Source organism: Mytilus edulis, chromosome 8 (genome assembly GCF_963676685.1).
Source record: "Mytilus edulis chromosome 8, xbMytEdul2.2, whole genome shotgun sequence".
Taxonomy (NCBI): Eukaryota; Metazoa; Mollusca; class Bivalvia; order Mytilida; family Mytilidae; genus Mytilus; species Mytilus edulis.
The window spans coordinates 9197519-9341697 of NC_092351.1; the positions used below are offsets into that span (position 1 = coordinate 9197519).

The 144179-nt window shown below is 32.4% G+C and overlaps 8 protein-coding genes across 12 annotated transcripts; 5 read left to right on the forward strand and 3 right to left on the reverse strand.

The window, feature by feature from the left end:
* The first annotated feature begins 9833 nt into the window (after nucleotides 1–9833).
* Nucleotides 9834–16826, forward strand: LOC139484738 (uncharacterized). The gene is made up of 4 exons (XM_071268646.1): nucleotides 9834–10486; nucleotides 11737–11775; nucleotides 12687–12756; nucleotides 13547–16826. Exons 1-4 carry the CDS (start codon nucleotides 9857–9859, stop codon nucleotides 14338–14340), a joined length of 1533 nt encoding a protein of 510 aa, XP_071124747.1. The 5' UTR covers nucleotides 9834–9856; the 3' UTR covers nucleotides 14341–16826.
* A 4537-nt stretch (nucleotides 16827–21363) lies between these two features.
* Nucleotides 21364–27898, forward strand: LOC139484736 (uncharacterized). 2 transcript variants are annotated; one of them, XM_071268645.1, is made up of 5 exons: nucleotides 21364–21528; nucleotides 22248–22380; nucleotides 24314–24352; nucleotides 25243–25312; nucleotides 26213–27898. In XM_071268645.1, exons 2-5 carry the CDS (start codon nucleotides 22357–22359, stop codon nucleotides 27010–27012), a joined length of 933 nt encoding a protein of 310 aa, XP_071124746.1. In that variant the 5' UTR covers nucleotides 21364–21528; nucleotides 22248–22356; the 3' UTR covers nucleotides 27013–27898. The 2 variants fall into 2 exon arrangements, with proteins under 2 accessions (XP_071124746.1, XP_071124745.1); XM_071268644.1 differs by lacking the exon at nucleotides 22248–22380 and adding an exon at nucleotides 22447–23077 and having other exon boundaries at nucleotides 21375–21528.
* A 7361-nt stretch (nucleotides 27899–35259) lies between these two features.
* Nucleotides 35260–47014, forward strand: LOC139486888 (uncharacterized). The gene is made up of 5 exons (XM_071271945.1): nucleotides 35260–35346; nucleotides 38560–39190; nucleotides 40145–40204; nucleotides 43456–43510; nucleotides 44452–47014. The coding sequence occupies exons 2-5, from the start codon at nucleotides 39152–39154 to the stop codon at nucleotides 45267–45269; spliced, it is 972 nt and encodes a 323-aa protein (XP_071128046.1). The 5' UTR covers nucleotides 35260–35346; nucleotides 38560–39151; the 3' UTR covers nucleotides 45270–47014.
* Nucleotides 47015–48558: 1544 nt separating this feature from the next.
* On the reverse strand, nucleotides 48559–66098 carry LOC139486889 (uncharacterized). The gene is made up of 9 exons (XM_071271946.1): nucleotides 65856–66098; nucleotides 64743–64941; nucleotides 58367–58470; nucleotides 57261–57386; nucleotides 55748–55927; nucleotides 54412–54515; nucleotides 51422–51545; nucleotides 49978–50990; nucleotides 48559–49081 (listed from the first exon to the last, which is right to left on the reverse strand). The coding sequence occupies exons 1-8, from the start codon at nucleotides 65908–65910 to the stop codon at nucleotides 50896–50898; spliced, it is 987 nt and encodes a 328-aa protein (XP_071128047.1). The 5' UTR covers nucleotides 65911–66098; the 3' UTR covers nucleotides 48559–49081; nucleotides 49978–50895.
* LOC139486626 (uncharacterized) lies at nucleotides 52445–53569 on the reverse strand. The gene is made up of 2 exons (XM_071271553.1): nucleotides 53321–53569; nucleotides 52445–52953 (listed from the first exon to the last, which is right to left on the reverse strand). The coding sequence occupies exons 1-2, from the start codon at nucleotides 53567–53569 to the stop codon at nucleotides 52792–52794; spliced, it is 411 nt and encodes a 136-aa protein (XP_071127654.1). The 3' UTR covers nucleotides 52445–52791.
* A 2476-nt stretch (nucleotides 66099–68574) lies between the features above and the next one.
* Nucleotides 68575–90737, forward strand: LOC139484739 (uncharacterized). 4 transcript variants are annotated; one of them, XM_071268647.1, is made up of 11 exons: nucleotides 68575–68907; nucleotides 74344–74521; nucleotides 76263–76366; nucleotides 76734–76871; nucleotides 77907–78083; nucleotides 78844–78956; nucleotides 81297–81414; nucleotides 83557–83772; nucleotides 84300–84386; nucleotides 87368–87568; nucleotides 90552–90737. In XM_071268647.1, the coding sequence occupies exons 1-10, from the start codon at nucleotides 68853–68855 to the stop codon at nucleotides 87562–87564; spliced, it is 1383 nt and encodes a 460-aa protein (XP_071124748.1). In that variant the 5' UTR covers nucleotides 68575–68852; the 3' UTR covers nucleotides 87565–87568; nucleotides 90552–90737. The 4 variants fall into 4 exon arrangements, with proteins under 4 accessions (XP_071124748.1, XP_071124749.1, XP_071124750.1 ...); XM_071268648.1 differs by lacking the exon at nucleotides 84300–84386 and having other exon boundaries at nucleotides 68576–68907; nucleotides 87356–87568; XM_071268649.1 differs by lacking the exon at nucleotides 84300–84386 and having other exon boundaries at nucleotides 68577–68907.
* Nucleotides 90738–96024: 5287 nt separating this feature from the next.
* LOC139484748 (uncharacterized) lies at nucleotides 96025–120235 on the reverse strand. The gene is made up of 7 exons (XM_071268670.1): nucleotides 120083–120235; nucleotides 117279–117456; nucleotides 116628–116731; nucleotides 115588–115728; nucleotides 109707–109883; nucleotides 108796–108896; nucleotides 96025–96327 (listed from the first exon to the last, which is right to left on the reverse strand). Exons 1-7 carry the CDS (start codon nucleotides 120135–120137, stop codon nucleotides 96073–96075), a joined length of 1011 nt encoding a protein of 336 aa, XP_071124771.1. The 5' UTR covers nucleotides 120138–120235; the 3' UTR covers nucleotides 96025–96072.
* Nucleotides 120236–132004: 11769 nt separating this feature from the next.
* Nucleotides 132005–136973, forward strand: LOC139484733 (uncharacterized). Its single transcript, XM_071268641.1, has one exon. It carries the CDS (start codon nucleotides 132046–132048, stop codon nucleotides 134725–134727), a length of 2682 nt encoding a protein of 893 aa, XP_071124742.1. The 5' UTR covers nucleotides 132005–132045; the 3' UTR covers nucleotides 134728–136973.
* Nucleotides 136974–144179: the final 7206 nt, after the last annotated feature.

The following is a 144179-nucleotide window of genomic DNA, read 5'->3' on the forward strand; positions in this document are numbered from 1 at the left end:
AAATCCATATTTACAAAAGATTTTTTTTTAAATTGTGTTTTTGTTGATTTTCACGTCCTACATTGTAATTTATTTTGTATTCTGATACCAAACAAAATCCTCCCTGTCTAATGCACCAGAAAATTGTAAGTGAGCAGAAAATGAAAAGTAAACAATCAGAATTTAGTGACCAATTTGAGGACAAAAGGAACGATGTCATACGAGAGGTGATAATTTTTATCAAGTATTTATCATAATATTATATTTCATTTATTTCTGTTTAGGACGGTCCCTGATAATGTTCTGTTGACAACAACCTCTTAAAACAGTTTTTATAATTAAATATTATTTTCACTCCATTTTTTTTGCATTCTTTTAGATTCCATGTCAAAGCTGAGACTGCAGGATAATAATAGAGCTAGAGATTTTGGATGTAACAACAAAATGACAAGTGACAGGACATACAGGGTTTGAATTGCAGATGATTTAACCATCAGATTGTTTCATTAGAAAGAAAAAATTGAGAATAAAGAAAATATACTGTAAAATGTGTTTTTTTTTTTGTCAAATTGTTAGTCAAACTTTTTTTACTAATGGGTATTAACTTTAATGACAGTATTTACCTTAAACAATTGTCTCTGATAGGAAAAGATTACACAAACTAGAATTATGATAAAAAGTATGCAACATTCAAAAATTCAGTGCTTGCTTTAATTGACCGAACATTATTTTTTGTTCAGTCATTAATGAAAGTGAAATAATGAAATAATGATTTGAGAGTTTGAGTCCAATCGGCGAACATTAGAGAGCTAGTGACCCTCAGGCCTTTAAGTATCATGCGTCTTAACTATGGTGTACCGTCAGTGGATATAAAGGGCCTTTATGAAGACTATACTCATATGAGATATGATTATTTATGAAGCTCGTGTTTTTCCTGCCTATAAGAGTATAAAACATCTGTACCAACTTGTCAATATTTAAGTCTATTCTATAAATCCCTCTGAACGAGATCTGAAAACACTAAAGTCAAACACATGCCTACTTATACTGACTTTATAAGTCTTATTCAAATATCCTGTACGATTGGTACTTCACAAGCAATACAAACAATCCATATTTCACTGTGTGATAGGTTTATATGGAAAGACATAAATCATTGAAAGATATTACAGACCATATATGATCCAGGTAGTTTGCAGATTAAAGACAGTAAATAAAGAACATGCTCGGTGTAGGCAGTTATATGCACTTCCAAATGCAAACACTTCCCATTTTAAGCTTAGAACCGAAATTTAAAAAAAATGTTTATGTATTACTACAACACCTTCTGCTATTCTGTCACATAGTTTGTGTTTATGTATGTATTGATTGTATGTTGAAAATGTTGATGTAATTGAAATGCGTACCTATAGTTGTGGTCATTTTTATAAATTTCCTGTTTAAATTTTTTTTTTCTCGAAAAACTAAGGATTTTGTTATCCCAGGCACATATTATCTTATCCGTATTTTGCACAACTTTGTGGAATTTTGGATCTTCAATGCTCTTGAACTTTGTGCTTGTTTGACTTTATAACTTTTTGATATGAGCGTCACTGATGAGTCTTAGGTAGACGATTTTAGTTAACTTTGAAATGAATAAAGACACTGATGAGTCTTGTGTAGACGAAACGCGCAACTGGCGTACTAAATTATAATACTGGTACCTTTGATAACAATATACACCACTGCCGGGGTCGATGCCACTGCTGGTGCATGGACGTTTCGTCCCCGATGGTATCACCAGCCCAGTAGTTAGCACTTCGGTGTTGACATGAATATCAGTTATGTGGTCATTTTGTTATATAAATTTCCTGTTTACAAAACTTTGTATTTTTCGAAAACTAAGAATTTTCTTATCCCAGGCATAGATAAGCATAGCCGTATTTGGCACAACTTTTTGGTACTTTGGATCCTCAATGTTCTTGAACTTTGTGCTTGTTTGGCTTTATAACTTTTTGATATGAGCGTCACTGATGAGTCTTAGGTAGACGAAAAGCGCGTCTGGTGTACTAAATTATAATCCTGGTACCTTTGAAAACTAATAATACAGACTTTGGTAATTTAAGCCATTTAAATAGACATTTTTATAATGTTTTTTTTATATTGTGATGTTTCACTATTGTTGCAGGTTAGGATGTAGATTTGTGACTTTTAAAACGTTTAAACCCGCTGCATTTTTTTCACTTGTCCAATTTTTGTCAGGAACCGACTTAGGACTAAGATACAATGTATGTCGTAAGATCATCCTAAAGCTGTCTTCGGACTAAGACATGTCTAAGATGGTCTAACGACATTTATTAGTCCTAAGTGTGTTTCACAAAGTGGTCCTAACTAAGAACATCTCTTAAAATTGGTCATAAAGTTAGGACTAAAGTTAGTTTTCTTTCATTCTCAGATATTCGTAGTCATTCAGAATATATTTATTGTAATCAACAATATATTTTTACCTATTTTGCAGCTTACAAAAAGGGGCTCTATATGAACTCTATCACACAATTTTTTGACAGACGGGACAACATTTATTCACTGGAATAAGAGATTAAAGCTTAAAGGAACATTAACATAAAATAACATATACAATATATCCTACGTTTAACTTTCAATCAAAGTACAAAACAAATATTATAATTATTTATGCTTCAGGGGAGATAATTCTAATCCATTTTTACTTTTATTCCACCCTGAATCACTCAAAAGAAAACTTCTTTATGATATTAATACTCGATTACCACTGAAGTGGACAAATATTTCCAAATATTGACATATAATGTGGTTTTTAAGTACTGAAAGTCGGTTTTATTGAAGACTTATCTTTGTTAATACTTAAAATATCATTGACAAATTATTCGCTTTATTTTATTATGTGTCTACATTAAAATTTGAACTGTTTAAATTCCACATATTTGATTTAGATGTAAATGTCGTAGTTATTCCATCTAATTCTTGGAAAAGTATATCTAATTATCTTTGATTAATCAAATTTACATACACACAATGTAACTGAAAGACCATCAACATCTTCTTTATTCATATGGTCTCTGTATGCTGGATATCCTTGAAATGTTCATGACGACTACAGCTTTCACTCATCAAAACCTCAGATGTGTTGAATGAACGGGAAAAAAAAATTAAAATAGGGTGTAATTTTGAGGTTTGGGCACAACTAGAAATAACATTTTTTTTAAAACTTTTAACCATGCTAGGCGCTGTTGGATCTTTTTTCAAATTAACATGACTCTGGTAAACATCAAATGAGCTCAAGAATCGGGAAAAAAAATCTGAAATGGGGGACGCCGTGTTTAAAATCTATATTCATAGTAACCATGCATTTACATAATCAATATAAACACTGGGAAAATTAGAAATGAATTAAAACAAAAATTGATTACATATTTGTAAACTGAGATTACTATAAATTGTTATAGTAATCTCAGGTGTAAACTATAAATTGAACTAATAATCTCAGGTGTAAAACATAAATTTTAAAAGCAATAAATCAAATCATTATGATTTTACATTGACATCATAATGTTTCAAAGTGCTAAACGAATGATCTATATGCAATGCTTTAAATAATATATATGCTAAGGGAGGTAAGCATGCTTCTTTTATATTTCTATGTGATCGAATGACTCCTCATTTAATTCTATAAAAAGAAAAGGGTATTTCCAATTAATGGCGTAAGACAACTGAAACTGGTGACTGTATATATATCTAAAACAACCAAAAAGTTGACCACCAAAACTTGGACTAATAGTACTGCAACCAGAGGTCATTTTTTAAAACTTTAATGGTCCGGAAGAACACACATCTAAATTATATATCGATGGAAAGAGGAACACGTGTACAATAAGAAAAGTTGGGTCGTAAAAATCTAGAGTGGTCACAATTTTGTGAAATTGAGGTCAAAGGTCAGACCTAAAAATATCAATATTTCAACCACAAGGACAAAAAGGAGAAATATTCTGATATTTATTCAATAGAATGCTACAAAAACAATTCGATCATAAGCATATGCTATAAACGATGTTAAAACGACAAATTTGACTACTTATATGAAGAGCTGCCATTACAAAATGGCGTTGATTTGGAACCTTCTGATTTTTATCCTTTTAAGACATAGCAAAAGAAGAAGTGGCCTTGTCCTTTTCACATCCATAAACTTTCATATTGTATATAGTGTTTCACTATAGTATATTACCGAATTATTTTCTAAACTATAAAACACCAGTTTAACAAATTATTTCAATATTTTTTCTATCTTTGAAAAAAACAAAATTCAAGCGCTGAAACAGTGTTTTTAATTTTGCATCTTTAAGGTTGTGTATTTTGTAAAAATTAGTATCTAGTTATAGATAAATACATATTGTGTATTTGCAAAGTCTAAACAGAGCAGTTATAAAACAAAATATACTATAGTCACCCGAGGCGAATGCGAGGTTTAATAAAAAATTGAGCGTAAAACAAAGTCAGTTTGGTGCATGAACATTTTTTTAGTGGGATAATTCTGGTAAAAAAAGTTAACACATTAACTTTTTAAGGGAAGGAAGAAAAAATATACAATGCAATGCCAATTTTCTAATGTTGTAATTCAAAATCAGTCATGATCCTTATATAACTTTTAAAAGCGACACACAATAGCTCAAGTATTCATTAAAAAGGGACATGAATCAATCTCTTAGTCATCATATGCGGATTCAGTACGCGTATACGCATTACAAGACACTTCCCTTTTTAATAAGACCAAATTCGGCGTAGGACAGAGTTTGTTCAAAGCAAACACAGTTTTTGAGTACAAATGCTATCTGGAGCGTAAATACCGTCATGATTCTGTCAAACTCTTCAGATATAGTCTTACCTTTGCATAGGAGACACAAAAGCAATGTGAGTACAAAGTTTCAATCAATGTTCGTGACCCATATTCCCATATCATGCATATGCATGATATATCTGCACTGCCAATCCCAAATGTAATTGGGCGAATGTTGCTACAAAAACGATTGATTTTGTAATAGCCATACATTTACGAATTTTTGTTATCTTTAGGGACAATATACGGTTCAGAAGCACATTTGTGTTATTTTTCATCAATTAACTAACAAATGAACTTTTGAGCATAGGCTCCGTGTTGAAAACCGGAATGTGACCTATAATGGTTTACTTTTATAAATTGTGACTTGGATGGTGTGTTGTATCATTGGCACTCATACCACATCTTCCTATATCTATTAAGAAACTATGTGGGCATCATTTTCATAGAAATACCAAAACGAGGACATAACTCATAAGAGCACTGGTGGCAGGGTGAAGTAGTTGTTCTTCTTTTAATGCATCCTTGATATTTTCAGACACACCTTGGTGTAATTCTGAAAGTCTTAACATAGACTTTGGTTTTCCTGCAGCAGATATGGCATCCCCTATATTGAGTTCAGAGCTAAACTCTATATTTCATATCCCTTGGCCCCACTGTGTCTGAATTGTAAGGTATCACAATACCTAGTTAGTTCTCGAGTTTGGCAGTTTGGTAAACATCAGAATCAATCTTGGTCAAAGTGATCGGTATATGTATTGGGTCGTGCTACATGAAAAAGGCTTTTTCTTATGGAAGAACAAATCACATCACTAACAATCGTTATTAATGAACTGACAGCAAGTTCAAATTCTAATTTTTCAGTAACTGTTTTACTTAATTGCACAGGTGTTGTCTTCAATAAGTACTTGGTTATGCATGGATAAATGATTACTCACATTAATAAGCACAACTTAAAAGACTGTCAACACGTTTAGAGGACTCAGTTTTGTGTAGTTTTCTGTTGTTTTTTTTAAAGGTTTTTCTTTTACACAAAAACCCTGTTTTCATATCCAAACTACAAGGAAGAAACTGAGCGCGAGATCGTATAAAAATGTCAGGTTGTGAAGATGCATGTCGATCAGTTTGATCACATATATGGATTCTGTTGTTTCTAATTTAAAGTTCCCCAAGGGTGACTGGGGAAACGAAATATGGTCACTTGGTCTTCTCCCGACCGGCAGTAAAACGAAGTGCGGGATGTATCAAGTTCGCAGTGACGTCCAGTCAGAATGGGGACGTTAAATCCGATGCCTCATGTAAAGGGAGTGCCACGTTCTTTGCACGTTAAAAACCCTTGCAACAACTCTTTGAGGGGTCCGTTGGTGGCCTGTTGCAATGGCAAATTCTGTCCAAATCCAATATACCATCATTTTCCAGTGGCAGTCTAAATTTACCCGACCATCATCCCGAATGATCTCTATAATGACAAAACCTACCTATTGTTTTTATTGTTAACTTGTTCTAGTCCTGAAGATGCATGAAATATTTGCCACTGGACGTTAAGCAACCAACAATCAATCAATTAATCTAATTTAAAGACGCACCAATTTTGCCTTCTGGTGCAAGTCTCATAACATCACTGATGATTCGCCCAAGGAAAGCAGAATATCAAGAGAAGTTGGTTTTAGTATAACCTTGTCACACACCAAATATCTGTGAAACTTCGATAGTACTTTCCCCCCGACCACTTGTATGCATATTAATTGCTCTGAGGTTAAACATTGACATACAATGTATTTTCACACAATATCAACTATAGTCATTATCCGGAAAAAACTCTTGTCCGAAGGATTTGGTTAATTTTTATGAAAAGTCAAAATTTTATTAACAAAAATATAACTTATTTACAGAAAATACACGAAAGAACTACTATATATATTCAAATCACTCAAAAATAAATTAACTTCTCCTACAAAATCTACATACTCACATCGAAACTATCAAATTGATTGTGAAGGTAAAAATAAATGGTGGAGCTGATTGACGGATAGGAAATTTCCGTAATTAAAAAAGGTACAAATGATGTTTTTATTTTTGACTTTTTGACAAAACTGTTTGGAATTTGCCCCACAAAATTTGCATGCAGTATTGCAATAATATGTTTTGTCCTCTCAAATGTCAAATACTGTTTTTGAATAATATGTTTTCTCGTTTTCAAAGAAAAAGGCGTTAAATTTCTATCTAAAAAACAGCCAACTTTAAGTTTTAAAGTTTTACTTGGAGATGGTATTATATTTATGTCTTCGTCATTCCGATGATCCTTGATACTATGTGCATAGAACATATTTACGAAAATAGCGCGAAATTTAACCAAAAAAATATTTTGGCATTTTAAGGTAACTACCCAAAACCGTAAATTGAGGGGTATCCCCATTTAAGGGATAAAATACAAAAATGTGACCATAGAAACTTTTTACGACCCGACGGAAATTAAAATATAGATATTAATCTATCATTTAAAACAATTTGCAGCCGTGTGTTATTCCGGACCATTAAACTCGTTAACTAAGCGTCTTTTTCGATGTCAGTTGCAGTACTATAAGTACAAAGGTTTGTGTAATCAACGTGTTCTTATATTTTTGTAGCTATTTGGTTTACATATTTCTTTCTGTTGAAAGTGAAAGTTGAGAAACTACTTGGAAAATCAAAATGAAACTATCAAACTTGGAAATACCATCAGTACACTTTAATTTGTTATAGTTCTATCATGTCTATATCTCAACTGCATTTAAACACTCTATACATTTGAGAAAAAAATATGGCAGTGGCTATTTGACCGGCACCGGCTAAATAGCAAATTTGCTATTTGACCGGCACCGGCAAAATAGCAAATTTGCTATTTAGCCGGCACTGAATAAAACTTCATTGGTGTGATTAGTAGAGAATAAAAATGCTTAATAAATAATTTAAAATCATTATATCACAAGGACTCACAATATCAAGCATTGAAAATACAGTACAATAAAAAAAAAATATTGAAGATGTTCATAAATAAATTGTTTAAACTTTATAATATTAATTTAAAGCATGAAAACACATTTGTATATACATTACTAAATATATTTTTTTCTAAAAATATCTTGCCATGCTATACAAATAGTGTTATGTAAAACTACGTACATCTTAAAAAAATACAATATTAAAAGTTGTTTGCTACGAATTTCAAAAGGACACATGATATAACATTTGCAATTGTTCCAAACCAATTATTTGCCTTTGGAAGTTGTTTTAATCTAGCACAAGATAAATGTTGCCACTCCAAACAGGAACTACACATTACACTGGCTTCCTTTGAATATGCATCATGTGTGCATATGTTGCATATGTAGGTAGGGTTCTTTTTCTTCTCTTTATAAACGCTCTTAATAGCTTCTCATGCATATTTTTGACAATAATTAAATCAATGTTTACACTAGTCCATTTGCGACATTTGCCAATTACCGATTTGATTCTATTATTACACACTTTTTAAGACTTTTGTTTGTTTGTTTCTCTGTCCTATATTTTCTCCTATTTATCTGTTTATTTATTGTAACCCTGTCGTGTAATGTTGTCATATTCATGTTATAATTAACACTGCAATTAAAGCGGGAGGTTTGGCATGCCGCAAAACCAGGTTCAACCCACCATTTTTTTCATAAAATGCCCTGATTTCTTTGGAACTTTTCTTATGAAATGGCACACAATTGCTTTTTCGGGTACTCTTTTTTGAAAATCGATGACAGTTTGGGTCAAACCTTTTGGCCTTCCACGTTCCTTCATATTTGGTGGAAGTAATATATGCGAAACACACCATCCACAAAGTTCAACTGGAATCCAATAGGTGTTCTTCTTGTTGAGCAGTTTCTCGTTCTTCTTCTTGCGAAACTAGTTTTCGTGAATTTTCGAAAATGAACATTATCAGTATCATTTTCATTATTGTCTGTTACAATACATTTATATCATCATCATGTAAAAGAATATGTGTCTCCCTGTATTTTTTTGCTTTGAGAAATTTTTCTCACCCTATTTGGTGTACATATGATAGAACACACTGATGACTGGTATCATCAAATAATCTATGTCATGTTCTGACTGTGACAACGATCTGACACTGCTTCAACAAACAAATTTTCGTGATCAACTTCTCTTCGTTTGTGCCTACACGGGAGAAGCACACTTTGATGAAAGATACAACTTTTTGAATTATATTTTAGAAAAAATATATTTAGTAATGTATATACAAATGTGTTTTCATGCTTTTAATTAATATTATAAAGTTATAAATTATTTATTTATGAACATCTTCAATATTTTTTTTTATTGTACTATATTTTTAATGCTTGATATTGTGATAAAATGATTTTAAATTGTTATTAAGTTTTTTATTCTCTACTAATCACATCAATGAACAGTTTTATTCAGTGCCGGCTAAATAGCAAATTTGCTATTTAGCCGGTGTCGGTCAAATAGCCACTGCCAAAAAATATACCTGTTTGCAAATTAACCCAATATTTATTTTGACAACCACATCTACCTTTTAAATACATTTATAATTGAAATAGTTCACCAATTCATTGCAATATCAATATTTTACTTTCCAGTCTCTGAGTGGTTAAGTGGCCTTGTCAATTAAGCTCATATGTATAGCTTACTTGGCCATAAAGCCAGTGTCAATGCATTTGAGTATGGACACATGGTTTACCCCTTCCCCCTTTCTCCATTATTGGCAAAGAAGAACTAATTCTCAACAACATAGTGGTGTTTGATTGAAATACTAAATATATATACCATTTAATCTTTTCAGTAGAATTTAATAATGCAGCTTTATTAGGTGAAAAATAACTTTAAAGGATCTTCTCATAAACAATAAAGTGAAAGGAGGAGGACATGAGCTAAAACTAACTTTATGAATTATGGTTAAAACCAAATACATAACAGTAAGTTGATCAAGTTTTTTTTAACAATGAAAATTGGGTAGCATTTTAATATCTTATATTTTATAGAATGGATAAAGAAGATAAAAGAAGATACTTTGTTGTTGGATCTGTTTACTTAGAGGTTGTTACTCCATTGTTTCAACAAAAGTTAGACGAAAACTATAGAAGTCTCAATTTCAGATGTTTGAAGGATTTTCTTGATAATACAGCAGTCTTACACACCTTATTTCATCTACGCCACAGAAATGCATGGTGTTGTACAGATAAGGCAAACTGCAGAAGCCATGGAGCCCTACCTCTAAATCATCACCAATGGAAACAACTATATGCTGAAAATCCAGGGCCTGGTATACACAACTGTTTTTGTAAGTACACAGCCAAGTCAGTCGAGCCCGAAGATCTTGATGTTAGTTTGTGTGGCCTTATATTGTTTAATTGCTGTAATTTGGGACCACTGGACCAAGAAGCAGTCTCTATTCTCCGACGGAATAAGAATAACTACCTAAGTCATAACACAACTTGTGGTATTACCAAGGATGAGTATGGCCCATTGCTGGATGAGCTTAAGACTAATATCCTTCAACTTGACCACACAAAAGAAGATGAACTTACAAGGATACAGAATAGAGCACTGGATGATGCACTGTGTAACAAATACATGACAACACTTCTGAATATTCATGAGATATTGGAAAAGGTCAGAAATATTTTTATTTCTAGACAAAAATTATAACAATATTCAGATATTCTGCAGTACTATGTACAAAATGTACGTATACCACAACAAACCTATTTAAAAAAAGTCACTCTTCCATTAAACTATAATAGGTTATTGGCAATGATATATTGATGTAACAGCATGTGCTCACTTATCACTTTTTTCTATCCATCTAAGATACTTTTTACAGACATTAGAAATTAGAAAAATTAGAAACAATAACTCAAATGAGGGGCCATCAGATGATTTCAACCATTTGACTTATTTGTTGTACCAGGAACATATATATTGACAACTATACTGTTCCCATGTTGTACTTATCTTTCTGATATTTTTTTATATTTAAAGTTTCTTTCTACCTTTCTACCTTTTATAATTTTCAAGATAATAGGTAAAAATTAAAAAGTTGGTAAAATTCGTCATTTAAAAGCATACCTCCTATTAGAGTCGTCTAACAGTTTAACCAGGTGCTCCGCAGGGCGCAGCTTTATACGATCCCAGTGGTTGAACCCTGAACAGTTGGGGCAAATTTGGTCACAATATTCAGTCTTGATGCTGTCTTAATTTGGATTGTGATCAAATTTTTGACATAATATAGGTTTTTGTCACAAAATTAATGTGGTCAAAGATCTAACAAATCAATTGCATAATACTGTACAATTGAAGATTCTTCTTGAAACTGTTTAAACTTCGAAATTTGAAAAATTTTGAAAAAAAAACTTAGTGACCAATTGGTCAGACATGCATGGTCAGGACTAGTACAAATTTACAATACATACAATAGGTAGGTCCTGCAAAATGGGATTGAACTTGATAAATTGAGGGAAATTTATTATACCGCTGGGAAACAGAGGACACAAATTTAGCCTTGCATCAGATCATCTAAGGACCCCACTAAAAATATTTTTCAAGGTTTTTAATGTTCCCAGCATATGGTATCAGATTTTAATGTCAATATTCAAATTTTAAAGGACATGTCTGCAAATTTATGTATACGACTCCCACACAGCCAAAGGAACATCTCACTTTAGAAAGAGGTTTTCTGCATGTGTGAAGTACACAGAAAGATGACTCTATCATTATCAATAAATTAAAACATATCTTGATATTATTACTATAGTCAGCTTCAAACATTCTCTTGATACTTATGTTTTGGCATGGCACAATATTATTTAGTTTAAAAGAATGTACTGTTTTATATTTACTTTCACAGGTTTTCTCTTTTTCAGATAGATACAAATACGACTAAAACACTGCATTGTGTACAGGTATGTAATTGTTACTAATCATATTTATTCACTTTTACAACCTAATAAAAAAAACAAACGTAACAGATATGTATACATATTTATCATATGTTTAGTAGTAAATACAGTAGTTTTGCATATTTGATAAATAGCCTGCTGTTTAATCCACACTGTGCAACTTTGATGCGCACCCTGTATCGCATACCCTTTATCACACCCTACCCTTTATCGCATACCCTTTATCACACCCCTACTTTTTTTTGGTGTGCATAAAGTCAGTTTTTATTTTTGTAAGCTTAAATTTTTTCCCCCAAAAATAGGTCATATAGAACCAACCGGTCATTTGGGAGTGATGTAATTTGTTGAATGACGTCATTGTTTGGTATGTGACGTCACGAACGTCAAGTTTTCATATTTTTTGTCACACTATTAAAATGCAACTATAAAAAATACAAAACACACAAAAAAATACAATAATAAACAAAGTATTTTTAAAACAACAGCACGCAAATTGTATGGTAACCAAGGTGCTTCTGATAAGTAATTGGGCAGTTCTGTTAAGGCTTTTGAAGCAAGACAAAAGTAGAACTGAAGGTAACCCAGTGCTATGGATCAGAAAACAGTTCATATAATATAATTCTCTCCTGTTGAAATATATGATAAAGCGTATAAAACTTGGCAAAATCCGTATCACATGCCGTATCACCCTCGACCAATATCATCCCTCAGGCCTAAAGGCCCTTGGGCTGATATTGGTGTCTCGGGATGATAGGACATATGATAAGGATTTTGCCATGTATTATTCTCTATATATGCAATATATATATATATACTGGAAAGTATGTCTAACCAAGGAGGTTATATGAGATTTTTTTTTTCATACCTAAATATTCAACGACAGACTATTTAACTTTTTGATTATATTTCTATAGCAAATATGGCAACATCTAACAACACAGAGTTTGACCAAGAAGGGTTTGGAGGAGAAAACTGGCAAACAAGGTATGCATGTCTATACAAAAATAATACTGTTTAACATGCTAATTAAGGAAAAGAGGACTGATTATTTTCATCCAATTATTTTGTTTTCACTCATAGGGTCTTAGTCCAAAATTTAACTTGAAAGTTGAATATAAATGAACCTAAATATAAATTATTAAAGATTGACTCCAATTAGACAAACGCCCATACTATCTAAGTATTATTGAGTACTATGTAGTTTTGCTGGAAACACTTTTAATTCGACTATGCAAATTTAACATATATATTTTTTAAATTCCATCCTTTTTGCATTAAATTATTTGTTTCTGAAAGAATACACTTTTAATTCTAAAATGGTTTTATGTAAAAATAATATGGTTGTATTTCTTTTTCTGAAATAAATCAAGATATGTAGGTTTCAACTATTTTTAGAAAATTTTGATTTATGTTATAAAAAAGAACACACATGACGTTCCGATACTATGAATTTTAAGTAAAATAAAAAGGAAAATGATTTGAAAATGGACCTGGTGTAAGATGAAAATAAAGTAATATATGTTTTCTATTGTAATTTTTGAATCAAGGATAAAAAATAAAGGTATAATTGTCTTTGAACAGTTCAAAAATAAACAAAACATGTTATCTTCAATATAGTATATCATAATTAAACAAAATCATTGGTTTTCCTCTGAATAAATAAACCACTGAATTGTGTACTCAAGATTTGAATAATACATATTAACTCATTATATATAATTATTAAACTTCCTACTGATTCAACTCAATACTTTAAACTGTACAATTTTTTCAGGAAATCACAAACATCCAATAAAACCCTACAAACTAGGACAGTCTATCTTCATTGTACATCATCAGACAGACCTGTCATCAGTAATTGGTGGTGACTGGAGTAGTAAAGTAACAGATATAGTGATGATTGATGATGGTAGACTGGTGATATGTTTACCTGACCAGAACAGACTACTGATCAGTAATACAGATGGATCACAGGTAGACAGTATACCTGTACAGGATACACCATGCAGTGTTACAGCAGTCAACAACTCTACAGTAGCTGTTCCACTGTTGTATAGTGAGTGTATAGAGATGTATGACATAAACAATAAACTCAAACTTAAATCAATAGCACTACCTGACATGTTGTGGTGGGGGATTGGTATTACAACTATAAACAACAAGCTAGTTGTATGTGGTGAGAACAAACTACTGGTCATAGATCATCAGAAAGGAGAGGTGGTACAGACAATACAGGCCGACTGTGATCCTGCAAGGTTACATGGTTCTGGTGACAGAATATTCTACTGTGATATCTACAACAACAATAAGCTATACTGGTACAGTTATACTGATGACACACATCACACCCGGACATTACCATCAGGTCCCATCAGTATGACTACACTACAAGATGGCAGTCTGTATGTATGGTGTAATGATGGATCAATACAACATGTGTCATCTGATGGTCAACAGTATAAAACTGTACACACCAATTTATCATATGGTGTGATACAATATAATTTCACACAAAGAAAACTGATGATCATACACAATAGTCTTGTTAAAGTATTCAATGAATTGTAACGTAATGTACTTAGTGGATTCATTTATTTTCTTGGATTTAGGGACATTTTTATTTTGGTGGATATTTGTTTTTTTGCCGAAGTCTCCATGCAAGTAAAATAATAAATTTATACTACGTTGAACATTTAAATTCATGGCTCACTTTTACTCAAGAAATCACGAAAATTGGTATCCCACCTAAAAATTCCACAGTATTAAATGTTTGATACTTTGTTGCAATCATATTTTACTTTGAATATATAATCAATTATAAAAAATGGTATCTCACTTCAAGAGAAAACATAGAAGCATTTAGGTAATACCATTTTTATATGACATATTATTTTTAGTGAAATATTTTATAACAATTATATCAGAAGTATATAACCACAAAAAGGTACATTATATAATTTATTTTCGTGATGAAATAATTTTAAAACAATATTCAATTCATATTCAACTCCATCAAATAATTCTCAATCAATGGATATTTGGACAATGTTTATGTTTTAAAACTGCTTTATTTATCAGTCATAAGATTGATTTTTAAACTTTTTTTTATTGCCACGCCAAAGTGGAGAGGGCATTAAGTTTAACTCTTGTCTGTACGTTTGTCTGTCCGTACGTCCCATAGTTCTGTTGGTTTCCGTTCTCTAATTTTACTTCCCCTTAACTGAATGTTATGAAAATTAGACACAACTCTTATCACCACTAAACACAGATCAAGTTTGATTTTAGAACATTGCATTGCATTGTTTTGTTTGAAATGTGTATTCTTGTTTCATGTCCTTGTTTTGTTAAACATAGGCTGCTTAACAAAGCAATAACTGTTTTTCCAATCTTCCAGTACAGAAAAAGAGGGTCACTGAGATAAATATCATGTTTTATTCTTTTATTTTTTGTGCCTGACATTGCAACACTTCACAGACACTGTTGCTGCATTATGTAAAGACTCCATAGAAAGAGGTCTTATTGATTTATATTATAGGTAACTGTTTGTCACAATCTGATAGTTTGAGAAACAACACACTTCAGGCCTCCAAGAAACACATGTCTTACCTGCTGTCTCAAAAGGAAAATTCTATGTTTGTGAATGTGAAACCCAAAAACTTATCAGATCAAAAGATTAAATAGCTAGCAGACAACCAATGAACTTTTCAAAAAAAATAATTTAAAAAAATGGCTACCCCGTACTGTACATATTAATTAGTTTTAACTGTTGGGATCTACTACAGATTCTTGAGCTATATTTTGACTTTTTGGGTATAACACAGTATAGTTGTATTAAGGTGACACCATTTTGAAATAATATATTTGTGTTTGGTACATTTAAGAAATCTTTGAATTATAGAGCTTATGAATATAATCAACTCATTTTATGTACATAGTATTTTGTTATAAAAAAGAACTAGCCAAGGAATTTGTTTTTGTCCTGGCAGATAAAGCTGCTAATAATATTATTATTGTTTGACGTAAATTTTACATTGAGGTTCTGAAAAAGGAAATCACCAATTCACCAACATTCCAACTTACTCCATTTTCAGAAAACGAAATCTGTAACAAACATAAACTTTTAGGCACCGCTTTACAAGCAGAGCCAAATACAATGAAAGTCCCAACTATGTATTGGCTTCCGAAGCTACACAAAACCCCTTACAAATATAGATTTATTTCGTCTTCTAGCCATTGTTCAACTACTAAATTGTCTATTCTTCTTACCAGCACGACTTCAGTATGTATATTAATGAAATTTATCCTGTTGAACTTACTTTAAATAAAGCTAATACTAACAATGACCACTGCCCTTTTCTCGATCTTGATATCTATATCACTAATGGAAAGCTGAATACTAAAATTTATGATAAAAGGGATGATTTTTCATTTCCTATCGTTAATTATCCGTTTTTAGATGGTGACGTTCCCTTGTCACCATCTTACGGTGTTTATATATCCCAACTTGTACGATTCGCTCGTGTATGTAACAATGTTTTAGATTTTAACGAGAGAAATTTATGTATTACTGAAAAATTATTACACCAGGGTTTTCGATATCACAAACTAGTCAAAACATTTACTAAATTTTATCATCGGTATAAAGACATCATTCGTAAATATAGCTCAACATGCAGACTTCTAATACGTTCAGGTATTTCACATCCAATTTTTTATGGTAATATTCTTTATAAAGCACAAAGGTGTCAGTATTCACCTCAGAAACTTACAAAACCTTTGAATAGACTTATTAAGAAGGGATATAATTACGATACTGTTGTCAAGTCATTAAAGATTGCATATTTTGGCGTTAATATTGAGTCACTGATAAGGTCTTTGCATCGGAACTAAACACATTTATTCTAAAAACAGTTGTTGGCATGACACGGGTTATGTTCTTCTCATATATGTTATGATGGTATGATACTAAACCCCTAACGGGAAGGATTGTGCCTGATGTTCATATGATGAAATCATAATCTTTCAGTCAGTTTAGTTGAAGTCTGGAGCTGGCATGTCAGTTAACTGCTAGTAGTCTGTTGTTATTTATGTATTATTGTCATTTTGTTTATTTTCTTTGGTTACATCTTCTGACATCAGACTCGGATTTCTCTTGAACTGAATTTTAATGTGCGTATTGTTATGCGTTTACTTTACTACATTGGTTAGAGGTATAGGGGGAGGGTTGAGATCTCACAAACATGTTTAACCCCGCCGCATTTTTGCGCCTGTCCCAAGTCAGGAGCCTCTGGCCTTTGTTAGTCTTGTATTATTTTAATTTTAGTTTCTTGTGTACAATTTGGAAATTAGTATGGCGTTCATTATCACTGGACTAGTATATATTTGTTTAGGGGCCAGCTGAAGGACGCCTCCGGGTGCGGGAATTTCTCGCTACATTGAAGACCTGTTGGTGACCCTCTGCTGTTGTGTTTTATTTGGTTGGGTTGTTGTCTCTTTGACACATTCCCCATTTCCATTCTCAATTTTATTGTTTATTAATATTTGGTGCGGTTTAAATAAATTCAGTTCTGAAATATCTTTGTTTATTTCAATAAGTACATATCTGTGATATATAACAAAATCATCAAAGATACATGACAAACGCATGTGAGTGATTGTTGCTTGCTTAACGTCCAGTGGCAAGTATTTCATAAAGAAATGTGGTATGATTGCCAACGAGATAACTCTCTACCAGAGCCCAAATGATATATAAAGTAACAACTATAGGTCACTGTACAGTTTATTGTGAGCAAAACCCATACAATATTGTAAAAAATACCAATATAATGGACAGCAACATTGCTTATAACATCAAAGTTGATGAACCATGAACTAGGGGATAGGGCTCGAATTCGTCGAAAACTTTCAGTTAGATGAAAGTAATGCAATTTTATGAAGAAAAATCATTGTAGCTTATACATTCAAAGTCGCCGAACCATAACTGTGGGGACATATCCTTGAAATAGTCGTCAAATACATACAATGATCTACCACAAGTAGTTCCTTTCAAGTAAAAGGAAGCAGAAATTCTAAATAGAATAATCATTAGAAGCCAATTTTGCAATCCTTGTCGTTGCTGGAAAGCATTGGACGCAGACGGAACAAAATGTGTGTATCTTAGACAAAAATATCAATCAGTTTTCATCCAACATCAAATAGATTTAGTAAAAGACGCCATTAACAGTCAAAGAAAAACATGATTTTGTTCATGCATATTCAGGATGATAGTAATAATAAATATGTCTGTCATCCAATATTTCAAGTAGTGAAATTGAAGTCATACCTTCATACATTTTATGGACTCCAGTACGAGTCGGTTGACATTTATGGAATATCCGATTCACACATGATAGTTGATACGTACTGTAGTAGCACTTTCTAGGGCTTATTAAAACACAATACGTTTGTTAAAGGTGGTTCCTTTTATTTCTGGACTAACTTCAGGATAATAACAAATATATATATATATATATACATATCCTACAAAATAAATACAATAGTAAGATTCTAATCGTTCATCAAATAGATAATCTGGTACATAGGTTTCTATCCATGTATTATGATAAACAAATGTTTTACTATTAGAAATATAAATAAACATGTTCTGCATGTATTTACAACAATATGCTTATATTGTTGAGCGTAACTGAAAAAGTCTAGTACATATGCACTTAACGATCACGACTCGTATTAGATATCAAAATAACTAAATAAATACAACAGCAGTATACCGCTGTTCAAACTCATAAATCCATGGACAAAAAACAAAATCGGGATAAAAAACTTAAACTGAAGGAAACGCACCAAACATAAGAGGAGAACAACGACACAACACTACAATGTAACACACACAGAAACGGACCAAGCATCAGACAAAATCCCACGAGAATAACAAATATAACATCAAAACCAAATACATGAATTTGGGACAGACAAGTACCGTGACACGTCTTATCTCAATGTGAATATACACTCAAAAATAAGAGAAAACAAACGACGCAACGTTAAAATGTAACACACAGAAACGAACTATAATATAACAATGGCCATATTCCTGACTTGGTACAGGACATTTTTAAAGGAAAAAATAGTGGGTTGAACCTGGTTTTGTGGCATGCCAAACCTCGCACTTTAATGGCAATGTTAAATATAACATTGAAATGACAACGTAATATTACAGGACTACAATACAAATAAATAGGAGAACGTGTTAGACAAAGAAACACATGATTAATGGATAACAAAAAGCATCAGGTTTAAAATTCAATACGCCAAAAAAAAAAAACGCGACTCGTCCACACAAGACTCACCAGTGACGCCCAGATATAAAAGATCGAAAGTGAAAAAAGTACAAAGTTGTACAGCACTAAAGCGGTTAACACGAACATTAACATAAGCAAATGAACTAAAAGCAATAGCTGCATGCTGTATAAATGCCGTAAGTAAACAAAAATACGAACATTACAAAAATAACACTTAGCTTACCTCGCATGAGGTGCAAAGGCCTCCTGATTTATCTATATGGAAATTAATTCACATCATCCCAGGATTACTTAGAAATATACCCGTATAACAAATAAACAAATTATAATCCATGTTTTACTGTAATCAACCACCTGTTTACGATTTGTACTTTTAGCTAAAATAATCAATCAATATATATATCTGTATTACCAAAGTCTATATAAACTGTAGGTATACAATTATATCAACATCAATAAATATATTTATTAATAGTATCGGAAGCACATGTCTGTGTTTGTTTATGTTCAACACGTGTTGATGAGCACATGGTTGCATACCTGGTTTGTTATTGTATGATTTGATTGGCTATTGTATGTCGCAATGCAGGTATCCTACCCGTTTGTACGAGGTTAGGATCGTGATTCTCGTGCAGAATCTCATTATAAATAATAGATATTTTTATAACTAATTATTCGACGTTCTGCCTTTCAGAGTAGCATACCTCCGTTTCGTTATACATATCCCCACCCCACGCCATCCATTTGATAGATTTGAGTTAGACAGTTTAATGATGTGACAAGATAAATTGTAATAATAATGTATTTATTGTGTTTTGTAGATTGTTGTTGATTTTGATGTTTAGTGAGATGGAGTCCCGATACGGACTTTTGTTGTATTGAGGAAACTTGTGTGATTTTCTTGGATGAGTTATTAGATGCAGATGGACGTTTGAATGAATATTGAAATATTAATATAGGAAATGGGTTTGATGTTTGAAGAAAAAATAAAGTATTAAAGTGTGCCACCACTGGATATTCGCAGTCATTCAGAATAATTTCATTGTAATCAAAAATATATTTTTACCTATTTTGCTGTTTACAAAAAGGGCTTCATATATGAACTCTATCACACAGTTATTTGACAGACGGGACAACAATTATTTACTGGAATAAAAGATAAGCTTAAAAAGGAACATTAACATAAAATAACTGTACAATGTATCCTACGTTTAACTTTTCAAAAACTGTACAAAACAAATATTACAAGTTATTTATGCTTCAGGGGAGATAATTCTAATCCATTTTTACTTTTATTCCACCCTGAATGATATCACTCAAAAGAAAGATTACCACTGAAGTGGACAAATATTTCCAAATATTGACATATAATGTGATTTTTAAGTACAGAAAATCGGTTTTATTGAAGACTTATCTTTGTTAATACTAAAAATATTATTGACAAATTATTCGCTTTATTTTATTATATGTCTACATTAAAATTTGAACTGTTTAAATTCCACATATTTGATTTAGATGTAAAGCTGTCGTAGTTATTCCATCTAATTCTAAAGGAAAAGTATATCTAATTATGGGTCAATTATCTTTGATTAATCAAATTTACATACACACAATGTAATTGAAGGTCATCAAGATCTTATTTAATCGTATAGCATATAAAAAAAGTATTTTCAGGTTGGGAACTTGGTCTTATCAACTGCTTCTTGACACCATATTAGCACTTTCGTTATTTGCTGGATATTATCCTTGAAATGTTCATGACGACTAAGATTTTCACTCATCAAAACCTCAGATGTGTTTGATGAACGGGAAAAAAATAAAGTAGGGTGTAATTTTTTAGGTTGGAGACAACAACAAGCAATAACCTTTTTTACTGTTTTAATCATTCTAGCGCTGTTGGATCTTTTTCAAATTAACAGGACTCTGGTAAATATCAAAATGAGCTCAAGAATCATAAAAAAATCTGAAATGAGGGACGTTGTGTTTAATATCTATATTCATAATAACCATGCATTTACATAATCAATATAAACACTGGGAAAATTAGAAATGAATTCAAACAAAAATTGATTACATATTTGTAAACTGAGATTACTATAAATTGTTATTGTAATCTCAGACAGGTGTAAAATATAAATTCTAATAATCTCATATGTAAATCTTAAATTTTAAAAGCAATAAATCAAATCATTATGATTTTACATGCATAACCAATATTGATAATGTTTTAAAGTACTAAACGAATGATCTATATGCAATGCTTTAAATAATATGTATGCTAAGGGAGGTAAGCATGCTTCTTTTATATTTCTCTGTGATCAAAGACTTCTCATTTAATTCTATAAAAAGAAAAGGGTATTTCCAATTAATGGCGGAAGACAACTGAAACTGGTGACTGTATATATATCTAAAACAACCAAAAAGTTGACCACCAAAACATGGACTAAGTACAAAGGTTTGTGTAATCAACTTGTTTTTATATTTGTGTAGCTATTTCGTTTACACATTTCTTTCTGCTTAAAGTGAAAGTTGAGAAACTACTTGGAAAATCAAAGATTGTCAAAATGAAACTATCAAACTTGGAAGTACCATCAGTACACTTTAATTTGTTATTGTTCTATCATGTCTGTTCTATCATGTCTGTATCTCAACTGCATTTAAACACTCTATATATTTGAGAAAAAAAATATACCTGTTTGCAAATTAACCCAATATTTATTTTGACAACCACATCTACCTTTTAAATACATTTATAATTGAAATAGTTCACCAATTCATTGTAATATATCAATATTTTACTTTTCAGTCACTGAGTGGCTAAGTGGCCTTGTCAATTAAGCTCATATGTATAGCTTACTTGGCCATAAGCCAGTGTAAATTATATACTGCCATAACTTGAATACAGTTTCTGTCAAACTATCAAACATGCACTTAAACATTAAAATGATTCGGTTGCAATTCTAAGGAGGTTTCTAATTCAGTGTAACGTGGCAGATTAAAGGGGAGGGATGTTCTGTCGGTTGAAACCCCCCTTTTCCAGACGATCAATGCATTTGAGTATGGACACATGGTTTACCCCTTCCCCCTTTCTCCATTATTGACAAAGAAGACCTAATTCTCAACAACATAGTGGTGTTTGATTGAAATACTAAATATACCATTTAATCTTTTCAGTAGAATTTAATAATGCAGCTTTAACAGGTGAAAAATAACTTTAAAGGATCTTCTCACAAATAATAGAGTGAAATGAGGAGGACATGAGCTAAAACTAACTTTATGAATTATGGTTAAAACCAAATACATAACAGTAAGTTGATCAAGTTTTTTTTAACAATGAAAATTGGGTAGCATTTTAATATCTTATATTTTACAGAATGGATAAAGAAGATAAAAGAAGATACTTTGTTGTTGGATCCGTTTACCTGGAGGTTGTTACTCCATTGTTTCAACAAAAGTTAGACGAAAACTATAGAAGTCTCAATTTCAGATGTTTGAAGGATTTTCTTGATAATACAGCAGTCTTACACACCTTATTTCATCTACGCCACAGATATGCATGGTGTTGTACAGATAAAGCCAACTGCACCAACCAAGGATCTCTTCCTCTAAATCATCACCAATGGAAACAACTATATGCTGAAAATCCAGGGCCTGGTATACACAACTGTTTTTGTAAGTACACAGCCAAGTCAGTCGAGCCCGAAGATCTTGATGTTAGTTTGTGTGGCCTTATATTGTTTAACTGCTGCAATTTGGGACCACTGGAACTAGAAGCAGTCCACATCCTCAGACGGAATAAGAATGACTATCTGAGTCATAACACAACATGTGGTATAACCAAGGATGAGTATGGCCCATTGATGGATGAGCTTAAGACCAAAATCCTTCAACTTGACCAGACTAAGGAAGATGAACTGATAAGGATACAAAAAAGACCACTGGATGATGCTCTGTGTAACAAATACATGACAACACTTCTTAACATCCATGAGATATTGGAAAAGGTCAGAAATATTTTTATTTCTAGACAAAAATTATAACAATATTCAGATATTCCGCAGTACTATGTATGTATACCACAACAAACCTATTTTAAAAAAGTCACTCTTCCATTAAACTATAATAGGTTATTGGCAATGATATATTGATGTAACAGCATGTGGTCACTTATCACTTTTTTTCTATCCATCTAAGATACTTTTTACAGACATTAGAAATTATAAAAATTAGAGACAATAACTCAAATGAGGGGCCATCAGATGATTTCAACCATTTGACTTATTTGTTGTCCCAGGAACATATATATTGACAACTATACTGTTCCCATGTTGTACTTATCTTTCTGATAAATTTTTATTTTTAAAGTTTCTTTCTACCTTTTATAATTTTCAAGATAATAGGCAAAAGTTAAAAAGTTGGTAAAATTCGTCATTTAAAGGCATACCTCCTATTAGAGTCGTCTAACAGTTTAACACGGTGCTCCCCAGAGCGCAGCTTTATACGACCCCAGTGGTTCAACCCTGAACAGTTGGGGAAAATTTGGTCACACTATTCAGTCTTGATACTGTCTTAATTTGGATTGGGATCAAATTGTTTACATAATATAGGTCTTTGTCACAAAATTAATGTGGTCGAAGATCTAACAAATCAATTGCATAATACTGTACAATTGAAGATTCTTCTTGAAACTGTTCAAAATTCGAAATTTGAAAATTTTGAAAAAAACAACTTAGTGACCAATTGGACAGACATGCATGGTCAGGAGAAGTACAAATTTACAATACATACAATAGGTAGGTCATGCAAAATGGGATTGAACTGGATAAATTGAGGGAAATTTATTATACTGCTGGGAAACAGAGAACACAAATTTAGCCTTGCATCAGATCATCTAAGGACCCCTCTAAAAATATATTTTTCAAGGTTTTTAATGTTCCCAGCATATGGTATCAGATTTTAATGTCAATATTCCAATTTTAAAGGACATGTCTGCAAATTTATGTTTACGACTCCCACACAGCCAAAGGAATATATCACTGTAGAAAGGGGTTTTCTGCATGTGTGAAGTACACAGAAAGATGACCGTATCATTATCAATAAATTAAAACATATCTTGATATTATTACTATAGTCAGCTTCCAACATTCTCTTGATACTTATGTTCTGGCATGGCACAATATTATTTAGTTTAAAAGAATGTACTGTTTTATACTTACTTTCACAGGTTTTCTCTTTTTCAGATAGATACAAATACGACTAAAACACTGCATTGTGTACAGGTATGTAATTGTTACTAATCATATTTATTCACTTTTACAACCTAATAAAAAAAAAATAACATATACGTATTTATCATATGTTTAGAAGTAAATACAGTAGTTTTGCATATTTGATAAATAGCCTGCTGTTTAATCCATACCGCGCAACTTTGATGCGCATCCTTTATCGCATACCCTTTATCACACCCCTACCCTTTATTGCATTCCCTTTATCACACCCCTACCCTTTATTGCATACCCTTTATCACACCCCTACCCTTTATCACATCCCTACTTTTTTTTTTAAAGTCAGTTTTTATTTTTGTAAGCTTAAAAAAATGTTTCCTCAAAATAGGTCCAATAGAACTGGTCATTCGGGAGTTACATAATTTGTTGAATGATGCCATTGTTTGGTATGTGACGTCACACTAAATGCAACTATAAAAAATACAAAACACACAAAAAAATACAATAATAAACAAAGTATTTTTTAAACAACAGCACGCAAATTGCAAGGTAACCCAGGTGCTTCGGATAAGTAATTGAGTAGTTCTTTTAAGGCTTTTGAAGCAAGACAAAAGTAGAACTGAAGGTAACCCAGGGCTATGGATCAGAAAACAGTTCATATAATATAATACTCTCCTGTGGAAATATATGATAAAGCGTATAAAACATGGCAAAATCCGTATCATATGCCGTATCACCCTCGACCAATATCATCCCTCGGGCCTAAAGGCCCTTGGGCTGATATTGGTGTCTCGGGATGATACGACATATGTTACGGATTTTGCCATGTATTATTCTTTATATATGCAATATATATATATACGGTGAAAGTATATGAGATTATTTTTTTTTCATACCTAAAAATTAACGACAGACTATATAACTTTTTGATTATATTTCTATAGCAAATATTGCAACATCTAACAACACAGAGTTTGACCAAGCAGGGTTTGGAGGAGAAAACTGGCAAACAAGGTATGCATGTCTATACACAAATAATACTGTTTAACATGCTAAAGGAAAGAGGACTGGTTATTTTCATCCAATTATTTTGTTTTCACTCATAGGGTCTTAGTCCAAAGTTTAACTTGAAAGTTGAATATAAATGAACCTAAATATAAATCATTAAAGATTGACTCCAATTAGACCAATGCCCATAAAATCTAAGTTTTATTGAGTACTATGTAGATTTGCTGGAAACACTTTTAATTCGACTATGCAAATTTAACATATATATTTTTTAAATTCCATCCTTTTTGCATTAAACTATTTGTATCTGAAAGAATACACTTTTCATTTTAAAATGGTTTTATATAAAAAATAATATGGTTATATTCCTTTTTGTGGAAGAACTCAAAATATGCCTAAATTGAGGTTTCAACTATTTTTAGAAAATTTTGATTTATTTTTTATTAAAAAAAAAAAGAACACACATGACGTTCCTATATTGTGAATTTTAAGTAAAAAAAAAGGAAAATGTTTTGAAAATGGACCTCGTGTAAAATGAAAATAAAGTAATATAAGTTTCCTATTGTAATTTTTGAATCAAGGATACAAAATAAAGGGAAATTGACCATACCAATTGTCTTTGAACAGTTAAAAATGTGTATAGATATAAAGACAAGGAAAGATGATAATGAGAGAACTATGCATAAAAAGCATGTTATCTTCAATATAGTATATCATAATTAGACAAAATCATTGGTTTTCCTCTGAATAAATAAACCACTGAATTGTTTACTCAAGATTTGAATAATACATGTTAACTCATTATATATAATGAACAAGTGTTTGTACTTTATCAATAAAACTAAACCTGTTATTAAACCTCCTACTGATTCAGATCAATACTTTAAACTCTACAATTTTTTCCAGGAAATCACAAACATCCAATAAAACCCTACAAACTAGGGCAGTCTATCTTCATTGTACATCATCAGATTAACTTGACATCAGTAGTTAGTCTCGTAGTTGGTGATAACTGTGGTGAAGTGGTAACAGATATAGTGATGATGGATGATGGTAGACTAGTGATGTGTTTACCTTACCAGCACTTACTATTGATCTGTAATACAGATGGATCACAGGTAGACAGTATGGATGTACAGAATAAACCATGGTGTATTACAGCAGTCAACAACTCTACAGTAGCTATTACACGGTGTGATAGTATATGTATAGAGATGTATGACATAAACAATAAACTCAAACTTAAATCAATACCAGTACCTGGAATGTGGTCGTGGAATGGTATTACAACTATAAACAACAAGTTAGTTGTAGGTGATGGCAACATACTAGTGATCATAGATCAGATGGTACAGACAATACAGACTGACTGTCAACCTGACTGGTTACATGGTTCTGGTGATAAGATATTCTACTTTGATAACTACATCAATAACATTAACAACAAGCTGTACTGGTACAGTTATACTGATGACAAACATCACACCCTAAAATTACCATCACCACCTAAGAGGATGACTACACTACGAGATGGCAGTTTCTATGTGGTGTGTAAGGATGGATCAATACAACATGTATCATCTGATGGTAAACAGTATAAGACTCTACAGACCAATTTATCGTGTGATGTGATACAATATAATTTCACACAAAGAAAACTAATAATCACACACAATGGTCTTGTTAAAGTATTCAATGAATTGTAACGTAATGTACTTAGTGGATTCATTAATTTTCTTGGATTTAGTAACATTTTCATTTTGGTGGATATTTGTTTTTGCCGAAGTCTCCATACAAATCATATATTAAATTTGTACTATGTTGAACATTTAAATTTGTGGTTCATTTTTACTCAAGAAATCCACGAAAATTGGTATCCCACCTAAAAAATGAATCCACAGTATTAAATGTTTGATACTTTGTTGCAATCATTTTTTACTTTGAATATTGTACCCCACTTCAAGAGATAACATAGAAGCAGTTAGGTAGTACCATTTTTATATGACATTATTTTTAGTGAAACATTTTAAAACAATTATATCAGTATATAACCACAAAATGGTACATTATATAATTTATTTTCGTGATGAAATCATTTTAAATCAATATTCAATACATATTCAACTCCATCAAATAATTCTCTATCAATGGATGTTTGAACAAGTTTATGTTTTAAAACTGCTTTATTTATCAGTCATAAGATTGATTTTTAAACTTTTTTTTATTGCCACGCCAAAGTGGAGAGGGCATTAAGTTTAACCCTTGTCTGTCTGTACGTTTGTCTGTTCGTACGTCCCATAGTTCTGTTGGTTTCCGTTCTCTAATTTTACTTCGCCTTAACCGAATGTTATGAAAATTAGACACAACATTTATCACCACTTAACACAGATCAAGTTTGATTTTAGAACATTGCATTGTTTTGTATTAAATGTGTATTCTTGTTTCATGTCCTTTTTTGTTTTAAACATACGCTGCTTAACAAAGCAATAACTGTTTTTCCAATCTTCCAGTACAGAAAAAGAGGGTCACTGAGATAAATATCATGTTTTATTTTTTATTTTTGTGCCTGACATTGCAACACTTTACAGACACTGTTGCTGCATTATTTAAAGACTTCAAGGAATCCTCGTTAAAATCGACCCACAGAAAGAGGTCTTTTTTGATTTGTGTTATAGGTAACTGCTTGTCACAATAACATTAACGGTACCAATTTTTCGGCACCAGATGCGCATTTCGACAATACATGTCTCTTCAGTGATGCTCGTGACCAAAATATTTAAAATCCAAAGCTTATATAAAAGATGAAGAGCTATAATCCAAAAGTTCCAAAAAGTATAGCCAAATCCGTGAAAGGAATCAGAGCTTTGCATGAGGGAGATACATTCCTTAATTTATAATAACTTTTGATATTTTGTAACAGCAAATTTAATAACCTACAAAATCCGTATTTTCATGCCAGTGCCGGAGTACTGGCTACTGGGCTGATGATACCCTCGGGGACTAACAGTCCACCAGCAGAGGCATCGACCCAGTGGTAGTAATAATCTGATAGTTTGAGAAACAACACACTACATGCATCCAAGCAACATATGTTTTACCTGCTGTTTCAAAAGAAAAATTCTATGTTTGTGAATGTAAAACCCAAAAACTTATCAGATCAAAAGATTAAATAGCTAGCAGACAACCAATGAACTTTTCAAAAAAAAAAAAAAAAAAAAACGGCTACCCTGTACTGTACATATTAATTAGTTTTAACTGTTGGGATCTACTACATATTCTTGAACTCTATTTTGACTTTTTGGGTATAACACAGTATAGTTGTATTAAGGTGACACCATTTTGAAATATTATATTTGTGTTTGGTACATTTAAGAAATCTTTGGATTATAGAGCTTACTCATTTTATGTGCATAGTATTTTGTTATAAAAAAGTGAAATTGTTTAGTAATATTTGGTGTGGTTTAAATAAATTCAGTTCTGTAATATCTTTGTTTATTTCAATAAGTACATATCTGTGATATATAACAAAATCATCAAAGATACATGACAAACGCACGTGGGTGATTGTTGCTTGCATAACGTCCAGCAGCAAGTATTTCATAAAGAAATGTGGTATGATTGCCAACGAGATAACTCTCTACCAGAGCCCAAATGATATATAAAGTAATAACTATAGGTCACTGTACAGTTTATTGTGAGCAAAACCCATACAATATTGTAAAAAACCGATATAATGGACAGCAACATTGCTAATAACATCGAAGTTGCTGAACCATGAACTAGAGGATAGGGGCTCGAATTCGTCGAAAACTTTCAGTAAGATGAAAGTAATGCAATTTTATGAGAAAAAACATCATTGTGTCTTATAGATTCATATTTGCCGAACCGTAACCGTGGGGACAGATCCTTGAAATAATCGTCAAATTCATACAATGATCAAGTTCCTATTAAGTAAAAGGAAGCAACAATCTTAAAAAATAATCATTAGAAGCCAATTTTGTAATCCTTGTCGTTGCTGGAAAGCATTAAACGCAGACGGAACAAAATTTGTGTATCTTGGACAAAAAAATCAATCAGTATACATCCAACATCCAATAGATTTAGTGTAAAGACGCTATTAGCAGTCAGAGAAAAACATGATCTTGTTCATGCATATTCAGGATGATAGAAATAATAAATATGTCTGTCATCCAATATTTTAAGTAGTGAAATTGAAGTCATACATTTATACATTTTATTGACTCCAGCACGAGTCGGTTGACATTTATGGAATATCCGATTCACAGATGATAGTTGATACGTACCAATTGTTGAAACAGGAATCCCGATCCCCTTTCCCAAAATATGACCTACTATTAAAATAAGACGTATAACGATTTTAGTATTAATATGAGCAGCAGGGAGGGTGCCACATGTGGAGCAGGATATGTTTACCCTTCCGGAGTACCTCAGAACCTAATGTTTGTCTGTTTTTTTGTGTTTTTTTTTTAGCCATGTCATTTGATAAGTTTATTTTTTTACTTGTAAGTTTGAATGTCCTTTTGGCCTCTATTGTTTTGTTTCACTTGCATTAATGCAAAGATACTACTGTCAAAGTTGAAGGTTTTCCAATATCATCTTCATGATAGTATTAGACACTGATAACCTTTTTACATTTTTGTAATTGAACGAGGTTATTTAGGGTATAGAGAAATGTGTATATACATTGACCAATCAGAGAGAAAAAAGTCATAACTAGATCACAACACCAAGTCAAAGAATACAAGACAATAAATTTATATGCATTGCAGTAAAATCATTGCAGACATACTAATTTACCAGAACACTGAACCATAAATTGGCTTACTAGGTAACCTTACTTTAACTGTATCATGAATAAAAGGATAAACAGAGAAGCCTCCATAAAACAGTAATTAAACAAAAATACAAAAAATACATGAAGAGATCAACATTACTATTTTAGCATATGAAAAATATCTTATTAAATATAGCAAGCTGAAAAATGCTACAAGTCATCAAAACATGTGAATAGATAAAAATAATTTGTCAGAGTTAAGGATGTACATCTCTGAGGAGTCAAAAATTTCTAGAACTAAACTTTTTTTTCTTAACCTGATTTTTGTGTTTATGTTACTTTGAAAGATAATTGGTGAAGAAAAAATAACATGGTTGTGTACTTTTTGTTTTGCTACGGCCCTTTGAAATTATCCAAAAAAATCAGAGTTCCACAATTAAACTTTTTTTCATACTTTCCATAAAGATGAAGTGGACCAATCTAAATATTTTTAACTTTAAAAAAAAAAAAAAAACTATAGGTAGGTGTTAATATAAGAAAGTTTTATCATATTTTGATGCTTTTTTGTGTCAAATTTACCATGCTGTCAATTTTGTAAATTTGTGATTTTTTTCTCAGTTTTTAGAAAATGCATATTATTTCAATTTTTTTGTAATAAATGATTGCAAAAATACATATCTAAGAAATTTGAATAGACAAAAATGATATGGTATATACATAATTCTTGAAATATCTTTTTTTGTACCCCTCTCCCATTTTCTCAAAATTTTGGCTAAAAAGAATGACATGATTGGTCATAAAGTTTATACCTTGACATTTTCTCAAAATTTTGGCTAAAAAGAATGACATGATTGGTCATAAAGTTTAAAAACTTGATTGCTCAAAAACTATTCATTGTAAATACACAATTTTTCCACAGAGTTATGTTTGATTATAATATTTTTGAAGTTCATTGATATTCCCATTTGTATCACATGTTGTGGAAGCGCCACCTGTTCAAGAACAAGATTTCAACGAGACTGAAACGTCAGAAGAATACATTCTTAAACAAGGTTTTCAAAGATAGCGCTATAGTATTGTTAACAGATATAACAGACTATCAAAGATCTCCAAACATAACCAAATTTAATACGAAACAAGGTTTCAGTGACTAAACTAACAACTACTGACAATGTTCCTGACTTGATGCAGACAGGTGAACATTTGTCAGGGTTAAATAAGGTTTACAGTGACATAACAGACAACCACTGACACACTTCCTGACTTGATGCAGACAGATGCACATTTGTCAGGGTTAAACAAGGTTTTCAGTGACATAACAGACAACTACTGACAACTTCCTGACTTGATGCAGACAGGTGAACATTTGTCAGGGTTAAACAAGGTTTTCAGTGACTTAACAAACAACTACTGACAATGTTCCTGACTTGATGCAGACAGGCGAACATTTGTCATGGTTAATCAAGGTTTTCAGTGACATAACAGACATCTACTGACAAGGTTTCTGACTTGATGCAGACAGGTGAACATTAGTCAGGGTTAAACAAGGTTTTCAGTGACTTAACAAACAACTACTGTCAAAGTTCCTGACTTGAGGCAGACAGATGAAAATTTGTAAGAGTTAAACAATGTTTTATGTGACATAACAAACAACTATTGTCAATGTTCCTGACTTGATGCAGACAGGTTAACATTTGTCAAGGTGACACAAGGTTTTCAGTGACATAACAGACAACTACTGACAAGGTTCCTGACTTGATGGAGACAGGTGAACATTTGTCAAGGTGACACAAGGTTTTCAGTGACATAACAGACAACTACTGACAAGGTTCCTGACTTGATGCAGTCAGATGAACATCTGTCAAGGTGACACAAGGTTTTCAGTGACATAACAGACAACTACTGACAAGGTTCCTGACTTGATGCAGTCAGATGAACATTTGTCAAGGTGACACAAGGTTTTCAGTGACATAACAGACAACTACTGACAAGGTTCCTGACTTGATGCAGTCAGATGAACATTTGTCAAGGTGACACAAGGTTTTCAGTGACATGACAGACAACTTCTGACAATGTTCCTGACTTGATGCAGACAGGTGGACATTTGTCAGGGTTAGGTAAGGTTTTCAGTGACATAACAGACAACTACTGACAATGTTCCTGACTTGATGCAGACAGGTGAACATTTGTCAGGGTTAAAAAGGTTTTCATTGACAGAACAGACAACTACTGACAATGTTCCTGACTTGATGCAGACAGGTGGACATTTGTCAGGGTTAAATTAGGTTTACAGTGACATAACAGACAACTATTGATAAGGTTCCTGACTTGATTCAGACAGATGAACATTTGTCAAGGTTAAACAAGGTTTTCAGTCACATAACTGACAATTAAAGCCAAGGTTTCTGACTTGATGCAGACAAATGCACATTTGATAAGGTTAAACAAGGTTTTCAGTGACACAACAGACAACTCATGCCAAGGTTTCTGATTTTATGCAGACAGATGTACATTTGTGAAGGTTAAATAAGGTTTTCAGTGATATAAAAGACTACTGACAAAATTCCATACTTGATGCAGATAAATGAACATTGTTAGGGTTTAATAAGGTTTTTAGTGACATAACAGACAACTAATGCCAAGGTTTCTGACTTGAGAGATGAACATTTGTCAAGGTTAAACAAGGTTTGCAGTGACATAACAGACAACTACTGACGAGGTGCCTTACTTGATGCATACAGGTGAACATTTTTCAGGATTAAATAAGTTTTTTAGTGACATAACAGACAACTACTAACAATGTTCCTGACTTGATGCAGACAGATGAACATTTGTCAAGGTTAAATAAGGTTTTCAGTGACATAACAGACATCTATTGACAAGGTTCCTGACTTGAGAGATGAACATTTGTCAAGGTTAAACAAGGTTTGCAGTGACATAACAGACAACTACTGACGAGGTGCCTTACTTGATGCATACAGGTGAACATTTTTCAGGATTAAATAAGTTTTTTAGTGACATAACAGACAACTACTAACAATGTTCCTGACTTGATGCAGATAGATGAACATTTGTCAGGGTTAAACAAGGTTTTCAGTGACATAAAAGACACATACTAACAAGGTTCCTGACTTGATGCAGACAGGTGGTCACTTCTCAAAGTTAAATAAGGTTTTCAGTGACATAACAGACAACTACTGACAATGTTCCTGACTTGATGCAGACAGGTGGACATTTGTCAGGGTTAAATAAGGTTTTCAGTCACTTAACAGACAACCACTGACACACTTCCTGACTTGATGGAGACAGATGAAAATTTGTCAGGGTTAAACAAGGTTTTCAGTGACATAACAGACAACTGTTGACAAGGTTCCTGACTTGATGCAGACAGGTGAACATTTGTTAAGGTTAAACAAGGTATTCGTACTTGATGCAGATAGATGAACATTGTTAGGGTTAAATAAGGTTTTGAGTGACATAACAGACAGCTAATGCAAAGGTTCCTACTTAATGCAGACAGGTGAACATTTGTCAGGTTTTAATAAGGTTTTCAGTGACATACCAGACAACTACAAACAAGGTTCCTGACTTGATGCAGACAGGTGAACATCTATCAGCGTTAAACAAGGTTTTTAGTGACGTTATATACAACTACCGACAATGTGTCTGATTTGATGCAGACAAGTGAACATTTGTCCGGGTTAAACAAGGTGTTCAGTGAATTAACAGACAACTACTGATAATGTTCCTGACTTGATGCTAACAGATGAACATTTGTCAGGGTTAAAAAGGTTTTCAGTGACATAACATACAACTATTGACAAGGTTCCTGACTTGATGCAGACAGATGAACATTTGTTAAGGTTAAACAAGGTTTTCGGTGACATCACAGACAACTTTTGACAAGGCTCCTGACTTGATGCAGACAGATGAACATTTGTCAGGGTTAAATAAGGTTTTCAGTAACATAACAGACAGTTAATGTCAAGGTTCCATACTTGATGCAGACAGGTGAACATGTGTCAGGGTTAAATAAGGTTTTCAGTGACATAACAGACAGCTATTGACAAGGTTCCTTACTTGATGCAGACAGGTGAACATTTGTTAAGGTTAAACAAGGTATTCAGAAATATGACTAGAGTAGTAGGTAATACAGAACATGTGTCAAAATGTTTGAGTCAGCAAGAAACAATTATTGGTCTACATATAGAAAAAATAATCATTTGATTAAAATCACATAAAATCAGGAGGCAAACTAATTCTTTTCATTTTGTATGACTGTTCAGTAAAATAATATAACTGTGTAGATGCAGTTAGAGACATAATTTATGTGACATAATGTAACAACGATTTATCTCCAACTGTATAAAAATACATACAAACTTAATTAATTCAAAACAAAAAAACAAATAAATAAATAAAAGACGCCAACTGAATATGTATCTATAGCAATTAGAACATGCTATTATCAGTTTGTTTTTAAATTATCAGTTTGACTGTCCCTATGTTGTCTTTTTTCCCTCTTTTAGGTAGACTCTTAAGATTGAGTATTTTTCATGATAAAAATTAAAATTAAACACAAAGGTCACACCAACTGTATAAACGTTAATATTATTTGAGACGATCACACGTGATTAAACGCATGGATTTAGAAAATCTGTGTTTATTATTCAAATCTATTGTTATGCATTAACGGTCAGTATATAAACACCGAGAAAATTTGGAATCAGAAATGTACAATAGTGGCAAATAATAATATAATATGTATTACATTAGTGTTTTTGAAATAAGTATCATTTAATCTACATAATTTGTATTTTCATCCAAATGAGCATTCAAGTAAAAATAAGCCTTATAAGAACAGAAAGCGTACACGTGTGATTGTTATTTTTTTCTAATTATGCTTCATCTCGCATTCGTCTTGTATAATTATATAGGTACAAACGCTTTCAATTAAATTTAGTGCAAACATGAATGATTTGGATAGTATCTATATATTGTAATACTTTTAATATTCATAACTGGATTCTAACTTTTAACCCAGATGTGTACAATACTTTAAGTATAAATGATTACACATTTTTTTTTATCAATTTCGTAAGGGATGTTAGTATGTTTTTATCTTTCATGTATGATTTATGTTCTATAAAAAGAAAATGGTATTCCCAATAAATGGTTTAGGACAACAAAGTACTTATTAGTTTATATTTTAAATATTGGCCAACAAATACAGACTAATACAAAGGTTCGTATACTCAACATGTATGTATCATTTGGGTAGGTTTTTAGTTCATAATTTCTTGTTCAAATTGAAATGCAGCTACTTAAAAATTTAAAACAAAAATTAAGAAAGAAAATTTCATCGATAAATTATAAAACTGTTGTTCTATATATTTTCTGAATTTCATAACCCTTTCTCTCTCTTATTTAATAATTAATACATTACAGATCTTACACTTTTCATTTAACTTTAAATTTTATTGAGGACACACCCTTTTTTATTTACACTTATGACTGATGATATAAATACATGCAGTTCACCGCGTCTATTAATCTAAACCTTTTAGTATGTGTGATACAGTGGCCATAAAACAGTACAATATGGGTGTTACCCGTGAAAGAAGGCGAATCTGTGTAAATTATTTATAAATACGTAATAATTTTGCAAGATTTAAAGGGGCACTAGTAGTGCTACGATATATATAAAAAAATAAAGTATGATTGTTTTTAGATCAATCATTAATCAAATTGGAATAATGAAATAATAATTTGCTTTTAGCAATCAATTTCCTTTAATTTTGTTGAAATAAGCGATTAAACATAATTTTTGACTGATTCACTTGCAAGTGAAAACGTCATCATCATTCTAACCGGTATTCATGTGAACTTCAAGTTAACCTCTAGCTAGAGATTGACAACGCATGCATTGTACGTGTACTGGTTATTTAAAGAAAAAGAATGTCAACAATGAAAGTGAAACTACGGTAAATCATTTGATTACTAATTCGATGCACATAAAATCATTCTTATATGGTTAAAAACAATGAGAAACATCTATTTTTAATCTATAAAATAAAATCATTGACCTATAAAAATGCAATTCCACGTGTTGGTTTAATCTATTCGTATCTTTATTTTTGTTTACATCGCTTATATGGTCATCTGAGGTCAAATCGATAGTTAATTAGATGGCGTCTGGACTAAAATACACACGAAACGAACCTATATATTATCTACCCCATGCTCTATAAACTATTAGACTTTTGATAGTTTGGATAAATGTTTTACATTGTTATAAACCAAATATGAGAATTTGAGTCAAATCGGTTACAATGAATTTGACAGGCAGTGCCCCTTTAAACTGTAGTCAAACGTATTATTAATTTTTACATTATACGATTTATGACATAAAAAATCAATATCATTAAACAGTCCGTTACTTTTGAGACACCTTATATTATCAGCTTTTAAAAATACAAACAATAAAAGAGGGGAGAAAGATTCCAGAGGGACATTCACACTCATATGCTGTAAAAAGACAGACTATGCCATGGCTAAAACGAAAACAAAAACCATAGGGCAAAGAATATTACACAAATCACATCATTAAAAACTAAAGACTGAGCAAAACATATCCCTACAAGCACTGTGCTGCGACAGGGGTAAACAGATCCTGCTCAACATATAGCATGTGTGTTCGGCATTTTATAACAAAACCGGTAATTAGTCTTATTTGGGAGGTCACATTCTGGAAAATGGTACGAGATTGTAGTTGCGACATTAGCAAAATATCCGTTTCATCTGTGAAACTGCGATTCCCTAACGATAAACAAACTATACGAATAGATGATTTCAAATTCACCACTTGGAACTATAGGTTTAATAGCAACCTTCATAAACTCCCTGGTATAAACATCAACTTGAAGATGTATACTCCATATACAGGCGCTGCTGGAATTTTGCTACATATAATAATAATAATATAAATGGAAAGTTCACAATTGAGAAGCTGTAATAATCTCTTTTGTCGTATTGTTTAGTTCAATCTACTCTCATTGTCAATTTCGATATTTAAGTCAAGTTATGAGGCAGACTTAACTTTTCTGTTGTATCCTCTATCTCAAATTCGATAGAAAATGTTTGCTTAACCTAGTCACTAAATTTTAAATTATTTAGTGAGAGAACATCATCTTCATAGCAGAAAGTAAATTTAAAGGATACTGCTTAATTTTTTATGTTCTTCCCTGGAAGTTGCTGTATGAATACGCCTCTTACGATTAAAAGAACAAGTCGACAGGAACAGCAAATAAACCATTACCAATAAACAAAACAAAAATCAAATAAGTCATATATTTATATTTAACAAGTAACGAAAATACAGACTTGTTTCTGACGTTGGTACTAATGTTTTAGATAGCGTAACTTCATTTTTAAAATATTCGGCTCGATACTGATCTTGTTCTTGTTTCGTATTAGATACAAACCTCTGATTTATTGGTAGGTGAGTTTCCCTGCATAACTTTGGTTTGCTTTGAAATTGCATATAAAAAACCCACATAACTCATTTGAAAACAATACGAAATTAATTTCATTTTTTACTGCCAATATTCTTTTGATAATTCAATACAACAAATTTGCTAAAATTATTTGATGCTCTTAGACTGGTAAGTGCTTGCCCTGTCGTGACACTATTGATCTGATATATATCATTCAAAATTTGAGACATATTTATCAGTTTAATGATGCTCCTTTAATACGTTATTTTAACGCGTTTCAATAAAACAAGATTACCAGCAAATCTAAATATCTGATTATTATAAAAAAAAAAAAAAAAGCAAAAATACTGTGAAAATAAAATGTCTAAAAGTTCGTCCTTTTTCATAGGTAACGCTTACTTCAAAATAAGATAACATCAGTAGAAAAAAATCAATATCAAGATCAATATACTCAAAATCGTTAATTATTTTTTTTAACCATTGCGCTTGTGCATTACCCCGTTTGTATTCCGATGGCGTAAAGGACTGAAACATCCTTCTAACTTGCTCATCGGTATTTTAAGATCTTTGAATTTACTATATTTCATATAAATACAATAAACATGTAAAATACTTGTTTCAATAACAGCATTCTGAAAAGAGTCAAAATGTCAGTGTAAAAAGGGCACAAACTAAGCAGAGTAAAAATATCCTACTAAACTACTCATCTACATATTTTACAATTCACTAAGTGTCATGTATTTATACTGCTAAGATCTAAAAAGAATCAATATGTCAAAAGGTCATTATTCTAGAAGACTTAACAGAATAAAAACTTTTACTACATCCACATCAGCTTATTCGGATCGTACAATGCACGAAATTGCACATATATACAATAGCTTAGTAATACAGATTTAAACACCGTTTTGTTCAACAACACTCAAATCTTTGAAATCAACCTTATTATCTGATACTTACAGAATGGACAAAGAAGACAAAAGAAGATACTTTATTATTGGATCTGTCTACTTAGAGGTGGTCACTCCACTATTTCAACAGAAGTTAGAAGGAAGCTATAAAGGCCTAAAATTCAGATGTCTAAAAGATTTTCTGGATAATAAGGCAGTACTACACACCTTATTTCACTTACGCCAAAGATATACAAGATGTTGTACAGATAAAGCAAACTGCACCAACCCAGGAGCTCTCCCCCTAAATCATCACCAATGGAAAAAACTGTATGTAGAAAATCCAGGGCCTGGTATACACAACTGTTTTTGTAAATACACAGCTAAGTCAGTAAAGCCAGAGGATCTTGATGTGAGTTTGTGTGGTCTTTTACTGTATAACTGCTGCAGCTTAAGACACCTTGATGAAGAAGCAGTCAATATTCTTCGACGGAATAAAAATGACTATTTGAGTCATAACACAACATGTGGTATAATCAAGGATGAGTATAGCCCATTGATGGATGAGCTTAAGTCCAATATCCTCCAACTTGACCAGACCAAAGAAGATGAACTGATAAGGATACAGAATAGACCACTGGATGATTAACTGTGTAACAAATACATGACAACCCTTCTTAACATCCATGAGGTACTGGAAAAGGTACGATTTATTCTTATACAAATTATAGTAACCATTATCAGGTATTCTAAATTGCTATGTTTGATAAGGTAACTGTATTATACTTTTTAAATACTCATGACTTCCATATGACAATATTCCATCTTATCTTAGAAAGTATGTTCACACAATTTGCTATGAATAAAAGGTAACACCACAAAAATATCGATCGCCGAGGAAAATTTAAAACGGAAAGTTTTAATCAAATGGCAAAATCAACAACCCAACACATCAAATGAATGGAAAACAACTGTCATACTTCTGACTTGATTCAGGCATTTTCTAATGTAGTAAATGGTGGATAAATCATAAAAAAGAAGATGTGATATAACTGCTAATGAGACAAATTTCCACAAGAGACCAAATGACACAGAAATCAACAACTAAGGTCACCGTCCGATTTTCAACAATGAGCTAAACTCATACCTTGTTTTACAGCTAGCGAATTTGTCACTCTTTGGGTGTATTTTTTTCGAAAAGAGCTTTCATCTATAGCACTAAGTGGCCTTTTTGATTCCTGCTTCCTCACAGACATATTTGTTTTATAATAAAGAAGAGTACATACTTTGCCTATCGGGCATCTGTGAAAATTATAGTCAACATAATATGGGAATAAACACATTGTTTTTAAAAGAACAAAAAATGCATCTTTCACACACGTCTGAAATGTAGTTTGAATCTGAACAAGTAAATACGTTATTATATCCCCTTTAAACCACTGGTTTAATTGTATGACACACTATATAGATATAAGAAGATAAGGTATGAGTGCCAATGAGACAACTCTCAATCCAGGTCACAATATATGTCTTTTAATGCATTCGGTTTTTTTGGCATTCTAATTATTTGTCACATAATGGTTTTGTTGTTAGTATAAGTTTACTGAAAACTTTTGTTGTGATACTTTTCAAACATTAGATTTTTTTTTCATTACAGATAGATACAAATACCACACAAATACTGAGTATTGTACACACCAATAATATTAAACTACAGGTATGTAAACAATTAAGTTTAATTACTTTAATAATCAACATGGTCAGAACAAAATGAATTTGAAATGACCTTTATAACCAATATATGTAATATGTGTTCAGCAATGCTTGGGTCGCCTTAAATAAAGGCAACAGTAGTATACCGCTGTTGGAAACTCATAAATCGATAGAAAAAAACCCATCCGTGTTACAAACTAAAACACATTAAATATAAGAGGAGAACAACGACACAACATTAAAATGTAACACACAGAGAAACTTGTCGTTTGAGAGCGCATGATATCCATGTTGAAATCCTCACTATGATTTCGAGATGATACATATTTCTTTTGTTGTTGTAATTTTGTGTCAGGAATTGATGGAACTAACGTAAAGCCATATATCTTTTTGTTTGTAATAGACAATACTCCAGTTCAGGTAAAGCTTGTTCGCGACCTAGAATTCTGAGTGGGTCAAGCGTTTAACTAAAATTCACGCGAGAATATACGAGATTTAGATGAACTGGGGGCAAAGTCATATATGGTACACATCAATATTCGATGTTTATTAGGACGCCTACCGCTTTCCCGTTTATCTGTGAAGTCGTTGAGTGTCATCTGTTTTTGTTTGTTTATGTTTATGTTTAATAAAGTAAAATGAAAAAAAAATGTGTAAAATTTCGAGACCCAGTGGGAGAAAATTGGGAAAGAAATTTGAAGGAAACTAGAAATTTATGGCTTGCAAATAACCAAAACCAAATGTTTGATAAAGAAGGAACGAGGACCTTCAAGTCCCTGGAAGCTTTTCAGAACTGAGGAAGTTTATGTGCCAAATATCATCTTTGTTGATTGATAATAATTTCCAGAAAATGCTGAGGTCCTGATCCCGATATCCCGGGCTTAAAGAGCATGAAATCCCGAGGTCCCGAATTGAGAAAAAAAAAATTGCGACATCCCGAAATTCGAAAAAAGAATTCCCGGATCCCAAAAAGGTAAATCCCGAAATTACGAGCTTAAAAACACCCCATCCCGCGTCCCGAAAAAGGTCCTGCCCCCCTTCCCCATACAATGATGACCCTACATAATTTATTCTCTTTAGCTTGTGTTGAGCGGATATAGATGAACAAATTAAACCATATGATTGTCATGTAAATGGAGCTTTTTGAAAAGTTGTTGCTAGTCATAACACATAGTCAATATCATGAATGATATTGGGCGATGTATTCAATAAAAAATAACCATGGCTTTATAAATGTTATGTTTTTAATATTGTATAAAGAGTCTGGTCGTTAAACCTTGGAACACTATATACGTTCCATGTTCAAACCATAATAAAATTAGTTGAAGTTCCAATGATAAAATCAAACAGCTACAGGTCGTCGTATAGAATTGAACTCTTCGCAAAAAAGCCACACCCACTAATAAGATATATATACAATGTCTTTACTCTGACTGTTGCATTCAGTTGAACAAACAAGTGAAAAGTCCATCGCAATGCAGAACAAAACAATTTCAACATTCATATATCATGATCTTGATCTTGACCTGCATGGTTATGTATTTAACTTAGACGATAAACAAAACGGTTATTGATGACTGCATGAAAAACTTTAACCTCAGACAAAACATGAAATTAACTGATCAGGAAAAACGAAGTCCGTGTAGTAGTAAAATACGGGAAAATATTTGCAAAATTTGTCCCTGGATACAGTGTTTTAAGACATAAAGAAGCTTCTGTCCCAATTTCCAGAAATTCCATTATGTTTGACAACGATTTTGATGTAAAGCAAAACTTTAACCACAGACTGAACCTATAAATGCTGAAGAAGTCTGCGTTAATGCTGACGACGGAATCTATGATCGCCAAATATCGCTTTCGCGAAACTTGACAAAAAGAAGGATGTATGTCAAAAGATCCAAGTAGGCAGTTATTTCACTCATAAATCTTAAAGACCTCCTTGCTTTCGACAATAAAATTGAGAATGGAAATGGGGAATGTGTCAAAGAGACAACAACCCGACCAAATAAAAAAACACAACAGCAGAAGGTCACCAACAGGTCTTCAATGTAGCGAGAAATTCCCACACCCGGAGGCGTCCTTCAGCTGGCCCCTAAACAAATATATACTAGTTCAGTGATAATGAACGCCATACTAATTTCCAAATTGTACACAAGAAACTAAAATTAAAATAATACAAGACTAACAAAGGCCAGAGGCTCCTGACTTGGGACAGGCGCAAAAATGCGGCGGGGTTAAACATGTTTGTGAGATCTCAACCCTCCCCCTATACATCTAACCAATGTAGAAAAGTAAACGCAAACACTACGCACATTAAAATTCAGATCAAGAGAAGTCCGAGTCTGATGTCAGAAGATGTAACCAAAGAAAATAAACAAAATGACAATAATACATAAATAACAACAGGACGACAATCATTGTTTTTTTTCCCTTAAAAGGGGGGGGGGTGGTTTTTTTTTAAAATTAATTGAAATATTACAATATTTGTTTCACAGTTGGTTTCAGTACTTTTCTACCTATTGACGTGAATTTTCTGACACAAAAATAAATGTACGACAGAACTGTTCATTAAAAGTATGTGAATAAATTCCAAACTATATAAATGAGTGAAATTTACATTCTGACGATACAACAAAAAATATAAAGTATCTTTTATTCTATTTAAGATCTTATACAATCTCATCGAAATTAATAAGATATTCTGTATACTAAATTATGTATGCTTCACGATATGTCAAAATTAAATGCTGAACGACCCAGATCCCCATCCTTTCAAAATTGTCAATATCTGATGCATTTGAATTAAGGACAATATAACTTTATGAAAATTTTATACATGCATGCAATCAGGGCTAACATTTTGATCATATATAATTTTAACGGTACCTAACTATCAGAACATGATTATAATTATGAAGGGTATGTCAAAATTGTGTCTAACTGTCGCCTAGTGAGATTAATAGTTTAAGGTAAAACTTTATGATACCATATGGCCTAGGTGTTGATTGACTTTTATTTTTATGACCTAAGATCAGTGTCTAAGATATGGTAATGAACTAGCACCCGTACCAAAATATGTTAATCATTGTATGTTTTATCTTGTAGTCATACTTTCACTGTATTCTGCTCTAGGACGGACACTGTGATTAGTCAATAAAATCATTCGTTGTATTTGAATCTAAAGTTGCATGTAATTTTTCATTTTGGTTAATTCTCTACACGAGAGATGATGAGTAACATATTTATACTTTTCAGGAATTTTTTCAACATTTAGCAACACAGAGTTTCAAAGATAAAACTGTAAAACTAGGTAGGTTTTTTTATATAAAGAATCTCAATTCAGAATGTTTTCGCCAACAAAGTTACGCCCACAACTTGTTTAAGTCCCTTAAATTGTTGTATTTCAAAATAACTTCAGTTCGTCGTTATCAATTCAGCAACATATTTCAATAACTATTTTTGGTTAAACTGCTACGTACTATATTCATATGTGCTCCAAAATTTAAGGAGTTGAATGCAATGCTTAACAAACAAAAGAGGAATTCGACGAGGAAAACATAATACTCGACTAAGAAAGCTAAATATACATATTGTATCTGTCTTATTGACATCACTTTAAATATCAAATGCCAAAAACTACATTTCGACTATGTAATGTGCCAAAAACATGTCATACCTCAATCATAAATGTCAAGTTCCTCGGCGTCCGAGTAATTTCTGGGTCCAACTATATGTTTTTACTAACGCAAGCGTGTGTATGGATTCACCAAAAAAAAAGGCCCCTAAAACTCATACATGGGTTTCAAATATCGCTTTAATACATTAGTGCGACTTAATTAATCCGGAATGTTCAATTACCTCAGGTAAACTCATCATACATACCAGGACTAAATTTAGTATATACGCCAGACGCGCGTTTCGTCTACAAAAGACTCATCAGTGACGCTCGAATCCAAAAAAGTTAAAAATGCCAAATAAAGTAGGAAGTTGTAGAGCATTGAGAACCAAAATTCCTAAAAGGTTTACCAAATACAGCTAAGGTAATCTATGCCTGAAGACAGGCATATAATTTTAGCATGTTCCGTCTGTATTCATACCAGAGTGTAAACACTAATATATTGGAAAATATCATTGATTTCTTCAAAATATCAATCAAATAAAACTATACACTGCAGTATGTTGAACACGTATTTACGAAACCTTTTGGCCTCCTTCTCTTTCAAATAAATTCTTTCAACATTACTTTTACAGGAAATAATTACTCTCATCCAATAAAACCATATATACTAGGACAGTCTATCTTCACACTACACCAGCAGACCGACCTGAAATCAGTAGTAATTGGTGGAGACTGGAGAGGGGGTATCGCAGGTATAGTGATGATGGATGATGGTAGACTGGTAATGGGTTTACCTTACCAAAACAGGCTTCTCATCTGCAAAACAGATGAATCACAGGTAGATATTATAAATGTACTCGGTAGCCCATGGTGTGTTACAGCAGTTAGCAACTCCACAGTAGCTGTTACATTGTGGAAAAGGGACTGTATAGAGATGTTTGACATAAACAATAAACTCAAAGTTAATTCAATATCAGTACCGGGAATGAGGTGTTTTGGGATTACATCTATAAACAACAAGTTAGTTGTAGGAGGTGAGTGCAGAATTTTGATCATAGATCATCAGACAGGAGAAGTGGTACATACAATACAGACTAACTTTAGTCCTAACAGGTTACATGGTTCTGGTGAAAGAATATACTACTGTGATATCGACTCCTATAACAACAACAACTTGTACTGGTACAGCTATACGAATGGCGCACATCACATCATATCATTGCCATCAACACCCAGGAGGATGACTACACTACAAGATGGCAGTCTGTATTTATTGTGTAGGGATGGATCAATACAACATTTGTCATCTGATGGTAAACAGTATAAACAAGTAGATACAATTGCAATATCTCCGTCAGATGTTAATATACATTATAATCTAACACAAAGAAAACTGGTGATCAGACAAACTGCTGGACTTGTTAAAGTTTTCAACGAGAAATTTAATTAATATGCTGATTATCTCATTTCATATACTTTATACATCCTGTCAAAATTATAATCAGTCTGGTGATTATACCCGTACTCATATTATAAAAAAATCTTTGAAATAGATATTTTAACAAATATTCATTATTCAACTCCGCATCAAACAATCTTCTATTTAATGAAAAATTAAAAAAAAAAAACACATGTAAAATGAAAGTATGTTATGGAAAATAAACTGCAGTCTTTAGATAACTTGACAACGTTTTAAAGACTGCTGTTTTTGATTTCATCCCGTTGAACTTTAGAGTTTGTATGATTTGCCTTGTATGTGCGTGCTCTTAAGTTCACATATGTATCATATTGTCTTTTTTCAAATTTCAGAGAAATAGAACAATAGCTTAGAGAAAAAGTTCTGTTTATATTATGAAATCTAAGTTGTTATTATTACTAATAGTGTTATTATTTTGTTACCACTTATTAACATATTTACAATTGTAAAAGTAGCAGATTTTTTACAGTGACATAATAAGAAGATGAAACATGTGAAATAATGGGAATATATAAGAATTGATCATATTCATTTGTTCATTTACACAAATTTGCATTTTTTACTGATTGATAAATGTTGTAATACCAATGTTAGAAGACGTGAGTGTACTATTGTCTTCATGTTTAATTGCTGCTATGTATTGTCCTTGATAATTTTTTCCTTATATTTTTCTCTTAAAGTATTGATGTGTTTTTTATTGGTTTTGGTCAAATTTTGTTTCAAGGTTTTTGAAGATGAAATAGAGGATCGGCGAGTGTAATGTTTAATTTTTTCAATGAATTGCGTGGGTCTAACATTTTTTGTTGATGTCAGACATTTTTTAGTGTTTAATTTATGATTTAAAATGGCTGATTTTTGTTTTGTTAAACAATTCTTTAACTTAAAAACTTTGTAAAATAAAACAGTATTATCTTGTTGACGAAACACACGATTTATTTGACATGCCATTTACTCCATTTTCTGACATCTAATATAACAATGACCATTGCCATAAACCCATTTCCTCACTTCCAATCAGACAATGAACATTGAACCTCAGCTTAATACACCGTTTCCTGACCTCAAATCTGACATTCAAAATCAATCTGTGTGTTTTTTCATTTACAGTATTGTCTTTGTTCTCATAACCTTTGAATTAGTCAAATAAACGCATATCATTGTTGATGAAATGATCATTTTTATTTCAATAAGTATGCTGTACAACACACTTTCACTTACGCATCTGAAATATATTTTGGTACCATTTATATCAAGAAATACGCATTGAAATCTAATTTACACGAAAAATTGAAAACAAACCTAAATGTTGATTGGGAAAAATGTTATCAATAATATATTAGTCCATTGGCCTAAGGAACATTGTGAAACATTTATATTATGATATCTGCTTAGTGTTGGTCATTCTAATGCACCAACCTTGTGCTTATTTGGAAAACCAAATATTTGACATATATTTTCATATATGGACATCATGTTGTGTATTCATTTATGTTTGATTTGATTTATTTTATCATATCTCTCCATTTCAGCATGTTGTATATGCCTTTATATGTGGGAATTGTTTGGATTTTTTAAAATTTTAAATTTAATCATGAAATGTTGTGTGAAATGACCATGCGTTTACATTAGTATTTTTATTCATGTATGGTATTTTATAAGCAGATTTTTTAAAAATATTTAGTTATACTAAGCGTAGTTTTAATAAACGTAAAACTCTATTTTGTTCTTTGTTAAATAGAATAGGTAAATTATCTTGGAATATATCAGTCATTAGAGGTTACTGAAACCTAGTGTGAACAGACGCATATGAGGATGACAGTGAATTTTAATAATTTATTGAATCACTTTCATAAATAAAGAAGAAACTGAAAAACTCTATCATGTTGCTATTAAAAAAAAATAGGTATCTGGAATGTGACATTTCACGGAAGTACATGTACTCCTCATAATGGACAAACCTTGATAATAACAGACTTGTTTTTGTACTGTTATGAATCACAGTTTATGACTAAACTTAGTACAGATCTGTCTGAATTGCATTTAGTTGATGATTTTAACAAAAAATACCATTATCTTGATGATATTTTCTCGTTAAATAATCAAGGCTTTTCAAAGTATACTATCGATGCGATATAGCCTTGTTGTGCTAATGCGGCGTAAAGCAACCAACAATCAAATAAATCAAATCATAATGCAGAAATTTACTCAAAAGAAATTTTAAATAAATCAAAATTAAACGGTAGTAATTTTCTTTCTTAGATTCAGATATTTCAGTTTCACACAAGAAAATGCACACTAAATGTTACCCCAAAAGGGACTAAAAATCGTTCCCTTTTTGGATGTTGATGTACCTTTGGCACCATCTTAGGCTGTTTTTATTTCACAACTCGTTCGCTTTGCTCGTGTCTGCTGTGGCGTTTCTAATGTGAATGAACGTCATCTAAGTATTACTGGTAAATAACAAAAACACACATTTACGATATTCAAGAGATTCCATTTCCTTACAAGGAAGCTATTAAACCAAGAGTTCCGAGTAAAGAAGTTGAAAACCTTCCGTAAACAATTTTGCAGCCGCAATCAAAATTGCTGGTTGTCGAATATCTGTTTTACAGAAACGACAATATGCTGCAATTGTTTTAACCACAATTTTGTCCTCTTTTAACGAATGTGACCCATCGAGTAAGACCTATCACTGTGTTTGTACTAACATGAGCAAAACAACGGATGACAAATGTTAAGGTGGATCTTCTACCCCTTCAAGAGCATCGGAGGTCCCTTGTTAAATGTTTGGGTTCGTGTTGCTAAGTCTTCATTTTTCTATGTTGTGTGGTGTAAATTTTTTTATTACCTTATAATAGTATTCGTTTCTTTTACCATAGCATTTGCAGTTGTTTTTCTACTTATAAGTTTGAATATGGTATCTTTTGGCGTTTACATTTCAACTATATATTTAATAAATGTTCTGTGAAACAAAATCACAGTTTAGATTTTTTTAAATATTTTTGTTAAGGGGCCAGCTGAAGCCCATCTCTGGTTGCAGGATTTTATCGCTGTGTTGAAGACCAATTGGTAACCTTGGGCTGTTATCTGATATTTGGGCTGGTTGTTTGTCTTTGACTTATTCACAATTTCTATTCTCAATTTTAGGTATTAACAAAACTCTGACTTAGAAAGAAGAACGAATGGCAAATAACCCTCTGTACATCATCAAACCACAAAATTAATGATAATTTTTGTAATGAATATTTTAATTTAAAATCAGTTTATTGTAATATCTTAAATTAAAGGAGTAATACTTTAAGTTTGTTCAGTAACATTTCTAGTGTCTTTGAAAGACAATAATCTTTTCAGCAAGCATTAACATTTTACTTTGTCGTGAATCAACAAATTTTTTAAATCAAGATGATCATACAGATATGGCGTTGTGTCTATATTACCATGCAACGTATTTGTAAAGCTTCAAGTTGCTTCATGTTCAGATAAGAACATAATCATTATTTCTAGCTTTATATATCAACTACACAGTTGTAAATTTAATAACACTTAACAAAGTGATTATATGATATACATCTATGCTCATTTTATTAGACAGCTGAGTATGCTCAGATCAACGAACGTAATGTTAAACAATAATTATTGTTTAATCAATGTTATGTTTTAGTTCTATAGATTGGATTCACATAAATATCTAATGTTCCAGGTAGTATAAGAAGTGTTCCGAACTCCTCAATAGCATCTTGATATCTTGAGTTTTATTTCGGTAATGTTGAATTGTGTATAAACTTCTGAAAAATAAAATCATCACCAAATCGTCAATGTCCATTGAGATATAAACATACTTAGTGTTCATTTAAAAAGAATAACCATCAATGTTGAAATTTTAAAATTTTGAATTTTATAGTCTATTTTGTAAATTTTAATACATATCGATGAAAACAGATTTATCTCTCATATCATGAATCATTTTTCGTTTTCAGTAACAGTCCAGCAACCTATGTTCACACTGTAATCTGATCAGAACACTGATTCTTCATAATAACATTTTAGGTACAACACCCTCATTGAGTATTCATAGGTACTGTCACATACTATTTTCAGCCTGAGATGATTTGATCCTTAGCTCATACTATTACTACACAATTCTACATCGACGAAAACGATGTGGTTGTTCTATTTTGAGTCAGTTTGTCTCAGTGATTATAATAATGCATTCCTATTAATATTCTTAGGCGCTTCATACCCTTTCCTCAATTTTGAGATTTGCATATTCGATTAATCTCTGGTGAAATAATGAGCGATGAGACGGTTTGCATTAGCAGAGGAACATGCTTTCCGTCTTGTACAATCTGATGTCACGTAATTTTTACAGTGCATAGTAATGATAGTGTTGATTTAAATAAGACTTGTTCGCGATTTTATCATTTTATCATCTGAATGCAACTTTGATTCCTTTATATAATGGATATGTTCCAGACAAATAGTCTCATGTGCAACATCACGACCCGTTAGCCTGATATTTAACGAAATGATTTGACATTATCTGCATAGCAGTATTCTTTACCATATACAACTGTGTACGTGTTATTACTCTTGCAATTCGTTCACTTGTTGTTTTTTTTTTATTTATTTCTATTTGTTTTCTATGGCTGTTTATTAGTTTGAAAACTTAAAATATTCTTACCTTATAAAAACAAATGCATCAGCAATACTGACATAGAGATCAAATTAATAGATTTTGATAAATAGAATGCGCTTGAAGCCGAATCTAAAAGAGCAAAACATAAATTGTGCAAGGTTTATTTGAATTACATTTTCATTGTTCACATGTTCAGTCGCTTCAAGAAATATGCTGCATTGTAATTTGTGTTAGTTTTTTACGCCCCAAACTGACTGTAATTTATGTTATAAATGGAAGCAGATTAGAGGGATTTTGTTTTCGTACTTTTATCATAATAATCGTTTCGTGACAAATGATGATAATGATGAACCATTTGTATAAATGAATTATTCAATCCGATTGAAAGACATGTTCTGTGTTCCCGCTACACGTGCGAGAATATGAAAACGCTCCGCTCTACTTTCAGTTTCAAAGATCACGCAAGGATCCTCTTGATTTGTCACACTGATACACGCCTTCAAAATTTGAAGGTTTCAATCAAATTTGCTGATGTTATAACTATCGGAACAGAAAGTATAACGAAGTGCTGTCGGATCCTGGTATATAAGCAATGGTCTTTATCTTAATCAGATTGTAAATGATATTAATATCGTTAATAACTAACATGAAACTAAATGTGAAATTTAAAATGGTGGTACGTAATGTTTATTTTCATCATAGGTGATTATTTCATATTCGTTTTTACAATCTTAGTTGTAGGATGCACGACTTCCTTAAGAGAGGTCCTAACGTCAATGCCCTTTAAGCTTTGGTTATTGTTTGTCATCAGTTAAACCATACTACACCTCCTTTTTTTGCCTTAATAGATCACCGCAAAGTGTTTCCCTTTTGTTGTTAATTTTGCATTTAAAGTACTGCAGGACCGAAACGCATTTTCAGTTCGTAAAAAACGATTGTCATGGAGAGCGAGAAACTGTTTAGTTATATTTGAGATAAGAACGTAATCTTTGCTGATATTTTAATCCGAAAGATTTTTCCTAGTCCTACTACTGTATTTGCATACTCACAGCATATTTCTGGAAAAAAAATAAAATAAAATATCTTTATAAACAGATTTCTTAAAGCGACAACTATTTTCAATGATAACATGTATATTTTCAATTAAGATAACATTGCAAAACTGTTGGTACCTTATGCTAAACCACTTCGTATTTGATTTTGTATCGTTTTTATATGCGAGGCACTGATGAGTCATATTTAGACAAAACGCGCGTCTTTCGTACAAATTTACAAAACTGGTATTTATAATGAGTTTTTGCAAAGTTTTTATAGGCGAAAAGTAATGCCTTTTATCATTGTAGTATGTGGCATTGTGATAAAAGTCATAGATGTATGTATCATACAGAGTATATTACACGTCAAGTATTATTGTACAATATTCTAGCAAACGCATTTATTTATGTTCTCACATTGTTTAATATTTCTTAAAAAACTATAACATAATTACCATAAGGCACCATTTTGATGAGGACGCTAGCACTGTGGGTAGTCCGTGAACTTGATGTCTGACCTACTTTACAACTCCCGGGATCGGTACTGGCTGTTACTATTTTATCAGATATAACTGCAGTCTGAAATGTATAGACACAAACTCTATTTAGCTACAAATGTAGACAAATGACTTCACATGACATACATGTTTACAAGTCAACCATATGCCAGGAAATCATGTTTCCTCAAGTCTATGTTTTACATCACCCACCGTTCATGTAGGACGGGAAATGATGATGACATCAATGTACACTACTGCTTTATGTCGTTCAAATCATTTAGAGTTTGAGTGATTCAAGCATCGGAAGTCATCATGTATATGACATACATTACATCGACATTGAAATGTTTGAAATATATTTTCATCGAGATATACCAAGGATAAACACAAACTTGCAAGTAGTGCAAAGGGAGGGATCATTATCATTTATTTAACACATGACAGAGGCAAAATTCCTTTGATCTTACTGTGGTATAATCTGGATAATGCACGGGTCAGGTGTGCATTAACTACTTCAATAATTGCACAGGTCACGTGAACTTCACGTCCTTGACAGATGTTTATTGTACAGTACTTTGCGTTTGTTGATTCCATTGCTACTACAAATATTTGTTTTTCTCCATTTTGTAAGAAATATCAAGTGGATACATGTATCTATACGCGGACATAAAAATCAGTCACTTGATAAAACATCAGAATAGAAAACATACAAAACAAATGTAGTAGTATTACAATCAACACAATACAAGTCTAAATAAGATTAAAAAAAAAACACAGGTTAATTTAATACTAAAATTATTTTTCCATCAATATAAAAAAAATTGTCATTAAAAAAAATGAAAATAAAGTATCATCGACATCTTCCTATTATAGTCTTGATATGTAAGTTATCAGTGTCACAACCTGACACAGTGAAAACTCAAAAAAAAAAACGCTTTTTCATACATTTCTATGTACGCCTTAAAAACAATTCAGTGTTAAAAATTGAAAACAAAATCTGTGAGGTTCACATCTTCGTTACAAAATTGAACACGCAGTTTTGAAAAGAGCTGTTACTTGGCAATCCCCGATATTTTCCTTCTGGTTTTGAAACATTAAATGCATTTTCTGTATTTTCAATGTTAACTTGCTCAGGAAGGATTGCACGAGTATTGGTTAATGGTTTGGGATCCTCAAGTTTTATTTGCTTATTAGATGGATTCAAAATGTTAGAGACATCTTTTAGCATAGAATCCGCAGGTCTTTTGTAGGTACGAACAGCCTTTTCACTCCTGTGACCTGTTCTATCCATTATCATCTGCTCACTGACTCCTGCTTGGTACAATCTAGTTGCAAGTGTTCTTTTCTTCATAGACATTAACTGCCCATTTTGTGGTTTTCTTTGTGTTTTTGTTCTCAGCATCTTCAATAAGTGTATCAATTTCATTGTCTGTCATTTCTGCAAACCTTGATTCGACTCCTTGTTCCTGATCTTTAGGTTCTTCATCCTAAAATAAGATAATATCACATAATTTAACACATGGCAGAGGCAAAATCCGGCAGTGGCAAATATTTCATGAATGTTCCGGATGAGAACAATTAAACAATAAAACTAGTCGGAAGTTTCCGCAAATGATTATATCAAGGGTCTAATTTTTAAGTAGCAGATCCAGAACTTTTTATTTAAGGGGGAGGGCTGACTGACCTAAAAGGAGGGGGCGCGGATCATGCTTCAGTGATTCCCTATATAATTAACCATTTTTTTCACAAAAGAGGGACCCGGGACTCCATCCCTTGGATCCGTCTATGGGTCCACACCTCAAATCATGCAATAATGGGTCTGCGCGTGGCAGATAATTCTAAAAAAAGACGTACCTTGACATTTTGGATCTTTCCGTTTTCCGAAGGAACTTGCAACCATAGATCTAAGTCTAGTCCTAGGTCAAATGAAACAGCTGAGGTGTTGATTAAATCTCCAGATGCATTCTCATCCATCACATTACTAGGAAACTCTCCAAAAAAGTCCTCTATATTTACATTTCTCAGTTCCATTTCATCCTCCAATGTTTCTAATACTTGTGATAAGATCATATCCTCCGATAATTCATGATGAAATCCATCCATTTCAACGTCTTGTTGGGCGGATGTGATTTATGCGGGAAAATTGTTGACGTCATGTGTTAAAACAGTTATTGGCCAATCAAATCGGTATATGTTTTAATTTGCACAGCACGAGATGACCCATTAACCCGAACTCCTTCGTCGTTCGGGTTAAACAGGGTCACTCGAGCTGTGCAAATTAAATCCTATATACCGACTTGCTTGGTCAATAACTATAACATAAATAGTTACAATGCTAAACTTTGCATGCAGGGAAATAAGTCGAACAGATATACGAAAATATCGTTTTCATTTGTACATGTAGTTGCATCCACACGTGTAGTACGCAAGCTCGGAAAACAGCATTTGAACAACATCGACACACACACATACACATCATGCAGTGAGTGAATGCCTCATTGTCACTCTTATCGCTTTTGTAAAGCAATGATTGATTGATTGATGATGTATAGCCACTTCGTGTGTAAGAATTGATATGAGCTATTATAGATACCAACCGTTTACTGCATTTGATAGGAGTGTATTTAAATGTATATATAAGAAGAGAGCTTGATGTTATGGTAATCACAAATGTACTTGTGTTGCACTTAATATCATACATGCGCAGCGGTTGTTATAATGGCCACACATAAAGAGAGGTTAGTTACGCATTTGTCAGAATATATTGGTTTGGTACAAACATGAAGATAGGAGAGAGTAGATAGTGTCATAAGGAACTATGGTAACATTTACCACAAATGTACACCAGTGAGTCGCTCTAGTAGCAGCATAGGTTATGATTACACTTATCACATATGTAAAACAATATGTAAAACAAGCGTCAGAACAGATTATTATTAGCGTACCACACACGTGGAGCGGTGAGTAGCACTGGCATCCGAATGCATCATTGCAATGTAATATGTTGATCCTGATTCAGCATATGCCACACAATGAAATTGTCGATTATCTGCAAAGATAAGGATTCATATGATTTATACATGTAAAAACTATAGTTATATTTTTGCATTGGTAAATTACAGAGTACAGATGACATGGAACAATAACAAGGAACTTTTGTGATTTTCATGAATTTAGCAAATCCTTAAAAGCTGATAAATTGGTGAATTTTAAATTAACTGGAATAACAGTTCTCTGAAGGCATACCGGTAATACACTTAGATGGTTTCAATATATTGATAAGACACTGTTAGGTAGTTGGAATAGTACTATATGTTACTCTGATTCTGAGCGTTGGTGATAACGGTCAATTCAGAAATGCATATTAGGAGTTGCATAACAGTATTTCGAATTCTTCTCAATCGTGCATGCATAACTGATGATTCCACATAAAATTTGCTACTTGGTATGGAAATAATTTGTCATGTCTTTATTAGTTGTAATTTGTCAAGAATTTATGTATCTTTATTACTTTTTAATATTAAAGAGGGACCATTCTGTATTATAAATACCTATATGACTATATGCAGTCAGAGAACAAAAATAGTGACTAACAATATAAAGACAACTTGTGTCAACTGGAAGGAATAATAGACAAATACGAGAAAGAGTATATCTTAATTACAGCCTTCATATTAAACGTACTATAATAAATCAGACCAAGGCTTGATTGGATTATCAATTTATCACTTAATAGCAGTATATCTAATATCAAAATGACAATTCAAAGTGAAGGATATTTTGAAAGAGTAACAAGTATCAAAAGACATTGTATATATAAAGAATGTGTCGTATTATTGTAACCAGGACATCAGAATTTAAGGAATATATTGTACAGTGAAATTACTTTTTTATGGGTAATGGTGCTACTAACAGGTCCCTGTAAATATTCATATACATGTAAAATATAATCATATTCTTATCCTTAGGGAGTGCTCCTTAGATAGGAGGAACACACCAGTAACTGTAAGAGTATCCTGTTCTGAATACCTTCTAAGCCAATATATCGGTTTCCAATAAAACTACAAATTGAAGGCTATTCTACATTCAAGGTTGTCATTGCGGTTTATGTTTACAATGTTAGAACACGAGACAACTCTAATCGAAAGCAATGCAGTAATTTTAGAATCATGTCTCTCACTTTCATCATATATTATGATAGATTGAAATTTTGTATTTTCAGATTCGACATTATTAGACAGTGTTAAACATGTAGTTCATATGTTCATTATTTCTTCTCACCTGCATCTAACAGTTCGTTGTTACATAAACTGGTATTTAGCTTTACCAGTGTTTGATCTGTACAGCCATCCATTGACGAGGTACCACTACATTGGTAGGTGGATCCATCACTGGTAAAAGTGTAGTTGTAAATGCCGAGAAATGGATTTGGTAAGGTTATAGCCACGTCACCGTAACTACCTATAAAATACTTCGCAATAAGATCCTTGTGTCGTATAACTCAACGCTTCACGATTGCGTTATGTATGCATTGAAAGTTGGAAACATGACAAATAAAGCCAAGAAATAATTGCACGATCAAAAATACTTAATACTACATGTATAAGTCGATCAATTAGATTGAAAAGATAATTTAGCGTTATCATATTCATTTTGAACATACAAGAGATATAATCACAGTAAATCTTTATCAGTTGACTATGAAACACTAAAAACACTAATTAATCTTCTTGTTGATATGCGCTTGTGTAGGTGAAAAGGAAGAACCCACTTATTACGTGTATGACAAAAAAAAAGACATCAATATCAGCCCAAGGGCCTTTAGGCCCGAGGGATGATATTGGTCGAGGGTGATACGGTATGTGATACGGATTTGCCATGTATTATACACTTTATCATATATTTCAACAGAAGAGTATTATATTATATGAACTGTTTTCTGATCCATAGCACTGGGTTACCTTCAGTTCTACTTTTGTCTTGTTTCAAAGGCCTTAAAAAAACTGCTCAATTATACTTATCCGAAGCACCTGGGTTACCTTACAATTTGCGTGCTGTTGTTTTAAAAATATTTTGTTTATTATTGTATTAATTTGTGTGTTTTGTATTTTTCATAGTTGCATTTAGTGTGCCAAAAAATATGAAAACTTGACGTTCGTGACGTCACATACAATATGAAAACTCGACGTTCGTGACGTCACATACCAAACAATGACGTCATTCAAAAAATTTACCTATTTTGAGGAAAATTTTTCTTAAGCAAAAAAACCCCCAAAACTGACTTTATGTAAAAAAAAAAACAAAAAAAAAAACAAACAAAGTAGGGGTGTTATAAAGGGTATGCGATAAAGGGTGCGCATCAAAGTTGCGCGATATGGATTAAACAGCAGGCTATTTATCACATATGCAAAACTACTGTATTTACTACTAAACAAATGATAAATGTATTTATTGTATAGCAATATAATATTTCCAACAGAAAGTAACCAAAAGTTAGCGTGCAATAAATTCTAATATTGCACTAGTGCATAAATCTTCAAAATTCATGACGTCATCAACGACAAAATCTTAGTTTACACCAATTTTTACTTTTAAATATTATATTGCTATACAATAAAAGGGTTATTGCATGAATATTGGGGAATATTGTCCCTCGTAGAACATATATTGCACTCGCAAGATCGTGCAATATAAAATTCTACTCGGGACAATATTCCCCAATATTCATGCAATAACAATATAATATTAACATAATGAGAATGAAAATAACATTTGATTAGGAACAGTTTATTACCGTCTTTGACCAGGACACCGAAGTCTTCTGTACTAGCTGTCCCAGTACAGTAGGTAGATGTTGAACTGGATATTGTGTCTGTATCAGCAAGAACAGTATATCTTCCTCCATCTGACGTCTCTGTACCTTTAACAAATCATTATAAGAGACGTACAATGAACCATGTACTACAACTTAAAAAACAATATGTGAACTTTTAGATAGAATTCAGAAGATAAACATACGCTAAAACCGAGTTATGTACAGTTAAAAAAAATACTGTGGATAATATATGATATCAAAACTAAGTTTATTTTCCAGAATGAGCAATATAGAAGCAGTGATGGTTCTTAGTTGTAGTAAGATAAAGCTTATGACACCGGTTTTATAAAAGAGCATAACTCATTATATAGTTCACTTAAACAACTAAAACCATAACCATCAAATAAGAATCATTTAACTTGTTGATCTTTTGATTTATTTAATTTGATCACTTGTTCATTATCAACCACATTTGAATTTTTTAATATCTTAAATCACAATTTGTCATCATCATTGTTTGTGGTTCATGTCGACAACAAAAATACTATACTTTACAGCGAAGAACAATAAACATGCACACGTAAACGGAGATAATATAGGATAATAAACTGATAAGGGACGACATAGTGATGGTTTTTCTCTAGTGGATACCAACTTTTAAAGAGCTAGTATCGAATTCAGTAACAGTCAATATGCAATATTAAATGTTCATGTCATGGGAATGCTATATTTCATAGGTATCTCTAGGAAGGAATGCAGTTTAAACATTTATGTATGTGTTATTTATTTTTCCTCAACAAATATATTAACGTTATCGTATATTTGATACCCCATTGTAAAAAGGTGTTGTTTAACTTTAAATGCTCAATTGTATTTATTTTAGACGAAAAGCAATTTGGGTAATTTCCCTTTCAATGGTTTTGTCAATTGTCTGTAAGGATTTTGTGTCGTGAATTATACGCCATATTCATGTCTTTGTCCTCACTAAAACCTTGATTAAGGTTTTTGAAAGTTGTGTATAAAGTATGGAAAACTATGAAACTATTATCTTTTATAGGTATGTTTTTTGAAGAAAAATCACTCACCCCCTTTGCGATAATACATGTAGCTATTTGTAGACTTCTCAGTTATTGATATACAAATCAGTGCGAAGTAATTTTCGCCAAATCCTGAGGCTGTTCCAACGGTTCTGTAAAACACAAAAATCACTGATTTTCAACTTATAAAAATTTACATTCATTGTAGGATAACTGTTGCTTCAGACAAATTGTTCCGCATTTCTTTTTTTTTTCTAAGTGGAGCAGGATCTGCTTACCCTTCCGGAGCACCTGAGATCACCCCTAGTTTTTTGGTGGGGTTCGTGTTGTTTATTCTTTAGTTTTCTATGTTGCGTCGTGTGTGCTGTTGTTTGTTTGTCTTTTTCATTTTTAGCCATGGTGTTGTCAGTTTGTTTTAGATTTATGAGTTTGACTGTCCCTTTGGTATCTTTCGTCCCTCTTTTAGCGCAAGTAGATTCTTAATTTTAAAGACTTCATCGACTAGACACCATTATAGCTTTAATGATGATCACTATAAAAATAACTGAAAAATATTCAATATTTGCAACAACTTCGACTAAATTATATTTATCCAAAATGCTGTTTACTTAATAATCCTCTCTGCGACATGACATGATATCGTGTCAACAACGATTTGAAAGGGTACACTATGCATATAAAACTAGAGGCTCTCAAGAGCCTGTGTCGCTCACCTTGGTCTATATGCATATTAAACAAGGGACACGGATAAATTCATGACAAATTGTGTTTTGGTGATGGTGATGTGTTTTTAGATCTTACTTTACTGAACATTCTTGTTGCTACAATCATCTATATCTATAATGAACTTTGCCCAGTAATTACAGCGGAAAATATTTTCAAAAAATTTACAAAAATTTACAAAAATTTATGAAAATTGTTAAAAATTGACTATAAAGGGCGATACCTCCTTAAAGGGACACTTGAAAATTTTGGTTATGTTGACTTAATTGTAGACCTTTCTTTGCTGAACATTATTGCTGTTTACAGTTCATCTCTATCTATAATAATATTCAAATAATATACAAAAGCTGCATAATTTTATTTAAAATTACTATTTTGGGGGCAGAAACCCAACAACAGGTTGTCTGATATGTCTGAAAATTTCAGGACAGATAGATCTTGACCTAATAAACAATTTTACCCATGTCAGATTTGCTCTAAATGCTTTGGTTTCAGAGTTATAAGCCAAAAATCTACATTTTACCCCTATGTTTTATGTTTAGCCATGACGGCCATCTTGGTTGGTTGGCCGGGTCACGCCACACATTTTTTAAACTAGATACCCCAATGATGATTGTGGCCAAGTTTGTTTAAATTTGGCCTAGTAGTTTCAGAGGAGAAGATTTTTGTAAAAGTTGGACGACGGACGTAAACACTAGTAGCATTAACTTTTACAATTTTTGAAGCACAAAGACAAAACCGAGAAATCTTTTTGCCCGAACAATTAAAATGTATTTATAAAAAATATTGATCATTATTATTTACTTTAAAAATAATGAATCCATGAATCTGTGATTTTGCCACGGCATATATCTTAATTTTGCACAAATGTATAGAAATAAGAAGATGCGGTATGAATGCCTACGAGACAACTATTTAAATTTAGAACCGGAGAAAAATCTGTGAAACGGGAATAGGTCCCTATATGGTTTTCAACAATGAGCAAAACCCATGCCATGTTATAATCTATAAAACCTGTGTTCAGTTCAGGAGGAAATGATCAAACTTAATCAATCGTGAATTTAAAAAAAAAAAAAAAAAAAGCTAATGACGTCGCGTACGGTGTTGGTGATAATACGGGTTTTGCTTTCTAGTTCGCCTTTATTGCATTTGTTAGAAGTTTCGGAATTGATAACTATATAAATGTATATATCAAAATGTGCGTAATTAAAAGTAGAAATGGAATATGCCTTAAAATCAATACTTTTATTCATTTTGTTACTCGAATGATCCCCAATAACACTGATTTTGAGCATGTAGTCAAGTAACACAGCGACATATAACCAGCGTTGCTTTGAAGTTATTCTTGTCATTTTTTAAAATAATTAAAAAAAAGTTGTACTCCTAGCAAGAGTAGTCTTTGGTGTTAATGGTGTATGTTTTATTTATCACGTCATCGTTAACTGGACGCGACTGACTAGGACGAAAAGTTCACTTTGTTTTGTGGTCAAGCCGAAAATTGAAAAAAAATAAGGATAGGGGTGAAGTTAAGAGTGATTTTAAAAGGTAATTCAAATAGATTATTCCACAAATGATACATCTTTATATTCCGTATATAATAAGGGAAAAAAATAAAAAGTTTTGTTACAACATTTCAAAAGATCGTGGCAAAATTAATGATTTTTTGAAATTTGTATTTCTGTCACAAAACCCAAATCTCGCATATTTTTTTGAGCTCTTCAATATTCGAACGAATGCTGCAGATCCAATCCACAATTTACATATCCACCCTTCCTGTGTCAAAATTATACAATAAATATACAACTTTCTATGTCTTCAATTAGTAAGTATTGTTTAAATTATGTCCTAAATTGTTCATTTTATTAAATCCGTTGAAATGTCACACTCGCCGTTTTCTGACGTTTTGGCGTATTTGTTAAGTGTCTAATGAAAAGTAACAGGCAGTTGCGGTCTTTTCTACGATATGAAACTTTATTCAAACGTGAAAACTTTTTTTTTAAGTGTATGAAAAACAATTGTGTCGAAGTTTTAAGAGAAAATATTGGGAAAAAAATAAACGCGATCTTTTTGTTTTTGTCTAGTCAAAATGTCACAAAACGCCGTTTTTTTGCATTTTTGTTACAAGTAGGATAAGTCATATTATACAGTTTTAGAGGGGGGAAATTTCAAATTATAATAGCACAAAAAATACTATATAACATTAAAATCTACTGTTCAGGGATTTTTTTTGAACCCATTTTCGACCACATGTCGGGAGTATTAACGACACAGTCAGCGACTACTTTTGTCTAGTCATAATGTCACACTATGCTTTTTTACTTGTTTTGACGTTACGTTCTGTAAAACTTCGCAAATTACGGAAGCCTTTTACGTGCCATGCTAATTAACTATTTCCAATTTGATATAACAAATTATGATTTTGATATAACAAATTATGAATTTGATATAACAAATTATGAATTTGATATAACAAATTATCAATTTGATATAACAAATTATCAATTTGATATAACAAATTATCAATTTAATATAACAGATTATCTATTTGATATAAAAAATGTGAATATCTCTATCAACAGTATGATTTAATTATAATAATGAGAATGATTGAAACATTGCGTAACTCAAATTGGCGCATTTTGATGTGTATTGATTCATCGTTTATCTGACGTCCAGCGACAAATATGTCACTGAATGCTTATTCAAAGCTTTCTTAACAGGTTAAATGTTTCTGAGACCCTCTCCCTCCCCTTTTATCTATTATGTGAAGCAGTTTGGGGGACTAGTTTGAACGTTCTCTATTCAGTACATGGTACCTGGTGTCTTAGAACGAACTATTATAATAGAAAGAGGATCAATTTATATTGCACATTTTCAAATCAGAAAGAATGGATAGTGTGTTTCTAGGGACATAGGAACATACAAGGATAAAAAATGCTTCCCCTTCCTCAAAATTCTGGCATGCTTCTTTATCAATTTCGATGGGCACATACAAGGATTAATGAAACATCCTTAAGTTCATCCTTGCATTTTTCTTTATATATTTGTTTCAATATTTATTTTGTTTGCACACTTTTTATTAAAAAACAAAGACCCATGCGCGAGATCTAGAAGAGAAAACCCAAGCACAATCAGTACAATACTGTTGATAAAGTTGCTGATTTTTCTCTTTATCTTGTCTAGATTGTGGAGCACATTCGCCTATACATTGTATTTTTATATATGTTGTTGTTTGCAAGTTGATGATAGTATCAAGAAAAACGTAAATAGCTGAGTGACAACTATATAATTATTTTTATTTCCATGATGAACCAAAGTGAACATATATAAATGGTTTAAATTCTAATTTTCCTTTTTTCCTTATACCATATTCATATCTATACAAAATCTTTGTGAGGTCTTATAATGTTTTTGTATAAATGCTAAGTATTAGACTGTATCATAAAGTTGTGAAAAACTGACAGAAATATGTGGAGCAAAAGACTGTGTGCTTGCATCATCCATTTTTGTTCATCAGGTCATAAAACACTGATAACTTGTACAAAAATTCTGTACAAATTATAATTTGTACAACATTACAACTTGTACACAACATATACATACAACTTTAATATTAAACCAGCATAAATTAATGTTCGTGGTTTTAGTATTATTCAACTAGGAAAGTTTTCGCTAAAATGGGCTATCGAAAATACAGCTGAACGGATTAATTCTGCGCTAAAATTGGCTATAACGTCTGCGCTAAAATGTCCCCATCTGTTTTTTTTGTTCATAGTTGAGATTAAATTTCTTTTTGTTTATGAAATTGGCAAATTTGATTAAATTAATTTTATTGTGGTTAATTTTGAAGTTGCTTTCAACTGTTGGCTCTTTTAACATTTAATACAGGCGATGAAACAAACGATTTAACTAATAACATTTTTCTTCGGAAATTATCAAAAGCGGATAAAAGAATAAGCCCTTGACACCATTTGCGAGTATGATGGTCTTGTGAAACAATGATAGTCCGTCGGCATGGGGCGATAAATGACTGACCCGTGTTTTATTAAGAGAGAGCAATATCTCTTGCACATAAAATTCACCCTTTTAGATTTCGGAAAGAGCAGGCTAAGGCTACAAGGAAGTACTCGCACCCTCAAAGTTGAAACGGATTAATATAAGTTGTAATAACTTGTTTCCCAATCCACTATAAATAAATATGTTTACTAAAAAAAAAAGCAGCAGAAAAGACAGTGGTTTAAACTTGTTTTTAAAATATCCTGTTTCAATCAAAAGAAAGAGAAAATATCTTTGCTCCAAGGGGATACTAATGTAAATGAATATTATTTTTCCGTTTTAATTTAACTGTACTTAGAAAAATGTGTGCCACTTTTGCATTTCGGTTCTATACGTAGCAAGTCAAGCAAACCGCTCATATAAATTATGCTGTATGATTGAGCTGCACGAAATAAAAAAAAGTACGACGTAATTTATACAATGCATGAAAAATAACGTCTAAATAACGTTACCAAAACTAACACCAACACCGTACGCGACGTCAATATACTTCTTTCTAAAAATTGAAAGAAAACTGGGATCCATCTTTATCTAATTTTTCATTTCCTGAAAACCATGAATTGAAAAGTAACGCGCCATTATACCGAACAGAATTTTAGATATTTTGGATATTTGTTAAACCTAGATATTTGTTTGAGGTGAAACAAAGACTTTTTTTTAAGGTTTATCTAGGGCAAAAAAAACCATAAAAACACAAAAGCGGTCGAAAACATTAAACATTTTTTTTTTATTATTTCCGATTTATTTTATGTCGGTGACTTTTATAAATGATTACACGGAACGGTCTATGCGGAAAGAGTTTTGCTCAGAAAATTATCGGCATGCTTTATGCAAAACACAATGAACGAAACATAAATATGATATACATAAAAAAAGACAACCACTGAATAAAAGTATCCTGACTTCTTTGTTGTGATGTTATGCTATTGTTTCAGAAAAAGGGAGAAGGTTTGGATCCATTAAAACGTTTAATCCCGCTGCAAATGTTTGCACCTGTCCTAAGTCAGGAATCTGATGTTCAGTAGTTGTCGTTTGTTTATGTAATATATACGTGTTTCTCGTTTCTCGTTTTGTTTATATAGATAAGACCGTTGGTTTTCCCGTTTGAATGGTTTTACACTAGTAATTTTGGGGCCCTTTATAGCTTGTTGTTCGGTGTGAGCCAAGGCTCCGTGTTGAAGGTCGTACTTTAACCTATAATGGTTTGCTTTTTAAATTGTTATTTGTATGAAGAGTTGTCTCATTGGCACTCACATCACATCTTCCTATATCTATTAGAAACATATACATACAGAATATGCCGGGGTTGGACTTATTTGCTGGCACCAAACCCTCCCCTTTCCTGATGTTACAATACAAGAGTTCAGAATATAAAAATCAGGGCTTAACTAATGCATATGTTTGAATTATACCGATTGGCAGCTTAATCTTACTGAAATAACGGATCATTGGAGTATGCGGAGCAAATTGTGCATTGGCGTATTAGTTTTGAGTAAACCAGCGCTTACCCCATAAAGCAATGGTCAGGAGAAAATTCTGCATTATGTCATTCAAAAAATATTTTAAACCATCTGTTTTTTTTAGAATAATGAGATGCTCATAACACTTTTTTTTTTCGTTTTTTTGAATTCAGACGAAAACTTACCTAAAAACCAACACTCCACTAGAGCTGAGAACACATGTAAACTCTGTCTGGGTTGTACCAAAAAATGACAAGGTCCATCCTGTTGTCACTTTCTTATCACTCTGTGAAAATGTTATCATTCCATTGGACGACTCCTCGTGGAAGTAACTATCATACCAATGTCCATCCCAGACCGACGGCCAGTGGGAACATGCAGTATCTGTAATATAATATCGAAAGTAGCTATATAACACCATTGTCTTCCCTAGACTGATTGCCAGTGGGAATTATACGCAGTATCTATAATATATTACCAGAGAGTAAATACCATATCTCTGTTCATTCCAGTCTTATGACCAATGGAAACAAGCAGCGTATGTTATTTATCCGTCCTATCGAATTATATTGACCGGAGTTAATATACTAGTTTATTCTATATTGGAATTATTTTAGTAGGTTTCTCTATATGAATTGGATTTTGAATAAAAAAGCATATTCACTTGAGAAAGTGCTATTCACCGCGCTAAACGTCACGCGCTTTTACATGCAACGTTATGGTAAAATGTTTCGTGTAAAATTTGTTTTTGGTATATGTTTGTCATTAAATACATTTTCTTGTCTCGGAATATGGAATAAAACAATTACTGTCTTTTGTTTCGGTAAATATGGGGTTTAATTGACTTTTGAAAAACTGATATTCACTTCGGCCGTCGGCCGCAGTGAATATCATTTTTTCAAAAGTCAATAAAACCGCATATTTACCTCATCAAAAGACAGTAATTGTATAATATTACACACTTGCCGGGTCAGTACTCGTTTCCTTTCCGTATACTCAGTACACTACAATACATGTTGAACATATTCAGTGTAGTGATATAAAGTGGGTATGATGAAGATTGCTGATTATATTGTTGCAATTTTTTAACAACTGTAATGCCCATATTTAATGGGTGAAACGAAACGTGTCTGCTAGTTTGAGTTTGTTCTACTGTTTTGTTATACATACAGTTGTCTTAGCACAACGAAGATATTAATACTACAATGTTATTACAAAACATTAATCAAATACAATATTTGATAGTTTTGTTTTTTACAAAAGAATAAGGTGTTTATTACCGCATACAATATACATACCGGAAATTCTAACGAAAATTCCTAAAAACACTACCAGCTTTATTAAGAATTCCATTTGTTTTGCCAGTTATACAAGAACTATGATTAACTTGTCAACATTATTGCCGAAATTTGAAAATGATTTACAATAACAATTATTCTCTCTGCAATTCACATGGTTAAAGTCACCCAAAAAGTATAAATTTTTAATGTTAGAATTTCAAAACAAAACTGTGTGCACTTGTTTCCAAAAACACAACAAGTAAATAAATAACATAACATTAACCTTTGTTGAAAAATCAGTGTTAATTTTTTTGGTTGATTTAAATTGTTAATGATACACATCTTTTAAATTGTTCATTGGCGATTGATTTCTTTAGTTATGATCTCAACTTACAGATATCGACTAAACATAAATAATGGTATACAATTACGTTCGTTATGAATGATCATGAATAACTTTCATTTTTAAAAGAACATGACGATTTTTTCTTTTTTTGCATTTTATTTAAGAATTGAATGCTGCTTTTTGTAAAGTTATTGGGGTGTAAAAGCGTTGACCGAAGTACATTTTGTATGAAGCGCAGAAGCGCTTCATATTACAAATGTGCGCACGGTCAACGCTTTTACAACCCTATAAAGTTACAAAAAGAAGCATTCAATACTTATAATATTAATTACATTTTGTTTAGCTAGAATCATGAAAACACGATTTTTATCAAGTTTTCATTTAATTCACCTGTGCACTTTATTGTTGGACCTCGTGTCATCATGAATGATAAATTTTATTGTCTGATGCAATCATGTTTCAGGAATAGCACGTGATGTGCAGTCAGCCAATCAGAATAACGTATTATAATGAAACATACATCTAGATCTAATTATTTTCAGTACTCAAAATGAAACACAACATATATAAATGCGTTACATCAAGACAATGCTATAAAATATAGATTTTATGCAGTCTTTTTGGTCTATATAATGATAAGGAAATGTCCAATATACTAGTAGTTCAAATGACGTAAATATAAACAATTATATGCTCAAACAATATGAAAAAAATCATAACGTAAGGTCAGCTATAACAGAACCAAATTAACAAAATATGCAACAATTCAAACTAGAAAACAACCGCCTATTTTAACAATACTTTCGTCGGACACACCAAGGCAACAACTGAATTAAAGTTTCTTTAACTGGATAGCCAAAGGAGAATGTGTCGGGATTAAATATATTGTTCAATTTCTCTCCTACACGAGCATCAGAATATTCATAAGATATTAGTATGCAGTTTCCATGGTAAATACTGTAATGATTGTATTATACACTTAAAACCGAGTAAGTATGTTTTTGGGAATGTAATTCAATTTGGTAATTTCCCAATTATTATCCTTTTACAATGTATAGTAAGTTTATGAGTAATTGTGGCCCGCTATTTTATTTCTATCAATCTTTAGATATAAAAAAGAAGATATGGTACGATTGCCAATGAGACAACTATCCACAAAAGACCAAAATGACACAGAAATTAACAACTATAGGTCACCGTACAGCCTTCAACAATGAGCAAAGCCCATACCGCATAGTCAGCTATAATAGGCCCCGATAAGACAATGTAAAACAATGCAAACGAGAAAACTAACGGCCTTATTTATGTAAAAAAATTAACGAAAAACAAATATGTAACACGTAAACAAACGACAACCACTGAATTACAGGCTCCTGACTTGGGACAGGCACATACATAAATAATGTGGCGGGGTTATTTAAATTCACCTTGTATATTTATCCGGGGTTATTTGTTCATGATAAATGATCCTAAGGGAAACGTGGGTTCAGTTATTCTTAATATTAACTCAACTGCTAAAATGACTTCCATGTACATGTTTCACCCTGCCAAATTTTTTGGTCTGTCCCAAGTCAGGACCATCTGGCATGTGTGATGTGTTAGTCCTGAATGAGTTTTTAATTTTTAGTTCATTTAAATATGTTTCTGAGTTTAGTGTGACGTCCATTTATCACTGAACTAGACATAAGTACACAATTTTATTTAGAGGCCAGCTGAGGACCACCTCCGGTTCGGCATTGAAGACCCATTAGAGGCCGTCGGCTGTAATATGATCTTTGGTCGGGTTGTTGTTTCTTTGGCATATTCCCCATTTCCATTCTCAATTTTATGTTTGAGAAATAGAAAGTGATCTGCGAATAACCTTTTTCAATGCAAAATATACATTTATTCAGCGGAGCAGTGTAACACAGTGTACGTCATTTAGTGACTAAATGTGTATATATATATATATATATATATATATATATATATATATACACGAAGGACGATGTGAACAATGTAACACCATCATTCACTAATTGATATTTTAAAATACATTTAAAATGCACAAAACATTCCTACAATGATATATCTTTAATGACAACTTGTATTGTACGGTTTCAATGAAGACTGTATGACTTCGATTTCTCTCTGCTATGGTTTTACATTTCTTAAAAATAATTTGCAATAACTTTAAACACTTTCAGTTGCATTGAATTAAATTATACAGATAAGAATACACATATGTCTCCAGTATACAATTACAAAATATATTTATTAGTCTTTTTAATCCTTTTAATGACAATTTATGATTTTGATATTTTAAATCAAATTACATTCAATTACGGAGGTACAGACTGCAATAAAGATTAAAAGTGCATGTGTTTTAAAATATGTGTATCAATCAGTCTATGGATACATTTTCACATATGAATATTAAAGCACTTGTTTAATTTAAATCCTAAATATTAACAGAGATTTAGATTACTTTTGTTAATCCTGATTAACTCGTCCAATACACTATTGTAACTATAGCCACCCGACGTCAGGACAGATCGTACACGACATTTAGTGATGCCAATATGGTTTAGTCATGGTATTATGACAGACAAATACACAATTCTGTGACTCGTTGAGTTTTCAACGTTTTCAGTAATATTGGTTATATACTTTGGACAGCTAAACACGCAATGTTTCGCGTTTTTGTATTTTTTATATGGATTTCATTAACAGTCAAATCAATTGGTAAGTATTATAAGTTTTTCTTTTTTATAAAATTGTTCTTGTCTGGTCTTCAATTTTTGGAACAAACAGGATAAACAGTGAACAGTATTTTGACCTACCAGTAATTATTCTCGTTAATAAAACCTGTTTGTTGCTTGCTCATATTTTCATGAAGTGTTTTGTTGTAATGTTAATCTATCTTAGATGTTTTTTCTTTAGTTTTTGTTAGGACTGTTTTTCAGTCTTCAACTTACAGTTTGTGTTTGTTCTCTTACATTGATTCTACTTTAGGTGAGCTAGTCAAGTTGAAATTAATTCCGTAGATGTTATTGCCCCTTTTTTAGCAATGTGATTTGTGGCTATTTTCTGTAAAGCTTAAGCAGACAGACAGAAACACTAGAAAGCAATATTAATCAGCAAAAAAGATGTACAGCAGTTTCCTAGTTCGGCTTTCGGTTTACCTCATGTCCTTTTTTGGTTTATAAGGTCTTCAATTTTAAAAATAATTTCGGAAATAATATTCCTTGGCATGAAAAATGTTTCACTACCCTTAAATAACGATTTTGACCTTCTTGCATATTTTGTTATTATTTTGAAAGCTATAAAGATGAAAATTAGGCAATATCTTAAGTTCACTACGGACTTCCGTCAGGGGTTATCGTCCTTAGAAATGATTTTTGACTATTTGCAGTTCAGTGTGTTTTTTGTCCTAGTATGTTTGAAAATGTGTTACAGATAGACTGAACTTTAAAAGAAGCTAAAATGATCAGCTACCGTAACACAAAAGCTACATAGAAACCATTTTTCTGTAATGAATTGTTGCCCTTAAATCATAATTTTTTTATGTTAAATTATTTTTTCCAATTACTAATTCAAGAGAGAAAAAAAGCTATGTCCATCAAAAATGGCCAGCAAGGCAAAGTTCTGGCAGACACATTTTCCATTCAACGCAAACATTTTATTGTAACATTTGTATCAGTTTTATATAAAACCTAAATATTTAGTGATACGGGGTATTTTTGAGTCTCTAGTTCAAAATAGTTGCCAAATATTTGTACTTTTGTCCATTAGCCGCACGTTCAGCCAATTCGTAGAACTAGTCAAAGCAAGCGTTAAATTTTCCCTGTGTCTTATAATTTGCCACCTAACGAATAGCAGTACTGAAAAAAATCTAACTAAAATAAATATAAGTAATCCATATATCACATTAAATCATACCCGGTCACTAAAACTTAAATGTGTATTGAAGCTTTGCATTCAATTCAATAACTTAAACGTAATAATTGTTATTACTTAGGTTGTCATAAGCCGATTATAAAATCTTACTAAAACTGTTAACTGGATTTATGCTATAGAAGAAATTATTTCAGTGACAATCGGATTTAACAATCGTTGGTGTCCTTCAGAAATGAATTCACGGTCTATTGATTTGAGTCACCACTATACTAATTTGTTTCCACACCACTGTCCAAGGTAAGGGAAGGATTCGGTGCAAACAAACATGTTTAATCCTGTAGCATTCTTCATATGCTTGCCCCATTTGTGGAGCCTGTGACTTAGTGATAGCCGTTAGTAAATGACTGCCATATTCGGTTTTTTTTCGTAAAATATAATTGTGAATGGAAACAGGGAATGCGCCGAAGAGACAACAGTCTGACAAAGTTTATAGAGCAGAAAACAGAAAATATTGTATTGCATAAATTAGGCCGTTATTTTTTCACATTTCTCATGTCGGGGCCTTTTATAGCTCACTATACGGTATGGTTTTATTTCTCATAGTTAGCTATGATTGTGTTTACCTGCGTCATTTAAACCTTGGTGGAGTTATGTTCCTGTCCATATCATCATTTGTCATGACCATATGCGTATACTCGTATGTTTGGACCATATGAGTATAATATTTGTTACATAGTATGCGTAGTGACCTAATACGGTATATATGGAGTTAACTGACCCCATGTATACCGTATTACGTCACAAGCACATTATGTAACTAATTTATCTTACCGACTCTCTTAATGTGTGAAATTTAGACTAGTGACCTATCAAATGAGCAAGTCTTCAATACTGTTAGCATTTAGAAACTACTTCAATTGATCCTACAAAAAACAGATGCCAACAATAACAACTTGTTATATTTAAATGTGTTTTATCATGAATTTATTTCAATCTTAATCATCAATTTCTTCGTCTGTTGAAACCCTTGAGGATTTTTCTCAGTTCCTTTTTGTTTTTATAAAGGGACGCAACACCACTACTAACCGTTTATTAAATAAGCCCCGCCTCCCTACTACCTAATATGGAATAACGGGACGCAACACCACTACTAACCGTGTATGAAATAAGCCCCGCCTCCTTACTTACCTAATATGAAATATACACGATCTCCACGCAGACGCTTTTAATTAATCACATTCCTAGAAATGTATAGAAGGTAAGATAATACCCATATGGTCATAACCATACGCAGTCAGGATTCTACTTCGTCAAAATTATCTCCCCATTACGCCAGTTCATTTTCACAATCGTAGAAATGGAAGCCATTGTAGGGATGACGCGCTACCAATTTTGCTCTTGGAAACCGATAAATTTATCCACATTGCACCATTACAATCCTTATATGTCAGTTGTATATTAAAAGACAAATGTATCAACTAGCTAATGAGCATCAGTTAATGATCTTGTCTGCATTGATTCAACTTAAAACTATTGTCTGATCGGTTGTCAGGTGAAATTCATAAACATTTAAAAAAAATCTAATTAAATATTTCGTGGAAGGGCAGACTAGATTTTTGTAGTGATTGAAGACTATAAACCCTAGTTATCACAGACAAAAAATTATAATTTTTCGAAGATATGCATTTTCATCATCCATCTTGAAAGACTGTCGTCAAGTACTTTCAATAAAAAATAGCTATTCGAACACATCTACTCTGTTTTTGTGATTCATTAGATAGGTATTTCACTTGACCCATATATTTCATCTTTTAGTACTGTGATTTTTTTATGTTATAAAGTCAACCTGTAGCTTTGATATATAAAAATGATAGAATCTGAAGCGAGACGATGGATGAAATATTCTTGCTTTGTACGATATCAAGACAAAATATTCAACTCAAACACGCCCTTACATTAAAAGGTGCACTCGATTGTCTCTTTTCGATACTATTGTAACCCATCTTTTGAATTTTTTTCTTGAGTCACATAATGGAAGGGCAGACACGAAAATTACTGAATTAATAGATTGATATGTTTTCCGTCCGTTGTAATTTTTTTTTTAAATCGGAGGATATGCATTTTCTACATCCAACTTGAAAGATACCCATGTCGTCGACTTGATTTCTAATTGTTCTGCTTAAATATGTACTAGATAAATTGAAAACTTATGCAAATGGTGTTTTTAAAATAAAACACATCGTAATTGAGATAAAAATTGTAATTTTGTTTGTGTCTATAAACTTTTAAAATGTTTGTCACCATAGTAAACATTACAGTACACATTTATCGCCTTCTCTAACAAAGAGCTTCGATTCTTTTGTTCTATTTCAACCTGGTTTCAGACTGATACGCGTATGGTCCAAATACTCATATGGTCCGGAACAGTTATATCACATCTCCTTAATTTTAGATTGATTCGGCTATCATTATCGATCCATTTTAGTCGAATAGCTATTCGTTTAACGCTGTACTCCGTATGATTAACATCATTTTTTTGTGTCTTTCATTGAGGGAACTTCATGTATAACCTTAGATTCTCCATAATGGCTTAATTCATATAAGAATATAAAACAAATGGCGGATTTTTTCTCTCTCAAGGTTCTTGTTTTTCTGAAATTATTTAACATTTCACAGCGGTATAATACTTTCACTTTTTATCCCTTATTTATTAATTTTGTATTTACATTGTATCATAGATCAAAATAATTTGTTTAGTGTATGTTCAATTGTGTTACTACGTCTTTTGATTGAGTTAAGCCATGTCATTTGATATATTATAGTGTGTCTTTCTAGATGGTGATGTTACACTATTGTTTCAGTTAAGGATGAAGGGTGGTACCATTAAAACGTTAAAACCCGTTGCAATTTATTGCATCTGTCCTAAGTCAGGAATTTGATGTTCAGTAGTTGTCGTTTGTTGATGTTGTTCATACGTGTTTCTCGTTTCTCGTTTTTTTTTTATTTAGTTGAGACCGTTGGTTTTCCCGTTGAAATGGTTTAACACTTGTAATTTGTGGGACCATTAATAGCTTGCTGCTCGGTGTGAGCCAAGTCCGTGTTGAACACCGTACATTGCCCTATAATAGTTTACATTTATAAATTTTGACTTGGAGGGAGAGTTGTCTCATTGGCACCAATACCAAATCGTCTTATATCTATCATATTTGAATATTACAGTTTTCATGGGAAACTCAATTAACAAAATACGTGTTTCTCGTTTCTCGTTTTTTTTTTATTTAGTTGAGACCGTTGGTTTTCCCGATGAAATGGGTTAACACTAGTAATTTGTGGGACCATTAATAGCTTGCTGCTCGGTGCGAGCCAAGGCTCCGTGTTGAACACCGTACATTGCCCTATAATGGTTTACATTTATAAATTTTGACTTGGAGGGAGAGTTGTCTCATTGGCACCAATACCAAATCGTCTTATATCTATCATATTTGAATACTACAGTTTTCATGGGAAACTCAATTAACAAAATTATTACAAAAGAGACGTTCGTTCGATTCCGATCGTTAACTTTCTCTTTTTGGTAATACATGTTGTTATCGTTGTCAGTTAAACACTGCGAGAACTCTTAGATCTGTACGTTGTGTCTTTTTTGTTGTGTGGATGTATAAATTGACTGCCACGTACGTTTTTTGTTTCATTAGTTGTTTTCTGCTTTGTATCGATCTGATCAGTTAAGCCTTTTTCAAATGATTATTTAAGTAAAGTTTGTTCCATTGTTGTACGATTTCACCGCTGGCTCAGGTTACGGGGAGGGTTTGACGACAGAAATCATGTGTAGCCCCGCCACATTCTTCAGTTCCGGTCCCAAGTAGGTTACGGGGAGGGTTTGACGACAGAAATCATGTTTAGCCTCGCCACATTCTTCAGTTCCGGTCCCAAGTTAGGAGCCTGAAGTTCAGTAGTTGTCATTGGTGCATGTCTGTCTTATTTTTTCTTTCCTATTAATCATACCTTTAGTTTTGGCAATTGAAATGTTTTTCACTTATCATGTGGGTGACTTTTATGACAACAATGGTTGAATGCCTTGCGGTTGCCTCTTATTGTCTAAATCCATCTCAGTTGGTTGCACTGGCAATCAAACCACATTTTCTTATTTGAATATGTTATAAATTATGTCAGTGCAAAGAAACCTATGGAAAGCCGTAAATTAAATTTTATATCACATTTTTCAGACGTACAACAATGCCATTTTACGAAAGTAGAACATGTATTTATTCTTTTTAACAGAATGCACATGCAGTCTGCCTACAGAATGGGATGGCACGTGGTACGATAGTTACAGGGGAGATGTTGTTCTCGACCACAACAACGCACAAGTCACCTCTGGTTGGACGTTGACATCGTACTCATCATCAGTTTCATCATTTACCTGTGTTACAGAAGACACTGGATACTTCCTGTTTAAGTAAGTAATACCCATTACATGTGTTACAGAAGACACTGGATACTACCTGTTTAAGTAAGTAATACCAATTACATGTGTTACAGAGGACACTGGGTACTTCCTGTTTAAGGAAGTGATACCAATTACATGTGTTACAGAGGACACTGGATACTACCTGTTTAAGTAAGTAATACCAATTACATGTGTTACAGAGGACACTGGGTATTTCCTGTTTAAGTAAGTTATGCCATTTACCTGTGTTACAGAAGACACTGGATACTTCCTGTTTAAGTAAGTAATACCAATTACCTGTGTCACAGAAGACACTGGATACTTCCTGTTTAAGTAAGTAATACCATTTACATGTGTTACAGAAGACACTGGATACTACCTGTTTAAGTAAGTAATGCCATTTACCTGTGTTACAGAAGACACTGGATACTTCCTGTTTAAGTAAGTAATGCCATTAACCTGTGTTACAGAAGACACTGTATACTTCCTGTTTAAGTAAGTAATGCCATTTACCTGTGTAACAGAGGACACTGGATACTTCCTGTTTAAGTAAGTAATGCCATTGACCTGTGTTACAGAAGACACTGAATACTACCTATCTAAGTAAGTAATGCCATATACCTGTGTTACAGAAGACACTTGATACTTCCTGATAAGTAAGCAATGTCATTTCAATGTCAATCGGTTTGCGTAGTGAAGCATTTTCTAAGTATGTACTCTATTCATCATTCCAAGACTATTTTTAAGTCTTCTCTTTATTTTCTTTTGACAACAACTACAGTGGAACAGTCAGATAACATTTTGCCTTTTTGAATCTAGGGTTGTGAACCAATATGTTTTAAACTTGCGCTTGCTACTTGTCCGTGTAATGACGCTTAATATGCTTGGGAGACTTCAACTTTTCACTTTCAGAATAGCAAAAAATAAATAAAAATATAAACATTCATGAACATCATGTCTAAGTAAGTAATGTCATTTTAAGCCCAATGAATTTGCGCAGTCTTTCAGAACGTTCGTGCTTATGATGTCAATACAAGACTAATACAATTGAGAATGGAAATGGGGAATGTGCCAAAGAGACAACAACCCGACCATAGAAAAAAAAACAACAGCAGAAGGTCACCAACATCCCAAACATACATGTACAACACAACTTCTATCAAAGACGCCAAAAATATGTTTAGTTGATTAAAAATTTGACAATTATGACAACGTTTTTTGAAGTTGATAGTATATTCAGGTTACAAAAATGCCGCTATAAACAGCTTTTGTAGTTGATAGTTTATACTAAATATAGTATACACTTTCTCGATAAATGGCTAATTTATAAAACATAAATACAAGGGTACACTAAAAGGCAGTATTAGTATACCGCTGTTCAATAGTCATTAATCGATTTAACTGAAATAAATCTGGGTTAAAAACCAAAACTGAGGGAAACACATAAATATAAATGGAAACAAAACAGAACAACGGAAACACTGAACTGCTACAAAAACAAACACCAATATATATGTGATAACAACTTCCATTATTATTCCTGACTTGGCACAGGATATTTTAAAAAAGAAATAGTGGGTTAAACACTGTGTTATAAGTAGCCAAACCTACCGCTTATATGGAAATGTTTGAAATACTGCGATAAAATGACACACCATATTCAGACTTTAGTTTAAATGGTTATTGTTTACGTTCTTTACTTTTTTAAATTTTGTGTTATTGCTTAGTAAGTTGATAATATCTATTCTAGAGGTGATTCCTTTGTGCAGTTATTCTCCAACGATTACAACGCATTTTATTGTCTAAAATATACAAAGATTACAGACTATAGTTACTATTACTATCTATATTCAGGTGAGTAAAACTTTTAGATTACTGCATTAAAGCTTCAATTGATATCCCTAAGTTGTAAATTATTTAATGAAAAGCCCAGGAAACGGTGCAATGTTTGGAGAAAGGGTATTTGTAACCCATCAAACACTCACTTGAAGTAATACTGCTATATCTTACATCTAAGTTCTTTTAACTATTTCGATATATCCATATACGAAATACAAGCAGTATTTGGAGTCTGCAAAGTACAGATTATTTAGATTTGGTCTTGTTTTTCTCAAAGGATATATTTCGTAATGTTTTATTGTCATGTTGCGGATAAATCTTTGGACACAAATATGTCCATCTTACATTTCAATTTGCTTATAAACTGCAATTTTTCTTACAGACACTGAAGCAAACGCAAACAATGAGAGAGCGTATGTAGAGTTGTACAATGCAGCAGTTTCGACATATGCGATATCCACGTACTGTAACCCCTCAACACCTCCAGTTACAGAGGAATTCCACGTCATGGTGAAATCAGGTAATCATCCTAGTTAACCCCTTAACACCTCCAGCTACAGAGGAATACTACGTCATGGTCAAATCAGGTAATCATCCCAGTTAACCCCTCAACACCTCCAGTTACAGAGGAATTCCATGTCATAGTCAAATCAGGTAATCATCCCAGTTAACCCCTCAACACCTCCAATGACCGAGTAATTCCATGTCATGGTCAAATCAGGTAATCATCCCAGTTAACCCCTCAACACCTCGAGTTATAGAGGAATTCCATGTCATGGTCAAATCAGGTAATCAGCTCAGTTAACCCCTCAACACCTCCAGTTACAGAGGAATTTCATGTCATGGTCAATTTAGGTAATCATCTCAGTTAACCCATCAACACCTCAAGTGACAGAGGAATTCCATGTCATGGTTAAATCAGGTAATCATCTCAGTTAAGCCCTCAACACCTCCAGTTACAGAGGAATTCCACGTCATGGTCAAATCAGGCAATCATGTCAGTAAACCCTTCAACACCTCCAGTTACAGAGGAATTCCATGTCATGGTCAAATCAGGTAATCATCTCAGTTAAACCCCCAACACCGCCAGTTACAGAGGAATTTCATTTTATGGTTAATAAAGGCAACAGTAGTATACCGCTGTTCAAAATCAGGTAATCATCTCCGTAAATCCTCTCTTCGAATCTTGGGACATAGTAATTCCATGTTATTGTCAAATCAGGTAATTATCTCTGTTAACCGTTTCTTCACATCTTGGGACAGTTGAATTCAATGTTTTGGTAACATCAAGAAAATATCTCATTAACCGCTTGTTCACATTCAGGTAAAGAGGAATTGCATGCGCAGACAAATAAGGTACTAATGATCGTCCAAGTAAAAGGATTTTTCTACAATATTAAACTAAATATAACCAACATTTTGTGATCAAACAAGGGAGGGTTTCGAAAGGTCTCCGTTTAATAGATAACTGAATATAACATAGTATTCATCCTTTTATTTCATGTGGAAAAGACGCACTTCATTGTTAATTTGTTCTAAACTTTTTATTTTACAGGCTACGAATCCAATATAAAACAATGGTTCCCTACCCCATTGTTAGGCAACTTTTATTACACGCACAATGACGGCAGTTCTGATACTTGTGGAGCCAGCTCTGTGTGGGACGATTGTACAAACAGAACAGAAGCTGTGTTTAATTATACCCTATGTAGTACTCAAGTTTTATTCTCTGGTAAGTATGATACAGAAAACCATATCAAAATTAACACCTATCAGTATAAAATTAACTCGAATTTTCAAAATGTTACAAAAGAGTAGCAATTGTGCTCTAAACTTTTGCATCCGTTTGGGTCTTCTTACAGAGTATGTTAGTTTGACCAAAATGTGCCATATAAGGTAGTTAATTACAAACGTGAGGCAAACGATACCTAGCTGATAAGTCGACAATAAAGTGACAAAGCCATGGCTAAAAAACTAAAGACATTACGAACACAATCAAAAACTTGGGGTGATCGTAGGTGCTCCGGTTTAGTAAACATTCCAGTTGTATCAATACTTAGAATTTTTATCGGATTGAATTTGAGCATTTTCCTGAGGAAAACGTGTACAAAACCAAATATCATAAAATAGTTGAAACTGAAGAAAAATTGTATGTAGCGATTGAGATGATGGATGTAAGGAATGATGTGAACTGATATTTGGATTTTGAATATAAAAAAAGACAAACAAGTATAACAAAAATACCAAAATTCAAATGCAAATTAAAAAAGGGGGTCCATAACAAATGACAAAATAAAATTCAGAGCAAGTGAAACATAAACAACTGCCATATTCCTGACATGGTACTGACATTTGGAAAATTGTGTGTTTAAAACTTGTCTACAGGTAGCTTAACCTCACACTAGTAAGACAGATGTTTGTTTGTTCTGTTGGCAAACAATTGATGGCTTTGAAAAAAATATAGTCATGTTATATCTTGTTACATTTCATAGCGGATGGTCAGCTGAACTGTGCAACTTACCTAAGTAGTGGGGATACATACTATGTCTCTGTATTAAATTTAGATACCGCAGTATCCAGTCCAACGTATAGATTTACGTGTATGGTATGTCTTATCTCATCTTATTTCGAGTATTCCTCTACATGTTTAAAAAACTGATTATGCTTTATTAGCACCCATACTATCATAATAATAGCAACAATAGTCTCTTCACTTAATCTGTAGACCGATATATCTGGAGCACTCGATGAAGAAACAACTATTCTCCTTGTCAGCTGTAGGGATGACATTGACGCAACGTTTAGTATTGCTACTACCACGAAAAATAGCAGTGGTAAATATTTGATAAGGAAATTTTTTTTAGAAATGCTGAAATAAATATTTCAAATTATATATGAAAATAAAGATTGCTTCTTAAATTTTCACATAATGATAGAGAAAGAATTAAAATATAATATTCATAGGCTTCGTTAGACACAAATTATCAGAAAAAAAACGTTCACTTGGCGTTGTCCCATGTAACAAACTCGAAACATTAAACTCGAACAATTCGAAATGTTCACGCAACTCTTCGAAATTTTGCATGAATGTTCTATGACGTGATATATTTCAGTACTGGTTTACATGGCCGTCTAAATATACAATTAGCATAGATATTTTGAAAAATAATACATATAAATGACCGACCCAGGGGAAATTTAGTTTTACTTGAAACGTTTCAGTTAAAAAAATATAATTTTGACATATGATTTATTAAATTGTAAGCATGATCGTTTCCTACTACGTGTAGGTTTTCAATGTCTTGCGGTAATGTCCGAGTTAATCTTTCTTGCATTCACTGTTACTGCTTAAAAAACAGAGATTTGATTTCATGAAGATTATTTTTCGGCTTTGATTACTATACCAATAAAAAGTACTATAATACTAAAGTAATAAAAAGTTAAAATTGTTACACCAAATTGTATTAAAATCACAGGGTTGCCTATATAAATTAAGAATTAATGAAAATGTCTTGCAAGGTTGTCCATTAACATTGATTGACGTCGCCACAAGCGTAATATGGGAGGGCATGAACTGCATCCGTGGGTTCCTTCCTCCACTTAATTTTAATGTCCTACTTTCAACAAAACGTAATGATGCATATATTACAAAAATACACATCTATAAGACGATAAAAAAGTTAAGAAAACTTCAGTGTCATAACTATAAGCCGTTTAATTGTCTCTTGTTCCACTGCTTGAATAAAATCATACTGGAGTTGTTTATATATGGCAGCAATATTCCCCCAAAAACACATTATTACTAGAAGTAAAATGTAATATCCTAGGTAAATTATACAATCATATTGAAATGGAATATCTCGGCATTTCAGCTTGTGTGCTATACTTTGCATTTACCAAACAAGGAAAGCAGGAAAACGTTTCTAATTTAACGTTATTTTTCTGTTACACTAAATGGTAACAATATCTGACGTTGCGTCTAAGTATAAGACTGGAAAAGTTCCGATTTAAAGCTGATGCACATGACACAGGTATCCCATGAAAGTACAATAACTAATTGATATGTCAATATAAATAAACTCATCATAGATACCAGGACTAAATTTAGTATATACGCCAGACGCGTGTTTCGTCTACAAAAGACTCATCAGTGACGCTCGAATCCAAAAAAGGTTAAAAAGGCCAAATAAACTATGAAGATGAAAAGCAGTGAGGACCAGATTTCCTTAAAGTTTTGCCAAATACAGCTAAGGTACTCTATTCCTGAGGTAGAAAAGCGTTAGTATTTCAAAAACTCAAAAGTTTGTTAAACAGTTAATTTATAAATATGACCATATCAATGCGTGTATCTTAAACTCATCAACTTAAAATCAAAATCTCTTAATATGCAATAAACAAAGCAACAAAATTATTTGCAAAACATAAGTTGGTAGGTTGGGTTCAATGAACTATTGGTTCCATCCCGTCTACTAGTATTCCAAATAAGGACTGTCTGACTAAAATACAACAAAACCGATAATAAGATTTCCAAGAGAGACGAAGACAAGGTTGACATTTTTTTTCAACGAAGGGTCGCTATATTTCTACCCTATCTCTATCACAGAATGTGTTATTCAATTTATTATACTGCATGTTCGATTATTGCTGTCTTTTTATTTTTGAGTTAAAAGCAATCAAAGACGTCGTGTTTATATCAATCATTCGTATTAAAGCGTCTTTGAGAAGCGTTATAAAGTATAATCCATGAAATAGAGTATATTACTACCCTTGTTTTAACCAATCAACATCTGTCTTTGACAAGAAATATAATAAACCTACTTTAATATGGTGATTATATCCCTTTAACGCCCTACGATTCAACTTAAAAAGGAATTGCTGCAATGAAACAGTAAAATTACAAGAAATTTTATGTCATAATGAATGTGTCCTGTTATTTTCTTAACAGACCGTGACCCAGTCTGGGAGTACTGTATATGTAAGTACTAACCCAGGGAGCTGTGTGGCTGGACAAACATCTACAGGGAAAACAACAGACGGTGGGACAGTAACACTTACTCCGTATTGTAAGTCAATACTTTCATTCTATACAAATAACATAGTACATAAAAAGAAATCTTAATCATTGAACATTTTGTAAAAAAGTGAAATTCAAATACAAATAGAATACATACTTCATATGTACAATGTATAAAAAGAGCAATCTCTTGAATTCTGTCAAAATCAATATTGTTGTGAACTCAGCTTAACTTTTAATCTACGAAAAAGCTTATTTTAGAGAAAAACAACCAACACTTTCGAAAGAATAAATATTGACATACGCGAAGCAGTTTTTACTCTATGATATTATACATCTTTATGAAATACAATTATGTTCATTCAGAGCTCTAAGAATTTTAGAGAATTTATGCACAATATTACGTTTATAGTTTTTAAAAGATAATAGGATGACAAACAAACAGACAAAGTCTAAGGAATCATGTTTACATTGTTAGTTTTTGTACTTGTGTGTAAACATAGTTATTTATTACAGTAACAGGAGAGATGGTAAAAGTTAAGCTTCTTTTGTTTTCTGTCATGAGAACAGAGTTATTTATTACAGTAACAGGAGAGATGGGATGAGTTAAGCTTCTTTTGTTTTCTGTCATGAGAACAGAGTTATTCATTACAGTAACAGGAGAGATGGTATGAGTTTAGATTTTGTTTTGTTTTCTGTCAAGAAAACAGAGTTATGTATTGCAGTAACAGGAGAGATGGTATAAGTTAAGCCTTCTTTTTGTTTTCTGTCATGAAAACAGAGTTATTTATTACAGTAACAGGAGAGATGGTAGGAGTTTAGCTGTTTTTGTTTTGTTTTCTGTCATATAAACAGAGTTATTTATTACAGTAACAGAAGAGATGTTATGAATTTAGCTGTTTGTTTTAGTTTTATGTCATGTTAACAGAGTTATTTTTACAGTAACAGGAGAGAATGTGTGAGGTCAGCTGTTCAAAATAAATTCAATATTTTTCTTTTTTGTTATTAAATAGTTGTTTGCCGTGAGTATCATTATTAAATAACATGAGTGTCTGATATAGTGTGTTATCATGCACAGTTTTGTGTGATTATTTTTAAGAGTGAGTGCTATTTAAAGTTCACCAGACTTGGTTCGAAGGGCATATAATTGGAATTTTCATTATTCTATAACATAATTTTTTATAAGTTTAAACCACTCAGACAGTGTCAACAAAATGAGTCTGACTTACTTTCCATCGCCCATTGTTAAATCTTCAAACTGCATCTTAATTGTACTTTCACTTAACAATTTTGTGCTCAATAATTTAACTTGACCTATGACTTAACCTGATAAAGACCTATACATGTATAGAAAATATTTTATGTTTGAAGCCGTTTAATATCTCTCTTAGCTATTCATAATGTTTTACTTTCGAAGACAAAGTTAACCGTAATAACAAAATTGATAATGATAATATTATTTATTCAGATACAAATCAGGCAACACATGTACTATATACACATGCATATTAGATTTAGAAACATAGCTGAAAACAAAAGATTAAGTATTGGTTGTGTTTATACTATATACGGATATGTAACATTTAAAGGTTTGAATGGTTTTACCATGTTAACACCAGTAATTTCTTGGGCCCTTTATAGCTTACTATTCGGTTTGAGCCAACGCTCTGTGTTGAAAACCGTAATTTGACCTCCAATGTCCTTTCACTTGCAAATAGTGACATGGATGGAGGTTTGTCTAATTGGCACTCAAACCACATCTTTTTTTATAGCTATGCAATGAATTAACTCAAGGATGATACATTAAGTCGTTAACAGCTTACTTATCATGGGGCCTTTAGAGTTTTCAAGTAAGGTAAATTCAGAAAAGAGCATCGAGAGCACGAAATGTGTCAAGTATTATTTTCGTTTGCACCGTGCAATTGTTTGCTATACTACAGTTATATTTTGTAAAATTACTTTAAACGTATACAAATTTTGTTAACGTTGTCATCAGCTATGTCAGCAGAATTCCTGAAATATTGTGATTTGTTAGAAGTAAAAGGAATTAAATATATATGGAACAAAAATAGTAAAATATTTCAAATCTGAAATGAGATAAACTAAGCGGTTTTATTTGTCTTCACCAATTTATCGTTAAAATATACAAAAGATGGGTATAATGACTAGACCCTATTTTTATTCTTTATAGCGTTCACCACAGACTCGGCGACTGCCTCTGCAGGGTTTTCTATCATTCCTATTATAGCGGCTGTAATGGCCATTCTACTTATACTAATCATAGTATTTCTGGCCTGTTTCCTTTACAAAAAGCATAAGAAAAATAACGAAGAAGCAAAAATTCAAAGTAGTGACATGGAGAAGAAACCAATCGAAAGTAATGGGAGAGTTAAAGAGGGAACAAGAGGTAGATATATTAATATACTTGGCGTTATGTCCTACCACAAACAAAAGCAAGTTATATCGATATTATGAAGGAAAACAACCAGCTTTGACTATGTTAAAAATTATAAAGTTATATTGATATAATGTAGGCAAATCAACCAACATAAGACTATGTAACACATGATAAAGTTATATTGATATTATGCAGGCAACACAACCAGAATTATACTACATAAAACATGATATTTCATAGTATGCTACAATAATAATTTACATTTTTGTGTTAAAACTTATAGATTGGCACAATACCTTTTCAACTAAACACACAAGTCTAATGTTTTAGTTCGCACACATGCTAGTTCGTTTTAAAGTGTTGTTTGCAACAATGCAGTAATAATTAATTTTGTTCTCATTTTGAGTTTAACAACGACACAAATAAAGGCACATTATATGTTAACTCTTACTTGAAACACATTGTGAGAATACAACACTCTATCTTTATACACATTTATGTAACTAAAATTAATTACCTTTGTTTTGTTTCACAAGTTCACCCAAGTACATTTGACGTTGAATCGTTTGTGTCAGGCGACAAGGAGGATACCATGACAGAGTATTCATTATACATAAAATCCGGTAAAGTGTTGTTGCTGGTGTTCTTATTATATACATTTTCTGTTTGAAATTCTCCAGTTTTGTTATTCCTTATGCTGTTATTGTTGTTGTTGTTGTCTATATGTTTGAAACCCCCATTATCCCCCAGTTTTATTATTCCTAATGCTGTTGTTGTTATCTATATGTTTGAAATCCCCCAGTTTTTTTATTCCTAATGCTGTTGTTGTTGTTGTTATCTATATGTTTGAAATCCCCCAGTTTTATTATTCCTTATGCTGTTGTTGTTGTTGTTATCTATATGTTTGAAATCCCCCAGTTTTATTATTCCTAATGCTGTTGTTGTTGTTGTTGTTATCTATATGTTTGAAATCCTCCAGTTTTATTATTCCTTATGCTGTTGTTGTTGTTGTTATCTATATGTTTGAAATCCCCCAGTTTTATTATTCCTAATGCTGTTGTTGTTGTTGTTGTTATCTATATGTTTGAAATCCCCCAGTTTTATTATTCCTTATGCTGTTGTTGTTGTTGTTACTTATATGTTTGAAATCCCCCAGTTTTTTTATTCCTAATGCTGTTGTTGTTGTTGTTATCTATATGTTTGAAATCCCCCAGTTTTATTATTCCTAATGCTGTTGTTGTTGTTGTTGTTATCTATATGTTTGAAATCCCCCAGTTTTATTATTCCTTATGCTGTTGTTGTTGTTGTTATCTATATGTTTGAAATCCCCCAGTTTTATTATTCCTAATGCTGTTGTTGTTGTTGTTGTTATCTATATGTTTGAAATCCCCCAGTTTTATTATTCCTAATGCTGTTGTTGTTGTTGTTATCTATATGTTTGAAATCCCCCAGTTTTATTATTCCTAATGCTGTTGTTGTTGTTGTTGTTATCTATATGTTTGAAATCCCCCAGTTTTATTATTCCTTATGCTGTTGTTGTTGTTGTTATCTATATGTTTGAAATTCTCCAGGTTTGTTATTACTTATATACTTTGATGGGGTTTCCATATCTTCCAACTATTTGATGTTCTTAACATGTGACACTATTTCATCTCTCAGAACCCAAAATATTTGATAAAAAATCGTCATTTAAGAACAAAAACTCCTATCAAAAGTAGTGTGACAGTTTGGAAGTAAATGGACAATAGGTAGATCTCATCATTTCAAACATTTTTGCCATGTCAAATTTTCTCAATTTATAGTGGTTTTGACATGTAGAATGATATAGGTGTATGATTAATGGCAAGCTTAAAAAGTCCCTCAACAACAGATTGAGATGTATTTAATTAATCAAGCAACTCATATATTATTTGGTTATTTAACAGTTAGTTTTTTGTCTTTTGAAACTTTTGCTCTCGAGTTATCCTGATGAGGGTTATATGAACCTTATTTTTTAGACATTTTGTTTCGTAATAATTTTTAATTTACTTAATGCTGAATTTTGATTTGAAAGTGTCTATTTTTTTTCCATAGGGTAAATGGAAAGGTATTGACTGGAATTAAAAGTTTGAACATAAAATAATACTGTTAAGGTTAAATTTGCCTTTTTTATAGTTTGCCGTTAATCCTCGTTTGTGTACTCTTAGAAAAAAATTGAAAACAACACGTTTAATAATTTCTTGCGTCCAAAGCGCTTTTTCTGGATTTACCTTCATCAGGAACGCTCAAAGCCAAATATTTGAAATCCAAAGATGTAAATAAGTACCGAAACCGTTGAAGAGGTATATGTCAAAAATACCTAAATCAAATAGTCAAATTCATCTAAAACCAACATTGCCTGAAGGAGTTGAAAATTAGTATATTTCTGTACGTAGCTACTCTAACCTTTTACTGTTATCATATTAAATATTATACCATACAGCTAGACAAATATTTCTAGTTTGCTGGTTATTTTTAATGGGACATGATAAGATACACCTATTCTTTTGGTTCATTACGATACTGGGCATATCATGGTTTAAATATTCTCTCGCTTTGCCTCTTATATTTCCAATTTGTTCCATTTAGAACAAATTATCCTAAACAATAGGTAACCATCACTTCTCATAGATAATACAATTATTTCGAAAGTGCTTTATGAAAAATTTAGAATTAGTAAATTCTTCTCTAAGTCCTGCAATAGTACATGTAGCTACTTTCCCTACCAAGAAGCCATAAATATTCGATTTGTATTGATTCTTAGATGGATACTAAAATATCATTTTTCTAACATACGTCCTTTCTGACCATATCGTTTCGTGCACCTTAACAATAAACTCTTTGCACGTTCCAATTTCGGTGTAAAAAAGGCCGAGGTTAGCTATTGTGTATGACCACCAACATAGTGTTGACTAACAACGAGAACACTGCAGAAAAATATAAGATAAAAGACTCCAAGATATACATTGGATCTATGCAGTTCTCAACCAAGAAAACTGATCTTGAGCTAACAACATCATCTAAATTAAACTCATCATAGATACCAGGATTACATTTTGTTTTAACTGTGTATACATGCCACGGATATTGTCATTTAACGTTCTATAATTTTTTTTACGTTACACTTTATTGATACTCTTAAAGCTAGTTCCTGTTTCTATCATCCTAATGGAAATAGTAATTCAGATATCTCACCAAAAGTCGTCATCCTTTTGAACTAAACACGATCACAAAGATTTTTTTTTTTAATTCAAAAGCAAATATTTTGCATTCGGCAGGTTTTTTACCGACAAAATACTAAGCATTTATTTCATCGTTAGGCAACCGTCAAATATGACTTATTTGCGATCACTGTAGCGTCGACGCTTTTCAGCATCATACAATCAGCAGCTGTTAACAGCATTATATTCATTTTGTTTGAAAAGCACAACAGTATTTATAATAGCATCAACATTTCTAGAATTAATACAATATAATTTTGTCATACACTGTCACAATGCTTTGGTTTTACAACATAATGACAGATAGTGATGCATTACACTGTAACCGTGGGTTTTGCGTGACATTACAACAGTTCGTTTTTCAGAATCTGATATGATTGTAGAACCAATGACGGCACGTGATGCTCTATCTGTGGACCTACCAGACGAGGATGACAGAGGACTGGTACCTATGAATGATTACCCGAGACCAGCTCCTCCATCAACCCCTATGTCACAAGCAATCAGAGCTCAAATTCCGGACATGGAACAACCGTCAATTCCACCAATCAGTAAGAGATAAACATGTAAATATTATTAAACTGTAGTTTCATAATTGTGTCATTTTTCATTCTTTGGATCCACTCAATGTGTTTTGTATTTTTATGAAAATAATAATTTAAGTAATAGTTGGTGTGAATACTGATGTATTTGATATGAAATTAATCACATGCGTGCCTATTTTACAATTTGTGAACCAACATTGGTGTATTAAAACCTCTTAACTTTAATCATTGGATAACTTGCATACTTAGATCTCATCGAGTATTACTAACTTCCTTGTTAAATGTAGTCTAAGTTTTGTTGTAAACCCAGTTAAACGTAGACATGTAACATGTATACTGAGTGCCAATGAAAACGCAACACTTTTGTTTTTGAAAAAAATCTTAAAGTTTTTATTTTATTTATATTAGAACTTTATATAGTTGGTTGAAAATGACTTTTAAGACAATTGTCGACGATTTTACGGTTGAGTGATTTTTGGAACAAATGCGAAGTAAGGGTTATTTTGAACGGACATTAACCGAGTTCACCGCTTTTCAACATACGCACCATTTTCACGATTTTGTCATTTAAAGCTTGGCTAATGTCATGAATTTTCCCGCCCCTATTGTTAAGAAACTGCAATAAACATCTGAGTAAATGCCAGGACTTTCTGACAACCAGCGACATGCAGTTTTGGGCATGATCCAATGAAGCCTTTCACAGCATACAATTACGAGAAGACTGAAGTTGTAGCGTCTACAATAACACCAATCATCCACAAATTCAACCAAAATGGATCATTTAATGATAAGTCACATCCCGGGGTACAAAACGCAAAGAAACGCTCAGCAAGACCGATACATTTGGTCTTTAACATATCCGATATCGACTCTGATGGCTGTCCAAAGGTCACGAGAGTTCAATGGTGGTCACGGTAGAACCTTTGAAGCAGTTTCAGTAAAGCACCATTTGCGCAGAAATTGTTAAAGAGCACCACAGTCTTTCCTTAGTGTTATCTGAACGGCCGTTTGGCGTAAACTTTGAGTTCTGTAGACCAAAAATCATGCATTATGTATCAAATAACCGTCAGTGGTGGTTACATAGACATTTAGCACCCGCCTTGGCCAAAAGTCATGCTTTTCGTCGGATTTTAGTTCGATCGAGCAAATTTTGCATCAGATTTGACATGGTTTAGACGATGAAAACCACCACCAATATCATAAAGTCAGCTTGAGTTTTCTTTGCGGGACAAGTGGAGAAACATTCCTCGGGATTACATTAAACGCCCGGGATGATCAATTTCACGCCGTTGTCGAGATTGCGCTGCACCACGGGGTTGGAACATTTTTTGTTATGACTGTGAGTTGATGATTCGACATTGGATGTTTCGTTTACCTATTGCGCCTGAAAGATGACAAGGAAACATTTTTGTTTGATATCGATCTATTGTTAAAATTGTTAATTTTCAAGAACAATTTATTTTGAAAGATTATCATTTCTAATATAAATTTTATTTTTGAAAAACAAAGTGTTGCGTTTTCATTGGCACTCAGTATATAAAAGAAATTTTATAACTAGGCTATCATTAAACAAATTGAACAAATAACCCTTTTTAATATAAGAAGGTGTCGGGTTTAAGGTAAAATATCGCAATGAATTAAAGTTAATATGAGATTATGTATGTAATTTAAATAGTCCATGTTTAGAAATAGTATTGTAGTTAATCCAGTGTAAGCTAAAGATACAAAAGAATAAATATGAAATGATTGAACACTCAGAAGGCATTTGTGGAATCCCCTTATTTTTCCCCAATATGGGTTCACACGGTCAATAATGTCTTTTAGTTTATCAGCATAAAATGCATTTCCCCCCCTTTTTTACTTATTTTCATGGGGACATCTAGTTATTAAAACATGAGTAAGCAATACGCAAATAACCCTTTCCCATAAGTATTTTCTGGCTAAGAGGACCTGAACTTGTTCTAAGTAGGCGAAAAGAGAGTTCTCTATGTAACAATCGCCTACTTTCACACTTGTTGGATACACATTTTGTAGAGGCTAACATTTCTAAGAGAGTACTTAACAATACACAAATGGCTTGGTAGTTGTCTTGACCTTAAGATCACTTTCTCGTCTCTGATTAAGGATATCGTAAATAAGATTCGTAACATATATATATGTGACCTAAAAATGTATTTCATTTGTAACTGGCCGTTAAGCAGCCATCTTTCACCATTATAAAATTTTCAACAGTTCAAGGTTAAATAACAAAAATTCAAATTCAAATCCTAAAGACTTTTATCAAATGGCAATACCAAAATTTCAAACATTCAAACGAATGAAAAACAACTGTCATAGTCCTGACTTGGTACAAGCATGTCCGTATGAAGAAAATGGTGGATTTAACTGGATATTATAGCTAGCTAAACCACTCACTTGTATGACAGTTTCATACAATTCTGTTATACTGAAAAAGTGTGTGAACAAAACAAACAGACGTAATAGTAAAAATGTAAAAAATAGGGATACAACATTCAATTTGTGTTATAATCACTAAATTATTATATAAAAAAAACCAAATATGTCACCAAAGTAAAACAAAAAACGATATTTCAAAAAATGGAGTAAACAGTAAAGGTATAATAATGTATATATTTCAGTTATTGGTTGTTTGCCTGTGAGAGAGCTTTCACATGTTTGTTGTCTCATTGGCACTCACACCACATCTTCCTATATCTTTATACAAATAAAAGAACCGTACAAGTTATTAAGATGCTAAAATACTATAAGACCATCATTAGATAAAAACAGCGAGACAAAAAATAACAAAGCTTTTTTTTTTTTTTTTTAGTTTTTATGATTGTTTGGTTCATCTGTACTGTACAACAGAGAGATGGGATATTTACGTTTTGAATATGCTAACATTTGTTCTTTTCGGGTTTTCTTTCTGGTCCTGTTGTAATATATATTAATTGTACTTTGAAATTGTTTCACATATATTCAACATTGTAATAACTATTTTTAGCGACAAAAATGGGTGCTAGACCAGCCAGTGCCATCAGATTAGACCAAATCATGTTGTGAGAGTATGCAATTGTATTCCTCATCATGCATAAATAATGGAAAGAAACAGTTATGTATTTGAAGAACACTGATTGACAAAAAACGTTGCAGATTTTACACATTGAATATCTAGTAACAGTATCATGATTGCTGTTTTGTTACATTGTTAATTTTGAACTTTGCTTCTAGTGGTTTTGGGAAGTTCGAACTCTAAACACAACATTACAACTATACTGTAGCGTAATATGTTGATCCTTTTTACAAAAGAAAAATGTATATTGTATATATAATGGCGAGGAAAAATGGATTTAGTTTTGAAAGGGTTCTTCTTGTTTTAAATCACAATTGTGCAGAAATTAGTTTAAGACCACGCTGCATTTGAAATTAAACATGAAACAACGAGGATAACAATTGAATAACCATAGCATTAATTTTGTAATGTTGTCTTATTTTGCTATGTAAATGATGAGCTTCCCAAGGTTACGAATGACATACATTTTTGTTTTCTAGTCCATTCTTTTGAGTGCTTAAAGCATACTACATTGACTTCGTAATCATTGTATTATAAAATCCTTGTTGAACTTATTATGATTTTTTTTTTAATTGAATGTTATTTAGGCTAAGCCTATGATGAAAGTTTGATGAAAATACTGTATAGTTGTTATGAGATTTTCATCTGTTTGTGTATAAAATGTATAAACATTTAAATATAATATATATTTAGTTTGTCAAATCTTGGTCTATTATAATATATACCAAATATGATAAATGTTAGTTTAATTGTGTATTTTTCATCTTGTTTGTTATATTCTTTTATATCTATTGAATTTCAAGATTCAAATAAAAGCTTTTTCATTCAATCGTATTGTTTTGTGAATAGTTCTACTTTTCTGATTTAGATAGCATATTTATCCATTCAATTATTATATGTTTACGTTGATTTAATACTTAAAAAGTACGATATATACACAAATCAAACTATTGCATGTTATTGCATTTTATATGCTATTGATCACAGCATTATATTATGATGATAGTTGTACGCTAATTCGTGTTTTCAAAAAATGAGTATTATTTGACATTGCTTAGAGGACAGAGGCGAAAGATACCAAGGAAATTTTCAAACTCATAAGACGAACACAAACTGACAATGCCATGGCAAAAAAAACAAAAACAAATAACAGTACATAAAGCACAATATAGAAAACTAAGGACTGAGCAACACCGACACAACCAAAAACGATGTGATATCAGATCTAAGACCACTCTCACTGATTGAACATTGAAGAGTAGCCTACATCTTGACGTCATATAAATAGATTCCACGCACATGTCACAGGTAAGTTAGATTCAATTTTTAAAATGATTTTTTTTTAACTTAAACCAGAAATGTCTATGTTATAACTGATATCAATGGTTATATATACAATTATTTTTATCTTTATTCTTGAATCTTATTTAAATTCTCGGTGAATGAAGAACCACATCTCCAATACCTGCATCTGAAATGAAATATTTGTACACATTAAAGTATAATTTACAGATTTTATTATGATATTGAAATTAAGCAGATAATACAAATGGGTACTACTGGAAACTAATGCACGTTACACATTTTCTTTCTTGAATTTATATCAATTAGCCTAGTTCTTTTGTTAATTTTGATATCAAAAGGGGGAATAGTATAGTCAAAAAAACAAGTGGTCCTTCAAAAGTAGAAAAAAACAAAAATACCGAACTATGAAGAAAATTCAAATCGAAAGTTCTTAATCAAATGGCAAAACCAACAGCATAAGCATATAGCACGAATGGATAACAACTGTTTGTTTCCTGGCTTGGTATAGGCCTACTTCTTTGTACAAATAGTGAATTAAACTTAGTATTATAGCTAACTAAACATCTCACTGGCATGACAGTCGCACACAATTTCATTATACTGACAACGATTTGTGAACAAAACAAACAGACATAATAGGTACACATGTAAAAACAAAAGTAGGTGTCAGTAGTATAGAATCTTTTTCGCTTTTCATTTGTCATTACTGGGCTTTATAGAGCTAACAATGCGGTACTCGTCGTTAAAGGCCGTACGGTGACTGACATATAGTTTCTGTGTCATTTTGTCTCTTTAGGAGAGTTGTCATATTGGCAATCAGCTGATCACATCTTTTTATTTCTATATAAAGAGACTGAGTAAAATAATGTTCGGTTCTTTGTTTAATTCAAAAGGTTTAGTTTTATAAGCATATCGTTGTTGCTGATGTTATATTAAAACAAATGACACCCAATTTAGAAATAAGCCCAGTATGGACATTTATGTGCATCGTGAATTAGTGTTGTTGGCGTTATGTCCCACAATGCAAGTGCAAATCGTATTTAAATTATATCGTCATCAAGGTCCTGTTGAAACATTAGTCTTTTAATTAAGTACCTGCTAAAGTTGTTTTCTTAGGATACATCGAGTCTGGTAGGACATCTCTGTGTACGTGGTGTATATGCGTACGTCTTCTGAAGCACTTCCGGTACAATATAAAAGCCGTCAATAAAACAAGGATAAATACTAGCGCAGCACAAATACCGACAACTAAAGCTGGAATGTTGATATCGTTATTTGACGACATGTCAGGGTTATCACTATTTAAAGCTGAAATGTTAAATAATAGAATCCTTAAAGTGAACACATAAGTACAAATTTTGTTTTATTACTTAATATTTAAAATTATTACCTAATATCAGGCAGGCTTTACCTGTGAATGGGGACGAAGTCTGTATGAATTATCTTTTTTGTAACTTAAATATTTGCTAAAAAAAAAGAAACGAAAATACCGTAACGTTTCCGATTTTGGTTCTGTTGAATTTTACTTGTGACGTCATTTAAGTTATGACGTCATGTTCAATGTAAACAAAGAAACGCAAGTAACGTTTCTTCATATCAAAGACATTTGAAGAATTATTAAAAATGAAATTGGTATTGTGTTCCTTGAGTTACTATATTTTACTAGACAACTCAAAGTCTCATGACAACGAGAGCGGAAAAAGGAAGTAGGATTCTGCGTTCTGCGCAGATTCGGAAATTAAAAGACGCGACAAAAAAAAATTTGAACGATTTTGTGTTCATTAGTACAATGAAAATTTCGGGTTTTCCCAATTTATTTTTTTTCATTTTTTTACTGTAATAGGGGACTTCGTCCCATAATAAACAGTATTTTACTGTTTTATTAATATCAGGCAGGCATTACCTGTGAATGGGGACGAAGTTTGTATGATATTTTTTTAAAATAAAACATGTTAAAAAGGGAAACGGAAATATCGTAACGTTACCGATTTTGGTTCTGTTGTTAGGGATTTAAGTTGAATTAGTATTGCGTTCCTTTCTTAGCCTGACTGATAAATATACATTTTATTCAACGTCTCATGCAAACAAGACCGGAAACGGAAGTAGATTTCTGCGCAGATCCAGAAATTCAAAAACGCGACAAAAATCTTTTTGAACGATTTTGAGTACAATGAAAAATTCTGGAAATTTTCCCGATTCTTCTTTTTTTATTTTTTTATTTTCTACTGCAAAAGGGGACTTCGTCCCCATAATATTTCTATATTATTTGCTATTTTTCTGCCATTTTTTGTTCCATGGTCTATTGCACTGGAAATTATCGTTCTATTGCACCTGGGTGCAGTCTATTGCACTGACCTGTTATGACCTCTTATTCTGAAATATGATTAGTTGAAAGGTTTACATGTTGCCCAATCAAATTGGGTATTGATTCAGTATGTATTAGTTAATAAAACAGTTATTGGATGTGTAACAGTGCAATAGATCAAAATATATTTCCCGCGGTATGAAGATCTGCTCAGTGTTCTATTGCCCTTAGCCATTGACTTCGGGCAATAGAACAATGAGCTGACCTTCATACCTCGGGAAATATATTTTGATCTATTGCATAGTTACATATTCAATAACTGTATAATGTTGCCTACATATACATTGCACATTTAACTAACTTTCGGCTGAAACTTTTTAATCAGTCAAATAAAGAAGGTTAACGAAGTAAGAAGTTGAAATAGTTGTGCACTCCAATAAAACAAAGAGAATTCATTGTTCCTAATGAAAATAATCGTAGAATCACGTATGTTATATGCTTAAATCGGTACCATAAGCTACGGTCACTCTTTATATTTTTCTATTGTGTTTTGTGTTTGCGACTGTTGTTTTGCTTCTAGTCATTAAAGACAAAAATCACGAAAATCCATATAGGGTTGATCGCATGAATTTAGATAGGTTTTTCCTTATACCATGCCTCTATAATTTTAATTAGTGTAGAGCGCTGTAACTGTCACGATATTATTACAAAAGTAATGATATTACAGCATATGGAAACCAATTTTAAAACGTAATACATTATTTTATTCCAGGTGTTATCAACTCGGAAAAGACAGTAGCTTCTTAAATTGTAAATTTCAATGTAATGATACTTACGACAAGTAACTGTAAATAAAGATTTCAATGTAATGATACTTACGACAAGTAACTGTAAATAAAGATTTCAATGTAATGATACTTACGACAAGTAACTGTAAATAAAGATTTCAATGTAATGATACTTACGACAAGTAACTGTAAATAAAGATTTCAATGTAATGATACTTACGACAAGTAACTGTAAATAAAGATTTCAATGTAATGATACTTACGACAAGTAACTGTAAATAAAGGATACAAATAATTAAGATAGAATAGTAAAGTGTTTAATGTAAGCGATATACATCAGATGAACATTATTTTTAAGGGAACAATAATTGTATCATTATATTTCAAACAAAAATAGTAGAAGACTCCGATTGGATATATCTGTATTCGTGTTTATTCAACAACAGATGAATCTATACGGTTAACATCCAGTATTATTGCAAAGCAATATAATATTTCCCACTGAAAGTAACCAAAGGTTAGCGTGCAATAAATTCAAATATTGCACTAGTGCAATAAATCTTCAAAATACATCATGTCATCAACGACAAAATCTTAGTTTAAACCAATTTTTACTTTCAAATATTATTTTGCTATACAATAAAAGGGTTATTGCATGAATACTGGTGAATATTGTCCCTCGTAGAACATATATTGCACTCGCAAGCTAGTGCAATATAAAATTCTACTCGGGACAATATTCCCCCAATATTCATGCAATAACCCTTTATTATAAACATTATTTTACATGTTTCAATGAGTGTGTTTGTTTTTCTTTTTTTTTACATTTCTTTATCCTGTAGGGTTTAATATCTTGCTCTACGGTATGAGTTTTGTCCATTGTTGTTTTTGCCTTTTGGTCTTTTCAAGGCTTGGCATTTTCTCTTAAATTTTGTTGTTAATCACACCTATACTATATGCATAAGTTTACATTCACACTACATGAGTAGTACTAGTGCGATCGTTCCTTTTTTTCATTTAAAAATACTCCGAAGTTCTTCCCATTTGCAGAGATTTATAAAGAAATATTTAAAGATTGTGTAGTCTGAGAGTTTAAATTGTGTTTGTATTCAAGTCTTAATGGTAGAGTTCTCAAGATGTATGTGTTGAAGTAACGTAGAATAAATACTCTGTGTTTGTTCTTACCGTCTTTGGACAAAGTAATCAGGACACTCTCCTGGTTAGATGTCCTTGCAAATGGTGTCTGTCCCTTTTCACAGCTGTCCGGGTTTGTACTCATGACAATTGTCCCTCGCGATGACACCACTGCCTAACAAATTAAGAACTTGCAAGGTCAAAGTCGAATAAGGAACAATGAATAAGAAAATGTAAAAGCTTTCCTTTCTTTTTTAATATTATACAATTTTCAAATTATTCATGTTATTTTCCCTATCTTTTATTTTCAGATTGAGACTATAAATACCTATAGCTATGGCACGCCGTTTTTATATTTATTCAAATTTGAAGATATCTTATTTATTTAACAAGATATCTTATTAAATATTAAGATATCTTTAATTTTTATAAGATATCTTATTTAATTTGAAAGTAAATAAGATATCTCTATTAGTTTATAAGATATCTCTATTAGTTTATAAGATATCTCTATAAGTTAATAAGATATCTCTATAAATTAATAAGATATCTTATAAAGTTTATAAGATATCTTACTTCTTTATAAAGATATCTTTTAAATACATACTTTATAAGATATCTTATTAATTAATAGAGATATCTTATAAACTAATAGAGATATCTTATTAACTTATGGAGATATATTATATATTAAATAAGATATCTTTATAACCAATTAAATAAGATATCTCTAAAAGTTTATAAGATATTTCTATTAGTTTATAAGATATCTCTATAAGTTAATAAGATATCTCTATAAGTTAATAAAATATCTCTAAAAGTTTATAAGATATCACTATTAGTTTATAAGATATCTCTATAAGTTAATCAGATATCTCTATTAATTAATAAGATATCGTATAAAGTATATAATATATCTTACTTCTTTATAAAGATATCTTTTAAATACATACTTTATAAGATATCTTATTAATTAATAGAGATATCTTATAAACTAATAGAGATATCGTATTAATTAATAGAGATATCTTATAAACTAAAATACGGAAGCCTGGAGCTGCCTTGTGTAATTGTTTATAACTAAACCATATTTGATAATTATTGCGATAATGTTTTGTATATTGCAAAATGACGCCTTATTTATCACAATAATTCGCTGTATCTAACAACAAGGCACTTTATTTAGCGCAATGATTTGTTAAATTTAACACTAAGAAGACTTAACTATCGCAATATTTGCTATATATATACCACAAGTCGCCTTATTTATGGCAATATTTCGTTATATCTAACAACAAGACGTCTTAGTTATTGCGATGATTTTATTGTGTAAAAACAGTACCACTTATTTAACGCGATTTACAATTTTTTTCGCTTTAAATTTCGGAAGTTAAAGCTAAGTCATCATAATTATTGCGATAGCACATTTCAATTTACATATGTAGCGTGAGCAGCCATTCAACGGCCATTTTCGTTATGATCAACACCCGATCAACCAGACCATTTTCTCCCGTATGAATCATTTGTTTAATAATTTCTTCATTTGACTAGAGAAGACTAAGTGGACCTACATTCAAAGAAAGCTACCCCTCATTCTGAACAATGCTTTTGGTAAGTAAATATTTCATTGTATCAACATAATAGCTACTGTTTGTTCTTTTTATACCACCCACTTGAAACGTGGGGGTCATGATATAGTAATCGTTACCCCCGTCCGTCTTTCCGTCCGTTATGGAAGTCATGCAGGAGGTACTAATCTTTTATCTGCAACTCCGAGATCCTCCTTGTCCATTGAACAAAACTTAATAAAACTTTCACAAATTCTTTATAATATAATGCCTCTGTGCTCCTTTTATTTCATATATTGATTGAAATTTATATTTTTTGGGGTTTTCCATAGCAAAACATGGACTTTGCCATCCCTTATCAACGGGTATTCATTTCTTATTCGCAACTGCAAGATCAACCTAAACTACTGAACAAAACGGACGGACAGACGACAATTATATACCATAATAGGTCCGTCAAAATTTTGACAGGCGTATAAAAAACAGTTCAACTACTTTTACAAGGCGAAAAGGAAAATAGAATCGTGAAGCCAGTAAACAATTTTTATTTTAATCTGAACATGCCAATTGAATATTATGTTATGTATTTTACATTAGACATATTCACAGAACAACACCATCTATTATGAGAGTCCGAGAAACTATAATAGTGGACAGTTTTCCTACTTATTTCACGTGTTTCCGAGTCATAGTCAACTCGAAGTAGCCTACAATGCATTGAGTCGATTGGTCAGTACTTTAAGGCCATATTTATGCAAAATATTTTCACGTCAGAAAATCTAGAGTTCCCGACCTGTTTATAACAGGCATATATGGTTAATCATATCAAATCATATCATATACAATTTAACATGTGTCATCAAAAAATAATTTTGAGTAGTGCATGCTTTCTGATCCAAAGGGAAATAGATTAAATAAATTGTTTGGTTCCGATTCAGCCTGAAAGGAAGAAAGGAAAATAATCAACTTTAGTTTTTACACCTTGCATGCATATCAAAATGAGCAAAAATACAGTTTCTTTACATTTGAACTACTAAGAGCATGAATTATTTGAAATAGATTTGTACTGCTCATGACTTTCCGTGGTTTAATTTAAAATGTTTTAAATTATTACTTTTATGTCAAAAAACCTACCACAGAGGAAGTTAGAAATAAGCAAAAATAAAAAGGGGCGAATGTTAGTCTGGTCAACAAGGTAACTGTGATTAAGAAACGGTGGAAAGTACAATCCAAATTTTCCACACAAACCTTTCTTTAATCAACATTAACATCGTGATAGAATTTCAATATGATCTGTTTGGTAGAACAAAATTAACCTTAAGTCATTTCAATATTTCAACATTCATACACATAATCCAACATTAACCTCAAAATAAGACCTATAAAATTGGCATTGAAGAAAAAAAAGTTTTTAGAAAGCTCGTACGAGTTCGCTAGCAACCCTTTGCGGGTTTTTAATTTGATAGGTGACTGTTTGTTAAATATTTGTTTGTTTTGAGATTGTGACACAAGTATGACTGCTATACCAATATTGTGACTATTTGACCTATTATGTCTGTTTTGTTCATACATGTACATCGTTTTATATATAATGGAATTTGATACGACTGTCATACAAGTGAGAGGTTTAGCGCTATAAAACCAGGTTCAATCCTACATTTTCTTCATTTGAAAATGCCTGTACCAAGTCAGGAATATGGCAGTCGTTGTCCATCCGTTTGATGTGTTTTGTCATTTGACTTTGCCATTTGATAAGGGACTTTCCGTCTTGAATTTTCATCGGAGTTCAGTATTTTAGTTCCATTTGATAGGATAACGTCATTAATTTTCATGGCATCAATTGACAAATGATGTTGTGATAATGTACACACAAGTGCATACGATGCATGGCAGATTTTAAATTGATGATTTGAGTTTTCTCTCAGTTTCATAAGAATGAAGATAACAATATTTATTTTAAGCTCCACGGCATCAATTGGTGATTTGAAGATCGCAAATACCCGTTTACTGGCTCTGCCAACGCGTTGCCAGTAAAGATAATTTGCAATCATAATCGCGAATTGCTGCCGTCGCAGCTTAAAATATAATACAGTTATCTACTGATAAATATCTTTGCATACATTCATTTTGATCCAATCTTTTAGGCTATCTGAACATCTTCCCCAAGTTTACTATACATCGGATAAGACCATTTTCAGTGGAACAAATGCAGTAAAATAATAGTCTAATGTTGTACACTTTTATGTTTCAGATGGTACTTGCTCTTCTCCTGTTCTGCAAGGCCAGTGCTATTCCATATCCAGACATAGATGCATCATTAGACGAACTAGTTGTATACTATACAAGTTTTTCATTTACAACAAAAGAAGTACTCGGGTTTTTACTAAACATACATCATATAATGCTGAGCGAAAGATCATTTTATAGAATTAAAAAACGTTTGAGATTGCAAAAAAGAGGAGTTGAAAGTGCTATTGCTGATATTGTTACAAAAATTCTACAGTTAAGAAATGCAGGATATACCAATATAGGTTATCGATCTTTATGGAATGTACTTCGCTGCCTAGGCGTAAGAGCTTCACAACACACGGTTAGACTAGTTTTGAAAGCTATTGACGGAGACGGCGTTTTAATGAGACAAAGACATAGGCTTACAAGAAGACGATACACAAGTAACGGACCGAGCTTTTGCATCCACGTCGATGGATATGATAAGTTAAAGCCGTTTGGAATATCTGTCCATGGTGGAATCGACGGTTTTTCAAGAAAGATACTTTGGCTGAAAGCTACAAGTTCAAATAAAAATCCCCGTATAGTTGCAGGACATTTTCTTGAGTATTTGAAGACAAGCAAGAGGGTTCCAAGGGTAGTACGCATGGATGCAGGAACTGAAAATGTTATAGTTGAACGTATTCAAATAGCTTTGAGATCATTTCATACTGATAGCATGGCAGGACATAGAAGTGTTTCAATAGGAAGATCAACGGCCAACCAAAAGATCGAAATGCTATGGAGTTTTATGATGCGAAATTTCACAACATTTTGGAGGAATTTTTTTAAAGATATGGTAGATGAAGGTATACTTAACAATGCCGACCCTGTGCATCTTGAATGCATACGGTTTTGTTTCCTACCACTTATTCAGAGACATTTAGACATGTTTCTACAATCATGGAATTCACACAGAATAAGATCTCAAAGAAATGTTGAATGTCCACATGGTATACCTGACGTTATGTTCTACCAACCTTTTATTTACGATAAATATGACTGCTCTTATGAATTGCCGTGCGACATAGTTGTATTGGATTACTTAACTGATATATACACGGATGCTGTTCTACCTAGAGGCACTAAAGAAGAATTTAGACACGTTTCTCACGTTTTTAGATATCGGAGAATTCGATGTCATTGAAACTCCAACACAGGCCAAAGAATTGTTCAACTTGTTATCAGGCGTAATATCACAACATTTGTTAAATCGATAGACATTTACAGATTTAACATTTGAGCTGCGTCGGATAGAAATCGACCTTATGCATGTTAAGGCAAATATGTACATGTTCAACACTCTGATTTATTTTTGGAGCATTCATTTACGAAAAACAATAAAATAAAAGATGAAGTTTTATCCATTTTGTAGCATTCGTTTACACATTCACCTTACAAACAGTTGCAGACCTTCCGTTGAATTCATTTTCAAACCTAAATAGGTTAACAGATACATTGATGTTGATTTGCATACGGTCGATTTCTATCCGACGCAGCTCATTTATTATTCATGATAATTATCTGTTATGTCACCATGTTGTCGAATATATGGACCCGAATATATACGCGCATAAGATGTTTGATCTGTTGATGCAAAGAACAACATTAGAGTGCATAATGTGTACATACTAATTTTCTTGTTTTTCGTTGATTATGCTTCTTTTATGTCAGAATCGATGTAAATATTGAAAGAAAATGTTCTGTTGTTTTTAGTATTATATAAATAGTAAAGAATAAATGCCAAGACTGTTTCTTTTACCAAGTCTTTCCTATGCCCGAGTCATCATTAAATTGATAACAGTTCGACACATTTAAATATGCCATATTGGTCTATTCCTTCATGATGTAGCTGAGTATCATTCAGTCATTTTTCATATCTGTTACAAAAACCAAACACTTTTCCATAAAAATGACCATCGAGTTTAACGTGTCATACATTAACAAAATATTAAGTACAATCAAATCTTATTTGGTGTCAACTCAACCAATCCGTTTCATTCTTAATGAACTGGACAGAGTGTAGCTAAACTAAAGAGAAACAAAATGTATGATATAGCATGTCTGTCGCTCATGTCACTGAGTATAAAAGGGGGCATGGTTTCACATAAACCACGATATTTGGAAGGTATATAAAGTCACAGTACCCAAATTGCACCGAGTACCAAAATTGCACCTACTAGTATTCAACAAAAATACTTGGGAAATCTTACTTGTTTTCTTTGAGTCTAAACCCTTGGTATTTTTCGGGGTATTTGTATGATTTGATACAATACACGTCATTCAACATTGCTAAACATATTTAAATATACAAAACCAGTAAAAATCAACAGATTTGTTTTTAACCGACCCTCATTGTCAATTAAAGATGTAAGTTATGATATAAGACAGACTTAATTGTATATATGTTTTATCCATTTATTTCATGATCGATGGAATCAATGCGTTCAACGTAACATACATGACATAGTCAGCAAACTTTGACTTATTCAGTGAGATGCAAATATCTGTATAGCTGCTTTTCATTCGTCTTTAGAAGTTAATGTAAACAGGTAAATGAACAAGTCGAGAAGAAGAGAAACACGTTTGTTTCTCATTACAATGCCGATTGGTTACTAAAGTATTGAAAAACACATCTTTCGAACGTAACAAAAATTAAGAAACCTTTATAGCATCAATTTAAGATATAATGTTCATTTCTGATTTGAGTGGGTTTTCATTCTTCTAAAGTACCATTTATCTCTCGTTAAGTCAACGTCTTTGAATCTATGTTGTTTTATGTCTGTTGGTAGATCAGTGCAAGACCAATTATTCAAATGTTTCCTTAACATTGGAATGGTGAATATTCGTGTCAATTCTTTTATATTACTGTACAATAAAACATACTTTAGTTGTATGTAGTCTAACAAATCATTAGATTTTGTCATTATCCACTTTCGATTCCAAGGTATCTAGGGCATGTTATTGTAGTTACACAGTAGATAAAAGTTGGTATAGAAATAACCTGGCAAATGAAATGCCTAGAGTCATATTACCTAATGTTGCTTTATTGTTACATAGATTTGTCGGTTTAAGCCGTTTTAACTATTTATGTTTTTTTCAACCTGCACATTACGTCTGCAAGCAGCCATCTATAGACTTATTAAAGAAAACATGTCAAGTTTTACTAGGGAAACAGGTGTGGACACAGTTCAGAGTGAATAGATTGTTTGAATGTTTGCCTGTGTTTTCTGAGAAAAAGAGTTCTCTCCTTTATTCAACATTTAACTGTTCTGTGTTCAACTGTAGCAAAGCGACACTCTACCTCTGGCCTTTGTTAGTCTTGTATGATTTTTAATTTTAGTTTCTTGTTTATAATTCGGAGTATGACGTCCATTATCACTGTACTAGTTTACATATTTTTAAGGGGCCAGCTGAAGGACGCCTACGGGTGTGGGAGTTTCTCGCTACATTGAAGACCAATTGGTGGCCTTCGGCTGTTGTCTGCTCTATGGTCGGGTTGTTAACGCTTTCACACATTCCCCATTTCCTTTCTCATTTTTACCTGTACCAAATACTAAAATTTATTAGTGTGTTTTTGTTTCTAATAGTAAGTTATATTGTTAAAGACTGTCACGTAGGAGACGCTAATTGCATGCATTACCAAATGATTCTTATAAAATAACTGAAATTAAATGCCAGTGAAAACAAAAAAAAGAGAGTAACACATTAAGTGCTTTTCAGAATGACTTGGTTTAAATTTACGAGATGGTATCTGATAGTATCTGAGAACCTACATGCATGAACTATTTTTCGGAGAAATTTTATTTGCTTATACAGGAAATGAATGAATCATGACCGGAGCGGGCCCCCACTTAGGCATTCAATTGGCCCCCATTCATGAAAATTTCTGGATCTACCACTGAGTTTGTCAAATTTTTGTTTCACAAAAAATACATTTGCATAATAATGGACTAAGCTTAAAGCAACGCACTTTACTAATACACTTACAGAAAGAACTCATGATCAATACAGTGATATAATAAGTACTGGAAATACACGACATTCATGTACATTAGTTCTTCCTATTTACACCACAACTATGATTTAGGTAGCACTCCACAGTTCGGTGTGTAGTTTCGCATTTTGGTCACTTTTTCAAATATAAAAGCTAGTGTTCAATAAAATTCTTTTTTCGGATAGCTGATGATTAAGATGATTAAAATAGCCTTCATAGTGAGGTCATATGAATATCAAGAGTATGTAATGTATGAAATATGGCCTGTTTTCTGTATGATAGTCTGTCTTTGCATATCCAGACCAGGCATTGGTTTGTCAATTATTGTAATATTTTTTTACAACAATTTTCTTGTCGCACGAACATAATGATTAATTTTGCGACAAAAACGGGGCGAAAGACACCCATTTTTTATTTGATCATTAAATAGATTAATGTGAACAGTTTCTGAAAAGGTATCACTCAAAGGCATTGAATTTCTAGTTTGATTCAAATTTTGGGGGAATATGTGACATTTTCACCCTTCTTTTTGCAATATGTTATGTAAATAAATGCAAAATGTTCCCATGGATACACAAAAAGGAATCATATTTTACCCTTTTAACTTTTGAAAATCAAATCTATGGAAGTAACTGATTACATACATTTGAAAATGTATAACACAAACAGTTAGGTTAATGTATTAGAAAGCCAGGAATAGAAAATGATGAAACATTTTGTGGTTCAATTTTAATTAATATTTTTCTAACTGTGCAGTGCTACCTTAACATAAATGTAAAACTACGTACATCAGAAGTCCAGCAAAAGACATGCAATTGTCATATTATATGTTCGTACTACGGATAAACATTCGATTCCTAGCAAGTAATTGTTTAATAGGAAAAATACTGGTCAGCCCAATCGTACTAGTTAATGGGACTTGGTATGGTAACCTGTGTCCTTCTGCACGACAACCTTTCGGAGTATCAAGTTAAAAATAAAGATCAGTGTTGCTTAATTTTCAAAGCAGGTTTAAATCCCATCACATCATGATCATGATTGTGTTCGCTGCCATATCGTATAGAATTGATTGTAAATAATAAACACACGAAAAGCAATAATTTTCATGTGCATACCTTTAAAACTCAATCCTTGTCACTAAATAATTGAAAACATACCTCTTTTCCCCTTATACGATTTTGAAGTTGTAACACTTCATTGTTTTGGGCCCCCTTGAGAGTTTGTATCATTTGCAATCACACCACATGTTCTACTTTTTTTTGTTATACGTAAACATTATCTAACAACCACCTACATCATATACGGAATGCATCTTGCAACCCAAGAAACCAAATACAGACTGTGCCTAACAACCACATACAGCCCGTATCTAACACCACAGACACCATATACAGACTATCTAATAACCACAGACATCATATACATACTACATTTAACAACAAGAGACACCATATGTAGACTGCATCTAACAACCACAGACAGAATATACAGACTTAATCTAATAACCACAGACATCATATACATACTACATTTAACAACCAGAGACACCATATGTAGACTGCATCTAACAACCACAGACAGAATATACAGACTTAATCTAATAATCAAAGACACCATATACAGACTTAATATAATAACCGAAGACACCATATACAGACTGTATCTAACAATCAGAGACACCATATACAGACTGTATCTAACAAACAGAGACACCATATACAGACTGTATCTAACAAACAGAGACACCATATACAGACTGTATCTAACAAAAACAGACACCATATAAAGATAACTTCTATTTTGTTATACGTAGACAGTATCTAACTACCACAGTCACCATATATAGACTACATCTAATAACCACAGACACCAAATAAAGACTACATCTAACAACCACAGACACCTAATATATACAGACTTTATCTTACTACCACAGACACCATATAAAGACTACATCTACCTACCACAGATACCATATAAAGACTACATTTAACAACCACAGACACCATATATACAGACTTCTAACTACCACAGACACCATATAAAGACTTTATCTAACTACCACATACACCATATATACAGACTGTATATAACTACCACAAACACAATGTAAAGACTAAAGCTAACTACCACAGACGCCATATATAGACTACATCTAACAACAACAGATACCATGTAAAGACTACATCTAACAACCACAGACACCATATATATACAGACTTCTAACTACCACAAACACCATATAAAGACTTTATCTAACTACCACATACACCATATATACAGACTGTATCTAACTATCACAGACACCATGTAAAGACTAAAGCTAACTACCACAGACGTCATATATAGACTACATCTAACAACAACAGATACAATGTAAAGACTACATCTAACAACCACAGACAACATCTTATAACCACAGACACCATATATACAGACTGTATTTATCAGTCAGAGACACCATATATACATACTGCATAAATGTGTCAGTAGAATAGCCGGGTGGTATAGGCAAACATGTACTTCTACAATCCCTATAGACTTTTATCTTGATTGTGAGCGACGGGTGTCTCCAAAGGTCACCTCTCATAATCCCCTTAAAACCCGTGTGCATTCATGCGGAACAGTTATTTTATTCTTGAATTCTTGATATTTTTTTTTCGTTCTTTTGTTCTTTTCGCTCGAAAAAGTTCTGGTGAGACAAATGTCTTCCGCCTCTTCCTTTTTAGCTCACCTGGCCCAAAGGGCCAAGAGAGCTTTTCTTATCACTTGGCGGTGTCCGTCGTCCGTAAACTTTTACAAAAATCTTCTCCTCTGAAACTACTGGGCCAAATTTAACCAAACTAGGTCACAATCATCATTAGGGTATCTTGTTAAAAAAATGTGTCCGGTGACCCAGCCAACCAACCAAGATGGCCGCCATGGCTAAAAATAGAACATAGGGGTAAAATTTAGATTTTGGCTCATATATCTAAACCCAAAGCATTTCAAGCAAATCTTTCAAAAACAAAATTGTTCTTTGGTCAAGATCTATCTGCCCTGCAACTTTCAGACCATTCAGGCAATCCATTGCTGGATTGCTGCCCCTGAATTTGTAATTTTAAGAAAATTTTAAAGATTTTGGTTATTATCTTGAATAGTTTTAGCTCATCTGACCTGAAAGGTCAAGTGAGCTTTTCTCATCACTTCGCGTCCGTCGTCCGTCGTCCGTAAACTTTTACAAAAATCTTCTCCTCTGAAACTACTTGGCCAAATTTGACCAAACTTGGGTTACAGTCATCATTGGGATATCTAGTTTAAAAATGTGTCCGATGACCCGGCCAACCAACCAAGATAGCCGCCATGGCTGAAAATATAACATAGGGATAAAATGTATATTTTGGCTTATATCTCTGAAACTAAAGCATTTAAAGTAAATCTGACAAGGAATTAAATTGTTTAATAGGTGAAGATCTTTCTGCCCTGAAATTTTCAGACAAATCGGACAACCTGTTGTTGGGATGCTGTCCCCGATTTAGTAATTTTAAGGAAATTTTGCTGGAGTTGATAGACAGTCTGAAGTGATATATTAAAATCAAAATCTTGCGATAACTAAGGCATCTTGTTAGTATGGCGATATATAAGGTGTCTAGAGCAAATCATTGCGATAACTAAGACGTCTTGTTGTTAGATATAGCAAATAATAACGATAATTAAGGCTTCTTCTTTTTAAATATAGCAATGCATTGCTCTAAATATGGTGCCTTGTTGTTAGATATAGCGAACTATTGCGATAAATAAGTCGTCTTATTAAATAAAGCAAATTCTTGCGATAATTAAGTCTTCTTACTGTTAAATATAAAAAATCATTGCGCTAAATAAAGTGCCTTGTTGTTAAATATAGCGAAATATTGCGCTAAATAAGGCGTCGTATTGCAATATACAAAACATTATCGCGATGATTATCATATATGGTTTAGTTATAAACAATAATACAAGGCAGCTCCAGGCTTCCGTACTAAAAGAGATGTCTTATTATCTTATGGAGATATCTTATTAAGTAAATAAGATATCTCTATTATTAACTATATAAAAGATATCTTATATAGTTAATAAGATATCTTATAAATTAGTAGAGATATCTTATATTTTAAATAAGATATTTTATATATTAAATAAGATATCTTTATAAACATTTTAATAAGATATCTTATTTAATATATAAGATATCTTATTTAATAAATCAGATGTCTCAATAAATATATAAGATATCTCATTTTGTTATTAAGATATCTCAATTAGTTTATAAGATATCTTATTTAACTAAATAAGATATCTCGAAATTGAATATATATAATAACGGGGTGCCATATATAGCTAGTAGATATAATAAAATGAATAGTGAGTGCCAATGATATAGGTCAAAGCACATACATCTGGTTCTGTGCATTACGAGAAGATAACCAAACTTTAATATGATAGAAACTTTGATGGATGTTATTGTGGTGATAGTGTCTATCTGATATATTGGGAAGCTGTAGTATGAATGCCAATGAGACAACTCTCAATTCAAGTCACAATTTGTAAAAGTAAACCATTATTGGTCAAAATACGGTCTCCAACAAGGAGCCTTGGCTCACACCGAATAGCAAGCTTAAAAGGGCCTCAAAAATGAAAATGGTTAAATTCTATTTTTCTCTTCAACACTGTTTCGATGTTTTTGATGGAAGTACACGAAACACGCACAGTACATGTACCTTAATAAAAATTGAAATCTGACAGAAAATATCATCACATGTGCTTGTTACATAAAGTTAGTAACTGAACATACCAAGCAGGTAAACAGCGTATCCTGACCATCAGAGTTTATAACTGTAACATAGTAGGTACTATCCTGTAACACATAGGTAACACTGTATAAATGACCAGTTGCTGCAAAATCACATTCAACATTTGATCAATCAAGGTAGCAAAAATATTAGAAAATCATGACAACTTTGTATGTTAAATTTTCATAATCAGTTTACAATTGGATTCAGCTATCCATTTTGGGGATGTTGTTTTATAGATATGAAGAGCTTCTTTAAAATAATCTATCTTACCCTGAAATGAGCAACACGTACTTGATAACGATGTATTTAGAACTTTAACCTAAATGTATTTGAACATATTTGATTAAAAATTATTTAAAGAAAAGAAGTTGATTCTTTTCCCAAATTTCTTACAATTTTTAAGTCATACATCTGAACACTTGCCTTTCTATAGAAGGCATACATACAATTGTAGTTGTTCTCATCCCTGTCTGTTGGTTTCCAGGTCGAATCCCTAAATGAAAACGGAATTATTTTCCAAATTAGGAAACAATCCAGTTCTTAGATTTGAGACAAATAATAAATATTGTATATATATATAGAAACCTGTTTATTGTTCAAGACTGTATTGCATGTTCTTTCGGTTGTTATTTTTCTTCTTTGAGAGAGGAAGTCTCAATGTGTGTGTGTGTGTGTGTGTGTGTGTGTGTGTGTGTGTGTGTGTGTGTGTGTGTGTGTGTGTGTGTGTGTGTGTGTAAGTAGGGCTTTTCCCTATACATGTATAAAGAACATAATTATCGTGACATTCGTATAGGAAATGTTATGCAGAATTGACAGACGTGTGCTCTCTAATGCCTACCATTTATTCATGCACACCACCCAAAACATTTTTCTTTCATGACTATTTCCATCATTTATTTTTAAGTCCTACCTGAACCAAACATTACAGTTGAACACAGTGTATAGTTTAAGTTGATAGATGTTTCATTTGTACACGAGTCCCACAGAGAACCGTCAGTACAGTAGGAAGATGTCCCATCGTTAACACTGTAGGAGAATTCACCGAGTAATATATCAGGTAAATACTGGTTCAACATCGACTGTTTACCTGTCAATATATACAGTCAGTTATAAGCAAATATAAAATTAAGAAATAATTCCTTCATGTCATGCTCTATGCTCATTTTAACATGGGAAAGCATTGTATTTGTCGATGTTTTACACTGAGCGTTAGCGAGGTGTAAAATGTGGTCAAATATAATGCCTACCCAGGTTAAAATTAGCATAGAGCAACATGAAGGAATTATTTCGATTATAATAGGACAAATACAGTATTTATATTGGTCGAAGCGAACGAAACACTGTAAAAATGTTTGGCTGTTCCTGTTTCTTCCTCGAGCGAGGAGTCTGTACATTGCATTCATGTTAAATTTAAAAGCTACGAGCAGGGTAAATTTATGTTGTTTCATAAAAAAAATATAATAAAAGTTTATGTTAGCTGCTTAAATGTATATATTTTAAAGGATAACGATGGAAATAACGTTAATATAAACAGTAAGTTCGTGCGCATGTGTCAAACATATTATGTGCTCATTAGAACACGGCTTTGTTTACAAAGCGTAATAAGGACGTCATATTAGAATTGCAAATACCGTATAATGTGTTTCATAGATTCCTGTACGAACTGTGACGCCCGTATATGACACGGAAACCAGGCGTAAAAATCATACTTTATCCTGGCGGCATTGCAGTGTTTACAAAATGCATGTCCAGGCGTCAACCAGGCGTAAACTTGGCGCAAATAAGGCGTAAACTTGGCGTAAATAAGGCGTACCTAAGGCGTAAACCAGGCGTAACATTAGGCGTAATATTTAAATGAGTATAAGCCTGGTTCACAAAAAAATAGGCGTAGTATGCAAATGAGTACGCCTGGTCAATAAATAAACCAGGCGTAATATCCTTACACAATACTACACTTATTTTAGTTCAGTGTATTAACCTAAGCTGTCTACTTTTGTGTATTTGATAAAAACTTCTGTACTGTTGTTTTTATTACTTATTGTTTGACAAAAAAATTGTAATAGTAACCATTGAAGAAGCTTATATAGAAATAAATACATTTTATGCAGACAATGGCTCAAATAAGTTTAAGTTTAAATAAGAATTATGACTATTATATTTCTTGAAATAAAAGTAGCATTTTAACTAAGTTGTTTTTGAAAATTATTGTCTTTTGAAATAAAAAATGATAATACTGCAGTTGAACTTAAAGTAAAAGATTTTAATTTTAATTATGCAAGGATAAAGGTTTTGGGATTTCAAAAATTCTGATAGAGCATGATACTTAATTATACTCACATTATTATTATTTACCATGTATTACTTCTTTCCTTTTATTTCACAATTTTCATTAATTTATATGATTCAGTATTTCCAATTTCAGATTCTTCCAAAAAGCACAAAACAAGCAAATTATTCCTGAATATATGAAGCTGCCATGTGTCCAACTCTTGCAAACTAAAACCAAAGAGCCAAATTTTGAAAAAAAAATCCCATAATCCTTTAAACAAAGCATTATGGGTATTTCTATTTACGCCATACCAACAGTTTTACGCCCGTAAGAAAATTTACGTCTTGCTTATTTCAATTTACGCCTTGCTTATTTTAATTTACGCCAGGTTTCCTGCTTTTTTCTACGCCCGTAAGGACTACTACAAATTTACGTTTCCTGCTCCCTTGCGCTTGGATCTAGACACGTAACTACCACTTACGCCTGGTTTACGCCTTATAATTTCATACGGGTTATTGATACAAAACGATTTTTTTCTAAGAATGTAAGCTGATCAGACAATTTGTAAATTTTATCATAGACAAACAGTTTCATAGAATTCATATGTTGTTGCCATTACATGTATTTGACTTGAAGTTTCTACGACTGCGGAACATTGAATAATTATTTGTCTATATTGCGCAAACCTAGGAAAAGGGACTAATATATAGATAAAATATGTTTCTTATGTTCTATGTCATGATTTCGAGTCATCGTTTATTGCAATCGATCTGTAAATAAAAAATAAGATGTTAAAATTTAAAATATAAAGGTACAGATAGCAGGCTTAATGGGTTTGGGTCAAAGGTTGATGGTTTGAGATAAATGGGATAGAGTAAAGGGTAAAGGTTATGATGAAAATAAAATATAAAGTTAAAGTTAACGTTAATGGTATACGGTAAATGTAACTTAAAGGTTGAATAGGAAATGTACAAAGATAAGAGGTCCGTGTAACACTTATCAATTCAAAGTTTTAAAACGTTTTGAAATTTTAGATTTTTGGAATTTTGATCAAAGTTTTAAAATATCAAAATTTCAAATTGCGTAAAAGTTTTGAAATTTAGAAAGTTTAACCAAATAATTAAAATATCAAAATTCTAAATATCGTTTTTAAATTTGATAGTTTAAAAATTTGATCAAACTTTTAAAATGCTAAACCTAACGTGCAATTTTGATTATTTCACTTTTTGAAAGTTTGATATTTTAAATTTTTGATTAAAATATCAAAAATAGAAAAGGGGCGAAAAGAGGGAAACATATACACACGGCACCTATTTAAACCGGCATCAAAAAGGCCAGAGGCTCCTGAATTGGGACAGATGCAGGCCCATAAATGCACATGTTTCGTGAGATCACACCCCCCCCCCCCCTCTACCTCTAGAAAATGTAGAATGAACTAACATTCACACAGTTAATTAAACACACTTTAAAAGAAATCCAAGTCCTATGTCAGAATAGGAAACATAAGAAAGTAATCAAAATGACAATGTTAATAAATTAACAAAGGACTGCCATATATATATAAAGCCAGCTCCAGACCTCAATTAAACTAATTGAAAGATAATGTCTTCATCAAATAAATAACAAACACAAATCCTCCCTGGTGTATTTATTGCTATCATTCATGAAATATATGTCACTGACAACCAAAAATCGATAATTCAAAATAGGTTCTTTACATACAAATTTCAAAGAAACTCAGGATTCAGCTGGCTCGGGCAAAGTAGCCCTTATAGATGTATTTTGGTATGTTTAATAGATAAAGGAAGATCTGGTATGCGTGCCAATGAGACACTCGACATCCAAATAACAATTTATATAAGTAAACCATTATAGGTTAAGGTAAGGCCTTCAACACGGAGCGTTGGCTCACACCGAACAGCAAGCTATAAAGTGCCCCAAAATTACTAGTGTTAATCATTCAAACGGGAAAACCATCGGTCTTATCTATATCAAAACGAGAAACACGTATGAACTACATCAACAGAAGACAACCATTGTACATCAGATTAACTTCATTTTGGCGAAACACCTCTTCAATTGATTCGGTTCTTATATATACTTCACTTTCAAATATTCAGTTTTCAGTGTTCTGTAGGTGAATGCTTTACTTGAAATTCAGCATTTTACAATGTACTGGTTTTTCGAGAGCAACATTGGTGTATGGCCAAAAATGCAGCTGACAGCGTGGCACTCTCTTTACACGTTCCATTCTGATTGGACGTACCTGTGTTCTTTTACTTTGATTCAAGTTGATTATCGTTCGATAACTTAAAAATGCATAAATAACAAATACGGAAAAATGATATCTCTTGATACAAAAAAAAAACCCTTTTCCTTTAATGTGCCATTTAAAAAAAACAGAGGTTGATTTAGAGCCCCCAATGGAGCTACGTATATGATAAATGCATATACTTTTTACAAGCATCAGTCCAAACGTTATCTAAGGGAGCTCCCATTTAACTCCAAAAGTTGTTTTATTGAAGTAAAAAAATCGCGCTAAGCTCTTAAAATTTCATTTATGAAGGTTTTTTTTTTATCGCTATTGATCAAATTATTTGGTTCAAAATTTACACTTTAAGGTATGGGGGGAATCTGGATTCAGATGATATTTGTTTTGTCCTCTGCTTGCACAGATTTTTCCCCTATCAAACTGGGGTTCAAAATATTTTTATGTACCATTATTGAAGCCCCTCGGGAATGTATCCAAGTAAAATAAAATTTAAAAAAAAAGTGTCACCTTAGTGACAATATTTATAGATCAGATTCCCAAATAAGATTACCATTTATCGCTAATATAAAATATTCAAAATATTTTTTAATTTTCAAAATGCCGACGCCTACAAGTGGATAGATGGGGGCATAATGTACAGCGGCAACTTTTACATTAATGTGAAGCCTGGAAATAATGTGTATGGTATACGTTTATGATAAATATGATGAATGTGTTCAGCTTTTACAAAACCAGAACGATAAGTTGTATGTTAACGTTTCTTATTTTTTTTTTATTTTTTACCTTTTTAATTTAATTTGGTTTTATTGGCTTTTTTTAAACTTAATTTGATTCGAGTGTCTTTGATTAGTCTTTTGTAGACGAAACGCGCGTCAGGCGCAAATAAAAAATTTACACCCGGGTAACTATCTATGAAGAGTTTATGTAGAAACCTTATAAAAATTTCCTGACTCCAGGCTACCGATAATTGATTTTACTTTTAATTTCGGCGTAATAAGATATCGAAAACCTCCCACATTCCAGATACCACAACGTTCATTGGGACACCATGAATTCAGATTTCCTACCGTACAAATACTTAGAACTGAAATTATTGATACAAGGCAATATACGATTGTCATGCAAACGATAAAAAAATGAAAACAAAACGTTAAAAGTTACGACCGAAGCGCTTTTCTGGATCAGGAACGCTCAAAGCTGAATATCTAAGGCCAACAATGTATAGCTGACTATGCGGTATGGGCTTTGCTCATTGTTGAAGGCCGTACGGTGACCTATAGTTGTTAATGTCTGTGTCATGTTGGCCTTTTGTGGATAGTTGTCTCATTGGCAATCATACCACATCTTCTTTTTTATAATTAATAAAGGAAGAAAATTGTTGCTGATTAAAACGTTAAAGATGATCATTAAAAATTTATTCATCTACCGACATGATTGCAGAAAGTAAGAAATAGTAGAGAAAAAAAGAAAAAGTTGAAATCAAATGAGATAATACAACGTGTATTGAACCATTTTATTGCTTAAAGTCCAGCAGAAAACACATATATACTCAGCCTAACCATACTATTTGACCTACTGCGAGTTAATTAGTTTTTACTGTTACTCCTAAAATATGGGTGCTGGGTAAATCATCATGTAAAATGGTCATTATCAGAGCCGTGTGTCTTGGTTCAAAATGAATTATCTTCTTTTGAGAAATATTTATTTTGTCATCCTATTTTTCACCTCATAGAACTGTCCGTACCTGTGGTTTTATTCTATACATTAACTTTTATGTATCAGCATGTTTTCATTTCATTCTGTTTCGTTTCGTTTCACTTTTATTTCGTTTCCCAGTTTACAGGTACCCCTCTTTTTGCCCCTTTTCTATTTTTGATATTTTAATCAAAAGTTTAAAAAACCAAACATTCAAAAAGTGAAATAATCAAAATTGCACGTTAGGTTTAGTATTTTAAAAGTTTGATCAAATTTCTAAACTATCAAATTTAAAAACGATATTTAGAATTTTAATATTTTAATAATTTGGTTAAAATTTCAAAATTTCAAAACTTTTACACAATTTGAAATTTTGATATTTTAAAACTTTGATCAAAATTCCAAAAATCTAAAATTTCAAAACTTTTTAAAACTTTGAATTGATAAGTGTTACACGGACCATAAGAGTATGCATGGTAAAATCTAAATGAAAATGGGTAAGAGTAACTGGTAAAGGATTTTACTGTTTCTGCGCAATGTCTGTAATAACTATACCTTGCTTTACCAGAACATGATACTCTTGTGGTGAAGGACCATTTACTGGATTACAAATACTATTTATATCGTAAGGCTCTAAAGCATTCTCATTCAAAACCATTTTAATCCTTTGTCTAGAAGCTTCATCGGGTTCCTCATCTTCAATTAAAACTCTTATTTTTAATACAAAAATTGAAATTATTACAATTGAGACAATAGACAACTTTCGAGTTCGATGCATTTCCGTCAAAAACTCTGGTTTTAGTGAACGTCATTTGTGCGTTTAGGGGCGTCGTCACTTCCCTTCTAATGTTGAGCGAGTGGTTGGAAAACTATAATTCTATATTGTACGAATTATTCGGCAAATTGAATTCTCAAAATTGACAATCAACACTGCTGTCATTAGGGAATTGTCAGTAAGTACCTACAGAGCAACCATTATTTCTAGTTTATCCTGCACAATGACCATCACTAAGACGCTTGATGAACATAAATAGTGCAGGGATACAGGCGACCCCCTCTATCTGGTAAATGACGTCATGAAGGCGTGCATAATTGACGAGTTTTTGCCGGTGACGGATGAACTCGAAAGTGGTCTATTGAGGCATTGCATTGTAATTTGCAGTCAACATTATCTCAATTTGTCATTGACTAAAAGTCCTCGGCGCATAACTATTCTTCTGGTTTTTTTCATGGATTCTCAATCGACTTAAGAGTTCTAAGGTTGTGTTTCTTTCAAAGAGTTATATGTATTACTTAGTATGTTCCCGTTCCACCTCTTTCCCAAATAAATGTTACTGACCAAATATTGTTTGTTTATCTTATTTGTTACTTCTACAAATGTTCATGTTTAAAATGACATGAAAATTTTGCATCTGCTTTTCATTATTTTTGATGTGAGTTACTTGTATGGTTTCTTGTATCAAATCATGACATTGGAAAGTCCTATTTGTTTACATAGTTTGAATACGGGGGACGATGTATATACTTACGGCTTCCTGGAGAAACTCACAAATTTATTTTTAAATATCATTAGACCATACTATATGTATTCATACCTGCCTGTAGATAATACCTGAAGCTGGATGATGTTAGATTAGTGTACACCATACACAGAAATCCGTAATAAAGTTCTCCAAATGTATTGGCTTCATTGTTACTTCTATAACGTAAAAAAACAGATAAAATGTAGCGATTAGTTAAAATATGAACTAATTATACAGAAGTTCGAACAACTTTGTTTCATCTTATATATTAGCTGTAGTTTCAATGTATTAATTAATGTACATTATTCGTCTAAATTAGTGACACAGAACAAAAATAAAATAAAAGTATCTGATCCTCAGTTTATTGATGTTTTACAGTCACTTGAAATTTAAATAACCAAGAAAATTTAATTTTTAATTTCTTGTCAACTTCATATCTATATATTTATATTGGGAAGTGCTGTTAAATTAGCATTGCATGTCCTGGGCACACATGAACTTGGGTCGGTTTCACAAAAAAAGTTACGACTAAGATTTATCGTAAGTATACTGAATTGTTCATGGCTAAGGACCAATCTTACTCGTACGACTCCTTGACAGTAACCCAATGACATTAAAACGAAAACTGACATATCAACATACGGGTTTCACCAATAACCAAATGACTATATCTATAGACATGTCAAGCTTTAATGCTTTTTTAAAATATGGATGAGAACTTACTTAAACAGTAATATATTGTCGACACTCTCTACACATGTGAACTCAGACAAACTTTGTGAGTATACAGTGAATAACCATCCATCTAACTGCTTTGTAGTCTGGGTAAACAGAACATTTCCCGCGCTGCTATCCCACCATGCACCATCTAAATCAGGTGGCAAGTCACAATCACAATATGCTGAAAAAAATCATATACAAGAATACGGAGAGATTCATGTGTGAGGCATGCATCCATATTTTCTCATTAGGTGCTTAACTAGAAAACAAACACATATTATTTTATGCTAACCTTTCTCTCTACGCAATATAAAAATTATGTTATCTTTCTAATTTTTATTTTCGATTTTTCATATGTTTAAAGTATGCCAAACAAAATATTACTTTAAATAATATTGATAAAATTTACAATGGAAATGGTGAATGTTTCAAAGAGTCAACAATCCGACCAAAGAGCAGATAACACCCGAAGGCCACCAATGGGTAATCGATACAGATTAATGGTGAGAAATGCTTTTTAGTAAGCTACATATTGACGAAGCAGTGCTGTTGGGTTTTTTTTTTTGTTGTTGCTGAAAAACAGTTTGTTCGGTGTATGTTTGGCTTGTGTATGTAAAAATTTAAGTGTATGTAAAAGATAAATTGGAAAGTCAAAAATGACTGATGGTGTGCTATTTTTAGGTGAACTAGAACACACCCGCGAAATCGCGGGCATTCAGAGCGTGGTTGAAAGTATGTATATAGTGTTGTAGGAAGAACTTTGTAAAAGATTAAATGACTGGAGAATTTCAGGAAAAGTATCAAAAGTCATTGGTACTGGGGACAGTATTTATTTCCAATGTTTCCCAATTCTTTGTTTTCTAATAATTTCAATATGAACATAAATTTAGTATGTTATGAACATTCAAGTCAGGAGCCTGTAATATAGTGGTTGTCGTTTTTTTATGTGTTACATATAAATTTGTCAGTTTTCGTTCATTTTTTGTTCATGAATAAGGCAGCTAGTTTTCTCGTTTGAATTGTTTTACATTGTCATTTCGCGGTCTTTTATAACTGACTATACGGTATCATATGGGATTTGCTCGTTGTTGCAGGTCGACGGTGACCTATAGTTGTTTATTTCTGTGTCATTTTGGTTTCTTGTGGAGAGTTGTCTCAATGGCAATCGATGAATTTTTGTAAAAGATTTAATGACTGGAGAGTTTCAGATAAGGTATCAAAAGTCAAAGGTACGCTGGGACATGACAATTGGTTTTTCTATCCTGGCTCCTCCTTTTTTTTACCAAAATTCCCATTTGTTTCTATTAATTTTAATAACACATGAATATTTTTTTAAATCTGTATATTATGAATATTCATTACTATAAATACAGTAAAGAAAGCCTCCGGGTGCGGGAATTACTCGCTGCATTGAAGACCTGTTGATTACCTTCTGCTGTGTCTGCTTTGACACATTCCCCATTTCCATTCTCAATTTTATTGCTTCTTACTTTCAATTCTAAGTTTACTAATCGATCCACGGCGGTCATTGATATATTTTACAGACCCTCTCTATTTAATAAACTCTGTGACCGCCGTGGATAGTAAACTTGATATTGATAGCAGATAGGAAATCAGTGGCGGATCCAGAACTTTTCCTAATGGCTGACCTAAGGGGGGAGGGGGCGCTCCAGTCATGCTTCAATGATTCCCTATATAATCAACCAAATTGTTTTCGTAGTATATGTATGTTCAAAGAAAAACGCAAACCGGAAGTCTAATCTGACATTTAAAATTTCCAATGACGGAAGCAATATCCGAATGCCTTTTGGTGTCATACGTTGTACCACCAATTAAAAGTCCCTATCTGTTCAACCAAATTTTACAATTTTCACAGCTTTCTAAATATTTTACATGTACCTTAAGTTTTACTTCATAGAAACCAGGTATATCCTGAATTGTACATGTATCAGCTTTCTACATGCCAATTTTCAACAGATGTTTAAAATCATATAAAAAAGAAAAGGGCTTCCGAATAGAGATACCACTAAAAATAACCCCTGGTTTTCTGGAAATCTTAAATTAGCATACTATGGGTGCATTAATCCTCAATTTTCAATGCAAACTCATAAACAAGTAAATTTTAGCTCAAAATGGTCTTAGTATATTTCTCTTTCACCAAAAGTTTCATTTCTGCCAATGTGTTGGTTAGTTTAAGTGAACAATGACATCAAATGCACTATTTTTTGTCCGAGTAGGCCTACTGTCACATACGTTCTAAATTTAAAGGAGTAATTGGTGGTATGACACCTTTTTTCTCGTTTTTCTCCCAAAATAACTCAAACTGAATAATCATATGATTGCGACTATGCACTGTACCTATAGTACACAGAGGCATGATGATTAATTTATTGTGGGAAGAAGAGAAGCGTCGCACAAAATGAGGTCTTCTCGTTTAATATTATAGTATAGATATTCAGTGATAACATCTCGTTTGCTGATTTTCATCAAGACCCAAATATCGCAAGGAAATGGTTAAACTTTGAATGCTAATTTTCTCTAAACATAAATTTTCATGCAAAAAAATTGCACGACAGCTCCAAATTTTTGCAGAGTAAAATTCAGTCAATTTCAAATGCATAGCACGAAGATTCAGTATTTTATTAAAGTTTCACAAAAGTGATGAACCACTGAATTTAGTTGTATAAACTTTGTGTATATTTAATTGTGAGGCATGTGGTTATTATCTATAGCACGAGAACCTAGCGACTCCCCCCCCCCAAAAAAAAAAAACAGAAGGAAAAGTTTCATGAATTTTAGTCACTTACCTTGAAATGTAAGCGTAACAAGCAAGAATATCAAAATCTGCACATGGTAACTCATTCTGATCTAAACCATTCTTTCGGCGTTTTTGATTTTGTATTAAATCAAACTTAAAAAAAAACCTCCCGAGATAAATTAACTGTTTTGCATGGATTATTACATACTAACACATTGGATTTGTTATATTTCACCGTAATTAAATATTGTAACATTTAATGTCGCACCTGTCTGTTTTAAACTTGTAAAATATATGTGAAATGCATACCTAAATTTAATTTGGTCCACCAAACAAAAACAACGAATAAAAAAATAATAAACACATATAGTCAAAGCTTTCAAAACATATAATTCATTGATTATACAAGTTCAATTTTACATATGAATTTTATATTTGTCAAAGACGAGATCCAAATAAAAGGTAATACTAATAGTATATTCACTTAAAACATATTTTTAAATCCTTTATTAATCTAGTTCGATTGATGTTTATTAATTTGTGTGTTCAGTAATAATAACGGCAAATTAGTGTAATCATTATTCTATTTATTGTCGAAATTTGGGGATAGTTAACGTCAATGAAAGTATCCTAAGATATGTTATTCGTTAGAATGATCTTATGACGTGTCTGAGATATAATGTCTTATGGTGTACAAACACAGCTATCTAAGGCTATAAAAAGTTTGGGCTTCAATATTTTACACAATTGTTGACTTTATACAGAAAATTCGTCCTGGTAAAACATTTGATAGTTCACAAATGATACGTGACTTAAAGTAAAATTATTTCTTAAAACACCATTTTTGCAAAAAATTTCATTCATATTGATTAAAGAGGTATCGTCATAAAGTGCGTTGAAATGAACAGTTCTATAGTAAACATAGAATTCCCTCACAAAATGTTATCACACATAAAGGGGTGTCAGTTATCTCAGATGGTGCCATTAAACAAAGACTTTTTTCTACACGAAGTTTTTGACGCAATTTTACAAAAAAAAATGAGACGAAAGACATATGATTTTCATTGGATTTGCTGAATGATATATGTGCACAGTTTAGAAAAGGTATTACTTCAAGCGATTGAAATTCTACTTTTAGCCAAATTTTGGGGAAATATGTGACATCTTTTCCCCCCTTTTAGCAATATTTTATAACAAATAAATGCAGATTGTTGCCATGGATACACCCAAAAGACATTATATTTTACCATTTTATATACTGGATATAAAATCTATGGAAGATTCTGATTACATAGATATGCACATATATGACACAAACAGTAAGCTTGATATTGCAAAAAAGCAATGAAAAGGGGATCTATAAGGGCAAATTTTAATATTATTGCTACCTAATATCGACTGCAACTGCTTGCGGGAAATAGATTGTGTTGCAGTTCCTTCCGTGCAATACATAATAGTGTACTAAGAATTCTAAAAAAAGAAATGTTGATACTTGAACTTACTCTGATAGTTTTTCTTCGCTTAGAAATTGCCACCCCGTGTCAAACATAGCCGACACCCCGCATGTGGCGTTCTACACTGTGTCATTGCATTTGTTTAAATTAAATTTGTTTTAATACAAATTTTTGATTTAGAAAATTTTTTAATTAAAAATAAAGAAACATGCTCGAGATTTTGAAAGAGTGTGGACTTTTAATTTCTGTTAAACAAATCACGTGTATAATCTCAGCAGTTTCATAATGTTGTACATATAAATGTAGATTAAGGATTTCAGATCACGAGCAATGCAAAAACATGTAGATCTACATAATTTACAGTTTTAGCGTTTTACTTATATATGTAATTAGAGATTTTTTAGATCACCTTGCCCGAACAATTTTCATTAATTAGGTAGATTTTTGTTAATTTTCACAAAACATTTTCCCTTGTATCTAAAGGGCCAAGTTTATTATAGATATAGAAAATTGTAAACAGCAAGAATGTACAGTAAAGTAACATCTTCACACAAAATTTTGTCATGAATCCATCTGTGTCCTACATAGACCAAGGTGAGCGACACAGACTCTTTAGAGCCTCTAGTTAGTTGTCTCCCTTATAAGGGACATTGATTTTTATTTACAATGGAGAGCAAGCAAAAAGAGCAAATTTACCTGTGAGTAATCTTAAGGTTTTTAAATCTAATAATTACATTATTTTTTTGTTGAGCTAAATACTTTTGACATCAGAAATTATTTTTAATGAAAAACTAGTTAAACCGACGATTTTTCACTTTCAATTCATCATGCTTTGCATTGGAAAATTCCAATTTTGTGCGGTATGGAACCAGTCGACGATTGATAAAGGGAAATAATTTGCTTAAAAAGTGTGTAATAACAGAATCAAAGCGGTAATTGGCAAATGGACTATTATACCACAGGTTTCCATACTACAAAGGGATGGTTATGGGGATTATGGCTCAAATTAATTAGCAAATAGGGGCAAAAAAGGATAATAAGAATTTATGGGAGGGGGTACAATTTTTGTCATTTAAGATTTCAAAAATTTAAAGAAAATTTTTTCAAATATTTTTTTTGAGGGGATTTATATTCAACAGCATAGTGAATTGCTCAAAAGCAAAAAAAAGTTCATTAGACCATATTAATTCTGTGTCAAAAACCTATGCTGTGTCAACTATATATTTAACCACAATCTAAATTTAGAGCTGTATCCAGCTTAGATGTTGTGTCCATACTTGCCCCAACTGCTCAGGGTTCGAACTCTGCGGTCGTATAAAGCTGCGCCCTGCATTTTATATTGATAAGACCGTTGGTTTTCACGTCTGAATGGTTTGACACTAGTTATTTCTGGGGCCTTTAAAGCTTGCTATTCGGGGTAAGCCAAGTCTCCTCGTTGAAAACGTACGTTTACATATACTAGTTAACGTTTACAAATTGTGACTTGTAAAGGGAGTTGTCTCATTGGCACTCATACCACATCTTCTTATAACTATTTTAAGCTGACACTGTGATATTAAATAGGGTGTCATTACATATAATACAAATGTATTAATAATGTCAGGATTTTTCTCAATTGGTAAGTCAATAAATAATGTACCTGTTTTATGTGATTGAGATTCAGAAGTTAACTCCTTTCTAGTGGTTTTGTATTATCCAAAATAAAGAGAAAAAAAATTCGTAAATTTACCTTTTTTTCTAGTCCAGGTTTTGAAACTCCAATACATTTTTCATACAAGACTATTCTGAATGGACGAAACTTCAAATGGAAGTTTTTCGACTTTATTAGCTACGAGACGGTAAGTAATTAAAAAAAAGCTATTTCTTGTTTATTATGAAGAATTGAAATATATAACCGTTTACTGGTGACGATTGGCACATCGTCAGAGTTGTAAGGACTTTATTCCAGAAAAGCTTATAATTGAGGCAGTTATTTTTGTTCCACATCACTTATGAAAAAGATTATATAAAAGTCCAAGAAAAATTGGCACAGATCATGTATATTGTTTAATTGAGGTTTGTTTTGATTTTTAGATATCTCTGCTGGATGATGAACAGTACATACGAGAAGCAATGGATCTTAAAAGAGAAGATTATGATTGGATGTAAATTTAGAACAAAAAATAACAGACAGTTAAAGTTCTATTAATTTTTTGTATATTCTATTCTGAAGAAGGTGATAAAAAATGATAGTTGGTTGGTATGATTCCTGTCAGCAACACACAATAACCTTAGACATAGGTTTTACCATGATAGGATAAAACAAAAATAACAATTTGAGGTTGTATTATATGTTTAATTTTAGTCATAGTTTTTATATTTTTCAATGTTAAAAATAATAAGACATTAATTTACTTTGAAATGTCGTATAATTATTAAAATAATCAATATTTTGGTTAAACAAATATGTTCAATTTCTTTCTAGAACTGAATATAGGATCTTGAAAACTTCTGTTTGATCAAGGCTGTAGACGGAACCATGTTCAGGCCTGACATTATAAAATCAATCAAGAACTACTTAACTCCAAATACCAAAAGTCATAAAATAAAAGATCTTCTTATACATTAGTAAAATCTGAAAACCATTGATAATTCATTTTATGTAGACGAAGACGATGTTGGCACATTTAGTGTATGCATGTCCCAAGTCAGGAGCCTGTAATTCAGTAAAAAAAAAATTATTTTTCGCTCATTTTTTGTACCCAAATCACGATGTTATGTTCTCTTTAAAATTGTTTTACTTGTCATTTCAAGGACTTTTATAGCTTTCTTTACGGTATGGATTTTGTTGAAGACCGTACTGTGATCTATAGTTGATAACTAATTTTTACGGAATGTTGTCTCTGTTGGAGAGTTGTCTCATTAACAATCATATTGCATCTTCTGATTTATATATGAACAGAAGTGAATAGTCCGATCACAACAAAGAAGGAGCAGGGATAAGGAAGCATACATATAAGCTATGTATACTTCAGGACTGAGCTGCTCTATTGCTCAATTTAGGTTATCAGATGAATTTGTCCCTTTACAGTGGCGATTTGTGCAGACAATGAATTATAGTTTCTCGAGTGTATAGAAAGTAGCGGTTAACCCCTAATTGAGCAAATTAACCAGTAGCTAACTAACAATACATTAATTTTGTTCTGATCAATGGGATCGGATAGTATGAAATAAACTGTAAACTATCTTTATCTTTCTAAAACTCAAATCTGTCCAAGATAAGATCTCTTTGTCATCATCTTCTGGTTAGCTGTTTAGAAACAAAATCGTACTATTTACGTTTACGAATAAACTATTACAAAAACTTTTAACGTAAGATTTAAACTCCGAGTTTTGTTTCACAAAGGTGTTCGTAACCACATGTATAAGACGATATTTTGTAAAATGCAAAAATACAAAACATACAAGACTTATAAAGGCCACAGCGCACAAAATAAGGCGGGGGTTAAACATGTACCGTAAAGTGTCGACCACTTATACGTATAGCCAATGTAACACACCTGCATACGGGGTATATATCTCCCAATTGATACGAAATTCCAGTGCTTGCATTTCTATCATGATTGGTTGCTGCTCACAAGAAAGCTATTTAACCAAGAGTTCCAAATTGTGAAGTTGAAATCACCCATTCGTAAATTCTACGGACGCCATCACGAGTTGGTTGAACGTTATGAAATAAACATTTCACAAATGATATCGGATATGTTCCCTACGTCGTAATTACAATCCCCTTCCCATTTATGAATGTGACCTACCGAATGAAGACTATTTACAGGAGTTATAACATAAGCAACACGACGGGTGCCATTTGTGGAGCAGAATCTGGTTACCCTTAAGCTTCCAGACCACATAAGATCACCCCTAGTTTTTGGTGGGGTACGTGTTGCTTATTCTTTAGTTTTCTATGTTGTTTCATGTGTTCTATTGTTTGTCTCTTTGTCTTCTTTAATTTTTAGCCAGGCGTTGTCAATTTATTCTCGATTTATGAGTTTGACTGTCCTTCTCATATCTGTCGTCCCTCTGTTCAAGGAAATATAGAAAATTATATATTTTGGAACTTATTGTCAAATGGGCACAGAGAGAAGACAAACAGGCTCCAATTAGTACATAGTTCGAAAGTAAGTAAATTTTTATTATAGTGTTTCTCTTAATTACTGAAAGTATAAAGCCAATTACATCAAATTAAAATATAAATCCAATATAATAGAACGTATTGAAGTTATTGCCGTCATAAGAGGAGAATTGGTTTTTAGGTTTTCTTCGCTTTATTTCGGCTGACAAAACTTCCTTACTGGATTAATTGTGTATGAATTTATCCCGACGGTTGAATTTGATATAAACATAAGCTAAAACCTCTTCTCTAATTCTTCGTTAATTTATTCCTTTCTGCACCAATTTTATAAAAAAATTTAGTCAACGTGTGGTTCGTTTGATCTCAGTTCTTCATTGGTTAAAATCCGATTATGACGTCGAATTTTTGTTGCTTTCCTCTGAACTTCCTATTATGACGACATGAAAAAAGGCGACCATGTCTGATGACGTCACATAGAAAGAACACATCTTTTTGCAGATCATTCGAAAAGAAGGAATACGTTTGCCTGCATATTGTTTGAAAATCATTAGAGAAAAAGATTCTACAAACAAATCTCGTGTAATACGATATTTATCCACTCTCCACAGTTAAAGTTTAGATATTTAAAACGCTCGGCGAGCCTCGCGTTTTGAATTGAAAATTTAACTGTCTCGAATGGATAAATATCGTATCACACTCGATGCAGTGGTAGAATCTATATTCCCATCCATCCCTGAAATAACACCAAAGCTGAAATGGATCGTCCTTGGGATGTATAAATACACAACCAATTCAGATTGAAGTTGGTCACGTTCAATCCAAAGGCTCGTGATTGGTCCCCAACATTCATCACGTTAAAGAATCCTTGCAATAACTCTTTGATGGGTCACACTATGTAATGTTTCAAGAAATGTTTTGTGAACCATTCTAAAATGTCAAACAGTTGAATTAAAATCAATCTATTGAATAATGGTTAATTTGTTCTCGTCCTGAACAGACATGAACTATCTATCACTACAACTTAAGCAATCAATCAAACAACAAATCGTAATGCACAAAACAGAAAGAAAAAAAAGTGACTTCAGTATTTTATATAAATGTGTGTATTATAAACAAATTAGCTCCTCTTAAATTTCTAGAAACTCATTCTCTACAACGACATAAAGTACACGGTAGGGGTGCACATACAATAATTTTAAACCACTTTCGAGTTCGTTGCATTTCCGTCAAAAACTTTGGTTTTAGTGGACATATTTCTTGCGTTAAGGGGCGTCGTTATTTCCTTCCCATGTTGAGTGAGCGGTTGAAAAAACATAATTCTATATTGCACAAATTATTCGCCAAATTAAATTCTTATAATTGATAATCAAAGGGACTTTTCCAAAATACTTGCCACAAGAACTTTGACTCTGGAGGCTCACAAATTAAATAGAGTTGCTTTCATTATATTGCATGTTTTTTAGTTTTATTTGGTAGTATTTGCATGATGCTGCATGTTTTTTATGTGATAGTCGGTTAAAGAGCTCACCAGAGCTCATGTTTTCTCTGTTATTATGTATATATATGCCGACTCTTAGACTAAATAAAATTTACTTACTTACTTACTAACTATCCTTCTTTTTTTCTATTTATTCAATTATTATTTTTTTTTCTGTATTATATGAATGTAAATATACTAGGAATAATTTGTATTCGCTAAATTTACAATCAATTCCAAGTTGGCTATCTACAGCGGAAACTATTCACAGTTTTCAAAATGTCATTTATAATTACCACCTAAATAAGATCTATTAAGATCATGTGATTTAAAACATACAAAGGTAAACAAGGAAGTAGTTACAGATATTCAGGTATTGTGAAATACATTTGGTAAGTTAGAACAGACACAACACATATCAAATACGCATTAAGAGCATACACAATGTTTTACGCTTAAGGTTCCACATTCATTATCGATTACTATTTAAATATATTTATTTTTCATTCGTTATCAAAATTGGTTTATAATTCAGTACAGCAATTGTAGTCTGTTCATGACCTTTTCCATGAGTTAGTAGATTAAAATGTCTTCAAAGGACGACAACACGTTACTACATGAGAAATGGTTTCATCCGTTGGTGTTCTTGGTTATGGAGAAATTTATGTCAGTTCAATTGTTGAGGTCCTGACAACATTTACAAACCGAAAGTTTTATCATCCCCAACAATAGAAAGCATAGTTTGCCATAACTTCACTTTATTAACAAGTTAACCTGGTTTAACGGGTTAAAGCCTCGGTCACATCCTCGGTCACACCTTACCGGATAGCTCGAACGGACGCCTAACGAATAACTTTTTTTCAATCCGTTCATGTCCGTTAGACGCCCGTTCTTATCCGTTAGACGTCCGTCCATGTCCGTTTCATGTCCGTTAAGCGTACGTTTTATCCGTCGACGTCCTTTCTGTCCGTTGGAAAATTTTGAGCATGTTCAAAACTTTGAACGGACGTCCAACGGATAAAATGTCCGTTTTGTACGGTACTCGTCCGTTTCGTTTCCGTTTCGTATCCGTTACTTGTCCGTTATACATCTGGTGGAGGTCTGGTAGACAAATTCACCAACGAACGTCTACCAGACGTTGAACGGATAAAACGGATGTCGAACGAATGTGAAACGGACGTATAACGGATAAAACGGATGATGAACGGATCTGAAACGGATAAATTCCAATTGAAAATTTTGCGTCACAAATAACACTTATTGGTATGTCAGATTTCTTGAGTGTCATGAATTCTTATTTTTCATAATCGATCTTAAAAATAGTGCATGTCCTTCACTATCAAGCAGCTCTTATTCAGACCAGACACTACCCTTTAGTGGCATTTTGAAGAACAAACTAAAACCAGTTACACAGAAACTTTTTGAATATTTATGCGATTTACATGTATTATTATTGTCGCCGTTAAATTTTCTGTATATCTTGTTCATCCGTTTTATCCGGTACGCTTCCGTTAGGTTTCCGTTTTATTCAGTACTCGTCCGTTGGATGTACTTTCGCCATCCGTTCTGTCCGGTACGTTTCCGTTTCTCGTACGTTGCATATCCGGTGTGTGTCCGTTATGCATTCGTTACGCGTCCGTTTTATTCGGTCAGCACATCAACGGGCTCCCAACGGATAACAACTTTTATTTTCATCCGTTAGGCGTCCGTTTTGCTATCCGGTACGGTGTGACCGAGGCTTAGTCCGGATAGCTCGAACGGATGCTTAACGGATAACTTTTTTTCAATCCGTTCATGTCCGTTAGACGTCCGGTCTTATCCGTTAGACGTCCGTCCATATCCGTTGCGTGTCCGTGTAGCGTACGTTTTATCCGTCGACGTCCGTTCTGTCCGGTGAAAATTGTTTAGCATGTTCAAAATTTTGAACGGACGTCCAACGGATAAAATGTCCGTTGAACGTCCGGTAGACGTCCGTTTTGTACGGTACTTGTCCGTTTCGTTTCCGTTTTGAATCCGTTACTTGTCTGTTATACATCCGTTGGAGGTTTAGCAGATAAATTCACCAACGGACTTCTAACGGACGTCTACCGGATAAAACGGATCTGAAACGGATAAATGCCAATTAAAAATTTCGCGTCAGAAATGCCAATAAGATTGCATAAGGTTCATGAATTCTTATTAATTCAAAACAAAAACAGCAAGGTTAGGGTTAGACACTAAGAAACCTCTGCAATTTTATAAGATATATATATCAATAAGAAGCTCACTCCTTCTTATCAACCATAATTTATTTACCATACTTATACTTATAGAAACAATTTCTGTATACAATTTTAACTTTTATATTTGACTGTATAAGTATATATATTCTTTTATATGTTATCTCATCCGAAATTTATTTTTATGTATATTTTTTTAACTTCTCTGTAACCTTTGTACTTGCATGGTTTTATGAGAATAAACTCTCTATCATTATTATTCATAATCGATCATAGAGTAAGAGCACGTCCTCGCAATCTTGAAGCTCTTATTCAGGCAAGACACTGTCCTTTGGTGGCATTTTGAAGAACAAACCAAAACCAGTTACACAGAAACATTTTGAATATTTATGCGATTTACATGTATTCATATTGTCGCCTTTAATTTTCCCGTATATATTGTTCATCCGTTTTATCCGGTACGCTTTCGTTAGGTGTCCGTCTTATGTGGTACTAGTCTGTTGGATCTACAAAAATGTACGTTCTACATCCGTTCTGTCCGTTACGTTTCCGTCTCTCGTACTTTGCATATCCGTTGTGTGTCCGTTATGCATTCGTTACGCGTCCGTTTTATTTGGTCAGTACATCAACGGACTCCCAACTAATAACAATTTTGTCAACGGACAACTAATATTTTCATCCGTTAGACGTCTGTTCGTGCTATCCGGTAAGGTGTGACCGAGGCTTAACGGATAGCTCGAACGGATGCCTTTTTTTCAATTCGTTCATGTCCGTTAGACCTCTGTTCTTATCCGTTAGACATGCGTCCATATCCGTTGCATGTCCGTTTAGTGGACGTTTTATCCGTCGACGTCCGTTCTGTCCGGTGGAAAATTTTGAACGGATGTCCAATTGATAAAATGTACGTTGAACGTCCGGTAGACGTCCGTTTTGTACGGTACTCGTCCGTGTCGTTTCCATTTCATGTCCGTTATACATCCGTTGGAGGTCTGGCAGATAAATTTATCAATGGACTTCTACCGGACGTTAAACGGATAAAACGGATGCTGAACAAATGTTAAACGTACTTCTACTGGACGTGAAACGGATAAAACGGATGATAAATGGATCAGAAACGGATAAATGCCAATTGAAAATTTCGCGTCAGAAATGCCAATTATTGGTATGTCAGAATTCTTAAGGTTCATAAATTCTTATTATTCATAATCGATCTTTGAGTAAACGCACGTCTTCACAATCAAGCAGCTCTTAGTCAGGCAAGACACTGCCCTTTGGCGCCCTTTTGAAGAACAACCCAAAACTAGTTACTTAGAAACATTTGAATATTTATGCGACTTACATGTTTTATTATTGTCGCCTTTAACTTTTCCGTATATCTTGTTCATCCGTTTTATTCGGTACGCTTCCGTTATGTGTCCGTTTTATGCGGTACTCGTCCGTTGGATGTACGTTCCACATCCGTTCTGTTCGGTATGTTTCCGTTTCTCGTACGGTACGTTGCATATCCGGTGTGTGTCCGTTATGCATTCGTTACGCGTACGTTTTCTTCGGTCAGTACATCAACGGACTCCCAACGGAGAACAATTTTGTCAATGGACAACTTTTATTTTCATCCGTTAGGCACCGTTCATGCTATCCGGTAAGGTGTGTATATTCAATGTATATGACTTAACTACGTACAATTACTCAGTTGTAAATTTACTTGATCCTGTAGTCATGTAAATTTTCCTAATCCTATTGGCGTCTTGAAGTGGCTTTTGTTATGTACACCGACTATCTGACCGTCTCTTTTTTGTTCCAAAAACATGTTTAAGCTTCTGTTTTCATGCTCTTGCATTGTATGTTAGTTGATTCCATTTTAAAGAGGTCATCGCATGTTTTTGAGGTTTGTCATAGAACTACATACACAATTGATATTCGATTTTTTATATATTTAAGTCATACATGTAGACTGAGTGGAAGAATACTCTGATATATGTTACAAGTACTTGTACTCGGACGTAAAAAAATGATTAAACGTGTTGTTTACAATCTTTTACAGCACTGGGTCGATACCTCTGCTGGTGGACTATCAGTCCCCGAGGGTATCATCAGCTCAGTAGTCAGTACTTCGGTACTGACCGAAGTACTGACATGATTTAACAAACTTTACGAAAATTGTCTGTTTATAAATTTTGAAATTGTAAAGAAACTAAGGTTTCAACTCCCTCAGGCAAAGTTGGCTTTAGATGAATTTGAGTATTTATTTTAGGCATTTTTGACATATAGCTCTTCAACAGTTTCGGTACTTATACAACTTCGGATTTCAAATTTTGGCTTTGAGCGTTCCTGATGAAGGTAAACCCAGAAAAGCGCTTCGGACGCAAGAAAGTTTTTAAACGTTTTGTTTACAACTTGTTGTAGTTCATGCTTCAATGAAAGTTAACATTTGGGTTTATTTATTATCAATATTTATGTTGACTACCGTTATTAATGACAGTCATCACTTTACAAAAAGAATACGTTTTATTTCTATGTACTTTGATATGAAATTTCATTTATATAACCATGATAACAGTTTTAGTGATAGTTTTGGTGTATAGTGAATCGATGGAAGTATATCACCCTTCATAGGAGTCAACACTGGGAAAAAATTACAAAAAAATATGACCAATTAATTATGTCTAATCATTTACTACTATTTATGTCATTTCTTTTATTTTACAGCAGAATGTATGAGTTCCTGTTTGCAATATCATCTGTGTAAAAAAAATGGCAATGGAACAAGCAATAAAAGATAATGATTTAAAGTCACTGAAAACTTATGTTGCAAGTGGAGGAGATGTAAATGTACGCAATACAAATGGTGATACCCTTCTCCATATCGCCATCGCAGTCTCTGCTGATATTGGTATCATTCAAGCTCTTCTTGCAAATAATGCTGATCCAAAACTGACAAATAACAATGGGCAGTGTCCACTACAATGCATACAACAGGATGATATTCAAATGATAGAAAACATTTTAAAATTAGAGAAAACGTTCGATCTTAGAGATGAAGACGGGAATACCTGTTTGCTCACAATACTAAAATTTAAAAGAAGATATGTCGTAGACATTGAGCAATTTTGGACAATGATGATAAAAAACAGTAAATCTCTGAACATTGATTTCAACATCAGAAATAAATATGGCGATACCTGCTTAATTGGAGCTTCGCGTGCAGTATTTTTTCCGGGTGTAAGTCAACATATCGAATTTATCTTGGAAAAGTTACAAAATGTTAATGTTCTTATTACAAATCGAGACGGTGATACATTTTTGCATTCATTTTGCCGTTCGGTAGCTACGGAGGTTGAATCTGAGCTGATAAAAAAAATATTTCGTGGACAATTGAGCAACTGCCCAAAAGCTTTATTAAAGAAACTTCTGTTATGTAGAAATAACACCGGTGATACTCCTTTCCTTCAATTTACACAGAACACAAATACGATAATCGATATGGACTTGCTCAAATTATTTATTGATGCCGGTGCAGACATTAATGGTGAAAATATAAGAGGCGAAAGGGCTATCCATAGAATGGTTATCCGAAGTGAAGGAGAATTTAGTTACGAAAACGAAGACTGCACTGCAAATATAAGGTATTTAGCGCACGAAGGAGCTGATGTTAACGCGCAAGATATTACTTCGTCGTCACCCATTATGCTTGCAAATGAGTCCAAAACTATACAAGCTCTATTGAACGTAAATGCGAGTGTGAACATACCAAATAAACTTGGACAGACTCCTTTAATTCTTAAATTGACCTGCAGAGCAATAAATACCTCAGTCATACAAATGCTTCTTGAGCATGGTGCCGATGTAAATGCGTTTGATAACTACCACAACAATGCTTTACATTACCTTGCATGGGAAGGAACAGGAACGGAAGCACTCACTATTTTAAAACAATTCGGGGCCGTAAGCGTACCTGACAAGTTAGGTCAATTACCCTGCCATGTTGCATATTTTAAACGTTACAAAAAGACATTTGATAACTTGTGTATGTGCGAAACGAATGTCCATGGTGAAACAAGAGATAACTTTTGTGTTAAAAGCGAAACAAGACAACTTCAAACTGTCATTGATTTGAAATTTGAAGATTTAATAGAACGGTTTAGTAGATTTCGTGGTAAACTGAGATATACACTTCTCAATTTACCAGACCTTGGTCATGTGTCATTTCAAGAGGAAGCCCACATGATTTATGCTTTTGTCAATGACCTAGTAAGCAATCTTTGCAGACAAATTGCAGAAAGAGATAAACTTTTAGCGAATACTGTTCTTAAATCAGGCAGCGTGGCAGAAGGAACAAAAGTTGGTATGCCAGACGAATTTGATTTTGTATGTATTTTTCAAGAATTTAGTAGACTTTGCGAAGTAGATGAAACTCTCTCTTCTGAAAATCCTGGATTTGCATATTTGAAATTAAAGTCAGAATATTTTAACGGTATCGATCAAGATTATTTTAATGCCGATGGGTATTTCCGGACGCATTCTGTTTGGTTTAAGTGTCAAACTTTACTAACAGAACTATTGCAAACAGGTAATTTTTTCAATCATCCAAATGTAGTTTACTGCACAGAACAAAAAACACCCAACTTTACAATAATGAGACCTACGTGTCATTTCTCATTTTATTGGTCAGGACCGTTTTTCAAAAACATGGAAATAAACGTTGATTTGGTTCTAGCTTGTCAAATACAAGGATGGTGGCCACACGCAACGAAATTGGAAAATCTACCCATTCATCTACAATGTAATGCTCAACAAGAGGGATGTATACTGATACTTCAAACAGAAATGGACGAACAGAAAAATCAACTTCGAATTTCTGCATTGAATGCTGAGACAGCATTTGTGAAATGGTTACCCAAAGTAGCTCGTGATGCATATGTTGTATGCAAAATACTCTGTGATGAACGAATATGTCCAGGTGTATGCGATGACGGAAAAGAAGATGACTACCACGACTGCAGAGAATATGTTAACAGTTATGAACTGAAGACGTGCATGTTTAAGGTCTTTAACAATTTGTATAGTGAAAATATTTCTCATGGAGAGGCATATTCTGAGGCTGAACTTCATGACTTTATAGTACTAATTCTCAAAACATATCAGAAGTATTTAACACTGGAAAACTTACCGTCGCATTTTTTCCCCTGGCAAAATGTATTAACATTTTTAACATCGTGTCATTATAACGACGAACATCTACGGGTTTTATGTTCAATGAGGAAATTGTTCACGACAATTATTTTGGTGCTTTTAGGGGAACCACAAGACTTCAACGACGTTGATGTTGTAAGTATAAAGAATCACTGGAATGAATCAGAAGATGACGACATGATATCGGCAACAGAATATTGGGATAGATCAGAAGAAATGATAAGGGAATTAGAAGAGAAGTAAAATCAGATACGTTTTTATCTGACAAAATGGAAGTATAATTCTGTTATAATCAGAACCTTTAATATTTTAAAATCGAACAGATATGATCATCGTGGCTACAACTTTAGGACATCCTCCCCTCCCACCCCCCAAATATACATGTATAGATATTAGCCTTAGTTCGATCGACAGCTAGAAAAAAAGAATTGATAACAAAAGATACCGCATGAATATATTTTCATTTTGACAGATATCAGTTATTTACTAGCTGTCCGCTGATTACATAGGTTAGAATCAACACGGATAGTATATGAAATGTGTTTAGCTAGAAATGTGAAGTCATGTGTACCGCAATTCTGAAACAGAGTAGTATTACTGATCATGATATTCGACTATAAACACTTTTAAGGAGATTCATTTTCAAAGGGTTTTAAGTAGAAAAAAATCTTTATTACTTAAATAATACGTTTTATTAACCAATCTATTGGTACATATTTGTACTACCATCTCTATCTAACTTCTCTAAGTTCTCTACACTTTTGTATATTTTGGAGAAAGTATTTATTAACAATACAAGCTAGATACTTCCCTGATAAGTAATTTCATCAAGATTTCAATTTATCCAGATATTCATATGAATATAAGGCTTAATGTTATGTAGAAATATAAAATAGATAATTATGTAATATATACAACACTGTCCAAAGCAACACAATAATTAAAAAACTAACATTGGTAATCCACGTGTCGTCAATCTCCAAGGTTTTATTGAATTCATGTTTGAAATTAATCAAAAGATACATTAGCTGAACATCAATTTCTGTTGACCGCATCCGAAAAGCGTTAAGACATCTAGCTTTATTATAATGTTTAGATTATTCAAACAATGCTAACGTAGCTTTATATATCAGTATTAAACCCCAAAAATGGATCGTATCATAATTATTAGAGTTGTCTCTCCTTTGACATTAGACGATGATAAAATGTTTTACTAAATATTTTACTATGAGGATAATTTCAAAAGTTTTTCAGGGCGGGTATTTATCTGTATATTTGGCAAATCAAAGTACATTTTTCAAAAGCTAAAATACTTTTATACAAACATAACTTCAATATAACGATCAATAAATTACTTCAGAAATTGTAACTTTCAATATAATACAGAACATAGGAGAATAGTTTACATGCAGTAGACTGACAACAGATTTGTTTTCTTCTAAAGTTTTCACTTATTAATCTTGAGAAGCAGGTTTTGTCATCTTTAAATAGAACAAGGATCCGAAAATAAACATTGTTTAATTATCAAGAGATCCAACTTAATGACATTGTGTCTAGCTGTTCAAAGAATGAGAACAAAAAAAGGAGAAGCACTGGTATGTTTATTATTATGCATGTTTTTGTGTTGTGTTAAATTGTTCCTTTTAAAAATGTTATACGATGATGACTGATGTACCCATATTTTGACTGTTTTATTTATTGTGTCTTTTTAGTTAACGCATCAATGTAAATATAACGGAATTTGATGAGACTGTCATCAAAGTGAGAGGGTTAGCGCTATAAAACAAGGTTTAATCCACCATTTTCTACATTTAAAAATGCCTGTACCAAGTTAGGAATATGACAGTTCTTGTCCATTCGTTTTTGATGCGTTTTGTTATTTGATTTTGCCATGTGATAATGGACTTTCCGAATTGATTGTCCTCTAAGTTAAGTATTTTTGTGATTTTACTTTTTCCATGATAGGATTATTTTGAGGAGTATATTTTATGAAAGCTTGTATGATTGGAAAAATTGACATGATCATGATATGATCAAGGAAAGAGTAGTACTATACTCACTATCAAAACCTGTTTTTATTTACTGTAAACTCAGAAATTATTGCGATTTTTGAAAAATGGTCGAAAATACGCGATTAACTATTGCAATGTCAGGAAAATCCGAAGACATCATATATCAGAATGAGAGTTCTTATTACTCTGATACTCACCCAGTCGCATTATTCGCATTAATAAAAATTCTTGCCATAATGTATGAAATTATAGTTTAACATACAATACTATTTGTTGTTCTTATTTGATTTGTTATTGATATTTTCTATTCACCTTAAGTAGCCAACACATCAGCCTAGGCCAGACTGTTGTGTAAATAGTGGTGGTTTATAATGAATTCATACATTTTTAGATAATTGGGTTTATATTTTTTCAATATTTTTTGTCTATCAATGTTGATTGCAATTTCATGTTTGATTCATTAAATATAGAATAATTCGTAGTTCTTATTTCTTAGACCAATTGTTAGACATTTAACCGATATCAAAAAGCAAAATCCGTGGACAATTATACACTGTAATACAGACAACTTATCTAGATTGGATTCAAAATGGTAGCATAACATTACGGGTTTTTTTATAATGTCAATTATGGTTTGTATATTTATGCGATGCGTCATTAAAACTTTTTTGAATCACTAAAAACGTGGACTGCAGTACAACAAATCACACATTCCACTATCATCGCTTAAAGGATACAAACAAAGACCAACATCAACGAACAACAAAGACACAACGATGAATTAAACCTGGCTGTATAGCTTGCTTTACCTATCGCCTGTCCCGGGTCGCCTGTATGACTTATGAATAGTTCGAGTAGACTGACACAATTTGGTGAGCATCTGAAACATAAATGGTAAATGTTACAATAATTAGGATCCAGCAACCAAACTTACATTACAGATATGCAACTCAACTGACTAAAAATTAAAAAAAGAACAATAATACAAATAAACTCAAGCAAGGATTAAAAACAAAAACATTAGAAAAAATATTCAATATGTACTCATTACTACACGAAGAATATACGATAGTCAATGTCAAGGCAGGATTATGAAGTTGTTTTCAGTTAGATGATGTGTTTGGGGTTTTGAATATGTTTTTTGATAAATTTAAAGACTTTTCACTTTTCATTTTGAATTTTCTTTTACGTTTGGTATTTTTGGTATTTTACTTTTCCCAATGATTTCTTTTCATGTTTAGGAATTACTTTTGGTTCTTTTCGATTATCATCAATTTCCAACGGTTTTATCTGTTTAAAGATTTTTGTTCTAAGATTTGAAGCATATCACTGAATAAAAGACACGAAGAGAAATATATAGTCCACTTATTTTTGTTTTAACTTAAACATTATCTTCACAGACAATAAACTGATGACAACTGTAAAAATATTCACCAGAAGTTAACCGATGTTCAGTTCTCGTAAATCGTTTATGAAAACAAATCAAAGCAACAAACCATAACTGAGGGAATTGCATGAAGGACATAAGAATAAATTCGTAGACGGGTCTAAGGTGTTCACTGTTATGCATGTCAACCACCATTCGAATCCACACTCAACTCAAAATCTCTAAATCGGAAAGAGAACACACTCGATCAAATGAAAAAGCAAACGACTATCCCGGTATCTAAAGGATGGACACACCATTTTCTGTTAAACAAAAACAAACATTATGCTCACTGAAAACAAAATCAATGAGCGATTTTTAGAAATATTATTGGTGACATATGATAAGCATTCTATATAAGGTATAAGTCAGTTATATATCTCGTTCTTATATAAAGTTTGACCCTCTACCTTACATCACAAAATAACAGCGCAACATCTGCAGCCTTCAAAATTTACACAGAAAAGTTTTCTGTGGTAAACATTTCACGGATTTGATACATTTTTGCTTCGGTGCAAAGCTTTTAGTTTGATTCAATATTCACTACATCTTAAAATTAATATTTAACAACTAGCGGCTAAGACGTTCTATTTTTATGATGTTGCCAAGGTAACATTTGTTAGAATCCAATATACAATTGGGTATATCACGGAATCAGAAGATGTCAAAAATAGAAGGTCATCATATGGCCTTCAACAATGATCGTAACCATACCATTAAGTGAATATATGCATTAGCTTAAGGGTCACCATATGGCTTTCAACAATAATCGTAACCATACCATTTAATGAATATATTTATTAGCTTAAGGGTCATCATATGGCCTTCCACAATGATCTTAACCAATACCATTGAGTGTATACATGCATAATGATTTTGACAAGTATGTGTTTATTATTTTGTTGTATACCTATCAAATGCAAATATTGTCTGTAAATGAACAAAGAGACACAATAATATTGAAACGGTATAAAATATAAAGAAAATAATTGCTAAGTAACTGTTGTAATTATATATTGAGAAAATCAATCTTTACCACGCCTAATTCCCACGGTTATATGATAGTATACTGAGGTACAGAATTCAGTCAAGATGTACAGAAAACAATATGGAGGAAAAAATTAGCATTTTAAATACGATAACACTCATAAAGATGTCCACAATACAATTACATCTTAAGTATATAAACTGAGAACTTTATTGATATAACTGTAACTTGTTTACGTAACAAACACTTGTCATTGTCACCTTAATGCTCAATTGTTCCTCTCTTGTTAATTGGTCGGTTTTAGTTTATGGGGTTTATCACGTCTTTGGTGTTCTGTCTATAGACTCTCATTATACGTCGTAATACATGACTTGCAAATCCAGAAGTAACATAGAACTAGGGAACACTTGTCTACAATTAAAGGATTTGGCAAAACATATCATATTGTACATACATGAACATCATAAAAGATATCTGGCCAAGTTTATCAATTTGAAATTACATTGGGATCTATGCAATTCGACCTAATCGGCACTAACATCTTTTTAAATAATTTCATGACTAGCTTAACTTGTATAATTGTTATCTGATTAGTAACCTGAGTGGTCAGATATCCTACCAATCCTTATATGTTTGCATTGAACAAGGTCGTGGTTAACTGTTCGCCGTGAAATGATGCGAACACTTTCATTTATTCATTAGTTGAAATTTGGCAATGACCAAGCTTTCAGTAATAACAAGTACTTTTACAGCGGTATTTTGGTATATATCTTTAACACATTTTTCTTCTGTTTGAGTGAAAACCTCTTGAATTCTTTAACTTGGTTTTCTGATTTTCCAAGTGTTATATGGTCGGATAACGCGTCTGTTGGATTGTTAGTAAATGGGGTAATAGTCACCAACATTAAAGAAAATACTAGTATCAAGAAACTCAGGTTCCAAGTCCCTCAAGAAGATGATATGGTTTGAGGACTATTCTATTGTTTTTTCTTTTGGACCCGTAACTGCTCAAGTATTCTTTATCTTCAGCTTTCAATATACATGTATTTACTTTTCAGGGGCATTCCTGAGTATGGTAGATCTAGAAGAGCGTTTCTTTAAACACCAATGTTATAAAGCGTTCCTGTTGTGCTGTTATAAAATTGAGAATGGAAAGCAAAAATGCGGCGGTATTAAACATGTTTTTTGTTTATATCTCAACCCTTCCCCTATATCATTGAACAATGTAGAAATAACAAACACACAACAATACGCAAATTAAAACTCAATTAAAAAGAAGCTGAGTCCAATGTCAGAATAGGTAACAAAAAGAAACTAAACAAAATGGCAATGATACATAATATAACAAAGTACTGCTAGCAGTTACTGACATGCCAGCTCCAGGACCTCAATTAAACCGAGGAAAGATATGTCTTCATCATATTAATATCACGTACAATACCTCCCATTAGGGGTGATTTACTATTAAACCATCATAAAATATATGAGAAGAGCATAACCTGTATCATGCCAACAACTGGTTTTAGAATCAAAAGTAAAATCACAAAAATACTGAACTTAGAGGAAAATCAATTCGGAAAGTCCATAATCACATGGCAAAATCAAATAACAAAACACATAAAAAACGAATGGACAAGAACTGTCATATTCCTGGATTGTTATTGGATGTGTGTTTATTTCTGATGCAAAGACCCTTTAAGTAAATACATACTAAAGCCAAAATATGCCATCTTCAATAAGCTGACTACAATATTGTAACTATATCTCTTCTTAATAAGTCTGTTTAAAGGTTTTGATGTAAATGCCAACATTGTTGTGCTTTGTAAAGCATATTACCATAAATAATTGGGTGTGCAATACCCGAACTTATAAGATGTCTGCATATGGAAATATATTTACGAAAGATGTTCTTGTACCGATGATACAATACAGTAAATGTTTTGACTAGTTTGTGATATCCAAAACCCTGGTGGGATAATTTTCAGTAATACATAAATTTCTCTCGCTAAAATCTAATACGTTGTTACATACACGAGCGAATCGTACAAGTTGAAATATATAAACACCATAAAATGGAGACAAGGGAACTTTACCATCTAAACTTGATGATTAACGATAGGAAATGAAAAATCATCTCTTTTATCATACATTTTAGTATTGAGTTTCCCGTTATAGATATAGATATCAAGATCGAGGAAAGGGCAGTGTTCATTATTAGTATAAGCTTAATTCTAAGTTAGTTCAACAGGTTAAATTTTTTTAGTATACATACTGAAGTCGTTTTTATTTAAAATAGTCAAAATATCATCTAAATATCCAAACATATTGTCAAATTTTTGTATCGATGGGTCTTTTCTGATTTTAGTCATACATTGTAACCCATAACAATATAGAAACAGGCCCGCATTAAGTGGTGCACACTTAGTCCTTTTGGAATTCCGATAGCTTGACGATATACGGAATCTCAAAAGCGAACAAAAATGTTATCTCGTAAAAATTCAAGGGCAGTTAAGGTATCAAAGCATGTCCAATTGACATAGTTCTTTTGTTTGTTATTACTCACAAATGACGACCTTATAAAAAAAGTTTGAACATATGAATTCGCATTCTGACTTATTAGATGCCCATTTAATTAGGTGTGTTATTTTTTTCTTAGAGTATTAATCACCAATAGAAGCATGCAGTTTAAGGTACTTCCAACGAATTTGTGACACTCCCAAAGTAATTAATTTCATAATTTCAAAGGCCTTATTTGAACAATTTATTATTAGGTTTTCGATTGTACAATGTGTACTGTCTAGTTAGTAGAAAAGACCATTTAGTAGTGGAACAATGGCTTGAAGACGAAAATTTATCTTTATTTGTAAGGTGTTTTGTGTAGCTTCGGAAGAAGCCAGTACATAGTTGGAACTTTCATTGTGTTTGGTTCTGCTTGTAAAGAACATTCCACGAGGAGGATTGAACATTAACAAACAGGTGTAATCTCGGAACATCCAGTATATGACCATCTCACTCTTGATATCGTTGATTGCCGTCTGCTGTATTAGATATTTTATTATTAACCGCTTTGGCATAACTGAAGCTCTTGTTTTTGTCACATTTCGTCAATACCTGATTGCAGGTTTTGCTGTCCATTGTTAAACAGTGACTGTTATTTTCACATGCTTGTCCTTTTATATGTAAAGCTACTTTCATACCTTTGTCTTTTGAATTGCATTCGAATATGACTATACATGTGAAATTAGTTGGATAAAAAGTACAAACTGAAATGAATAGTTCAAAAAGAATTATAGTGGTTGAGTTTGCCTTCATTGAACTAATATATTATTTTCTAAAATTAGAATAAAAACCATTAGTCACGTTTGATAGAAAGTGATAAATTCGCCAGTAAAATGTGAACAAGAAACAAAACACAGTGTGACATGACACCATATTTATATTAGTATACATGATAAAGAGGAAATAGTAGACGATATCTGACATTTTATAACGTTTCTCATTTTATCACGAAAATAGTCTTATGTTTTGGTAATTAGATATTTATGTGTATTCTTACTGCCATTAACCCCTATCCAGGTAAATTAAATATGACACATAGGTTTATCTTCAAAAGAATATTTTGGTACTACGAAATGGATGAATTTGAAAACCGTTGAACGTTGTATCTATAAGGTTATCAATGTACCGCATACGATTGTCCATTTAAAGGACATGTAATTCGGCGGTTACTCACTGTACCGAACAGAGGTGATCTTTTATCTGCTACATGCAGATGACCATAAATACATCGATGTTATATTTAAAGTCAATACAACTAAATTAAATACAAAAACATAATTAAGCTCTTAATAGAACTTTTAACTGACACAAGACGTTAGTATAACAGCCATGATATGTGATTTGCAAGAACCTGTACATATTTTGATCTAACTGGTAATTCAAATGGTTTATATAGAAATAAGAATAATGTTGTAGTGTGATTACAAATGGTACATATGTCCACTTGACACCAAAAGACAAAGAAGTTAGTAACTATAGGTCATTGTTAGGTCAGAAATTAACATGATCAGAACCATATTGCATAGAAGCCATGAAAACACAGTCTTGACAAATATGTAAAACAAATCAAACGAGAAAAATTACCATCTGATTCATGTAAAAAAAAATCAAACGTGAAACAGAAACAAGCAACAAATTTTCTGCACTAAAGGTTTCTGACTTGTGACAGCGAGGTTAAACAGTTATGCACACCCCCTAGCCAACCCTAAACTTGGGACAGGCTTGTAACAACCAAATTCTAAATCCGTTAGAGATCTATTAAAGATTACAAACTGAAAAAGACATCTTATAATAAAAGAATAACACTTTATTTTATTGCATGAAAGTTATTTTGATTGCTACGGATAATAAATAATATCTTTTACATCAGAGAATCTTTAGTTGTGTTTGTCCGGTATTGAAGCACTTTAATATCCCTTATCAATTTAAAAATCTTTAATATAACGATTAAACGAATCCTCATTATCTTCAAAATAGTGGTCTTATCTAAAATGTCAAGACATAAAATGCTTGACTGTAGTTTTTTGCCGATTTGCTAAAGTAAATCATTACAATAAAATATTTAAAATGTAAAACATCGCAATGTATGTTTAATTTATGTGAAAAAATAATCATGTCAACAATATGATTCAAATTTATCAGGCTAAGTATAATATATTATATGTTTCCTACAATGGTTGTTAACACAACCAATAGTATGTTTTAGGGGTTAATAAATATGGTAAAAGCTTCAAGGTTTCAAGCAGCCACAATGATTGATGAAATAACCACCAATAGGTTTAACTGCTTTATAAATATGGTGAAAGCTTCAAGATTCCAGCCACAATTATTGTTAAAACTACTTGCTGTAGGTTCTCCTGGTTTATAGATATAACTACAAGATTCCAGCCACAATGATTGTTGAAACAACCAAGAGTAGGTTCTCCTGCTTTATAGATACGAGGAAAGCTACAATTTTTTCAGCCACAATGATCGATCAAACAACTAAGAGTAGGTATACTGATTTATAAATATAGTGAAAGATACAAGGTTGCAGCCACAAACCGAAGATGTGGACGCTATAATCGAGTTTTTACCAAGTTTCTTTGACTATATTCAAAAGACAAAAACCTTCCACTCACGTCATATATTCTTCTTCACCTTCCTCTCATTATAACACAACTTAAACATCTATATACCTTCTGACAAATCATGATACAAAAAAAACGTT

What these genes read in the sequence shown, in the direction of transcription:
- LOC139484748 (XM_071268670.1), bottom strand. Translation starts at nt 120,137, where the DNA reads ATGAGTTACCATGTGCAGATTTTGATATTCTTGCTTGTTACGCTTACA. An exon ending in TCATGTTCTGGTAAAGCAAG is followed by an intron (nt 109,884 to 115,587) that starts GTATAGTTATTA and finishes ATATATTGACAG; the next exon opens with GTAAACAGTCGATGTTGAAC. An exon ending in ATACGCTGTTTACCTGCTTG is followed by an intron (nt 96,328 to 108,795) that starts GTATGTTCAGTT and finishes TTAATTTGTTAG; the next exon opens with GCAGTGGTGTCATCGCGAGG.
- LOC139486626 (XM_071271553.1), bottom strand. Translation starts at nt 53,569, where the DNA reads ATGGATGGATTTCATCATGAATTATCGGAGGATATGATCTTATCACAA. An exon ending in GAAAGATCCAAAATGTCAAG is followed by an intron (nt 52,954 to 53,320) that starts GTACGTCTTTTT and finishes ATCTTATTTTAG; the next exon opens with GATGAAGAACCTAAAGATCA.
- LOC139484736 (XM_071268644.1), top strand. Translation starts at nt 22,448, where the DNA reads ATGGATAAAGAAGATAAAAGAAGATACTTTGTTGTTGGATCCGTTTAC. An exon ending in TCCATGAGATATTGGAAAAG is followed by an intron (nt 23,078 to 24,313) that starts GTCAGAAATATT and finishes TCTCTTTTTCAG; the next exon opens with ATAGATACAAATACGACTAA. An exon ending in GGAGAAAACTGGCAAACAAG is followed by an intron (nt 25,313 to 26,212) that starts GTATGCATGTCT and finishes AATTTTTTCCAG; the next exon opens with GAAATCACAAACATCCAATA.
- LOC139486889 (XM_071271946.1), bottom strand. Translation starts at nt 65,910, where the DNA reads ATGGAATTCTTAATAAAGCTGGTAGTGTTTTTAGGAATTTTCGTTAGA. An exon ending in CGGTGTCCTGGTCAAAGACG is followed by an intron (nt 55,928 to 57,260) that starts GTAATAAACTGT and finishes AGTATTTTATAG; the next exon opens with GTAGTTACGGTGACGTGGCT. An exon ending in CTCACCGCTCCACGTGTGTG is followed by an intron (nt 51,546 to 54,411) that starts GTACGCTAATAA and finishes TATACATTTCAG; the next exon opens with ACTGCAGTTATATCTGATAA.
- LOC139484739 (XM_071268647.1), top strand. Translation starts at nt 68,853, where the DNA reads ATGTTTCGCGTTTTTGTATTTTTTATATGGATTTCATTAACAGTCAAA. An exon ending in CTATTACTATCTATATTCAG is followed by an intron (nt 76,367 to 76,733) that starts GTGAGTAAAACT and finishes TTTTTCTTACAG; the next exon opens with ACACTGAAGCAAACGCAAAC. An exon ending in AGTTAAAGAGGGAACAAGAG is followed by an intron (nt 83,773 to 84,299) that starts GTAGATATATTA and finishes TTGTTTCACAAG; the next exon opens with TTCACCCAAGTACATTTGAC.
- LOC139486888 (XM_071271945.1), top strand. Translation starts at nt 39,152, where the DNA reads ATGACAACCCTTCTTAACATCCATGAGGTACTGGAAAAG. An exon ending in CCAATAATATTAAACTACAG is followed by an intron (nt 40,205 to 43,455) that starts GTATGTAAACAA and finishes TATACTTTTCAG; the next exon opens with GAATTTTTTCAACATTTAGC. An exon ending in AGATAAAACTGTAAAACTAG is followed by an intron (nt 43,511 to 44,451) that starts GTAGGTTTTTTT and finishes TTACTTTTACAG; the next exon opens with GAAATAATTACTCTCATCCA.
- LOC139484733 (XM_071268641.1), top strand. Translation starts at nt 132,046, where the DNA reads ATGGCAATGGAACAAGCAATAAAAGATAATGATTTAAAGTCACTGAAA.
- LOC139484738 (XM_071268646.1), top strand. Translation starts at nt 9,857, where the DNA reads ATGGATAAAGAAGATAAAAGAAGATACTTTGTTGTTGGATCTGTTTAC. An exon ending in AAACACTGCATTGTGTACAG is followed by an intron (nt 11,776 to 12,686) that starts GTATGTAATTGT and finishes ATATTTCTATAG; the next exon opens with CAAATATGGCAACATCTAAC. An exon ending in GGAGAAAACTGGCAAACAAG is followed by an intron (nt 12,757 to 13,546) that starts GTATGCATGTCT and finishes CAATTTTTTCAG; the next exon opens with GAAATCACAAACATCCAATA.